At 40.0% G+C, this 144,179-nt stretch overlaps 5 protein-coding genes across 8 annotated transcripts; 3 read left to right on the forward strand and 2 right to left on the reverse strand.

The window, feature by feature from the left end:
- Window positions 1-1,953: 1,953 nt before the first annotated feature.
- radil2a (Ras association and DIL domains 2a) lies at window positions 1,954-32,040 on the reverse strand. 2 transcript variants are annotated; one of them, XR_003272178.1, is made up of 17 exons: window positions 31,539-32,040; window positions 30,272-30,616; window positions 29,732-29,967; window positions 27,166-27,494; window positions 23,661-24,353; window positions 22,722-22,759; window positions 21,550-21,719; window positions 21,363-21,475; window positions 17,130-17,349; window positions 16,743-16,915; window positions 13,459-13,603; window positions 10,409-10,590; window positions 9,952-10,309; window positions 7,018-7,151; window positions 5,741-5,880; window positions 4,988-5,157; window positions 1,954-4,470 (listed from the first exon to the last, which is right to left on the reverse strand). XR_003272178.1 is itself a non-coding variant. In XM_026164063.1 (16 exons), exons 1-16 carry the CDS (start codon window positions 31,664-31,666, stop codon window positions 5,055-5,057), a joined length of 3,507 nt encoding a protein of 1,168 aa, XP_026019848.1. In that variant the 5' UTR covers window positions 31,667-32,040; the 3' UTR covers window positions 1,954-5,054. The 2 variants fall into 2 exon arrangements, 1 of the variants encoding a protein (XP_026019848.1); XM_026164063.1 differs by having other exon boundaries at window positions 1,954-5,157.
- LOC113020261 (uncharacterized) lies at window positions 32,040-40,326 on the forward strand. Of its 2 annotated transcripts, none has more exons than XM_026164064.1 (3): window positions 32,040-32,096; window positions 38,830-38,944; window positions 39,163-40,326. In XM_026164064.1, exons 1-3 carry the CDS (start codon window positions 32,040-32,042, stop codon window positions 39,810-39,812), a joined length of 822 nt encoding a protein of 273 aa, XP_026019849.1. In that variant the 3' UTR covers window positions 39,813-40,326. The 2 variants fall into 2 exon arrangements, with proteins under 2 accessions (XP_026019849.1, XP_026019850.1); XM_026164065.1 differs by lacking the exon at window positions 32,040-32,096 and adding an exon at window positions 36,877-36,928.
- A 5,522-nt stretch (window positions 40,327-45,848) lies between these two features.
- Window positions 45,849-66,364, forward strand: grap2a (GRB2 related adaptor protein 2a). Its single transcript, XM_026164066.1, has 8 exons — window positions 45,849-46,178; window positions 54,271-54,405; window positions 54,484-54,575; window positions 55,574-55,693; window positions 60,412-60,607; window positions 63,720-63,809; window positions 64,072-64,188; window positions 65,730-66,364. Exons 2-8 carry the CDS (start codon window positions 54,328-54,330, stop codon window positions 65,907-65,909), a joined length of 873 nt encoding a protein of 290 aa, XP_026019851.1. The 5' UTR covers window positions 45,849-46,178; window positions 54,271-54,327; the 3' UTR covers window positions 65,910-66,364.
- Window positions 66,365-71,662: 5,298 nt separating this feature from the next.
- Window positions 71,663-89,931, forward strand: LOC113020263 (protein FAM83F-like). Its single transcript, XM_026164068.1, has 5 exons — window positions 71,663-72,282; window positions 81,345-81,512; window positions 83,208-83,329; window positions 87,778-88,565; window positions 89,202-89,931. Exons 1-5 carry the CDS (start codon window positions 71,809-71,811, stop codon window positions 89,249-89,251), a joined length of 1,602 nt encoding a protein of 533 aa, XP_026019853.1. The 5' UTR covers window positions 71,663-71,808; the 3' UTR covers window positions 89,252-89,931.
- Window positions 89,932-94,964: 5,033 nt separating this feature from the next.
- LOC113020264 (cytohesin-2-like) lies at window positions 94,965-110,759 on the reverse strand. Of its 2 annotated transcripts, XM_026164069.1 has the most exons (13): window positions 110,702-110,759; window positions 110,122-110,195; window positions 109,792-109,856; window positions 106,832-106,898; window positions 104,756-104,874; window positions 103,092-103,172; window positions 102,851-102,963; window positions 102,424-102,572; window positions 100,755-100,866; window positions 100,574-100,650; window positions 100,410-100,481; window positions 100,031-100,179; window positions 94,966-97,425 (listed from the first exon to the last, which is right to left on the reverse strand). In XM_026164069.1, exons 1-13 carry the CDS (start codon window positions 110,739-110,741, stop codon window positions 97,341-97,343), a joined length of 1,203 nt encoding a protein of 400 aa, XP_026019854.1. In that variant the 5' UTR covers window positions 110,742-110,759; the 3' UTR covers window positions 94,966-97,340. The 2 variants fall into 2 exon arrangements, with proteins under 2 accessions (XP_026019855.1, XP_026019854.1); XM_026164070.1 differs by lacking the exon at window positions 100,031-100,179 and having other exon boundaries at window positions 94,965-97,425.
- Between the last annotated feature and the right edge of the window lie 33,420 nt (window positions 110,760-144,179).

Here is a 144,179-nt window from a genome sequence, read left to right on the forward strand (position 1 = left end):
CCGCAGCGAAGGGCTAGGAGTAGGAGAGGAGCTGCTGTATGTTTTTGTTATCGAATCGATCTGATTGTGAAATAAAGCATATGCAGTGAGAAAGCAACTCCAGGAGTCATCCCTGCCTTAAAGCTGCAACATTCTTCTGTAGCAATAACAAAGTATAACATAAATTGTTCTGTGGCAATTACACAAGAATATCCAGTAATGTCCCTGCCTACAATTAAACACATTCACTTACCAAAAATCGGGGGCATCTGCTGTGGCAAATGGGTGCAAGCCTTTGACCACAAACTTAGACACTGCTCGGTGACATTAGTCTATCCTGGCCTGAAAGGAGACGCTACCGGTAGACTGCAGCGAGAACTGCCAGCGAGCGCCAGCCAGACTCTGTCTGTCTCTCTCATCATGGTCACCTACATGTACAGTAATGGCAGGTCTTGTAATAAGGCAGATTGCGCTAACATAATATGCACTGTTAGTTGATTATTTACCTGCCGCATTAACGGGAGAGGACGTGCAAACGTTAGCGCTGCTGCTGGGTTGAGAGTCACGAGTCCGGAGCGGAATTAAAAACGCGTGTCATCGCGTGTTTTGTGAGCAAATGCTTTTGCATATTCGTAGTGTTTCCTCCCTTAAATGAAATATCTACTTTGCAAGTTGCCCTGTTGTCATCGGTTCTCATAAAATATAATCAAACTTTTGAGCGTTTGAGCCGCTTAGGCGCCATGTTTCCTGCCAGGTAAATGACGCTCCGCAACGTGGTGACGTCATTCGGGGCGAATCCACGAAGACAACGATCCCAAACCAAAGCCCCGACCTCATCCCTATTGAAACTGTGTGGACTATGTTTAAAAATCAGGTCTGCAACAGCAAACCAACCAATTTATATCATCTCTGTCAGTTCTGCCACGTAGACACATATCCACCCAGAAGTGTGACAGGTTGTTAATGGCAACCAGAACGGGTATATATATTTGAACCTGCGTGGAGTAGAGAAAATCCCAAATTAATTCAAACTCATTAACCAAGTTCTTGTATTTGTTTTAGTCATTAAAGATGTATGCTGTGCAGCCATTTCTCCCTTTAAAGAACACCTTGAAGAAATCATTAAAAGCCCCAAATTACCACAACATTAATGCCCCTGATGACCTCAGTGACAGCTAGCTGGATAACCACCCCCATGTTGGCAGTTACTAATGTAAATATTAGCTTTACAGCTTTACTGGTGGATACAACAGTACTGTTTTATTAAACACAATTTAGTACCATGAATCAAGTAATTTGGTAAGTCGGCCAACCAGTTTTAAAAGATGTTTTCTGCTGCTCGTAAAATATAAAAATATGCAGGTATGTCTTCAGTATCCCTTTTTTGTTTGCTAGTGTTAACAAACATGGCGATAGATGCCTCATGACCTCACTCAGGTCTTCCCATTTTATTATTGAAAAGAACTGAACTCCGCACAAACTAAATTAAGAAATAAAAATTAAGACAAAGCATAAATGAAAGCTAATGAGCGCCTCGAGTGAGACCTCAGCAACATTTAAAGGAGGATTTATGTAAGAAAGCTGCAGGGAGCGCCTCACTCAGCTCCTCGCGGTCAGCTCATGCTTTAATTACACTCTCGGGGATGCAGTTTAAGCCGGCATGTGCAAATCTTCACACCAGGTCAGAGTGGCGCTTTTCCCTGCAGGGCCTCGTTGGCTGAACGCTGCCATGCTGGAATCAGTGGAAAGTGCCTGGCTGGTGGAAACCGCAGAGTCGCTATAAACAGTGGCCACCAAAGCGTGCCATGCAGCTACCACACCCCACAGCTTCCCTCCTCCTCCTCCTCCTACTGCTGCTGCTGCTGCTGCTCCACCCAGCCCAGCTTTTACATCCCAGCTTCACCCCCAAAGCCGCCTCCTCCTGTTTACTAACACAGGCCCGATTTAAGGAAACAGACCGTAAAATGAGGCAGGTTTTCCAAGTCAAAATAATATTTATTCCACAGGCTCAAAAATACTGCGCAGTATAAATATTACAAAACAGATGAAAAACACAGACAGACGTCAGGTGATTGAGCTCTGTGGCAGTTTTTTTTAATACATCAGAAGATGTTTTATGCTTTCATTTATTAAACCAGCTGAACACGTTAATGCTGAGCAGAACAAAGTCGGGTTTATGTTTCCTATAATAAACTGAGTTCTTCCAGAGGAGTTTGGAGAAGTTCTGGAATTTAAATGTCTCATTTTTATTTTTGGCCTTATTTATTTGAGCTCTGCGGTTTGGAGGGAAACTAAACTGTAATTAGAGCCACATTAATGAGGCAATTAACCCAATACCTCATAAAATGTGTACTGTCATGTTCCCAAAAGCTTTTCAACTTTTAAGTTGCTTTCTCACATGAAGTTTAGTGCTTTTACTTTTTTTCCATGTTTAACACAGCAGGAAGAAATCTGCTTCAAACTACCAGGAATACTCTGCATGGTTTAGGCCACAATCCAACATCTATGGTGCCAAAATCCCAATAAACTATCCCAGTAAGAAGCTGGGACAAACAGGGCGTTTGTGTAGGAAAATGTGTGAGGCTAATCTGCTGAATGGTCTCAATGAGTTAATGGTGTGTTGACCTAAAAAAATAAGACAACGTGAACCATGTTTGGTATTTAACATTAAAGTAGCTGCGTTTCTCTTTTCTTTGTGCTGGACTTAGTGTGGGTGCCTCAGACGCCTCCCCTTCTGCAGAGCTTTCTTCTGAAAAACTGATCCTATCGAAATGTGGGTCATGCATCAGTAAGTGGAATAGGTGTACGACGTCACCCTGACCTCTGTGTAGCCAGGCTACAGATGGCTCTGTATCATGTAAACAGCTTTTCATTTAAGTAAACAAAAGAAAATATTCTTTAGGTTTGGACTCATGAAGTTTTTTTTATTGTTTTATAGAAAGATCAATGAAGCAAATAACCTGTAGAATAATTGATAATAAAGAGGCTTCACTGTGGTTATGATTACCAATAACTTATTTTTCTGTTTCTCTGGATTGCAGCAAAATGTCCAAGCAGCGGTTCTCAAACGTTTTCTCTTGACATGCCTCACAAAGATTCACAACCTACATATTTTTATCAGTTAATACAAAATAAAAAAGTAGCTCTAAAAATTAATCAAGTTTTTTTAATTGGTTGTCCACAGCTTAACAAACAAGGGTTGTACCATCTTGTACAGCAAAAAGATAAAGAAAATAAGCTGTGGAGTAACTGATAAATATAACCTGCAGTGCTAGTTGTGATCCTCTGACTTCGTCTTAATTTAACTTCTTAACTTCCTGGTGAACCACTTTGGCTTAGTCTAAACCAGAAGAAGTTACCGATCTCTCCGTATATGCCCAACAGGTCAAAGATGCAACGTAACTATACCCTAAAAAAGATCCTCATGGTTAATCCCAACTCCAGCCACTTGGTTTTTGTGCCTAAACCTAACCTGCAATTTAACTTGAAGCTGACCCAGCAGTTTTTTTTCCTAACCCTGGCCACTTGTTTTATGTGTCTGACCCTAACTGCCTTTGGTTTGAGGATATCTGGTGCAGTTTCTCATTTTACCCTGATGTGGATCTCCTCCATGTCATCCGCTTCCTCTGGACCTACTTTCAAGGCTTCTTGTTTTCTTTAACGAAGCTCTAAACAGCTCAAATCACTTAAAGTCAGTGGACTGACACGGGAAGAGTCAACAAGATATTTGAATTTTACTAAACCTCACTCAGCACGGTATTTCAGAAAGCCTTTACCCCAGTAAAATTTTCCCATTCTTCTGGAGGATCCTGAGGCGTCATCAGGCCTGAAGAAATAGATCATCTCTTCAAGGAACTCTTAGTCTACTCCACAATCTTCTCCCAGTTGGGTTTACCTGGAAAACCTCCAAAGGATGGCCTCAAGGAGGCCTGATCGAATGTTTGCACCACCACAGCTACTTATGACATAAAGTAGTGGCTCTACTTTGAGCCCCTCACCACATGTTTCAGACTGAGCCAACCTAAGGAGGAAGTGCATTTCTTCTTCTGAGGGGTCACTACCCACAACTCGTAGACATAAATGAGGGTTGGAAAATGGCTGGTCAATCAAAAATGTCATCTTCAGAGTCGGTCTTCTCTTAACCATGATGCTTCCTACACATCATGCTGATCCACTTTCCTATAATCCGTAACATTAAAGCTTCCTCGCAATAACTCTCCCTGAATCGTATGTGTTTGACATAGTTTGAGAACCGCTGCTTTAAAGCACGAGTTAGTGTTTAACCTGGAAACATAATCTGCTCGGGGGAAAATCTGCCTGCAAGTTAAAGAAACCAAACACACCTTTACCTGCTTTTTTATGTGTGTGTTTGTGTGTGTGGAAAAATGAGTAACACGCTACAAGTGCTAATTAGATTTTACTTTTAAACGACTGATAATATTTTCTGGTGTTACAGCAGCAGACTGATGATGAATCTATAGAAGGAAGAACCTGAAACAGCAGAAAACTGAGGGTTAATGTTCAGTCGTTCCTGCGATGAAACAAACGCTGCAACACAAAGACAATTTTCCTTGTTTTGGAAACTTATGTGGATCTGAGACATGCCCACAGGCAGGTACTTCTCTCTAACAAAGTAAACAACTGGGTAACATATTTTGGTTTTGGAGTGTAACATATAAAGCTTCACAGTTTTTTTAAATAGATAGAATTTAAAAATGAATTTGGAAATAGTTCCAGTTGAAGCCAGACGTGAGGGATCACGGAGCGGCTTGGCGGTGCTCTTCGGGGGCTGGTTTACTCCCCCTTTCACCGTTTTTGAGTTTGTTTTTAGAAGCTGGTAAAGAAAAAAAGAGCTTTTAAAACTTGTCTTCCCCCTCTGCCTGCCAGCAAAGCGCCTACAGTCTGAGTTCAGTTTGATTGTCTCCATCCCACAATGAGTCACAAACAAAAAGGAGGAAGTTCGTGTTCCTTTGGTTGGGGGGGAATCCATCCTGTGAGAAATACTGACTTTGGGATGAAGCTCACGCCCTCCGGTATTCCCAAATTGCACTTTATCGTCCACTAACGCTCTTCCTTCAGCAAGTTGCCAAAGTGGAGGCTTTGATGCCTGCTTTGGAGTCCATGTTGGCAACCAGAAGTTTAAGTGTGTCTCCGGATGAGCGAATCAGTTCCCGCCCACTGAAACGAACACACAATAAGTTGGAAGTCAGTTGTTGAGCCTTTCGCTTTACCATGATACCATAATGACGTGTTTTAGATTTCTGCTACTTTCTATTTAAAATGTTTATATTTAGAGTCGAAAGATTAAAAATACAAACAGTGCTGCGATTTCCATGATACCTCACATTAATCTGTGAACTGTTTTCTTAGATGTCTTAAGTTTTCTTTATATGATTTTCTTTTTTGTGCTTTTTATACTTTACTTACATGGTATATGTTTTATTAAGCACAGTTTATCATGTGTTTTGCTGTTGTTAAAGCTTTGGTAACAACAACGGCCTACATGACCTGTGCTGTACCTCAATATGGCTCCACTTCCATGATATGTGCTACTACTTAGATCAACCTTTAAAAACTTTGCACTGCTAATCAATTGTACGTTGACGACATCCAAATAGACTTACATCAAACACCGACTCCTCCTGTCCTTAACTATTGCTAGCTAGCTTTCTTTGCTCGGTCTCTCATGTGTTTATGTTGGACTGAGTTTTTGCAAACATCACAATTGCAATTGATATGCCATCTGTACTTTTACACTCACATGCTATATTCCATCCCGACCAGGCTGACACCGTTCACGGCCAGGATTCGATCGCCCGTTCTGAGTTTCTGACATTTGGCGGCCGGGGACTCGGGAACGACTGACTTCACATAAATGCCGCTCATTCTCAGCGGTGTTTTCTACATGAAGACATAAAAACATGACAAAAAAATGTGATAACTTGGAGCATTGAAGGGATTACAACATTTTTATAATTAAGTTATAATTTAAATCTATATGCCCCTCATCCATCCATCCATCCATTCGCTTCCGCTTATCCTTTTCAGGGTCACGGGGGGCGCTGGAGCCTATCCCAGCTGTCATAGGGCGAGAGGCGGGGTACACCCTGGACAGGTTGCCAGTCTGTCGCAGGGCCAACACACAGGGACAGACAACCATTTGCACTCACATTCATTCAAACATTCACACCTAGTGACAATTTGGATTAATCAATTAACCTATCCCCACAAGCTGCATGTCTTTGGACGGTGGGAGGAAGCCGGAGCACCCGGAGGGAACCCACGCAAACACGGGGAGAACATGCAAACTCCACACAGAAAGACCCCGGCCTGATGGTGGAATTGAACTCAGGACCTTCTTGCTGTGCGGCAACAGTGCTAACCACCGTGCCACCGTGCTGCCTTATATGCCCCTCATATTTGCTAAATATTTTTTCATCCCTGGTGGGAGTAGAATTTTGCCATGATGCTGTAAACACATTAGAGAGGTGGTTAGAAAATTTGTTGATTGAAAGTTTGCTGTAAAAGAGGAGTGACACACTGCAGAAGCTCTGCAGTAAAGCAGAAAAAGATATTTAAGCTCCCAAGAGGAGGATTTGTATTTTTATTACACAGCTTAAAAGATGTCTGTCAGAATCAACAGATTAAAAAAATGACATAAAAAGAAAATGGAAGAAAATCAAGCAAATATTGCGGTGTAGGTGGAACTTGTTACATGTTGGTGTTTTCTGATCATTCTGCCAAACAATTGTTTAACTACGTATTTCGGGATAAGCATAAGGAAGCAAACACATCAGATTCAGTTCATTGTAAGAGTTTTATTGTGTTGTAGCACCTTATTTGTCACAGTGTCATTACAGTGTTAAGCACTGATCTGTAGAGTCTGGACTGCAGGAACATTTAGTGATTAAATGAGAGCTTTCAGCCTTCCAGCAGTTTGCAGTCTGAACTAATTAGCGTCCGATCTCATCAGTTAAACACACTTCCTCCTGCCTACTACCGGTACTTTATTTACAAACAGTGATTGTGAATACGTACCGTCCCATCTACGAGTGCCAGCCCGAGACCGTGAGGCCCTTTGTGGAGCTCCACCGCAAACACTTCCTCTCTGTCTTCTTCTTCCTCTGCTGCTGCTTCCTCGTTTCCCGTCTTCCTCCCAACACTTCCACTGGCTAAACAAACACAGACAAACACATCAGATCAAAGAGGCGTCCAGGAGTTGATTCCCACACTGTTCTCCAATAAGTCTGGTGGGTGGAGCTTCTGCATGTACATCACAGACTGAATCTATTTTCAGTCTTTTTCACGCTGCTATAAAAGATGGACGTAGCCACAGTGACGTCAGCCAATGATGCGTGGCCAGAGCGTTAGCTGTTAGGGAAGCTAACAAGCGTTTCACATGACATAATCTGAGGCCTCAAGTGAGCATTAGAGGAACTGCAGATTTTCACATCATTTTATTTTATTTTTGTCCTGAAGTTGCCGCTTGGGGTCGTCCTGTCAAAACACCATCGACAGCAGCCTTCCCCCTCCCCAAAAATAAACCCTGATCCCCCCCCCCTCCTCCCCCACTGTCTGCCCCCCACGCAGGACCTGCCCCGAACAATACCGCTGCCGATTAAGATTCCACGCACCAACCCAGCTGTAAATTCCCATGACGGATCCGCCGCTGCTTTCCTTCCCTGACATCACCTCCCCTCTGTCATCAAACCTTCACCAATCATCACGCGTACCTGAAACCTCAGAGCTAGATGCAGGCGAGCGCAGGACGAATATAAAAACTCTATTTACATAACTTACCGCATGATGCTCAAACGCTTCATTTTATTCATTTGCTTCATTTTAAAAAACAAAACACTGACAACATCATTATTATTATTATTATTATTATTATTATTATAATAAGGACAAAACAGAAGAAAACAAAGTTCTTTTTTTGTTTTTTTGCCAATATTCTTAAAGAAAACTTTTAAAAATAGCTTTCCTTGCAGAATGTGTCTCAGTTCTTATGAAGTTATATTCATGCCACATAAAGTTTTCATGTGATTTTGGAGGTTTTAGAAGCTAAACAACTGAAAAAAATAGCCGTTGGTTGTTATCACATGAACTTGGGTAACCTTAACTTTAACTGTCTTGGAAGGGACAAATTTATCACTTTATCACTCATCATGATTTATTTAATACTTGATGAAAATACTGAAGCGTTCAAATTCCCCTGCAATTAGACTGAACAACAATGGGCTTTTATCATAAAACTGTAAAGAGAAAAGAAAACTAAAGCTTTTCCTCTTTACTTTGGTCTTAGTTTAATTTACAGTTAAACGTTGCAGATTTTAAAATCATATAGGAATGTGCCAATTATTTTCCTTGGAAACAATTTTATCGTTAGTTCATAAAGGCTAAATAAAAATACCAACAACCCCCCCACACACACACATAAGTGCTTATCTGTAATGGAAGAAGGAGAAGCAGGAAATTATTCAAACAGTGGAAGAAATGAACATTTAACATTTAATGGATCCACCTTTATATAAAAGTATAAACGGTGCAGATTAAACTGAGGGATTTCCTGCCCTTAAGTAGAGAGAAGGTGCCAGATGGCTCAGGTCCAGTGTAATCCTCAAAGCTTCTCAGCAAATTACTTTTGTTAAAAGCGTTAAGAGGGAAAACACAAAGCAACAAGTGACCAATGAGAGTAAAGACGTCTGATTAAGATCAACCAAATCCTGCTTCTGTTGGAGCGCTGAGGCCCACCGGGGCATCTGTCAGCGAGCGCCTTAGCACAGGTGATGAAAAGCGTTCCTGAAGGTTCAGATGTGAGGGATCGTTGGAGCAGATCCTCCTTCCTGAATCCACTACAGCACTTTTAACCATTACAGCCTCTGTTTTATATGCATGTTGTGTCTTTGGTGTGTATTTGGTAAATGTCTTGAGGAAATTTTTCTACCTACTTTGGGACTAAAAACACATCTTAGAGCTGAAGGCAACAAGCAGCTCCAGTGGCTGTGGCTCAAGAGGTGGCGCGAGTCCCCAACTAACAGAAACCCAAATTTCCCCTGAAGGCTCCACCACAGTGTGAGTGTGCGTCATGCCGTGTTGTCCGTCTTTATATACAGTCTCTGGATGTCGTTATTTTTCACAGTTGGGTCGAAAAATGTTTGAAACTTGGGAATTGACTCATTATTTTCTCAGCGACTCCCTCTCACTCCTACAGATGACCTCATGACGGAGGCGTCCATAAACAATAGGGGTGGGAGAGGAAGCTCTCTTTCCTCTGCACAGTGAACCCACCCTGAGCAGCCTTCCACTTGAAATTCCTGACCTCCAGAGTCAGTAAAAGAAGAAGAGGAGGAGGAGGAGGAGGGCGAAGCCACCTTTATGTGGACAAATATGCAGCCGGCCCACAGGGTCAGGCTGCTAAATACTCCCCTAAAGACTTAAAGGGGGTTTGAGAAGGAGACAAAGGTGGGAGTCACCCTGTGTGTCATCTGAATTAAAACGTGCTGCGTGCCAATGAAGCCAAGAAAGAACTACAAAAATGTGGTCAGGTTGTTGGCATGTGCACCAACTAAGGGGGCTCAATCTTTGTTTTAGTGACTGCTGAACATGTTCTACGCTCACTGACAACCAAAAAACCCACTAAAGCATCTGAGAAGCCAGAAAAACATAAGCTGAGCTCTGAAAATGATTTGCAGTACTGATTAACGCTCATATATTTTCATCAATGGCTTCAGGCCCTCGTATCCCACATGGAAGTTGTTGTGTTCTTGAAACATCTTTACAGCAGAAACAAAATATAAATAACTTATATGACAGTAACTTCATACCAAACTTATGGAAGGTGAATGTTTGTTAAAGCCTGATGTTCAGGGTTCAAAGAGTAGATAAATAGATATTTAGAGCTTTGTTTGGGTTTGTATTTACTTGAGATTCAGACTGATACTTCTTTCCTGATTTGTAGCACACTCTTACCTTTCTTTAGTTGGCGGGTGCCCTCCTGCAGGTCAGCCTCCAGCTCAGCCAGCTCCATCCCCTGTGGGGTGTTGGGTGGCGTGAGCAGGCAGGATGGGTCCAGCGCCAGGCTCTTGTGGTAGCCCATGTCGGCCTGTCCTGGGAGGGTGTTCTGCAGCTCCAGGCTCTTCAGCTTCTGGGCCAGGACGGCCTCACAGCTGCTCAGGTCACCGGGAGGGACTCGGGCCTGAGCTGGTTCCGCAGATGTAAGAGAATCTGGGTCTACCGGGTCGGAGACCGCCTGTTCGGCGGGATCCTGGGCGACTCTGACCGAGGCCGAGGTCGCAGACTGGCTGTCTGTAGTCGTCTCATTGACAGGCTGAGTTTGGGCAAAGTAAAATTAATCAACAGAAGACGCGGAAACATCAAAGTGTCTCATTTAATGCTGTCTCGTTATGGCGCGCAGAGAGCTCGTTACCTGCTCCTCCGCTTCGGGTTCGGCTCGGGTTTCACTGCGAGGAAGCTGGCTGATGAAGTCCTGCAGACGTGCGAGCTGTTCAAACAGCGCCGGCTCCACGATGGGTTTGCCTAGCTCCAGGTGAAACGTGCTGCTGGGCAGGATGAGCGGCGGGTGGTTGTCGAAGCTCTCCAGGATGTCGGCTGCGCAAATGAAGAAGAGGAGAAGGGAAAGTCCAATCACCATCCATCAAAAACAACCTGAACTTCATTACAACTCTAATAAAATTTGATCCTGCATGTTTATGTGGAGCTGCTGGGTTTGGTTTAACGTTGATTAAAAGCAGTACATACACTACAGGCTGTTAAGAAAGGCTTTGCTCACGGGTCACCAGATTGATACCAATTCTTTGTAATCAAGGAGACCAGTAAATTATGTTTTTAATTGTGACGTGCAACCAATCAGTAGCTCTGCAGGCAGCATGTTGCACTAAACCAGAATGGTGACTGTAGAGAGGGCATCAGAGCTGAATCAGGGGCGATCCCCTAGTCACCATCGTTCGCTGCCTACACGGAAAATCTGAAGTCACCACAAATAAAAAGAAATGCAGCTTCATTAAAGCGCAAACTTCTAATACGTCAGCCAAACTGGTGAAAGGTGGTTCTCACAAACAGCTGTAGCTCAGAAGGAGACGTGCCGGCTGAAACATTTTTTTATGGTTACAGCGATAAAAGGGTTGTTTTATCTTCACTTAGTTAAATATTTTGTATCCTTCGCATGATGAATACCTCTCAACAAAATCACTTTGATGGAATCTGGTTAATCTGAAGTTGGAGGTGAAAAAGGTTAGAGTGAGGTGGTGGTGGTGGCTGCGAGTTAACTGTGATTGGTGGAAACAGGCTGACAGGCCAGGATTACTCTCCACCGTACGCCCACATTAATCCTGCCAATGTTCATTTTTTTTCTCAGTTTCAGCTCGTTAAGCGGAGTCTTGCTCCCCCGATGAAGAAGCTTCACTCCAGCAGCTCTGAGTTAGAGTGTAAATCTTTTAACTCTGAAGTTTGCTCGACTTTCTGGAATAGTTTTGTTATCAGTTCATTTGCAAAACTAACAAGATATAATTAACAATTCATTTTTTGAAATAATAATCTTTATATTGATTATTGATTATTATATTGATTTATATTGATTGGCATCTGAAATCCATGTTTTTTTTACATTTATATTTTAACTTTGATTTTTGTTGAGATTGACAGCTTTGGGCCTCCGTAAATGTTACACCTCTACACCTCGACCTCTAAATAAATATGCACAAAACCATGAAAGGAGACGCGCTCACAGCTGCACAGGATAAATACCTGACAATATAGTGAGTATAACAATAAACAGGCGTCGTCAGCTGATGTTTCAGGAATTTCAAGATTGCTTCTCAGCTGCTGAGGAGAGTCTCTTCTTCTCTTTTTGTTTTTTAATCACATTATTAAACCTGCTGCCTGCCCTGTTATTTATAATGACATATTCCTCAGTCAAACTTGTCTGACAACAAGTTTGAGCATGCAAAGCTGCACAACAGGTCGTTCTGATTCCTCCTGAGTGAGGAGTCTGATTACTGCAGTTTGCTGTAAACAAGGTCGTCTTGTAGGGAGGACAAAACTGAAAATGTTTCTAGTAACAAAACAACACTTGCAGTATGAAGAACTTCACAAAAACTGCATTAAAATGCACTTTGTCAGCTCTTTGTCACAGCCTTTTAATTATGAAATCCAAGCAAAAGTAACGGGAACTGTTGATGACAGGAGAATGTATTAGGCAGTTGCATTTATTATTCATTCCCAATAAAAGTTATTACAAAAAAGGCATCACAGTTAGCCAAAACCCAATGTGATGTTTTTACATTTGTAAATATGAAACATTCAAATATTTGCATACATATTAGGGGCATTAGAAAAATATATTTTTTTGTGCTAATTTGCTTAATCAGAAAATGTTGGTTTATTTTTCTGATTGGCAGCAGCTGTAGAACAGCAGCTCGTTCATACCTGCCACGAGTCAATTAACAACATTCTTCTCAAAGGTGCTAAACGCTCTCAATTACAGACGAGGTTTGGCTCTTTGAAGTTTGAGATGAGTCCAAACTCATCGTTTTTCAGCCTGCAGGGTTACTTTAGTGATGGGCCGTGCTTTAGCCCTAAAACAGAAGGTTTTCCTAAACCTGACTAAGATGTTTTTAAGGCCCGAAAAAACCAAAACATAAAGGTCTGACTAGGCCACTGCTAACCCTCCAACCTCATAATGTGACCTTTGCAGGCCTCTAAAATTGATCATTTAGAATCTGTGCATTAAGTTAATCCTTAGAACGATTTTAACTGGAAACTGCTCGTTAAATCGACTGTTATTAACTATACTGGGGCCCAAATGCTCCAAGTGTCTGTTCCAAAAAAAAACAAACAATCTCTGAGTAGCACTGAGATTTAAAAACACTTCAAATTCTTTCAGTTACAATAAATCGATCAGTGTGGCTGTCCTCTGAGGTGTTACAATAAAATAGAGAGAATTTATGGGGCTATGACTCATGTTAGTAGTAAGAAGAAAAACTTGACATGACTTTGAAAGCATTAATATAACTTTGGATGTAGCAGCAGCGAGGTTTGGAGGGTCGCTGAGGTCAGACGGGTTGACTTACAGTGCTGTGCTTCCTAAAGAAATATGGTTAGGCTCACATTAGCAGAGGGAAGATTTATGAGAATTGGAGGATAGAATGAAGGTTAACTTGTTCTCAGGAAAAGTGCATGTAGAGACTCAAACACCATAATATGGCAGGAAGAAGACACTGAGAAGGACCAAACTTGAGCTAAGAAAACATCTGCGATGATCCGTCCACAACAGCAATTCTTTCTGAAGCATTCAAATATTTGGTGTTTGGGACACTGTGAGCCCGTGGGCTGTAGTTACACAGAGAACTAAAAACGTGCTGCACACGAACAGAGCTGGTAAAAAGCCGGACAGGCTAAAAATGACCACAGACGGGACACAAGGCTGCTACGTCATCATTCAGTAAGTCTGTTCTTTACCCGTTCTGAAGGCGTCCTCTGCATCACCCAGTGACGGGCTCCATCCGGGGGGGCAGGCCTTCCCAGAGTTGTACTCCCTCAACATGTGGTGAAGCTGGGCGGGTTTCAGAGCAGAGAACTCGGTCCTGAGAGAAACCCAGGATGCCTGGAAGGACATAAAACGACAAAGAAAAGACAAAAACATCAATAAACACGAGGCAAAGCTCCTCTGAAGCTCTTCATGGGTTAAAATATGGGTTCATAAAAGAATTTCCCTGATGCTTTAGTTTTAAGTAGGAGTCATAAAAGCTCCTTATTGGACTGTATTTTTCCCATCATGCTTCCATATGAGCAACTCTCTCATTTACATGCAAAGTATTCTAAACTAACTAGATAACATGCAAACAGGAAGCTGTGGTAACACGGCCTCATAGGAAAAATGTGTCCACAGTAGCACTTAAAGTTTCAGTTTTTCTTGTGTTTACTCTCCAGTGAGAGGTGCGCGCTAAGTTTCACTAATCAACTCGTCCTGCGTGTTCTGTGCAGCGTGAGAACTGTAAACTCGCCTTTATCTCCACACTCTTAGCGGGAAAGTCCACATCGTGAAACATGGTGATCGCCTCACAGCTGCAGCCACTCAAGCACACTTAAGACAATATTTGATCTTTTGATGAGTGCAGCAGTATAAGGATACAGGTGAGTCACCTGGTTGTGTTATTGAACCTACGGAGTCCAAAAGGATCAAAATTAAATACTTAAAAAAAACATTATCCTTATAAACATTAGTTTAGTTTGTCTTTGTCTTCTTTGTACGATGAGCAGAATCCCAGAAGGAGATGTGCTTGTTCAGCTGCACAGGCCTTAACGACAGACAGACGCTGATAATGAGTGTTTTTCCGAAACATCGGGTGATGTCATCCTGCCAGCTGATCTGAGCTGAGCGTCTGCTGAAGGTAGCTCGAGGACACGGAAACAGGCGAGTCGCCTGGCTGCGTCATAGTGTGTTTGAAGTCCAAAATGATGCAAAATTAACAAAAACATAACCAAATCATACTCAATCATCTTAGTCCTTTTTTATTTTATTATATCCTTTTTGTTTTGTTAGTATGATGACATGTTATGACATCACTCTGCCTGCTGATGTTCCTGAAACACAGAGGATTCCTTCTGCTGGAAGTAGCTTGAGGATATGGAAACAGGTGATTCACTGCATACTATTCATGCATCTGTTACAGGACAAACTTTACAAACATGACACCTTTCATTCGGCCTGCTCCCACTTGAACTACTGAAGGTAAAGACAGTGCTCAGACTTGCTGGGGCCAACAGAAGCTGGAAGCTGCTCGGCCACAGAGACGCCACGCTGAGCCGAGGAGAAGAAGATGAACTTTAAGTTCCGCTTACAAACAACCCAAACTTTAAAAATGTCTCATTTTTAAAGATGTCTGAGATTTAATGTCCCCCTAAAATAAGGCCCTCCAGATGCCATGTTCTCTGGCACAACAAGCGACACCACTTCCCACATCTGGTAATTTACAGCTGTGCCAGCGAGCCACTTCAGCTCTTAGCAGCTCCAGATGGAAAAGCAGAAATCTTCAGAGGGTGTGCCGTTTAGCGGCAGCCACCAAGCGACCTCATGCCAGGGGGGAGGGGCGGCGAGAAGCAGCAACTCCGAGGCAGAAAAGACAAAACGCTGCGCCCGTCAGATGAGTCATGGGTGGTGCTGCGCGTCATGCAGTAAAAACAGGTGTCAGCCTCGCAGTGTGAAACCAGAGTTATGGTTCAATAGTCAGTAAATGTTTCCGTTTTTTAAACTGGGTATATGAAACACAGAGAGTGTACATCATGTTCTTTAATAATCAATAAGTGTGCTGTAGATGAAAGACTTCTTGAGGTTATGCACTGGTAAAAATAATGGTTGTTTTATATGACTGAGGTTATTTAAAGACAAACCATGTGACCTCAGACTGACACAAGAAGGCCTAAATATAAACTCCTTACCCGCCCACCCCTCAGTCAGGGCCAGCTTAAACTGCCCTCGTGTCCTTAAGTAACGTTAACTAACTGAATGACCTTCTAGGTGCTTTGTACCTGGGGAACTTTGCAGGTCCGTTTCCCTTCAGTGGCTCAGTGTTTAATAACATACTAAGTGAGAGCTCAGCTTCCTTCTTAGAGTAAACAGGATCTGAATAGGTAGCTATGTGAACAGCCTGCTTAAGGACGGACTAAAGTGGCGAGCTACCGCAGCACCACACAGGCTGAAGTGTAGACACAAATATGAGCAGGTTGTTCTCCGATTGTCTGTCAGCCTTTAAGATGATTTTTCTCCGCTCTGTGTTTGAACAGCTCCTTAAACGAGGCCTTAACCTGATAATTTCTGAAGTGTTAGTCCGAGCAAACAGGATATCCTCATCACAGCCAAGTGAAGTCAGCCACACCTTCACTGGCAGTGTGACATCAGGGTTTAAAACATTTTAGTGTGTTTACTCTGTTTCCTCATACTGCAGCTGTTCTCAAGGGGACAATAACCACAAAGCAAGAGCGTGCTTCCACAGACAGCACTGGCCTCGGCTCTGCGGCAGTGCTGTCAAACATGTGGCCCGGGGGCCAGAACAGGCCTGACAGTGCGTCTGATTCAGCCCGCTGTATGTTTTCTTTTTTCTTTTAATATGATGTCGGTTATTTTGTGGTAAAACAGAAATCCTTTCTTCTTCTTTCATTTTTTCTGTTGCTTCTTCCCTTTCAATGCTCATTTTCTTCATTTTTCGTTCCGTCTTTATTTTTCTAATTTATCTATTTTCTTTCTTTTTTACTCTTCTCTCTTTTGTTCTTTCATTTCTTTCTCTCCTTCATTTCATTTTCCTTTTGTTCCTTTCTTTGTGTCTTTCCTTTATTCTTGTATTTCCTCTGTTCCTTCGCTTGCTTTTCGTTGTTTTTCTCCTCCCTCTTTTATCCTTCTTTCCTTTGTGTGCCCCTTCCCTTTCCTCCTTCTCTTCTCATAACTGGTTTTTACTCGTCCAGTTTAAGATCAAACTGGTCTGTAAGGGGACCACAATCTAAAATGACTGACACGCTGCTCTGCGGTGTTACTGGTCACCATAATGTTTGACAGAAGGAGCCAAGAGTTTGGAAAATGTAATTGAGCTTTAGATTTCCCCAAAAATGGAAAGTTTTAAATGAGCCAGAAACATTTAACTCGTACACATTAGAGGAAATACTCGGGCTGGCGTAAACATGACTCTGCCGCTCGGCTACACCCGCCTGCGGTAAGACAAACAGGAAAGGAAAAGAGGATGTCCTCTGACCTGCAGCAGGGTTTCTTTGGGTGTGGCCAGCAGATTGACAGCAGCAGAGAGCTTCTGGAAAAACTCTGTGGCCAGATCACCCAGACCGATGCTCTGGATCCAGTCCATCAGCAGGTCCAGGTTGGCCCGGATCTGCACGCCTCGGGACCACTGATAGAACCCAGCGACAGATCCTGAACAACAACAGAGAGAGGACATGAATGATATTTAAGTTTATTTGCACGTCAGCTTTCATTAGAAGTTAAAGAAAGAGAAGCATAAACATTCTCATACATATAAAAGAGCAAAATAAGACAAAATATGAGAAAACAATAAGAAGACAGACTACAAAGAAACTCACAGTTAATATTATATTATGTGCATTAAATGAGAAATAACAGATCTTACCTCTCTCCATGAGGGTGTTGAAGAGCGATGCATTGATGAAGAAGAACAGGTAGGCGCAGAGCTGTAACGCGATGTCTGGATGCACCTGGAAGGCCGTCAGCAGCTTCAGCGCCTCCTTCAGGACCTCCAGGATGCTCTCAAGACCATCGGGCACTCGCAGCTGACCGCTCTCTGAGAAAGGGTTCCCATCCAGCAGGCCAGACAGGGCTGAATACATGCTCTGTGGAGGGGGTAGGAGACATCATGAACTACTGACATGAACTCCCTTTGTTATGCTGTGACTCAAGAAACAACTGAAAGCATGTAATGGCACATTAGGGCCCTCTGAAGGTAAAAACAGTAAAAATAGTGAATTTACAAAAAAGGGCAAATTTAAATACGCAGAAAAACTTGCGTATTTTTTTCTAAAAGGCTAATTTATAAGTAATTACACAAAGAGAGGTGCAACACAAATCACGTGTAAGGTGTGCAGGACATCATAATTCAAAGACAGGAAGGCATTCACAGAGTGAACAGGAAGCCCTGCAGAAAAGCCCGAGGCTCACGGCACAAAGGGCAGCTGTAGAGACATGAATAGCCCAATGCTGCAGTTACACCACAGTTTGACTTATTTCAGACACACATGCGAGTATCTTAAGGGCCCTTTTCTTTCCTGATAAACTAAAGTCTTTTTCACACCGTTTTTGGCTCTCCTAGAATAAAGTCTGTTTTTTCTGCTAATTTGCTCAAAGAATAAACTTAAAGCATAATTTCACGGTTATACTTGCATCTCATTTTGTTCTTGGTGCTTCTATATGTCTCACTGAACAAGAGCACCTGTTGAATTGTTGATCGGAGCCTCTTTTTTTTTAAACTTGTAAATCTGTGCTGTGCCCAGAAAAGCTAACTAAACACTCAAAAATGATTCATACAACATAATCTGTTTATAACAGTTTCATTCTCCCACAGATTTAATGACTGTATGGTAGTGCTATATTTGCAGCATTCATAACCCAAACATGACCCTCCCTGCTGTTTGTGTGGAAAACGTGGGCATTTTTCTGATCTCCTAGAAAGTGAACTCGATGCTGAAAATCTGAGGCTGCATGGCAGCAAGTTTGTATTTACTTTGAGCTCAAAAATCCACCTGCAGCTTGAAGGAAGCAGACTCTACACTGACAGATTTACAGTGTAGATAAATAAACCTGCAAGCTTTTCGTACTGAATACTACCTCGCCGTCAGCTCTTATCACTCCTCGTGCTGCTGCTTAGACAATTCTGCCATTGTTTCACACGCATGACATCAACCGCTGCCTCATCAAACACACCAACACACTCACACAACATGACTAAGATAATGAGCTCAGACACGCTGACAGAGGCCGTAACCCTGCATGCCTGAGGCAACAGGTCAGCTGATAGTTTACAGTGAAACACAGCAGACCTGCAGGTGTTGAGCTGGGCTGATGGTTTAAAATTACTTTCTGTGCACATAGACGCCTTTTTTCTGCTTCTTTAACACATTTTTTCCACAGTTTTATTTACAGTGTAGTCACAAATAGCTTTAGCAGGGAGAAAAAGAAGAACTGAAGAGTCATACTTCACAGGAAATTAACAAAAAGACCCTTTTTGACTCCTCCTCCCTTCCTTTTTGTCTTTTGGGTGTTTCTCATATGACAACTTGTCTTCCTCTGCAGGAAACAGACTCATAGCCGCTAATCCTCCCTTTCTCCAACAGAAAAACAGTCAAGTGAAACATGTATAAGTAATACATGTCAAGACAATTCAGAGTACATTATATTCTCAGTAAAGGTGGAGCTGAGTGAATACAGAGCCTCAAAAGTGATAAATTAATGTCTGACAAACAAAACACTTTATAAGACTAAAAACATACAATAAGAGAATTATATTTTCAGAAAGTCATTCGAAATATCTTTGAGTAAACAAAACAGGACAGGCTGTTCCTGCTTCCTTCCTCAGAAGTTGCAGGGTTGTGGCGGTGGTGCAGTTTCTACTCATAAAAATCCTCAACATCCCAGACTGGTTTCAGATTTGTAAAAATATGCTGTCTGGCATTTTATCTCTAAGAAGGCAATGATTAAAGTTAAAAACAACTGAAATTCCAACCCCTCCCCCCTTTTTAAAATCTCTAACATTAACATATGAGTTGTAGTGTCTTATGCTCAGATTTAAGGTGGATTATCTTTCTCTGTCAGTCTTCCACTGCTAAATTCTTCACATTTAATGTTTTCTAAAATAAAGCTCAAACACCCAATCCAATGAACCTTAATCCACCATCATTTTGGAGTGGACAAGAGCTTTAAATGTTTGTGCTTTAATGTTGACTGGATTTGGTGTAAACCAGACAGCCTTAGAGTGCCACTTCAGCCTGGGAAAGTCACATAAAATCAGCCTAGGAGTGTCTCATCAGGCTGTAAAACTACAAACCCGACTGCTGTCAAATCCAAATCCAGACACAAGATGATTCCCAACATTCACAAGTCTAAATCAAAGAGTGTGCCCAGAGGTTTTAAGGGTTTAGAATAAATTATCTTCCTAACATCTGTCAGTTTCTCACGTTTCCCTTTAAAGTATCTTGTGGTGTTCCTCAGGGCTCTATTTAAGGGCCATGTTTTTTTTATCCATCCATTTTATTCTTTTTAACCCTTTCAAGCATAGTGGTCACTACAGTGTACAGCTATTCAAAGGCTGTTTTCTTGTATTTGATGATATACTTGCACATAAACACAACGCAGAGTGAATATTATTTGTGCGTTTGTCAAATTCATAAGTCAAAACATATGTTGTCCACCTAAGTGTACATGTATAAAACGCTCTGAAAAGTACATATTAAAAAAAAAAAGAGTTCAAAACTCTGTTTTTCATGCCTGAAGATGAATAAAAATACTTAAGAAAAAAATCCTGATTGAGGTTGTCATAATTCATGCATGAAAGGGTTATGGTCACGGGGATGCTGGAGCCAGCTGTCACAGGGATGACACAGACACAGTCAGCCCATTACCCTCACATTGACACCTTCTGGCGATTTAGAGCCGCCAATTAACCGAAGATGCAAGTCTTTGGACTGTGAGAGAAAGAGAGTACCTGGAGTGAACTCATGGGAAGAACATGCAAACTCCACACAGGAAGGCTTCAAACCATGCTCTCTAGCTATGAGGTCACACTGCTAACCACCGTATCCCCGTGAAATAACAACATAGAATTCATGCCTGAGACTATAAAGACCTAAAAAAACTGTTTGTAATAGATGCATGTGGACATGTTGTTAAAGTCTGTTGGTTATCACATCTTAATCTGAAGTTGAATCTTACAGTTACAGCTGCATATTTTTAACTTGGGCGGATGCAGATTTACCACTTTTGGCTTTGCATCATTGGGCGTCTTTGCACAGCAATTGCCAGATATGTTCTGGTCAGTCCTGCTGATTATGAACATGAAAATGTGTTTTTCATTTTGTTTGCTGCATTTTTCTCGACGTTTAATTTTGCTTTTCAAAATATTCTGTCATGTAACTCGAAAGCTGGAGAACATTTTCACATTGTGGGTCTGCTTTTGTTAATCAACAAACCAAAGTGACCCAGAGAGAGAAGACTGTGTTTATGTTGCACTCAGTGGAAAACAGTGTATTTAAGACATTTAAAACATTTTAAAGACCAGCAGACACCATCTAATTATCTTTTTGACAAAAACAGCGACAAGCTGGTTTGCTTTTAATTGTTCAATTTTATGTCAGATATTCTCCATCCACCATCAGCTGTGTCCTGGCTAAAGAGCCACATTTACACTAATTATGTTTTCATTTAGTCTGCAAAATAATAATTCCGCTGTTCATTTTTGTTTGTGTTTAAATCCTCTATAAACCACACTAAAACACACCTGCTGTTCTTTAAAGCGTTTTGCAATGTAGCTTCAACATTAAAGAAAATGCTCACATTGCAGTTCTGGTTTATGTTATTTAACAAACCAGCGTAGCCTCGAGGGAGAGGACTGTGTGTGTGTTTATGTCGTGGTCAGTGGAAAAGACACTCGCTCAGTATCTCACAGGCCTTTCCTGCCTGAGAGTTTGTGTTTCCATTCTGTTATTGTGTTTTCTGTCTGGACAACGCTCAATGAAAACAGAATACGCTGTTTGCACTAGACTTCCTGGTTCATGTGTGACCAACACTGAGATTAGAGAGGCCAAAGGAGATGTGATGTAATTTTTATGTGAGCTCTTTATGTTATCAAGCCAACCTTTGTTAGGTAGTAGACGGTCTGCTGGAAGGTGAACATGATGACTTCCTCCAAGACTGTCATGGCTTCCTCGCAGGCTGTCCGAGTGGATGATATCTCAGAGTCAAGCAGACCTGTAGAGACATACAAATAAGTCTTAACAGCACACACACAAACACAGACAGCGGTGAGAAGGATGAATGCCCACCTTCATCCTCCTGGTCCAGCCTCCATGGCAGCAGCTGTGGGACTTCATGCTGGATGAAGTGCAGCAGTTCGATGGAGTTAGCCATCCACAGCACCAGCGGCTGCAGGCCCGGGATCAGCTCCTTCATACTGAGCAGCTGCAGCTGCTCCGACTGCTCGTCGCCAGAGCTCCTGATATAAAACAACCAGTGGGAGATTAGATCTGAAGCAAGCCTGAGAAGACACTGTGAGCTGTCTATAAACAGAAAAAGGTTGTTACAAAGACCCAAGTGTCCGTTCAACAAATGTGATATTTATTGTATTTTATTGAACTACTTTAACTTTTATGTTCTTGTGTTTAATGAAAATTTTAATTTACTGGTTTTCTGGATAAATAAACTCCATCTTATCCTATCCATTCACTCTTAACTTCCCCGTTAAGGTTTAACATTTAACTGATTAGTACTTTGATAACCAGTCACGTGTTGTTTTGGGAGGTTTGAGTTTACTAAACAATTAAATGTGGGATGTTTTAAAAATCAAGCAATTACTATTAATTCTGCAGATTAACTGATATTTAAACTTACTATACGTATGTTTTGCCTCCAACATGACAGCCATGCTAGTCAGTAGTCTTTGGTTATCTAGTATAAAAAGTGGTCTCCATGTCTGCTTGCTTCAAACCATTTACAGTTAACTTCCTTTTTAATTTCTGCAAATCAGCAAAATACTGTGCGTGGTTAAGCACAGTTAAACACAAGTTCCTGCTCCACTTCAAGAAGCTGCGTTTTGTCTTTTCCCAATAAAATGAGTCAAAGTTTCTGATTTGTGATGGACTAATTAGTTAACTGACTGAAAGCAAATGTAGGAGGTGTTTTTATGGGTTTGTTATGACTCGCTGTGTTTTCTACTGCTACACAGCTGTTCGCTCTACATGTCATGTAGGTCATATGATCCTTTGGATTCCTCCCTTTTATCGAAGCCCACACAATGACCTCTGACTCAGAATCTGTTGACCTTTGATAGCTTTTCTCTTGCTGAGACAGACAGTTTTTAATTCTCATGATTATTCGTGATCACAACACAAACTTAGCTTTTTGTGCACAACCTAAAATTAAAATAACTTAACCCTTTTCTAGAGGATCATGTTAGTTTCATTCAGAAAGTATAAGAGGACATATATCTTGTACTCACATTTCTGGCTGGATTGCTGCAAGTTCCTTTGTCTTCTCCTAAGGGGGACAAAACACAGATAAGACATTATTTCATGGCTGCTTTAAGTTTACTAATGGGATGTAATGGGATGGAAAGCTGCTGTCAGGATATCCGAACATAAAGCAGTGTCAGTTTTGCTACTGAAAAGCATGGATACAGGCATTTTTGGCCTTATTGCACATGCAATAGGAGTGGATGACCATTTAAATGAGTCATACAGATGTGATTTGATAATGTTTGTTGCACACAATTTACTGTAAATTGTACTAAATTTTATTCCCCAAAAAGTATGTTTTATTTTCCGCGTGATGCAGCTGTGACAGGAATGTTGATTTCTTTGGAAAGCCAGGGGAAGTTGTTATCAGAATGAGTGCGTAATTATTGTAGATGGAAGGCTCAAAGCTGTGAGCAGTGCCTGGGCATTTGGTTCTGTCCTGCAGCTCTTCATTCAGTCCTCAGTGTGAATGTTTAGAGTCAAATCTCACATATTTCAGGTCCTTAAAACTGAACCTAACAGAGCAGAGATCAACTGAACCTGATAAAGAGCGTTACTTACAAAGTATAAAGGCAACCAAATTACTTTTTCTAGTATTTAGTGACAATTTCTAAACAAAAATTGCTCCATAATGGAAACTGCAGAGCCCACAATAGCATCTGTGTGATTTTTCTCAGCGGTGCACACATACACAGAGCTCTGCGACATCAAAAATGGACTTTAAAACTTCTTCTAAATCTTCTTTCTAGTATCAGAGCTGTTAGATTTTTAACCTTAACCTTTTTAACCTTATTATCACTCTCACATTTGAAAACCCTAACCCCAAGCAAAAAAAGAAAAAAGAAAAAAACTGACTGGAAACCCAACTGCCAAATAATGCTTTGGTCATTAGATTTAACGTGCTGCCGAGTTTTTGTCCTTACCCATGTAATGAGCTGGATCTGATTGGACAGCTGAAGCAGCAGCTGTCTGAAATGCGTCAGCTCAAATGTGGAGGCTGAGTGCTGGATGCAGAGACTCAGCAGGAAAGCCGGTGTCAGCTTCGGTTCATTCCCACTGGGGTCCAACATGTCCAGGATCTGTTGTAGGACTCTTTCCTCCTGGTCGAGTTCATAGCTCAGCGAAGCCTCAGTGCCCTCCAGGTCTCTCCAACGAGGAGGTAAAGGCTTCCTCTGGAGCTTTTTCCTAGCCACCAAGGAGCCGCATGAAAAACAAGAGGTCTTTGAGTCAGAGTTTGGGCAGAGTCTGGTCATCCAAGGAGGCGTGTGGAGTGATCCTGGTTTGCTTGTAGGATCCTTAAACATGAACAAGTAGTGTTTCCCCAAGCCAACCAAATCTCCTGGATTCAGTTCAACCTCCTCTTTAAGGAGTAAACCATTTCGGGTCACGGGAGCTCCATGAAGGGGCTTCAGCATCGTCAGCGCCTTTCTGTGCTCTCCTCCTGTGGAAGTTTGGCTGTTAGAGTCCAGTCGTCTGACACAGCAGTGCTGTGGTAACACATCTGGAGCAAACAGGAGGATGTCCACCTTCAGCCTCTCCTCATCTTCTCCAGTGTGATGCTCCCTGCAGCAGCCAAAGATGGTGGTGGTCCCACTCATGAGATAGATGACAAAATCCTGCAAAAAAAAAAGAAAAAAAAAAGAAGAAGACATTTGTATCAAATGTTTCGCACAATAAATTCAGCTGCAAATCTGGCAGATCAACTGCTTCGGTTTCCATTGTAATATCCCCCGTTTACGCTGGTACGCGCCACCAACTCCTCCTGGAGTGATCTTTGGTAAGCTCTAACTGAAGACCTTGGCAATATTTAACTGTGAAGCCATATAAGTTAGGTTACAACTTCTATGACACAAGAAGTTGTAACTCAAATATACTTTATCCAATCTGGCATAAACTTTTCATTTAATCTGCCAGTACTGACTAAAATGTGATAAGCACAATCCAACATTCATGACTTTGTCACTGTGGGTTCCGATCAAGCCATAGGAGTAGTGGGTGTTCTCTAATGCCACCTATTGGGCACAGGAAGTGATTTGTAACTCGTTTGTGGAACTGCCAAAAAGAGTCCAACAGTTTTAGCTCTTCCTTAAATCACACCTGTACACAGAAAACTGATGGTGGATGGAAAGCAGTAAAAAGACTCTTATTCTCTGTTTATCTGCACAGGTTTTGGCTGTGATTACAGTAACGAGCGCAGCTCTTTGCGAGTGAAATGCTCTCGCTGTTGGACTCTGTACCACCAGCGAAGACTTCCTGCTGTGTCTTCCATGACAGCAACAACACAAGCTTTCATTTTGCAGCCTTAATTCTTCCTCTAATGCAATTCTATTCTTCAAGCAAACATTCATTCAAAGTAGCAGTCAGTGGGAAGCCTGGGATTGATTTCCTTGTGTAACACTTTGGAAATAAACCAGGAGTGTGCGTGCAAGCAGCAGTAGGATCATCTGGTAAAAGTACAACTTGAACTGGCAGAGCAAGGCAGGACAGGAATGGAAGGGCTTATGAGCGAGACGGTGAGGACCAGGAGCTCAGGGTCACCACGTTAAGACTCTTAGTCAGGCGATGATAGCCTATCATCTCTGCTGCCTAAAGCCAAGCAGCCTCAGCGTGAAGGCAGGGCTACAACAGCATTCATATGAGAGGGTGTTATTGCTTTGTTACTTTTAAGATATAAAGGCTATTTATAGACAAAATGATTAATAACTGGGATGCATTGCTGTAATGGGTAATGGTATCAACCAATATTCCACCAGTCAAACAATATTCCACCATCAACCAATATTCCACCAGTCAAACATATGCTGACTCCACCATCCTGACTGAAACACACTCAAGCTTGCTTAAAAACGCAGCTCATTCAATAACAATAAAAAGTTAATGGGCATCGCGCCACCGCAGAAGTTGCGGCTCAGCATCAAAACTCTCTCTCCAATGAAATAAATGCCAAGGAAAGCCAAATTCAGTTTTGTTTCTTTGGTCTCCAACAACACAGTTTCAAAAAACAACCCAAAAATCAGCTTTCAGTTCCTGTTGCACGACTGCTGGTCCGCCACAGACCCGCCTCGTTCCTTTGCTTTGGCTTTGGGTCGACCCATTGTTGCAGAGTAAGATTAGGTCGGCTGCAGCTCTCAGTGTGCTGCCGTGCTCCCAGCATCCTGCTCAGTCAGCAATCCCCAGCAGCGGGGATAAAAACACTGCGAGAAAGAGCTTCCTGTTCCTGGGAATGGGCTAAAGCCACAGCGTGCTCTCTGGTTTACTGTGCAAAAGAGATTTTTAAACAGGCGATGTTGACAAGGACAGATTTTGGAAGTAAGGACAGTTTGAAACAGAGGTCAGGTACACTGGTATGTTGATTACAGCACAGCAGTGTTTACATGCTACAGTTTATCCTTCTAATCAGGACTGCCTCTTTGTTCTGCCAAAGATCCTAAGCAGGTTTCCTTCTGACAGAAGGTTGAGCACTCTGTTCTTCATCCTTTCATTGACACATGATGACACAGGGCTCACCCTGAGCCCGAACAGGATCACCTGGTCCTAACACACCTGTGTAGCAGTGATTCCGCCCTGTCTGACTCTCTGACTGAGGGATTTTCTCCTTGCGTTACATAACAAGCTCAGTTCGCCACTATATGTTTCTCTTCCTCTTGTCTCTTTTAAGCTTGTTTGCTTACACGCTCACAGGACACACTCAAGGGCAATAACAGGTCTTCACAGAACCAGGTTTATTATACTTAACTAAAACTTTACAATAAAAATCAACCTCAAGTCTTTAAAATGTCAAAGAAGGAGTCCAGAAACTGCCTGCAAATCTGCTTGATTATAAGTTTTCAATCATCTGTAGGTCAGCTTTAAACTGTGGATACTATTATTGGCAATAACTTGGTTAAATGTGACCAGGCTGAAAACAGCACTGAAAGAGAACAACAGCACCCACCTGTAGCTGATATTACAGCAGCACATCGTTCTCTTCATTTCCAGATCCATATTTTTGTTGTTTGACTATACCAGAGCAGTTTTGCATGAGTGGCAGGTAAAATAAATAAACAAATAAAATCCTTATTTCTCTCACACGGGGTTTCGTGCAGGCCCCTCAGTTCAACCTCAATCCAAAACAAGCTGTTTTAGCTTCTCCAACTTTAGACTAACTTTCATGTGATTTGCTACCACTCACAAATAAGCAAGTGGGTGGGACTTCTTTCCCTGAGTTGACCAAATTAGGCTTATCCTCTATGTGACATCATACACAGCCCAGGGTAGGAAAAAAAGTAACTGAAACTGAGTGTTTAGAGCAGGCTGAAGTCTGAGCTTACAGGGATAACTGTTTCCTACAATGACCTCATTATCTGAAACTTTGGAGTTCAGAAAGGTCTCATCTGCTTAAGGTAATTATAGTTATATACAGATACCTTAAGTTGGTCTGCCACTCACCTGTCTGTGGCTGTAGCCCTGCAGCAGGAGGAAATAAGGGAAGTCAAAGGGTGGGTGGATGGAGTACTGGGTTGTGTTATCATCGCTGCTCTCCGTCTCTTCCTTTTCCATGCCAAGACGCAGCACTTCCTTGTCGGCCTCAGCCTCGGGATCCTCTCTGAGCGCACTCTGTTGGGCCTTGCTAGCCTCCTTGCCCATCGCGGACAAATCCATCTCGCTGAGGCTCCTCCAGATGCCGAGTCCATCTGTGTCCTCCCCACTGCTGTCCACAAACAGGGAGGTCACTCTGGAGCGGGTCTTCTGCAGCTTACGAGCCTGGGCATTGATCCCTGGGTGGACAAGAAGATGCTATGTCATCGAGTGTGTTGACACCTGAGTATGTTTCACGACTCATTTTGGACTTTTAAAAAGTCTTTATCTTCTTACTATAAAAAGCTTCCAAAGTTTGGTGCAGTAATTAATTCACTCTATGCTGATGATGCTAGACTCTATCCGCTTGTTAGTCTCTTAGAAAAAAATGATCTAAAATAAAATCCACAGAGCTCAAGGACGTCTTAGTTTATCAGATCTTCATTACCTAGAAACATCCGGCAGCTCTTCTTCTTGTGGTATACTTAATCTCAATTAATCAATCTCAGGTGCGCTGCAGTGATATTTCTAACTGACAGATTCAAGGCAGAATTGCACAGGGTTACGGTCAAAGATGACTTTTGTGATTATTACAAATTAGTAGTAGTTCACAGGTAATACTAGCCCGACTACAGCTTATGTTACTTAGGTTTTTGTATAATTTAGTTCATAACATCTACTTAATTATATAAACAACAATAAAGAACATCATATAGATCAAACTAAATATACTAAAATAGAGATACATAAAGTGTTTGATGCTCCAGTTGCCTCGTGTCACTTAATTAAAAAATAACTAATTCAAATTCAGAAATAAACCATTTAAAATTAAATCAGGACAAACACAGCAGAAGACTGGACTTCTCAAATTTGTGTGGCCTCTATTAATAATGTCAGCTTTAGACAAACTTTGAATCGGCGCCAGGAAAAACAGAAGAACTACCTCTCGTGTTTTTAAAGTTATCTTTACGATAAACAGAAATCCTCCCAAAATTACTCCGGTCATCCGAGCTGACTCCAGCATAACACTTTTCTGCTCTGGCTTCAGTTCAAATGCAACATAACTACAGGAAAAAGGGGGGAAATGTGCAGGGAAGGTGAGATGTGACCACCTCTATCAGATACCAGCAGCCGCTCTGTCGGCCTGACGTAACACAAACACTATTCAGCTCGTTGGGAGCCATTAAGCGAGGTGGAATGTCCACAGGGTCCGGCTTCACACCCGGTGCTCCACTGCCCTTATCAGCTGTGGAAATGGGTGTTTTCCACATTGTTCAGCACTGCTGTGACAGGCTGGGCTTGATGCCTAAAAACCCGGCGGAGGTAAAAGGCAGCTTTCCCCCGGTCAGAGAGGAGGAAGGGGAGGGTAGATCACAGAGCTATGAGAACCAATGCAGAGCTGCACAGATATAGAACTCTAAACGCCAATATTTGAATGTGACTTAGATAAGTCTTTTATGTATTAAACCATTTTTGTAGTCACCCAATACTCTCATGTGTCACCAACAGCTTCTCAACTGCTTTCTCTGTGAATCACCCTGCATGAATTTTTCCATGAAAACTGAAAGCAAAGCAACACTAACTAATGCTAGCTTAGAAATGGAGTCTATTAATCACCAACAAATTACCGGCTCATAGAACAACACAGAATCTAACAAAAACTCTGCATACAGGGAAAAAATATCTGTCTTTAATTTTTGTCTTTGTTAATTTGGTCTACCCTATAATGAAACCTGTGACTGCCTGTGTTTATACTAAACTTCTGAAATCTTAAAATCTGACAAATACCAACCAGTTTCCTGACAGCTAAAACAAACTAGGAAAAAAACCCTAAACATTCTTAAACTAATAAATGAGAAAACTCAATCTGAAAATGAAACTGGAACGCTAAAAACTAATAAACACTGTAGACTAAACACTGTACCTTTTTTAAAATGTACAATCAGCTCAAAAACTGTAATTTTAAAAAAATGAAGAAAACCTTCAGTAGAAATCAAATTATAATTAAGGTTATCTGTAATTTAAGCTTCGCGCTATCAGACCAATCCTGATTAAAAAGCCGTCAGAGTGTCGGTCCAGAGCTGAAAGGGACCACAACAAACGTGAGCCAAAGTCAACAGGACCGCTCAGCCCCCAGAGCGCAGGAAGTCAGTTCTGACAGAAAGAAAAACACAGCAGCTATAGGCCTGGTGGGAAGAGCTGCGTTGTGCCTTGATGCTTTGCGAGGACCTTATGGACCCTTGAATTAAAGCAAAGAGCAGGGCAGCTTTTGTTTCCTCCTGACCTCTGCTGCATGACTGTTTGAACCAGTGATAAGAGGCACAATGAAACCCAGCAATAAGAAACATCTAAGGCTCCCAAGGCTAAGGCTGAGTGATTGATAACCCCAGTGGGAGGATGTTAGGGTCACGGTGCAGGTGTTAGGCACCATGCATACCTGCTGTGATCGTGTCCCTGTCCTTTAAACTTTGCTCTTCCACGCTCGCCCGCAGCTGGATCTCAAAACGCCTGGAGAAGCCATCCTTCGGCTTCCACAGCGACTGCAGCATCAGGGGCCTCTCGCTGTCACCCACAACCCTAAAGCACTCTCTCTTCCACTGGTTATCAGCCCCCGTCTGGCCAATAACGTCGCACAGCACGTAGTTGTTGGGGTCTTCTTTTTCCAGACAGTACCTGAAGAGAAAAAAACAGAGAAATGAAGCATTAGCAATAAGTCTGGAAGTTGTTTTTCACACTGAAGCAGTCGTAAATGTTTCTGATTTCTAAGTTTCCCCTTTTTGTCCTCAACATCGGCTCAGAATCCAGACATACTTAATTTACAATTAGATCAAATAGACAAAAGCAGTAAATTCTCACATGTTAAAATCTAGTTTGACCTAAAAGTAGCACTACTTCACTTTTACTTTGTTTCTTTTAGGAATAAATCTTATTGCAAGGACTCAACAACATGTTTTAGGACCAAGAGAAAACCTCTTGCCTTTCCAAGGCCTGCTTCACCAGCTCCTTTGCACTGGACTGAGTGGTAGCCAGCACACTCTTGTAGTTGGTCCCCTGGCAGATGTCACTGCCAAAGATCTTCAGGATACCAGGAATGGACATTTGGCTGGATAGCTCAGCCGGGTCGTCCACAACCTGGAGGTCTCCAGACAAGCTCCCGCCACTACCACTCGCCACCTGGACATGCCGTCCACCGTCTCTCAGGTTGGGGCTTTGGTTGAACACAGTGGAAAACCTGTTGTTGTGGCGGCGGATTTTGCTCTTGGCTGGCTGCCGGACGCCAACGCTCTCAGCAGAGCGGACAGTGCTGTTCGAGTTGTTGGACCTGATTGGAGTGAGAGGACAGAACACTAAAAGATCCTGCACACGAACCATGATCTGTCTAAAGTTCTCCACTTCAGACCCAAATTTAGAACTGAAACAAACCAGGATTTTGTTTTTACAGTTATCTAAACTCATCAGCTAATTGTTTGGTCTCTGTGAACCTGTTTAAACCTTTACATAAGTCATTATGTTACCTTAATCAATAGACAACTATGTTATTCTCATTTATAGCATTTCTATTGGGAAAAAAAAGCAGAAATACAGTCATAAAATCTAACTGAAAAGAAAACATGGGCCAAAATACTGCTAACATATAAAAAGTCATTACTAAGGCTGTGTAATTGCTCCTTTAATTAATATAGTTGCAATTAAAGCTGTAACTTCGTTTTTTTTCTCATTATAGGTCTCCTACCTAAGACCAGATATAACTCATTTATCCTTTAGTACAACAGCTAAAAATAAAGTTAAACGCAACGTAAATGAAATTAAATGTTAACTTATTAACAATATTTCCCCCATAGTCTTAATTTCTAATATTATCATCATTACAAGCATTAATCATGCACATCTTTATATTCATCTCAACATCAAATGACTTAATTTCTTGGTGCACTGGTATAAAATGCAGATATAGCAATATAAATTATGTCTTAATGTGCAAAGTTATAACTGGAGCTGGCTAATGCGTATACTTAAAACGATTACATCTTCTAAAACTAATGCTGCTGCGATTATAAACCTTTATGTTTCTACTGGAGGTAGAAAACAGGGCAGTTCTTGTTTCCCACCGTTGCCAATAGCATTTATCATAGGTTGGAGTTACTCTCCAGTATTCTACACTGTAAGATTACTGCTGTAGTAAATTGGCGATATGTAAATAAAACTAATTAAAATAGATTCGATTAAAGCATGTAGAGACTTACTGGACAGATCCATTGCTGGGTTTCCTTCCCAGTTTGGCCAGGCGCCTTTTGGGAGAGCGGATGAGTAAACCCACGGGAAAGTTCAGGGTTTGTTTATTTACGTGGCTGCTTCTCTCCTCCGAAATCATTATTTTAACGTTTTTTCAGCTTCTACATAAACATAGTGAACATGGCTTTATTCACAACTAGTTTTCAGCGAGCGTAGTCTACTATTTCGACTCCCAGAAAATCAGGAAAAAGTGTGTAAGTACTCCAACAGTGTATCGGCATCCATGAGAGTTCACATTCCCACATATGCTGAAGGAGAACCAACTTCAAGCTGCTAAAATCGGACCGCTGGAGGGTAAAATCCAAACTGGAGTCGACGTTAAGGAGGAAATACAAAAAAACAGACGCTTACGTTGCTTTTTATCCGTTTCTGAGCTGTAAAACGAGTGAAATCAAAGCCAGGTCCATGATAAGAAAGCCGTTAACTCCGTCCGGAATTCTGAAGCGGACTGAATGAAACTACCTGCTGCTGCACGAGCCACTACAGCAACACGTCACCGCGGCGTCACGGTAAGGAGCGAGGGGGCGGAGCTAATCACAGCAACACGGGCATACACAACTGTCCTTCCTACTTTGTGAGGACCTGCGGGCACGTAAAGCGGAGTCTCACTTCTTTTAGTCTAATTAGTTAGCTAGTCTTTAGTCTCATCATACTACTTGCATAATACTATTAACCTGCCATTAACGTAAGCACTAAAACCACGACTAAACCTTTAATAAACACGCGCCTGAAAGTGAAAAACAGAAACGTTTTAATGTCCTCAATAGCTTGGTTTTAAATCAGGATCGGTCCCCACAAATGTATAGAGACAGGTATACACATGAACACACGTTACTTTATATCTATGAGAATCTCATATGCAAATAGGAGTGCCCTTTCATATATTTTTTAAAAATGTAATAGCAATATTTAAAAAAACAAAACATTATTTTTGGTTTCTTGTTTTACTGGGTCCAACAAACAGATTAGTGAAACAAGGTGATATAACTAAGTTATATAACTAAGTTCATTTAAAAAAGAAACCTTAAATTAACTTTGGAGACTTTTTGGCAACGTTAAGGAGTAAATAATTAAATAAGGAATATTATTGAAAAATAGATGTTTTAATTGAAATGAGGGAACAATAGTAATATAGCAAAGATTCTCTAAAGAGTACAGGATATAAGGTTATTTAAGCACTATGAATTCTAATTTGTGAGAAAGAATAGAGTTTCACCTGCCTTTTAAACCTGTAATTGTAAATGCTGTTATTTTTAAATGTAAATTATAGGTTTGTGTGTCCTAGAAATATTTAAAAATGATACCTATGAAATTGCTAAATCTGAAGCGTCACTCTTTCAATTGTGGCCAATTTATGTACAAAGAGCATCATCTAGTGGCAGGAAATTGCCTTGCAGCTACATCAGGACTTACTAAATAAAAAGGCTTCACTTCATCTCATTCCCATCTTTAACCTTTATTAAATACTGCTATGGTTCATTTAAACTGTTTGTAAAGACATTATTGTTGTTTTAAGTAGATTTAAGAGTATTTATATTAGTGCAGTGATTGCCACCAAAGGTTCTGTGTTCAATTTCTGCAAGAGTTCATCAATGAATCAATAAATTAAAGGTGCAGCAGCTGCTTTGGTGGCTGATAATCCATGTTTACATTCGTTTTTGTTTATGGGTGTATTTTCAAATACTTTAGATGATTAGTTACAGCAGAATACCTCCATGTAAATACACATACTTGAGAGAATGCGATTGTCCAGGCTCAGCCTTAAAGACAGGAGGAGGCACCTACTACTGATGTATGAGACTGAAAAATGTGGTATTGACCTGATACCAAGTAAATACACAGCAATGAACTCATAATAGCAGTTTATGTAGGGGAGAGCAGCATGTCATGATTTATGAAGAAAATGCATCAGCAGTGTGCTTAATCTGAGCTGGTCATTTGTTAGCAGACAAGTGACAATCACAGATACAGTCTGTATCTGAGTTAGTTAAACATAAGAAGGTAGATCCAAAGAGAACAAACCTCTCAAAAGCATTTCTTCTTATGTGTAGGACAAACCTGCATGGGGACTCAGAGGTAGGAGGCACCAAGTCAAAATGACTTTCAGAGAGTCCTTCATGTTACTGGATGCATATATATTCACATTATACAGCTACATAAGAGTTCCAGTACATTTTTCATTTGAATGGATCTTGTCACCCAAAGGCCAAAATTTTAATGCATTATCAATTTTCCTTATGAATTGAATTTAGTCCTGCAAATATTTACTCATTTTACATTTAACTGTGTAAAACAAGCACCTTTTCAGAAATGCTGAGATGATGGAGGGACATGCTGGAGGATATACATACAAATGGGTGTGAACCCACTGATGCCAACTATGCAACAATTAGTTTTTCTGTGCTTTATGGTGTAATTAGCCAGTACAGCAATATTTTACAATACACACCAGTCACCCCTCATCTGGGCTCTCCTCAGCTCTTTCCGGGAGAGTGGCACGGTTGCCCCTCTGTTGGTCTCTTGTGCTCTGAAGGAACCTTTTAAATAAAAGCGCGCTCAGGCACACAGGTGTACACACGGGTGCTCACAGACACAAACTACACCCTTTTTTTGCTCCTACCTCAAAGCACACTGTGCGCTGTCAATCCTACGTGCTGCACAATAATATTCAATTTCTAGTATTTACTGTTATATTCACATAAATGGTAAATTCTTCTGGTTCTTATATAGCGCTTTTCTACTCTTCTGAGCACTCAAAGCGCTTTACACAACTTGTGCAAGCACATTTTTCTAAGTGCTTTCTAAGTAACACACACATTCATACTCCGATGGATGCATCGGAGAGCAATTTGGGGTTAGTATCTTGCCCAAGGATATTTGGCATGCAGACTAGGGGAAGCCAGAAATTGAACCACCAACCTTCCGATCAGTAGATGACCTGCTCTACCACCTGAGCTACACCCCATAGATCATCTCTCTGTTTTGCTTGTTTTCTCTTTTTTCTTTCTCAACAGGTGATCCAGGTGATTGATATGTATATATATATTTTATCTGTTTGTTTTGTTGGTTTTTGTTTTTTGCCCTTTATCACCGTTCCTCTTCCCCGCTGTTTTTCTTTCCCTACCTCTCTTTCTTTCTCCCTTTTCTTTCCCCAAGTCATGTCTGTCCCGTGTAAGTGAAAATAAAATAAAATAAACAATAAAAGCAAAGGTGAATCAAATAGACCAATATGGCAAGGCCGGGATGGTCCATTTGATAAAGTAAATCCGTTGGGCATCTTTCTTTGCCTTTAGACAATAATTCTGATGGCAAATGAACCAAACAGGACAGGCAAAAAAAACCCCAACAAAAAACAAACAAAAAAACAATACACACCAGTACTGTATCATGCATATGCTGTATATGGTGCAGTAAGCGGTACAGTGGAATGGACATTTGTTCCATAACTACTTGTTCTCTGTGGTAATTCTCCACAGCGACAGGATGAGGTCATTTGGGCATTTGGCCAGGATCTCTCCAGGGCAGCACCTAGGTGATGCATTTTGGACATGCCCCACTGTGAGGAGGCCCCACAAGAGACCCATACATAATATACATGTCTGCTGCCAATAAAAACATGCATCAAGTCGTGTCATCCTCACTTCAACCTGTTATTCACATACTGCACCTCCATAAAGAATATATTTGCACTGTAGATAATAAAAGCTAGAAAAACACATTATTAGTAATCATTAATTATAGTTCATCTATTTTTTAACACCTTTTCATGACAGATGAGTTTTTCTTTTTTTTATTGTCACTGATGCTTCTGGTGAGAATATCTCATAAACAACACGAGGCAGGTTCAATATAACCAAAACCCCAGACTCGCAGTAAACATCATGCCAGTGTTATAAGATACAGCATCCACAGCAGTGTAAAGTTAAGAAAAGTTTCTTCATAGTTCAGCTATGCCAGCTTCTAGCTTTGCTTAACAGAGTGTAGAACAAACCTGATGACATGAACTCCCAGAAAACTTAAACATCAGCCAAACACATCCAAGCATTGAGGGGTGTGAGCAAAAAAACAAAAAACAAAACAAAGCTGACTGATCCCAAGAACAGCTGGTTATTACAATAAACCCAGGAGTTATTTCTCAGAATCTTTTACTATATTATTGGTTTATTTTGAGCAGCATGAAGGTTAACAAATTGAGAATGTTTTTCCTAAAGCAAAGTGATCATTACAGTCTTAATTGTTTGAGTTTGTACGGAGATTTCTCCCCAACGCCTGCTGATCACAATTATTGACAGTCTGATATAATAAGTTGCTTTATTTGGAAATGTGCAGGGCTCGTCTCTGTCATTGTCTGACAGAATTGCACCATCAAGATGTGGTAATTCCCAAATTGGCCAGCAGGTGTCACTGTGGAGATGGGGTTCAGATTGTTTCGAAGCCTCGATATTATTGCGGCACAAATGGTTTGAATTCTTCAGTGTTTTATGAAGCCTCGTTTGGCCCATCACTATTTACAAGGTCTTTGGAACAGAAAGGTAACAAATCCAGAGTGCCAATCCCACATGAACAGGAACAGAATCTCCTCCACTGTCTCACACACAGAAACGCCAGGCTTCAAGGCAACAACAGAAAGCAGACTTACTGATCAGAGATGGTCTTTCTGGTTTTGAAGTGAACTGCAGCACTTTTCTTTGGGAATGGCTGCACTACAATGACTTTACGCTCAGTTCAGTTTTGTTGGCATAATCAGAGAATGATAGGTATGCACCACTGACTCATGTGATGACTAAAACACCTGCATGGTATGCACCTTACCGATTGTTTCTGTCATGGAGACTTCAGGCTTTCCTTTCAGTTTATGTTAGGTTTTCTTTCTAATTCTATCTAGAAATCTTATGTTTTCAACATTGTGCCCCTGTACTGTTCCTCATTTCTGTTTTACTTCTAGTTGATTGTGGTCAGATTGTATTGTCATTGCAGAGTTTATAATTGGCCTTCCCTGCTTGGGCTCATTGTGACTCTTTAGTCAGTTCTGTTTACTTCTTGTTATTTTATAATCCAGATAATGTTAAGAGTTATTTAAAGTTATATCCTTGTCTTTTTATGTATTTAAGACCAGCCTCCTCTAGTGTTTCCTTGTATGTCATTGTCATATCTGTTTGGTGGTTTGTTTACTTTCTGTTTTATCTGAAAGTCCCTTGTGTGTGTTTACACAGGCCTGCCCTGCCTGTCAGTCATTGTTTCAGTATCTGTTTGTGTGCTCTCGTGTTCTCCTCGTGATCCTTTTTGAAAGTTTTCTTATTTTTTATGTGTGTTGTGGATTACTCCTCGACTTTAATAAAAGGTTAGTTTTTTGTTATTTCTGCATAACTATGAAAACTGCATTTGGGTCCTAACGTTCACTCCATGACAGTTTGCTTTGGAGGAAGTCGTTTCAATGCAATGTGATGACAGTATGTGAACTTTAGTTAACTATATTAAACTAAAATGTTGTTAGGTTGAATTCAATTCATGAAAATAAATTCTAAATATTCTTTTATTGTACAGCAATTCAAAACTAGTTACAAGTTCAGAGACAACACTTATTATCAAATTGAATTTCAGCTGCCTATTGTGTTTTATGACTGCATATTGATGCTTACCATGTTGACAAAATCTGCCCAAAGACAGTCAAGTCTGACAAGATTTCACAGTTTCTGTAACACATGCGGGAACATAGACACACACAAACACACATACAAAGTTGAAATCATAGCAGTAATATTGCTGATATCCAAATATCCAGATATTAAAAAAAAGGTTAAATCTGAGAGGTGAATGGTAAATGGTAAATGGTAAATGGCCTGTATTTATATAGCGCTTTACTAGTCCCTAAGGACCCCAAAGCGCTTTACATATCCAGTCATCCACCCATTCACGCACACATTCACACACTGGTGATGGCAGCTACATTGTAGCCACAGCCACCCTGGGGCGCACTGACAGAGGCGCACTGAAACAAAAACGGCAGAGATTTGGTGCTCATTGTTTGCTTTTCACTATTAATCTGTTGTTTCTGTAACATTAAATATGACATTTGAGCTGCTTTGAATACTTTGAGAGTAGCCTCTCCTTGTGAAGACAGAAGTGTGTGTTGTTTATATGTGTTTTTGTATTTTAAAGGTGAAACTAAGTACTAAGAACACCCTGTTTGACAGGTTGATTGTGGTATGTTAGCACTTTAGGTGTTACTAATCACTCTGAATCTCTTTCCTGGAGCCTTCAAAATATATGCAGGTGTTTTAAAACACCTTTAAAACGCTCCAATATTTATTGGATCAAAATTGTGATGCCTAAGTTATCCAGTGGCTTTGAAAAAACCTGAAGAAAAGTTACATCAGGAAACACAGCTTGTTTGGGAATAGCATGTTATGACTTGCTTTGGTGAATTTTGCAAAAATGTGTGAATATTTTTCCTGTTCATATCAATGTCAGAGTGCTCAAACACAGGTCACTTTGGAGCTCCACCACCTCTCCGGCATACTTATTATAGAAACGTCATTCGAAGGTTATGAATTATGGGAGTGGCTGTAGCTCAGGTCACCTTCTAATCAGAATGTTGAAAGTTCAATCCCCATCTGCTTCTGTCTGCATGCCAAATCTCCTTGGGCATGATACTAACCCCAAGTTTGTCTTCAGTTCATCCATCGGAGTATGAATGCATGTGAACGTTAGACAGAAAGCACTTACATAGAAAGGTAGAAGTGTGCAGAGTGCTTTGAGTGGTCAGAGTAGAACAAAACTACATAAGAACCAGTCCATTTACCATTTTAATTCAATTCAGTTCATCCATTCTGAAGCAGGGTTAACACAGAGAAACAAACCCCACTAATTTCATGTCTGTGGAATACTGGGAGAAAACCTATCCAAAAATGTGGAGAACATGCAAACTCCACACAGAAAGGCCCCGACTTACAGGACTTAAAGAATCTGTTGCTAACATCATGGTGTCAGATGCCACAGCACACCTTCAGGGGTCTATTCTATTCTATTCCTCAATGGGTTAGGGCTGTTTTGTTAGCAAAATAGGGACCAACACAATATTAGGTAGGTGACTTTCTCTGACTTTGAGATTGTGGAGAACTTGGAGGACTTCCTACAAGTTGAAGGAAAAACACATGCTGGGCTGGGATATCTTTGCTGTACTAATTACATATGTTTAAATCTGACTTAAGAATGATCTGGATCCAACTCCTTCTCTAACAGGAGATATCAATTCTTCTAGCTGCACTTACAGCCCTGATGGAAAAGGGGGAGCGTGAAGACGCCAAGATGTCCAAGAAGATGCCTACTTCCCCATTTGACAGTAGTTCAGATGATGGTAAATATGCTAAGATACAACACTGTGAAAACCTTCATATGCAAATGAAACTGCATGCTAAGTAACATGTTTATGGAGCATAAAATTGGCAAAATTTGCAATGGCAAAATATTTTCATCTTCAAAAGTAACTTTTCTGTGACGTAAGAAAATGAAATGACAGCAAACAAACTCATGAAAACATTTGTAAGTGTTGTTTTTTTTTTTGTTTCTTTTGAGCTTCCAATCAGGTTCCATCAAATAGCCAAGACTATTTCAACAACAGACCTCCACAGCCAACAAGTAACCCTTACAGGCTGTACCCCAACAGACCATCAGAGACAACAAGTAACCCTTACAGGCTGTACCACAACAGACCATCAGAGACAACAAGTAACCCTTACAGGCTGTACCACAACAGACCTCCACAGACAACAAGTTACGAGTACAGCCAGTTCAACAATCAGCAGGTCCAGAGCAGCAGTGCCTCCACAGATGATCCGAATCATGTCCGGTTCATAAACCACCTTCAGTTCAACAGCAGACCCCAACAAACAACAAGTAATGATTACAGACAGTATCACACAGTCCACACAGACTTGGCCGCCTCCACAGACCTAGTGCGCAATCTCCAACTGTCCAGAATGTGTGGCTGTGTGGCTTGCCACATCTTCTACTGTAACACTGTAGTGAGGCACAACGCTCTCAGAGGCCAGGAAGGCGGTGTCATAACACTAGAGGTGGGCATAGAGAATAGAGGCGATAGGCGGAGCAACAGCTTTAGATACTTCACCAACAGACGCGTTAATCATTATCTAATGGTGATCCTAATCATTAATTTTAATATTGTGCTTTTAGTAATGTCACTCTTATTTCATGGCAGGATATAAATTACTCTATGAACAAACTGCCACCAGCATTAGATAAAAATGTGCAAAACTGGAGATGCCAGTTAACAGAGAAAAACAGAAATGGAGGCAGCATCTAAAGACATCAAGCACCAAAAGGAAAACAAATGATTTAAGTCTGAAGCTTTTTTTCCTGTTTCACATTTCTACTATTATTGCAGTGGGACAGTATAAATACAATAGTGTGGAACAAATAACTCTAATAGGGACTAATTCAGAAAACTGGTGACTTCTTCATTTTACTTGCAAAAATTACTGATGTGCAATTTTGATTTGCCATCTTCTGTTTTCTTGAACTGGTCATTTGAAGGATTTCACATTTAAAGCAAATCTGCACTGGCTGTTTCTTTAATATACAGTCAGTGGGTTAATGCAGGCACTTTCTGTAATCACTCTGTGCAAGTCTTACCTTAAACTCCACCAGGGGGCAGCATTTCACCAGTGCTAAATATTTTTTCTTAACCTTTGATTTTTATTTTCAGCCGTACTTCCATGTCCTCAAGAGGCTTCGGCTTTTGACTGTAATTAAGAAGGTTAATGACAGGTCTGGTTGACTCACTGCACCATCTTGTGGCACAAATTGGTTAATACATGAAAGCGGAGCCCAGGCCTGTTTTCAACCATGTACACCGATATTTTGGGCACAAAGTTCTGGCAGTTCTTGAGAGCTTCAGTTCATTTTGGAAGTAATTTACAAAACCTTTAAATGAAAAAAGAAAAGCACACAGCTGCACTAATGTGCGTTCCCAACAAGTTTAAACGGTTTTAAAACATGTAAATGCTAAACATGTTCACACTGAGAGTTAATAACAGTCGGCCACTGCATGCACCTGTGGCATTTCTAAACAAACCCAAGTTTAATGTCTGTCTCTGTGTCTACACACACACACACACACACACACACACACAACTGTGTATTTATCTTGTGGTATTGAGTAACAGGGCAAGAGGCGGATGTGATCCACCTGCAGCTGCTGTGCACAGCGAGCGGTTTGGAGATTCAGGTCAGACTTGCGTTTTTACACCTTCCTGCGATCTGTGAGCTCTGACACGCCAAGAGCAGCTCGGCACACATGCATTCAGTCTGTTTTCTCATTTATTTTGCATGAGGCTGGCCAGACAGAGTCCCTCAGTGAGGAACTCCTGTCATGCTACAGGAAGAAGCTGTTTGATTTCTAACCACCTTTCCTCCGTCTCTGGCTGAATATTACAGAGATGTCTGCTTGTGTCGGTGATGACAGATGACTAATGCCAGTGTTGGCTTTACAGCGAGATTTTAATTGCGACTCTTCTGTGTAGCTCAGCATAGGATTAATCATCTTACTGCCTCAAAATCTCTTTATTTTTATACTTATTTATATTCTGTATGATTGTTTTTGCTTCTCTGTTAAAGCACTGGATAAACTCTGTTTTTCTTTTTTAAAAAGGTCGCACTATAGAAATAAAGTTATTATTATTAATGAGATGGCACTGAAATGTCAGTTAAAAGAATAGAAATAGAGTTATATGTTTCACATGGCAACAATGACAGAATAATAAAGTGCATTTTACTTTCATTCTGGGTCAGTTTTAAACCTGAAATGAGGAAAATGAAGGAAACCTGACCGAGGCTTTAACACTGCAGGTAAACCAGTGGTTCAAACCAGGTGGAAAACTGGAACAATCTGGAACGAGTCCTACAAATATTCACACAAAAGATCAAACTCTTTAGTAGATTGTTTTTACTTAGGGATTTCCTTGTTCGGCCAAGAAGAAGACCGCCATGTTTGTGGTCTACAACCGGATTACATTCAAGACATAGAGAAGAAGTCACTCGTGCTTTTGTCTATTCTTTTTGGACATGAATGGACCTTCCTTACTAAATGCACATGATGCACTTTGAGTAATATGATATAACTGTTTCTCTGTGTTATTTATCTATAACCCGAGTAATGCAATAATATTGTCTGAACTGTGTAAAGTACAATAAAATGGTCTGATTTGGTTTTACTTTGCAGATGATGCAAAACACACAGAAAGTAAGTGAACACAAAACAAACGTGTGCCGAATCAACTAAATGACACAATCTGAAAGAAAAAAAAGATCAAAAACTTATAATGCAAAATTAAACACAGACCAGGTTCAAGGCTTTTTAATTTCTGTGCATACCAAATTTTAGAAAAGCACAAAATCCAGATTTTTAAGCACAACATAAAAACATAAAGAGGATAAAAAATGACATGCATCATTTCTACTTTGCTGTGTTTGACACTTTTCTCCATGCAGTTAATTAAAACGTTAAAATAAATACACTATTTTCTGTTGTATCAACATTAACACACACACTCCATTGAGGTAATAGTCACTGATTGGTGGAGAAGCATCAGCGCTGCCATGAATTATAAAAACAATCTAATACATAACAAAAGAACAGAACAGGGATGTAAAATGCATAAGAATCCACTTTTCTCTTTGCTTTTTCTGAGTAATAAAAATGTATCTTCACCATTTACTGTTTAGAAAGCATCTAAATAAGAAGACAAGCAGTTATCAAGATAACAGGATTTGATCTTTATCTAATGCACATAATGTGACTGTTTTAAGACTACAGAGGAAAATGAAAGAGAAGCGAGTCTCGTGTCGCTTAGTGCTTTTTAAAGCATATTTCAGTTTCTTATGTAAATGTGTAGTTTCATTGATTGATCACATCCTGTGTTCATCTGCAGTCATTCAAAAATATGAATAACTATGTTGATAAAAATGTTTGAAAAAATGACTCTATTAAACTGTCTTATAAGTTTTTTTTACAGATCAAATGAGTGATGAGAATATTTAGAGGTGATGGCATGTGATGTGTGCACAACCAAACATCCTCTTATGCAAGTTTCATGCATGTAAAGCGAGAGTGCATGTAAGATTTCTCTCTCCAGAACAGACTGTACAGCCATGTGTGTGCTGCATGCTTGAGAACAAACTATACAGGAAAGCAAGTTTAATAAAACTTTATACAGCACCAATTCACAACCACAGTGACCTTAAAGCACTTTAAACTGGAAGGTACACACCTCACAATATTAGAGAGAAACCCCAGTCTCAGTGTTCAGATGGTCTCCTGTGAGATCAGGCAATGGCGGGGAGGAAAAACTTTTAACAGGAAGTGACCTCCTCAGGGAGAGGTAGCCACAATCCAGTCTGAGCCTGGAGCAGCATGATTATGGGTTGGTTCAGAGTGCCTGATCCAGAGCTTACTATTAGCTTTGTAGTAAAGGAAAGTAATGGTAAAGCTAATAGACTTTTACTGCAGAGGAGTGCATGTGTAGCTGCTGGAGTACATTTGACGACTAATTAAGAATTCTCGTTTAAATTCAATTCCTCATCCTTCTGAAAATGATATGTGCTCACAGGATTTCAGACTACATGCTACTGGTCCCAGCTGTGGACACATTAGCCTCAGTCTTCTTGTAGGAAAATGATCTGTAAGCATCAAGCAAGTTTTTAAATTGTGGACCGTTGATTCTGTAAATGAATAATAATAATAAATACTACTACTACTAGTACCGCTTATAATAAAAAAAATAATAATACTGCTAATTTAGCCCACATTTGAGAAATTATTTTGGTATGCGAGTTGTTGTAATAATAAAAGTAAATAATATAACAATTTTAAAAAAATAGTCATAATAACGCTGTTCTAATTTTTTTTTTATTAAAACCTGATTATGTGTTTTTTGTGGTATTAAATATTGTTGATTTAATTTATCTAATGTAGCATTTCAGTGTAGATGTAGGATCTTGTGATTTCTGGGTTCCTAAAGATCAGGGAGCCTGTTTTTTAATGAATACACATCAGTCCTTAAAGAGCTGCAGATTATCTGTGTTTTTAGATTTTTAGATTTTAGATAAACTACTACCATGTTGAAAATAAGCAGAACGCAATGTAAAATTTTCCCCATCTTCATTTCTTATGACCATTCTGGTATCTTCACAAATGTTGCAGCAGCATCCTGCTCACAGTCGCTCCTGCTTTGATGAACGCATCTGCGTTTCTTATTTCTTCATTTCTTCATGTGCTCTGGCAGGTTTTCAGTCTTTTGGGTCTCTGCAAGTTGATTTAAATAGGACTGTACATTAGTGCAGTTCTTTGAAGATTTATTTATTCAGCAGGTAGATTTGCAAAGTACATTTATCATCTGAATATTCTTGAGTGTGTTATACCTGCAGGACATTGAATAAGATATTAGCATATATCATTTGTATGACTGTTATGTGGTATTTTAAGTGCAAAACGTGATGCTGAACTGAAATTAAAACTGTATTTTTTTAATGTTTTATTCCAAAATATGTGAAAAATCACTTAATAACATAGTCAAGACATCACTAACATGGTAACCACAGGCACAGTTATCCACCCACTTGCTGTTATTTGTGACTGGCAGCCAATCGGAAGAAAGACAGCTTAAAGAGGGGAGGATCATTTTGAGTTGTGAATCATGCAGAGTTACTGTAGAAAACAAAGGTTGGAGGTCCATTTTGATTTCTAGTGTTTTCTGTGTCTGCTTATGTAGAAGAGCCGCGCAGCCAGTTTGTTCAAAAATTTAAATATTTTAGTGTAAGTGACAAATAATGCTGCCTGCTGAGTGGTTGACTGCACTAATAACTTAGTCCAATTTCTTTTCCAGTTATGCTCACTTCTACCTTTAAAAACTAACATGGCAACAGTCAAGACATTGACGCTGAGTCTTTAAAATGTAAAGTCCAGAAGCCAGTGGATGACAGGTCTTTGGTTTAAAGCCTAAATGTCAGCTCAGCATCTTTCTGGGGATCATGTGATGGCGCAGCATTTATAGAGAAGTTTCACTCTCATTGTAAACTCATAGATATTTAGTTTCTGTTCCCGACCATTCCCTTTATCCAATTTTCAAACTTTGAAAAAAAAAAAAAGTATGATGAAGAAATTATCAAACCAGTGAGTCATGTCCAGATTTCAGGTTAAGTAATTTAATTTAATTGGGTTGCTAAAAACTAGGGTTCACTTAAGATGCTTGCATATTAGAAGAGATTCATCACAAGATATTTGGCCACTTGGCGAAATAACCGCTGGTGAGACAAAGTGGGTTTGACCTGAGATAGATTTTTCTGTATTTGCAGTTGAGTGACTGAAGTGACTCTCAGTGAGAGTGAAGAGTACCTGTGATTGACGTATAACCTGGTAGTAAATACATTAAAGGGTTACCTTGGCAACTGGAGCCTTCTTTAAAATGCAAATGTGTGGTATGTTTCATAAGTTTGTGTAGTTTATGTAGGTGCTCAAAAAACATAAATGCATACAAACTTTTAAAATAAATAAATAATTGATCCAAATCTTAATGATGCCAAGATTTTCACTGGGAATTTGTGACAGAAGAATAACAGCAAGAGTGAAAGGGAAGGTTTAGAAGAGTTGAAGATGTTAATATTTTCAGTGGGAATGATCAGAAATTAGAACATCAGAGGGACAGCTCAGGTCGGACAGTTTGGAGGCAACTTTGGAGGTTTGGACATGTACACAGGAGGGTAGTGGATATCCTGGATTTTTAAGCTGGAGCTGTTAGACAGGAGGGAAAAGAGAAGACAACAGAGAAGATTCACTGATGTAATTCAATTCAATTTTATTGATACAGTGCCAAATCACAACAGCAGTCGCCTCAAGACTCTTTATATTGTAAATTAAACCCTACAATAATACATACAGAGAAAACCCCAATAATCATATGAGCCCCCTATTAGCAAGCACTTTGGCGAAAGTGGAAGGAAAAAGTCCGTTTTAACAGGAAGAAACCTCCGGCAGAACCAGGCTCAGGGAGGGCGGGGCCATCTGCTGCGACTGGCTGGGGTGAGAGAAGGAAAACGGGGACGTGGTGAAGGAGGCAGATGATCTGCTGTGATAACTACTAAATACTACTACTACTACTACTACTAATAATAATAATAATAGTAACAATAGCTCATTGGTTTAATGTTGGGCTCTAATAAATAATAAAAAACCACACAGAGAGAAGACACGGCGGAACCCGTGGCTTTTATTTTGATAAGGTGGACTGAAGTTGGAGGGAAGGCGTCGCTCTTGGTGCAGCTGCAGCAGCAGAGCGAAGACCGCAGACTGCAGACGAACGCTGAGCGTGTTTATCTTCCGTCCTCAGTCGACTTCATTCACTCTACTGACCCGTCGGGGAAACTTCATTCAGCACAGAAACAGGACTTTAATAAGATTTTTCCTGCATTTAATAAAAGTTTAAAATATGCTGCTGCGCTCAAACTGCGCAGGGAGAAGCGGGCAGGCTTAGAATAAACTCGTCTAAAGTTTGAGTCGACTCCAGAGGGGAGGAAAGGTAAGCCGAACCACGATAAATATCAGAAATATTCAAAGAAAAAGCTGTTTGTTAAAAAGACTCAGGTCAGCTCCTGCTCACTGCGCTTCCTCTTTTTCTCAGTTTCTCACTTCTCCATCTCTCATGTTAGTCGCTGAAAAGCAAAATGTGTCTCTTTTAATTTAATATAGATAGATAGATTCCCGCAAATAAAACCCAACAGCTCGTTCTTTCAGCCTTTTAAATTCAGTTGAATTCATTAATTAAGGCTGAACTCCACTTGAGGCTCTGACATCTTCTGGTTATTCGTCAGTGCCAGTAAACTCATGGCAGATCTTCACGCCTGAAGTAAGAATTTCTCGCATTTTCTGCCTGTTTCTCAGATCTATTTGAATCGGATTGTTTGTTCCCCATTTTGCATGCTTAGAGTACCCCCAGCTTTGGGGAAGTGGTTATAAAAGCTATTGTTGGTGAGAAAAAGAGAGGGCCTGCGTGTACTTAGTTCATAACTGACATTAATTCATCAGACTTGTGAACAGCTGCTTCTGTGGCTGCAGTTGGGTCAGACCTCATGTTAGAGGCCTGTTCCATCTCCTCTAATCGAGCTGTGGTGGTCACATCCTCCTCTGCAAACACTGCATGAAGCCTGTGTTGAAAGAATGAGCATCAGGAGCCACTTTCTATTTGACAAATAGACTAAAAGTGGAATAAATTCTGTTTCTTCAATTGTGGAATGTGAATCCAACAGAACATCCAGATGAAAAATGAAAGGAACAGTTGTTAATTCAGTTATATATGCTGCTATATATAATAATTTTATTTTATTATATTTTATTATATTTTCTTCTACTGTACCATGCTGCTGAGTGACTGCTGCTCGTCAAACACATTTCATTGCAATGTTGACCCTGTGCTAACTTGCATATGACAAATAAAACTGAAACTGAACTGCTTTTTACTATTGGGTCATAAAAGTGGCGTCAGGTGTATTAGGCAATTTTGCATCATGTTCTGCTTTTAAGAAAGCTATTAAAATTCTCATTTTTTAAGTATTAGTTGCTAATTCATCAAAGGAAAACACAGAGGCCCTTTGAAAAGTTAAAAACGGTTAAACAACAAACGTATGAAGCGTTGACAAATGAGAACATTTATAGAGAAGTTGTAATGTAATCACAGTGTTTACAGCTAATTAAACTTCCATAAACTTGATGATGTTTTTTTCCAAATCATTGATCCACCAATCCAACCTTATCCTGTTCCCATTCTGACAATCATACCTCAACTTTGGGTGTCTGCTGATGACAGTTACCATCTGATAGCAGGGTTACATTAATGAGCTGTAGTCCTCACTGGAAACGGGGCTAATATAAAACCGATTTTAGCTCAGTGTGAGTGCTTAGTGAATTTAAATGGTTTTAAATGGTCATGCTAGTTTGGCCTGTCCTTGCTCTCAGTGCCGCTGCGAGAGCACACGGAGTGGAGCAGACAGAGATAACTAAGGTGAAATCATGTCAATCTAGTTATTTTACTGGAAGTGCAATAAAAGTTTCCCAGCGAGCGAAAAATAGTGACTCAGGTCTTTTGTGGTTACGTTTGCGTGTTTGGCAAACATACAAAAAAGGCGGCGTCACGAGCGTGAAGCACCTTGTTACCTGTTAGCTTCCTCAGAGCTTTGTTATGACGTATGATCCAGTTTACCCAGTCAGTACTGGATTAGTATCAAAGCTGCATCCCCAATTTAGACAGGCCCGAGGTGCCACTTTGGAGTGGGAAATTTCACATTTACATTTTATTTATTTTCTAATTTATTTTGAATTTTACTCACGAGCTTCAGATAAACAGATACTGCGCCAAGTGGAAACTAAAATTCAAGCGGTTCAGCTAAAGAGTTTAATCTAAATACGTATATGAATTTTGATGTAAAACATTCATTTATTTAATATAAAAAGCAAAAGAAAGTGACACAAAACAGCTTTTTTGATGTTTTTTTTAGTTTTGGCTCCTAAAAATGATGAAAAAAAAAGACTAAAAGCGAGCTTAAATGAACAACTGCTTATACATCTGATGCATCCTGTTACAGGGATCATATTCCTGGGTTAGCTAATAATGCTTCTACACTAGATTTAGTGAACGATTTTAATATTGTTGTGTCTGGTTTTACTTGGAATTTTCCCATTCTGCAGTCCTCTTTGCTTTAACTACCAGTAACGATTGTGCGCTGTGTGCTCTTTCTCTACATGTCTACATATTGAACTCCTTAATATCCACTGGTGCAAATGTTGGGTTAACAAATTCATGTTTTACATTTTGACCCCTTTGAAACACTGATCATGATGTGCGACAGTTTTAAAAATGCGTAAATTGTACTTTAGTGGCATTTTCTGTAAGTAAAAAGGATTTCTGAGCAGCATGTAATTTCTCCCAAGTCGTTTTTATTTACGGGGCACACAACAAGCAATGCTGAGGAAAACCATTATAAATATGAATCAATCTCCCACGTACCTTAAAGGTCCGAAAGTCGTGTTGACCCAACATCTACGCCTGATAAGCTTAAAGCAGCAAATTTCTGCCCTAAAATTTTAGATTATAAAAATGATTTTGTTTGTTTTCCTCGTCACTGAAGATGATTGTGATGACAGTACCCATCAGGATACCTGACAGATCAAAAGCCAGTGATATATTTACCATCCCAGCAAAGTTAAAGCTTTACTTTTTGAAACTTTTAATTCAGAGAAAGATGTCAGTGACTTCTGCACTGCTGGTGAAATCTAAGAAGTTTCAGAGCACCGGTGTGAACTCTTGCATTTGCAAGGGTCGCTGCACAGAGGCAGTTTATGATGCAGGTGCATCAACATGAGAAAGACGCTTCTGAAAGTTGCAGTTGGTTGCTAGTACCACTGAACAAATGCGTGCAGCCTTCTGTTTGCTTTTAGTACTTGGTGGATATGCTGAAAAGGACACTAATTAAGTTCTAAACTAATTCAGGTCAGCAATCGAGTGTTATTTTTAAGCACAACATGCTGGGATTTATCCAGTTTAAGCCTCAGATATGGAAACATTTAATGCTTGTGGCAGCTGGAGGTACTGAGTTTGAGGCTCTGAAATGCTTATTTTTTCCCTCTTTAGCACTAAATAATGTGATTTTTTGGCAAAACATGGCATTTGAAACATTTTTAGGTAGGGCTGGGCGATATGACCCAAAATTCATATCTCGATATTTTTTAGCTGGATGGCGATATAAGATATATATCTCGATTTTTTTTTTTTAAAGCCATAAAGTAAGAACAAAAGGGGAGTTCTTAGTCAAAGCTGTGTCCCAGATGTCACACAGGCACTTTTATTAACATAGAACAGATGTACATAAAATTTACTCAAAAATAAATTATGAGCATTTATTAAATAATAATGCTTCATAAATAAAAGAAAACAATGTTGTTTTTGTGCATAACAAAAAGCTCACAAATGTGCAGTCAAAATGTAAACTAAAAGACGAGCACTATAACAAAGACAGATTTCACAGCTGCTCTGTTCCCAACTTGTACTGCGTGACTGACAGCCTGGAGTTTGTAATCCGCTTCGCAACCACGTCTCTTAACAGGTGCCATTTATGGTCCTTATACACAGTAAGGTAATATTACGTTGAAGCACAGTACGTATCACTCCGCGAGGCTCAGCCGTAATGCTCCGACAATCCATCAAGCGGTGCAGCTCCGTAGCTTACCAAAGTCGTACTAAAACATTTTTGACAGATTGCTGAGCGCCGTGTTCCACATAAAATCGGTTCGCGGCCATCAAGCACAACCAGAATTCATATATAAGGCGCGCTGTCAACTTTTGAGAAAATGAAAGGATTTTAGTCCGTGCAGCACCTCTGGGCTGCATGGCGTTAGCGTGGTTAGCTCGTTAGCGTGGTTAGCTAGCTAACACGTTGACGCCGTCCAGCCCCACGCACGGGGCGATGCGCAGTAACTCATTAACGGAGATTTGCCGTGTCCATCTTGTCGCTTCCTGCAGGTGAAGCGATGGGGGAGGAGGGGGAGTTGTGTTCAGTGAAGGAGAGGCGAGGCCGAGTAACGTTGCGTAAAGACAAAAGTGGACGAAAGAGAGGCAAACTTGCGGCTCCACAAGTATAATTATAACGTAACATAGACTATATCGATATAAAGGATATGGTCACATCTTATATCTCGTATAAAAATATATCGATATTTTTTAAAAACTCGATATATCGCCCAGCTCTATTTTTAGGCCACATAAATTCAGACTAATTGAGAAAATAATCCCCAGATGAATCAGTCTCGTAAACCATGACCAAACTGGATACAGCAGAGACGACAACTTTGATGGTCTAAATAAAAGAGTACAGAAATGCTTTTAAGGCATATTTGAAACTGTACTAGCAAACTCTAACCACAAAGCCCTGGCTGCATACTGGTCAGTGTTTCAGCTGTGCAGCACATAACAAGGGGGTTTCCTGAAGCTGCAGCCTGCTTTAAAAACAGCTTGAATTGCACCTGTTATTTATTTTTAATGGACAGTTAGTTTGATTAACTAAAATGAGCCTTCATTAACTTTAATCTTAACTCACCTGGTTTATTCTGTTTAAAAATCCTTTTAACCATTCGTATTAAAAAGATTTTTTTATTTTTTTGTCCAAAATCAGCACGTCAGGTTCATTAAAGCAGCCCACAGTGCCACACCGTCGGTGTTGTTCCGAATATTTCATTAAAACAAAAAATCTGTTTAAGTAGGCAGTATCAAGCTTGTATTTGCAGCAGGAACTACAGAGCAGCAGAGGTACAGTGTTTATATTTATGTGTCCACTTTTTGCTGTTTTTTTAGCCACTTTAAATATTTACCCAATACCAATAATAAAAGAGAAATCTTTCAACTTCAGTCTAAGGAGCTTGGAAAGAAAGCGAGTGGACTTGTTTAAGTTGAAGATGTTTCACCGCTCGTCTGATCTGTGGCTGTGATCAGCTGTCAATCCAAAGGTTTCAACTATTTGTCTGCGAGTTTTACCCATCGCAACTCTTTACTTATTACTGAAAGAAGAGTTTTTCAACTGGTAATTCACAATTTTTAGCAGTTTCAGCTGACAACCTTTGGTTACTGTTGTGTAATCTAAACCCGCACTGATACTGAATACACAATGAGATAGAATAGATTTTAGTTTACTGTTTGCACATTACTGCTTATTCATTACATAGTTTGAATGATTGTGTTGTAGCTACCATTGCAAGATTTAATCTGTTGTTTTTATCCAAATCTTTCAAGGATTGGTCCATAACCTTAAGCTCATCATTTCAGGTCTAAATCTGTGACTTTTTGTTGATGGATGTCAGCTGTTTACCCATATCCTTAAAGGACTTCAGCTTATGTTTCATAGCTTTTAGTTAACCATTTCAATCATTAAAATGGGATTTGCAGTTTTTACTGCTATCCTCGCAGTTATTTGTCTTTTTCAGTTGGCATTTAAGCAGCAAGGCTTGCAAAGATGACTTGTGAGTTGTGATGTAATAAGCTGAGGCTTTTAATCTAAAACAATTCAGATATTTTATAAAAAAGAAATCAATAACAGGGTCTTTAAAATGATGAAAACTAAACAAGGCATTAACTGAACTAACAGACCTGATACAACAACACATGAGAAGAAGTTTAGGGTACTTTTCTATCACTTGCAACTCTTCCTCTTATCTCCTCCCAAGGGTATGAGAGAGAGGAAGAAGTGCGAGAACAGACGAGCCGAAGCTGCCAACTGAGAAATCCTTTGACTTTCAGCTAGTGACACCTTTAATGTTGCTTGTGACATAAATTAATTCCACAAAACTTGTTTTCTTTTCGGATAAAGTAAACCTACAAATAAAATAATACACCGGTACCAGTTCTCTTTTTTTCTGCACTCTTGTTGATTTCAATCATCATTTGCCATTTTTTAAAATCTGGGTTATTCGTGCATTCGTTTTATCTGTTGCTATGATTAATTATGCTGTTTCTTTTCTCATACTGTCGTTATCTGATCCACATTATCAAGACTGTGTGACGCATGCGATTCATGTGAAAAATAATCAAAAATTAAGATGCGGCTTTGTGTGACATCACAGCACTTTGTAGCTCAACAAATGTTTTACTGTTACTTTTTCAGTTACGTCGTAACGGTTTGCATATTCTGTTACGTGCATACATCACTGAGAAATGTGTCACGTGACTCCTCAGCTACCACCCAAGTACAGGACCCCCGCCTCCCTTGTTTCACAATTTCCATGTCTAACCGTTATGTGTTGTGTAATAAAACTATTATAATATGACGCTGTGCGCTGTGCTCTGCGATACGACTAATTAAATATTCAATATTTTAACTGTTAATCTGTGATTTATATTTAGCTGTTAATTTGTCATTTTTAATGCAACACAATTCAACTGTTAATCCATGACTTTAACCAAATGTTTGTATAGTGTCCTTGGATTTTTGAAAGGTGCTATACGAATCTGTTATTATCCTTCTTATTACCATCCTGTGTTTTGAATTAACTGATGAATCTGTCTGATTAATTCAGCAGTTAATCCCTGATTTTTACTGGGATGCTTTAGCTGTTCCATGACGTTCTGTTGAGTAAATCAACTGCTAATCCGGGATTTTGATATGGCTAATTAAGATGTTAAGCCCTGTTTAGTTTTTGTCTAATTCATATATTAATCACAACTTTTAGGTAAATAATTCAGCTTTTAGTCCTGGATTGTTATCTGACTATTTTGGCTGTTAATCCTTGACTTCAAAATAACTAATTCAGCATTTAATCCAACAATTGTACTTTTTTAAAATTCCTTACTTTAGCTACACTTTTTCGTCACTTTTAGCTGACTACTTAACATGTTAATTCCTGTTTTTTATCAGCCAAATGTAGTTGGCAGTCTTTGGCTTTCATTGGATTACTTTAGCTGTTAATCCAAGGATTTACAATGATTAATCTAGTAAACTTTAAACTGTTTATTCACTGTTTTAGCTACACCTTTTTGTGTGTTGCTTCAGGTTACCTAGCTCCTATATATTGGCTTTTACATACTTCCCTGGCACCTGCAAAAGTACCGCTGGCCTGGGATAACTAGTCTAATTAACAGGAACTAAAGTTTTTTACATCTGAATTTGAGTCAGGTTTCAGACATCTGTTCATTATTAAAGATAAAAACCATTATAAGGGTTAAAGTTTATTTTAAGTCTGTGTGTGGTTTAACAGGTGACATTTGTTTGCTAGGTTAATATCAGCATCGGGTGTTATGCAGCTCTGTGTCTCTTGTCAGAACTGTGTAAGGTTGCAAAGTGCTCTACAGCTGCAACGATAGAGCCAGCTTTTTCACGAAAGCTTACCACATCCTTCACTTTGTAACCACAAACAAGTGAAGGTTTTATTCACGTTGGTGGGAAAATAAAATAACCAGCTGTGATGATAACTGCTGTCATGGGATTCAGATCCTTAACATTAGATCCACGTTTTAGAGCTCCTTCGTTGGAGAATTGCATTTTCTCGAATACTGCGTCGACCCCTGTCTTCTCATCCTTTCTGTATACGTTTAAATAAACTGCAGGGAATGGAGAAGTGGCGTCTGTGTCTCTCCATAATGTAAAAATGGACGACAAATGAAGTTTTCCAGTTCCTGTTTACTCCTTGCATGTCATTCCCTTGTCCTTCCTTTCCATGTCCTATAAATTACGAGCTGTGTATAAGTATACCAGAGCCCAAGATGGTGATTTCAAATGTCTCATAAGAAATATTGAGTTCATTAGCACAAAAGGCTAAAAATACCTCAGCACTACAAGACTGAATGGTTGGTTCCAGGCAGAGGGTGCACACTGAAACCTATTAGAAAATAAAATACGTATCATTAGAGTTTCTGTTGTAGTCCAAACATAAGTATATGGTGATGGAAGCATAATAACTAACATTTACATTTACAACAGCTTGAGCTCTTGTGGCTTCCGACAGACACAAACCACACTATCAGTTTAAATAAAATGCTGTTGTCTGGTTTGCATGTTCAAGTTTCACTGCTGTCAGCTGTATTTTTACAACCTGTAAATCATAACTTGTGTTGGTGTTTGTCTTCATCCCTGCAGAAAAAGCCCTTTGCCACTTCTCCTTCACGTTCTTCTAAACCTCCCTGAAACTTCTCAATGGAAGCCTCAGGAAAGTATGACTTTATCGCAACAGAGGACGAGGAGCTCAGCTTCAGAAAGGGTGATTTACTAAAGGTCAGTATATGATTAGATAATGAAGGCATGTTTTCCATTTCCTCCAGCTTGACACGTTTTGTTTTTGCTTTTGAACAGATTATAAACGTTGAAGGTGATTGGTGTAAGGCGGAGATGAATGGACGGGAAGGATTTGTACCACATAACTACATCGATTTCCAGATTCCGGGGTAAGAGAGGGACCTACAGCCTTGAACTACAAACAGATATCTTTTGAAAATCCAATGAATGTGTAAAAATCATTTCTTTGTGGGGGTCTTGAACTGAGGCGTGAGCTGCAAATTGACTCACGATGCCAATGCTTTTACCCTTTGAGTGGAAAATCTTCAGTGTGTGCGCACTGACACGAAACAACAGAGGCGGAGCGAGGGGCCTGGTGGACAAGAAGTGAAAATACGGTTAAAATCAGTGTCGAGAAACACAAATTAATTCAGTTAAGTTTCATAATTTTTGCGCAAACTGCTGTGAGAGCTTGTGGTAGGGTTAGACTTGGGTTCACATCAACTCTTGTACGAAATGTTTGGCTTAACCCAGGGAAATTTATTCTTACAGGATAGTTTAGGCCAAACGGCGTGTAAAAGACTGCTGTAGCTCAGGTGGTAGAGCAGGTCATCGGAAGGTTGGTGGTTCAATTCCTGGCTTCCCCTAGTCTGCATGCCAAATATCCTTGGGCAAGATACTAACCCCAAATTGCTCTCCGATGCATCCATCGGAGTATGAATGTGTGTGAATGTTAGCTATGAAGCACTTAGAAAAATGTGCTTGTGTGAATGGGTGATTGCACAAGTTGTGTAAAGCGCTTTGAGTGCTCAGATGAGTAGAAAAGCGCTATATAAGAACCAGTCCATTTACCATTTGAAAGGTTTTGTTGTTTGTGAAACAATGGCTGATTGGCTAAAACAGAGCATAACTCTAACTCGGGCAAACATAAAAAAGCAGCAGTATAAACAAACCAAAAGATTTAGGCAATTTTAGCTTTTTTATTGTTGTGAGTGAGACATTGAGCCTCAGTGGGATTACAGGTATGAATAAAGGGTAAATAAAAACGACTAAAGCAACATTGGTTCATTCTTGGTTTTAAACTTTTGTAACGATTCCTGGCCGCTTTGTGCACGAGTGTGAGTGACTTAATTTAGATAACCAGCAGCATTGTGGCCTCTGTGTGCAGGTGGTTTAAGGAGGACGCCAGTCGCAGTGCTGCAGAGGACATACTCAAGTCCAAAACTGTCGGGGAGTTTCTGATCCGAGGGTGCCAAACCTCCCTGGGGGATTTCTCCATTTCTGTCAAGTGAGTAAAGCAATGGGAAGTCTTAAAGTTTGGCTCACAGCTATATTTATGCTGAAGCTAAATGCGTACTTTAGCGTGCCTACGTGCTGATGTTCAGCATGTTTAACTATGCTTAGTCAACATCTGGTTTGACAGTTAAAGGGGAAGTAAATTATAGAATATTACCGAGTCACTTATTCTGTTTGTTCAGCTCTTTGACAGCATGCTAGGCATATTAGTACGTCAGCGTCTTCAACCAGCATCAAACTGGATATCCATTCTTTTAGTTCATAAAACAGTAAAGAAATATTTTTACATTTGTTTCGCATATAGACCAGACGGGGCTAGATCCAGATCCAGAACCAAATGGTGTTGTTTTTCAAGAACTCATCACATAACCTGATGTTTTAGCTTCTTTTTCTTTAAAAATGTAAACTGAACGTCTTTGAATTTGGATAAAATGAGACAATCGAAAACATCACTTTGGATTTCTGATTACCTTTCTGCTCTTCTTTGACATTTACTTGATTTTTAATGATTAATTCAAGAAAAAATTACTAGTTGCACCATGTAATGTGTTATAAAAATTGTGCTATAAAAACCAATCACAAAGTTTTTCATTTGGCTCAGCGGTGAAAGTCTGCTGGTGTCTCGTATTGACCGATTTTATGTGTCATGTAAACGAAGGGAAGATGCTAAAGTTTCGTTTATGTTATGTTTCTACCAAGCGGCTGGCTCCAAGTGAGAGTCAATCTCCCAATACTGTTAAATGATAACTTAACAGCACACCTTCTAAATATGGTCTAAGAAACTAACATTGTAAAAACCGTAACTCAAAATAATATGTCCAGAAACCTGTGGGTGATGATGCTGTCTATTTTATTAATAGTTTATGGTTTCAAGCTAAACTTCCAGCTCTGTGTGCTGTTTGAGTGTCACGTGAATGGACAGTGGTAGAGACCAGTTTCACTCTCATTCAAAAATGCTGAATCTTGGGTTTCAGTTGAAACCAAACTTCCTTTTTCCAACTTTGGTAACTAATAAACACCAAGATTTTGCAATGGATGGCACCAGCCACAACACCGAGGGTTTGTTTGACCACACTGTCATTAAAAACAGATGCGTATTCACTGTGTAAAGAAGATTTATATAGGGACTTGCAAATACTTCGGATCTTAAAGTGTTACAGCGACCTATCCCACAACCCCTACTGCTCCTGGTAACCATTTTGGTTTGAACCATAACCGGCTATACACTTTCAAAACTGTCTCTTTGGTCCAACTACAGTTCCCATGAAACAGGCCAATCGGATTAATATAAAAGTACGTTATATCTGCATTATTTCTCCCAGCCAGCAGAGGGAGACTCGTCTGTTTGCGAAAAGACGAGCTAATGAAAAAAATAACCATACTTGTCACTTGAACTGTAACTCCAGTGAACATGGTTCATGGTCTCAGTTGCTAGTTTCAGGTCTTATTTAATACTTAAGTCTTATTTCAATACAATATGAGGTTAATTTTGTAGCTTAACCTCATAAATCAGAATAACACACACAAATAAAACAGAGTATCATTTAGAGCTGTGCTTTATGTGCATCCAACATAGACATAGCACCACAAGTGTCAAAATGAAATAAATACATAAACAAACAGTTAATTAAAAGTGTAATTAATTAATTGTGGATTTATTTAGTCAAAATCCTATTCACTGTGGTTAATATGGTACTGCATGCTGTGCTGCATGCATTTATTTATCTTTAACTGCAGCACCAAAGTCAGTGGGTGGGACTAAAGCTGCTCTAGTCAAAGCCTTGCTTTGCTTTTGGTCAGTGTTTGTTTCATACTAAGTATAAAGAGTTTGAGTTTTCATACTTGCTCGTTCCTGCGTGACAAGTACAGTCAGGACTGGAGGACAGCTCAGAGTGAGACGGCAGGTTGATAACATCTGACACTTGGCGACACTTGTGCACAGCTTCACTGAGTCCTTTACCGCCTTTTTACGCCTCAGCCATAAAAGCCTGATGGCGTATTGTCGTCACCCTGCTGGGTGGGCGGGTAGCCAGCTAGGCGACATGGACACCAGAGTTTGTGAATGCGATAACTGGAGATTAAAGCGACTGATACCATCCGGTGTATCTACTGAAAACCTGAGTTCGAATCTCAGTGACCTCGACCTCAAGGTGAGAGGTCAGAGGGGAAGTTTTCTGAAAATGTAAACACAGTTGATATTTGGATTAAGAATTAATTTAATTAATTTAATTAATTCATTATGTATTTAAAACATTTTTTATTTACAGTTTTAATGAAATAATATTTTGGTGATGTATTTACTTATTTCATTTTGGCACTTTTGAGGCTGCACAGTTATTCATGTGAGGCTGCTGTATAGTTTTTCCAGCATAAAATGACACACAAAATCTATGTACTTCATTTATGTCAGGGGTGAGGAACTCCAGGCCTCGAGGGCCGGTGTCCTGCAGGTTTTAGACGCATCTTTGATTCAACACAGCTAATTTTAAATAGCTAAGCTACCTCCTCAACAGGTCTTGAAGTTCTCCAGAGGCCTGATAAGTAACTAATCATCTGATAAAGGTGTGTTGACCCAGGGTGAGATCTAAAACCTGCAGGACACTGGCACTTGATGCCTGCAGTTGGACACCCCTGGTCTGTGCACTCCGTAGACCAAAAAAAACAGTCAAGAAAATCATCAAATTGACATTTAGATTGTTTGAATTATTTTAATGTGCTTGTGCTTAAGAAAATAATTAGGTTGTTTTTAAACTGGAAGTGTGATAACATCTACTAAAAGATCAGTTAGAGTTCCCTAATATTTTGGCGTTGCAGTGTCACGCCCTCTGAGCTCTTTCCTCCTTCGCTGGAGGTTCTTATTTTTTTATCACCAAAGGCAGCTGCAGAATAAACAAGCGAGGCAGAGGTGAAGTCAGTTTATCCTCTCGTGTCCGCTGTCTGTCAGACCACCAGCGCAGATGATTCCTTTTAGCGCTCTGATTACAGGATCCGCCGGGACAGTTTGAAAGACTGTCGTGCCGTATGTTATTTATAACACCCGTGCAAAATATCTCCAGTCCTAAATGGTTTCAAGACTCGTGTATTTTAATTTTTCAGTAACCAGTAACAGGTGCTGTCTTTTAGTATGTCCATGGGTTTTTAATGTTGTGGTCAGAGGTTTACGTACACTCGTGCTCGGGCATCAATGTCTTGGTGATTTGGGGCTTTTAATGATTTCTTTGAACTGTTCGTTTTCCAGGTTGGAATAACTGTACCGGAAACATCTTTATTAACTGTAATAAATGTGATTTGGGTGCACAAGTTTAAGTTTATTGTTGATTTTCTCCAATCCACACAGACTCAAAAGTATACTTACAGGGACATTCAGCCACACTAATGTTTGGTTTAATCTCATTTAGCAAGTTGCACCTCGACCAGACTCTTTTCGTAGCTTCTGGCATAATTATTTCTGGATATTCGACCATTGTTCTTCGAAGAATTGAAAGAGTTTCTTCAAATTTGTTCCAAAACCAGTTTAAATGTGTGTCTGGGATCATTGTTCTCTTGGAGCACTCAATCTTGCCCACGTTTTAACTGTATAGTAGTTAAGTTCATTATTACATCCATGTTGTGCAATGTACCATTGGCATTAAATTAGCACCAGAGCATGATGCTAACACCACCGTGCCTCAGCTTTAGTCATCCAAACATAATTTGGAAAGAAACTGAAGTTTAGGGGACTTCAGCTGTAGATCTCTGTATGACCTCTGTATAGTTGGGTGGTAGTTTTACACTATAAATTGGCTGCTTCCTGGGTGTTGGCTGAATTTTTGTTGTCATTTGCTCGAAGCAACACATCACAAGCACTGTACATACAGTACCGTATGATTCATAGTGGTGAAAACTCTGGTCACACTTTAAATAAATAATATCCACACTTCAAGTGCTCTTAGGCCTGTTATGTGCCTTGAGTAGATTTACTTTTTTTACACTATATAAATTGACCCAGTTATGTGCTGAGGGAGTTTTTGTTTGATGTTGTAGTTTTGTGCATCGACCAGCAGAGGACAATCCAGATAAGGAGAGAGGAACCAGTGGGATGAAGGAAACAGGGAGTCGTCTGTTATGTAGATGTTCTTGCGCACTCCCTTTAGAAAAGAATGAGAAGCAGAAAAAAACCTCAAGAAATTAAACAAATTTCAACTCCTTCTTTCAGGGCACTGTTTTATAAGAGCTTCTGACCAGGATTAGTACATCAAGGTTTTCTCTCTATAATAAAGGGCCACGAAAGACTCTGTTTACTCAATTTTATTTCAGTTAACATCATTTACACAATCACACATTTGTTTCAATTTGGAAGTCTGATATGATCAAGGAGAGACCTTTCAGCCTTTGTCTCTAATCCAGTTTTAAGACCTGATTTACTTCAGTTTGGTCTTTGCTGCATATAAATCTGGACAGAAGTAGATGTGATGGATGCGATTCGTCAAATTAGTGTAAAAGTATAGCCAGACTGAAGCTGTATGAGGGGCGAAAAACTGATGTTTTAATGGATTGGCTTTATATAGCGCTTTTCAAGGCACTCAAAGCGCTTTACAAAGCGGTTAGTTCTGACCCTGAAATGTTATCCACATAGTGTTGTGTAATTAAAAATGACCTTTTGTTATTTAGTAGTTATTTAGTCTGTGGGCCATGGATAGTAAAGATGTAATCTTTATCTCTTCTCCTCAGACATGAGAATGACGTCCAGCACTTCAGAGTGATGAGGGACAACAAAGGCCAGTACTTCCTGTGGCAGGAGAAGTTCACCTCCCTCAACAAGCTGGTGGAGTTCTACAAAACCAACACCATCTCTAAAAGCAGGGTGATTTACCTCAACGATGGCAGCCTCAACGACAGCAAAGGGTTCCCCTCCCCATCCCAGCCGGTAACGCCTCGAGCATATCTACAGAAATCAAAACCTGATTATAAATTTTACATTTTGCAGCAAACATACAGTAATGTGTCACACAGAGATAATGGGATAAATGATGTGACAGTTTCTGTGGTATTGCAGAAGGTCAAACCACATTTCAGGTGTCAGGCAAAAAGATGACGTGTTAAATTTCAGTGTAATGAGAATTTTTTTTCTAGTCATACTGAGAACATTTTTAACAAAGACTATTTGAAGCCAGCTCTGCAAAATCAGGGAAAATTAGTCTTTAATAGACTGAAAACATGACTGATAACTGATAAAACCGATAACCCATGATGATGATCTAAATGCCAAACACTCCAACGATGACATTTTCCAAAAGAACATTTTTACATGTTGATTGCAGAGAAGCTTTTGAACTCTTCTATTAAACCTCTTGACCTTTAGAAGAACTCCTGGTGAAGTCCTGGTGCAAGATGGGCAACGATAACCTAGCATGCTTTTGTTTTTCGATGGTAGGATAAGTTGGAAAAGCCTAAAAACGAAACTGTGCAGACAGAGCTCTACACACATGGGTCCCCAACTGGCTTCAAATCATAGACTGTGTATAAAACATGATGACACATGAAGGTTACAGAGCTGACATTTAGAAATCTCAGCGTTAGTGTGCTGGATGCGGTCATGCTCGTTTTTTGGAGCCAGAGGTTTCTATATTTGGACATATGAGTTTGTTATGCTAGCAAATTGGACTCAGAGGTACCTGCTAATTGTGTTAAGGCTAATAAAATATGAGCTAATTGTGCTAAGGCAAATAAAATATGAGAATTTCTCTTGTCCTAACTGAGCCTCACATTATTTCCTGTAGAAATGTTCCAAAAGGCAACGACACCATACTGTAGCTCGGCAGCTATAGCTAATTTTAAACACTAACTACCTTTGAATGCACAGTTGGTATCATGGAGAAACTATCCACAAAGACCAAAACTGTTTTATTGACCACTCTGTAAAATGTTTATTTCTTCTAAAGCTGGACTTGTTGACATGGGACTCTGTGGGGACCCACATTTGGGGGCAGCCTTAACTGGCCATTAGAGGAATTGCAGTTTTGATGCACAGACTTCATAGTTGCGCTCTAGAATTTGCTGCTTTGGTTCAAGCCTCTTTCTTAACCACTTAAGCCACTGTGTTAGGTGTGAAACTGAGACTGAATCAGAGATATAAATGTGCTCAGTTTCACAATGCCTCCCTCCCTATTATTAATAGAGGCCTGTTAATGTTGAAGAGATGCTGTAAAAGTGAGGCACCTGAATGTGAACGAACATGCGAGGAGGATTATCTGAAGCCACTGAAAAAAGCAGAATGATCACTTTATCACTAAAGTTAAGCTGTAGGAAAGCTGTAATGTTTTAAGCCTGTTCAGGCAGAGAGCGAGCAGGAAATACATGAAAATAATAGAGTATGTTTTTAGTTTATGATTAACTGATAAAAAGCAGAACTGTGACCAGTTGCCCCCCTTGACTGATCATGTAAAAGAGTGTGAAGAGGAAATGAAAGCTAAGAAGGTGGTTTAATGTGAGCACATCAAAGTGATGGAGGGAAACTGTAAAAATCCTGAGAAACTAAAAGCGCCACGCAAACGTCTACGTGTCTTATTCGAGTCTTTGAATTCTGCGTCTTTCTGTTGGTAGAGGTTTTTTTTTTTAAAATACGAAAATATGTGGACATACACATTTCCGAGTCCTGGGTTGGACGCCGTCAAACATTTCGCTGCATGTTGACATGATAGCATCACACAGCTGCTGCACATTTGTCAGCTGTGCATCCATGATGCAAATCTTTAGTTCCATCACATCCCAAAGGTGCTCGATTAGACTTTGAGATGATTTGAGCTTTAGCGCGTTACCCTGCAGGAAGCAGCCATCAGAAGACGGGTAGGCTGTGGTCACAAAGGGATGGACAGGGTCAGCAAAATACTCAAGAGGACTGTGGTGTTTAAACGATGCTCAGTTGGTACCAAGGGGCCCAAAAGTGTGCCATAAAAATCATCATCACCACCAGTCTGAACCCTTGATACGAGGCAGGATGGATCCATGCTTTCAGGTTTGACCCTACCATCAGGATATTGCAGCAGAAATCAGAACTCATTCGACCGGGCACAGTTTTTCTTTAAGTGTCAAATGTTGGTGAGCCCATGTAAATCGTAGCCTTAGTTTCGTGTTTTTGGCTGACAGCAGCGGCGTGCAGTGATGTGGTCTTCTGCAGCTAAATCCCAACTGTTTCAAGGTTTGCAGTGTTTTGCATTCAGAGATGCTTTTCTGCATAAATTTGTTATGAGTGGTGATTTTAATTGCTGTTGTCTTTCTGTCAGCTTGAATCAGTCTGGTCATTCCTCTCTGACCTCTGACATCAACAAACTATATTCTGATGCTCTGTTTGAACCTCAGCAGGTTGTCTACATGCACTTGTTGCCATGTGATTGGCTCATTAGATATTTGTGTTATAAAGCAGTTAAGGAAGTTTATCTAATAAAGAATGATACATTTTGGACAAAAATTACGCATTACACATACAACAACAGTTGCCCTGATGCAAGTGTTGTTGTGATTTGGTGCCAAATAAATAAAAGTGAATTGAGTTGAACTGAAAGGGAAACCAAAAAATGTTAGCTGGATGTTAGTTTAACCTTTGGTAATAAGTTCTTCATTGATCACCCACTCACGTCTACACTGAAAGCTCAGTAATGTTGGGTCCTACGATGAAGGAAACCGATGAGATCAATAAATTTTGGGATACTTTTGAGAATGTAATGCACTTGTTTGTGTTTTACTTTGAAAACAATCACATTTGAAAGCAGCTCATGGTAAAACTGGGCGTTCTGGTTGTAAGAACTTGTTAATTTGTATTTATGATGTTCCATGAAGGTATAAAGATGCACTTTTCTGCTTCAGTCTATTTTAGGAGCTTAAACGCAGACCCATATTACATTACCTGCGGTTGTTCTTGTTTTGAAGTCTCTTTCACTGTAAAAATCAATCATGCATAAGATGAAAAAAGTTAGATTTCTGAACATAAATAGAAATAAAAACTGCATCTTATCTTCTTCCTGTCGGCTTCCTTCCTGCAGGTGAAGAGGGGGAGTTTGCCTGAGCAACGTACAACACCAGCTTTCAATACGGCTCCACGCCGATCTTCAGACCAGAGTACCAGCTCGATGGTATGAGCTACAGCTTTTCTTCCTCTCAGCTCTGAAGTCTCTGATAGCAAATAATGTGCAAAGGTTTTAGCCACAAAGATAACAATAGGTTCAGAACTTTAAACCAAGTGCAGGAAACAGAAAAGCAAAATCTAATTTGCCTTTAAAGAGTCGAGACCAAGCTATTTTAGGCGGGGGTGGTCGTAACGTTTCGGCTCATTGTTCTGTGTTGTACAATAAGCAAAAGCAGGAATGTAACGTGTGTGTTGCTCTCTGCTTTAAGGGCAGAAGACCCGAGCTGGAGGCGCGAGCGCATACGATCGGCCACACAGGAAGAAACAGTCCTTCTACTTCGGCTCAGCCTCTGAGACGCACCTCTGAAACCTTGCCTCTGCCTCAGGTCAGCCCCGCCACGCTTTGATGCTTACTGGCTGTGGTAAACACAGGAAACTGTAGACCAGCTAACATCATGTTGATACACTGCGTTCAGCCGGGTGACATCAGCGTTTATTCTAAACTTCCAATAAGACAACATGAAACGAACTAGATCACAGCTTTAAGATTTTAATAAAAATAATGACTGCTAGGAACACATATCTCAGTACTCGGAATAAATGGTGACAAATATAAACAGTTGTGTGAAAAACTGAGCTTGCAGAGCCATCTTTATTAGCAGCGACTTGAATTGTTGTTTTCGGTATAACTTTATCGGTCTCTCACATCGCTGCGGAGAAAATTAAGCCCACTCGTCTTTACAGAGTTGCTTCAGTTCATTGAGGTTTGCGGGCATTGATTTATGCACAGCTTCTCCTGTAAGGTTGCACCACATTTCAGTCAGGGGGAGGTCTGGACTTTGACTTTGACTGGGCCGTTGCAGCACCTCGGTTCTTCTCTTTCAGCTATTCACACAGCCGTATCATTGCGTGACTCAGTTTGAGCCAAGCTTTAGCTATCAGGCAGCATCACATTTGACTTGAGGATACTTCAGAGGAGATGTTTGTGCCGATAACGTGTTTGGTTTTGTGCATCATGGTCAAACATCTCCACTTTAGCCTTATCTGTACAATGGATGTCTTGTTGTTTGTTCAAATATAACTTTGCAAACTTAAGCCATGGTGCCATGAAAAGTCTTTCTTCTGGCATCCCTTCCAAACAATCCACACTTGTTCAGTCTTTTTCTAATTGTGCTGTTGTGAACTTTGACCTTTAATATGCTAATTGATACATGTAAAGTCTAAGATGTAGCCTCTTGGGCTCTTAGCTGTTTCTCTGAGCACTGCTGACCTCAGGGGGAAGTCCGTGCACGCACCTGCATATTTCAGACCAGCAGCCAAAATCTCTGCTTTCTTTGAAGTGTTGTGCTTCGCCAATGATCAGTAAATCAGGAGCGTTTGATTAGCCGCTCCTGGCAGCCACTTACCCCCTTAAATCCTGTGCAGTCGTTGTGAATGTACTCTGCTTTGTCCTGAGAAAATGTTCTTTTTCAGAACTGCCTTTACACAGAAGTGAAAAACACGTTTAAGCTCTATTAAAAACTGCAGTCAAATCAATTTACACCCACTCAAAGTGTCGCAGTCTGAAGCCACACTTTGCTTATTTTTGAATAACAAACTTTGAGTATCGGTATCAGGATATATCATAGTTTCAATAAACTGCACTGTCTGAGATGTAGAGGAACAGAAACAGAAGTATTTGGCAGTCTGGATGTTTGATCTGTTTTCTGGTAATTCAGTGGAAAATGTTTTTAAAAAGTGCATTTTGGGTAAACTTTAAAGGCTCATGTCACTGTATGGGATGTGTGGCTGCTAAAGACAAGTTACAGAATATGACTTTTTAGCTAATGTTAAAATGCAGAAGTCACAAAAAGCAGTCCAGTAAAGGACTCTCACAGCTACAGCTGTGTCTGTCAGGTATTGATCACTGTTTGGTTTCCATCTGCAGAGACCATCCACGCTGCAGGTGAGGGCACTCTACAAATTCACCGCAGAGGAAGACGACGAGCTCGAATTTTCCGCCGGCGACATCATCGACGTGCTGGATAACTCCGATGCGTCGTGGTGGAAAGGCAGGCTGAGAGGATCGACTGGGCTGTTTCCCGCAAACTACACAGAGCAGCTGTAAGGAAACGCCACAGGCGATGATTTTAAAACGCCTGCGTGCGTTCAGACTCGATCTGCGGCTGCGTCAGCTCTTGATGGGTTTCTGAACGTGAACCAGCAGGCTTCTGTATGTGCTGCGTGTCAGCCTCCTACCAGAGGACTGAGGCAGTGCAGCTTTATTTACAAAGGAGCAGAGACACCTGCAGGAACTTCCTACAGCTCCCACATGTTCACCTGGCACACAGGAAATGCTGCAAATGATGCTTGAGGATGTTGTTTGTATCATGACGTGTCAGTAAGCATGTTGTCTGAATGCTTGCTGGCCAGGCTGCTGATGAATGGACTGTCTGCTCACTTTTGACACATTTTTATCAAAAAATGTTATTGACTTTTTAAATAAACTTTTTTTTATCACCACCTTCATGTTTAAATGATGCTCACTCATAACGAGGGCTTTCTGTGGGGTTTTTATCTTATCACATTTTACCTGTGATATTCCTGATATTCATTTGGGTATTTCTATCGTTTTAAAGGTGAGTTTTTATTTATTTTATGTAAAATTTAATGTTTTATTCTTGGAGTTGGTCTCTGCATGATTCACAAATCAAAATAATCTTTATTTTTTATCTCTTACTGGGCTTTGGTGCAGCTACCAGCCCTGAAATTAGCCATTTTAACTCCTCCCCCTTTAAAGATACATTTTTGTATTTTTTGTATTGTATTAAACTCTCACCACTAGTGGGCAGTGTTTTACTAGAAAGTTTTTAATGAATCACATTTAACCAACATTAATAACGTCACATATCGTTTTAGAGTCGTAGTAAAAATTATAAAAATGATTTGCACATCCATTTAAACTAGGCCGTGTAAGACCCAAGTGTAACGTCAATACAAAATAAATAAAATGCCGTTGTTAAGAATAATATAAAAAAAAACTAAAAATGTGAAAGTTAACAGAACAAAACTGAGGTTCAGAATATTAAAGATGCAGTAAAACCTATAATTACATTTATAAGGCCCTGCTGTATAACCGAGTCTTTAACGATAAAAAGAAGAAAAGACTTTTAATGATGTGGTTAAAAAGCCATGAAGCACTAATCGAGCGAACAATATTCCTTGTGAATCACATATCTACAAAAAGCTAACATAGCAAACATAAACTGTTGCTGCATTTTTTTATCGTTAATTTCCCAGACTCTGTGCTGGCGGCGACAAAAGTCGCTTCCCGAGTCCTTCAGCTGTGGTTTAAATAGCTGTTCTACAACGTCTTCCTCTCCGTCAGTATTTCCTCTTCCTCTTATGGCTGACTGGATGCTACAATCACCCACTGTACCTCTTGTGGTTCAAATTTGCAAATGCACTGTTTACAGTTTGAGCACACATTCACACCAGCGCTTTTTTCACACATTTACACAGTTCGACATGCAGACAGCCCTACAATATTTAACTTTAGTCGATTTGTCTTCAGCACAGTACAAACACGATATGGAAATCATGACCGAGGTTGTTTCTTTAAATTTTTTTGGCTGTTTTAATTAATTTCGAAAGCTTTAAATGTGTTTTAAACACAGGAAGTTACATTCAGTTGCTTTTAAGGCTTCACTTTAAGCTAACTTTCTTCTGATTGGTTGTCTCTCGCAAACAAGTGGGTTTGCAAGCAGGTGGGTGGGGCTTTGGTGCTCACAGCCAGAGATGAAAAAGTTCATATTCACAAGGTTAATGTGAACATGAACCAATGGAAGACAAAACCTGACAGAAAATAATTGAAATCATGGCAGATGTACTTGAATTATTGTCCACCTGCTTAACGTTAACCAAAACTCCAGAAGTACACTCATATGGAAAAGATATATATAAATCTTATAAAGTTTTTATCTGTCTTGTATGAAACTTGTATGAAAAGCATACAAGAGTGAAAACACATATAAGATCCCTTGAAAAATTATATAATGAAACTTGAATGTTTTGTATACTTACTAAAAAAAATATATGAAAGTAATGAGAAAGTGGCCACTTTCATGAGTAAATCATATGTTTTTACTATTTCTTTTCCATATGGGCAGTTAAGGAGAGTTGCCCTTCAAAATAAAATCCCTATTAAAGACAAAGAAATTGCACTCGTTTTACTTTTTTGATGCAAGGAACAAAGAACTCATTTAAAACTTCCCCACTGACTTTGAGACTTCTGGAATTAAAAAAAAAGACACTTATATACTTTATTTTTTCTTACAAAAATTCATGTGTGTATAACAAGCAGGTAGTTGTGGTGGTTGAAGGTGATCCTGTCAGTAGCTTGTTGTACAGCTATGGCACCTGGAAGTGGAGATGAAAACAGCCCAACTCAATACAAATAAACCCAATATCACATTTCTGACAACATAACTTAATAAAAAAAAATGAAAATTTGCTCATAGACCATAACATAGAAAAAAGTAAAATACTCAATAAATCCAAACATCTGTGTCTTTGATGTAAGAGAAAGTTCACTGTCTGATATCCATTTGTTATCCAGAGTCACTCAAAGCTTTTTCTCTAAAGAAAGCTCACTGAAGAGTAGCAGGACAGCATCTATTTATAGCTGCAGAAAACAACCCCCATGTCTTGTGGAATGACATCAGTGACAGTTTTATCTGAACCATCAGATGAAGGGATTTTTGAGCAGGGTACCAACGACACTTTTTAGTTTGCAGAGAGCACCGCTAATGTAACATGCATCCATTTCTGTATCAGAAACTTTCACACAGGCTCTGCGTCTCGTTAAGATCCGGTGCTCTCTTACTTTAGGCCAGGGATGAGAAGCGATGTTTGGTTTCTAGGTGACTAAGATAACATGTGTGGAAACAGGAAGCTTTTGCAGTAATATCTCCAGACAGTTTTTTTTTCTTTAGGTGCTTTTGTGTACCAGCATGGTGGCATCGTGGTTAGCACTGTTGCCTTACAACAAGAAGGTCCTGAGTTTGACTCCACCGTCTGTGAAGTTTCCATGTTTGTCGTGTTTGCGTCAGTTCTCGTCGGGTGCTCCTGCTTCCTCCCACAGTCCAAAGACACGCAGTTAGTGAGGTTAGGTTAAGTGGTAACTCTGAATTTCCCATAAGTGTGAATGGTTGTGTGTCTCTTTATGTTAGACTGGTGACCTGTTCAGGGTGTACCATGTCTGTCACCCTGTGGCAGCTGTGATAGACTCCAGCTCCTCTGCAAACCTGATAATGATAAGTGGACGTGAATAGATGTTTTTGTTTTTTCCCCCTCATCACTACTAATCAGGGCCTGGTGATGTGTTCTGATATAGAACATTTAAGATTTAATTCCTTACTTTTTGTGCAAAATCCCAAAACACACCATTTGGGAACCTTTGCTTCGGAGTTATTATAGTTTTGTATTTTCTAATTACTTTTTATTTTTATTCTATTTTGACTTTTTGCTTTCAGTTCAGTTTAGTTTCTGTTGGTTTCCAGATTGGATTTTTTTTTGTTTATGTTCAGTTTAGATTGTTTGAACATGTTTAGGTTTATTTATTTATTTATTTTAAATTTTCACTCTTAGTTTTAGTCTTTTTGATTGTTATTGAATGGAGGGAATATGTCATTAGCAATATTTAGGAAAACCAGTACAGAAAGTACAATAACAAGACAGTAATAAAATGTTAAATGTAATAGAAATTTTTACCAAACTGAAAAATATATAAACTTTTTATTCTTGGTTTTGCTGTCCTGTCCGGCACTGCCGCAATCAGAATTCTTGTCTGAAGGCCAAGAAAGGTCGACTTCATTGTCATAGTTTATTAGATTTTTATCAGAACGCACAGGACCGAACAGAATAAGGAAAGAGAAGTTGGGGAGAGAACAGAAGGAGAGGGAGAGAAAAATAGAGAAGAGGGATAAAGAAAGAAATAAAAGACTGAAAATCTGCTTCAACACCTGCTTAAAAAAACAAAAAACAAAACGAAAACAACACAGCAAGGAAACCATAGCAACAACCAACACAACCACGAGTAACAGTAAATAATAAATATTAAATGTTACTGAGCAGCACATGGTATTAATGATGCATGATATGTTTCGAGGCAGCAGCTGACCAAGATAGTGAGTGTCTGTGAGTACTTGTTTGCAAACCTGTGTGTGTGAGTGCGCTTGTATTCATAAGGTTTCTCCATGTAAGTGTTTGATAGTGGGTGTAGGGAGCCACAGCCCTGCCCCCCAGGACATGAAGCAGGCATGGAGGAGACCCGGGTCCCTGACATCTACAGGCCCCCTCAGAGCACGAAATCCCAAGGAGGACCACCGCAGGGGCGATCACGCCACCCACCTGGAAAAGGAGGAGAGCTCCGGACGATGGTCACCCAGAAGCCACGGTGGGCAGCAGTGACGACGAGCCTGCAGGCTCCACAAGCAGCCGGCTAAGCCAGAGCAGACTGAGCCCTGGACCCAGAGACCCGAGAGCCCCCACACCCTGCAAGGGGCTCGATAGAGCCAGGGGGGCCAGGCCCCGCCAAGCAGCAGAGCCAGAGTGAGCCAGTGCACACCCGAGCACACAGCCCTGGACAACGAGAACTTTTTTCAAAAGTCTAGTTTTTATTTTTATTTTAGTTACATAAGATGCTTTTCTGCATTTAGTTTTAATTTGAAGTATTTTTTAGTTGGGATGCAAAACATAAGACTCCAAACAGACCTGCTGGAAACCTTTGTACATAGATTTTGAACTTTTAGCTGCATTGTCATAAATTTTGCAGCTTTTCCTACTGATAAAGACTCCTCCCACATTACCATTTATACTACACCAAAGTAGTCAAGTAATAGATAAAACAATGAAATTGTCACAGATTAGTAGGCAGAGGACTCACTCGCAGGACTCTGAAGTTTAGAGAGAGGGTGAGGGTTTATTTGAAATGTGACACCAAGTGAGAATATATACATATATACAGTGGAACAGATAACACGGGGCTCCAGGGAGTAGGGCGGGGTCCGAAGGGAAGGTCCAAGATGGGGGTACACACACGCTCTTCTTCCACTCGATCCGTAACTCAAAAATGTCCACACTAAGAAGCTCACGCTCACTCACACACATCCACAGAAATCCAGACGGCAGGGAAGACGGGCAGGGAGTCTAGAAGGCCTGTACACAGAGGAAAAAACAAAGTCAGGAGGAAACTCTAGGGGATCAAAGGAACATTTTCATAGGTTACACTACACTGACACTTGGTAATGTGACAATCCAGCGAGGAAGCAGCCTCTCTTGCCATCTTAAGTAGTCTGCCAGGATCAGTGTGAATGAGCCACAGGTGTGTGTTCAGGGTGGGTTCAGAGGCGGGGAACCAAGGTCCAGTTCCGCCCTGGTGGGAGAGGTTAAGACAAACAATACACACACCACGACCTCTCCAGATCTTGAGAACCATGACAGAAATGACATAAAAGTTCCTGTTTTCCACTATCAACTAAAATCTCTGTTTTTATTATGCTGTGTCTACAGTTAAAAATATTTCTGTGAATTAAAAAAAACTTGTTTTAATGTTTTATAAATACAGAACCATCTGGGCAATGAGCCACTGTTGAAACTGCATTTCTAGTTCTCATATTAGGTCAAGTAAGGGATTAAATGAGTAGTTAAACTTCTTTACAATAATGCTTAAGAGCAAAGTAGTGTGTATATGGCCGATAACATAAAATAAGTTTGACATCTCTGGTTAACTACAATAACGTTCCTCTACTCTGAAGGATCCACCACTGACAAACTTCGTTGTTGCCTTTTGAAAGTTGTACTCTGAAAGTTTACAGGCCGGATGTTCTTTAATAACGTACCTGTTGGCTCCGCCCCCTTGCTACCTGTCAGCACAGGTATTGCGGTTCTTGGGAAGCAGCAACAGCAGCAGCGGAATCAGCAGCGGTGGCGCACTGAGGGGGAAGTTATTTTTAAATCTTTGGGCCATGGCGGAGTCTCAGCTGGTGTGCATGGATGATGAGCACGTTAACGAGAAGGTCCCGGAGTCCAAGCCAGAGTTTTACTACAGTGAGGAGCAGCGTGCGGCCCTGGAGCAGCTGCTGAGGAATGGGGACGGAGCCTTCAAGATGCGCCTCCAGGAGGACAACACCAAAGACTTCCTATGCGCCCGGGAGGTCAAAGTTATCCGCAAAACTTTCCACGAGTACGACACAGACAGCGACTCCGAGTCCGGGGAGCACGACAAGTCCAAGGGCTCCTCCAGCGCGGACTCCGGGGTCCACTCCACCTACTGGCCCCAGATGTCCGACACAGAGGTCCCGACTCTGGACATCGGTTGGCCCGGCAGCAGCGGCGTCTACAAGGGGGTGACCCGGGTGTCCGTGTACACCCACCCCCCCAAAGAGCAGGGACCGCACATCAAGGCGGTGGTGAGGAGGCTCATCCAGGAGTCACACAAGGTAACAGAAAAGAAGAGAAACCCTGCATATCCACCCTGTTTACAGCATCTAAACCAAACTCAAATTTACGCACAAGTGTTTTAAAGTTTTTCTTTAATTATTCACATTTTTCTATAATAACCCACCAAATTTGGGACACCCTGACTTATAGGAACTTCAGTCCTTTTATTTGTTAACCTGAAGCGATAAAAACAGTCAGGGCTGCAGGTGAGTGTTCGCTTAGTCTGTGATGTAGTGCTTATGAAGCCAGAAAACAGTGAGAAGTATTCAGTTTTGTCCTGATTTAACTTCAAATCCACAGAGATTCAAATTCTACAGGCATGAAATAGTGAAACTTTAAATAAGAAGAAACCTCTGAGCTTTCCTGCCGAGCACTTTGCTTCTTACATGACTTGCCTCTAAAAGTGCTGATACAAAAATGTGACTGCATGCATCAAACAATAAAACAGGTGGAATAAAACACCTGCAGATTCAGATTTAGGAAAGTTTACGAGTCAGCTCCTGCACCTAAACCAAACAAAGGAAACTCCTTTCTTATATATGGAGCAATTAAAGGAGAAGTCCCTGACCTACTTCTAACAAAGAAGGAGAATAACGCTGTAATACTAACAGCGATTGGCTGCAGACGCTCACCTGACCACGAAAGTGACAAAGAACCCCCCCCCCCCCCCCCCCCCAGACTGAGCCGGTTACAGTCAGTCCTCATGTTTCCTGTCTTGCCGAATTCATCATCATAAATGTCAGTTTGAGTTAAAGCTTCAGCTTTTTAGGATTTATTTTGAGTGCAAAGGACAGGTAGAGTGACAGGGACGGCCTGTTAAAAACAAAATAATATCAATAATATCAAAAGTTTTGATAATTGATCTTTTTAGGGTAAAAAATACTTTTAAACAATTTAAAATGTCCATATAAAAAAGGGGTTCGCTGCCTGAATTGTTCCAAGAATAATTTTTGGACTGAGTTTGTTTTCACCCCGCTGAGTCGTGTAGCACTTCCTTCCTCCATATTCATCCTGTCACGTAGTAATTGGATGATTAATTTGATAATGAGAGTAAGTTTTCTCACTTTTAATATATAAGAGTTATGGAAAAACAAAACAAAACAGGAGAATATTCACTATTAACAATAATAATCTTTAGTTTCAGGCCTGCTTGAATAAAGATTATTCAAAGATTTCTTCAATAATTCAATCTGTACCTTAGTCGTCCATACTGTCATGTATGCATATAACTCACATTGTGGCATATATATGTACACTTTGTACATGTACATACATTTTGCAGGTTTACATCTTGATAACTGCACCGTCTTAACAGTTTAATGAGTCGCCACAGAGCAGAAGCTGCAGGCGGGTTTCAAGTTTTTCACATTTGTCGTAACTCAAAGAGCTTTTTGTCATTTTTCAGCTGTAAGTCAAAGTGAAAATAAAAGATACACATCTGACTTTTTACCTGGAATTTCCATCGTCACGGCGCAGCGCTCTACTCCGGTGCTCCGAGTTTCAGCTTGCAGCGTAAAAGGGAATGATTGATTTATTCAGGGTTTCTTTGGGAACGTCATAGTGGGAAAAGCTGCTGCTGTTTTCTTTTCAAACAGAAACTCAGTTGGGTTTATTTCTTCATATATTCCCTCTGATATTCTCTGATACTTCTCGTGGGATATCTGTACTTTTACATAAAGTAGTTGTACTTTTGAGGTGTCTTGTGGCCTTCAAGTATAGGACTTAAATTGGTTTATTTCAGACAGAGGATGAGCTGAAGGGATGTACTGAGGTCTAGCATAAGATAAAAACGGATCATTTTGACCTGTGCTACTTAATTAGTGACCAGTAATAAAAACATCGAACTGGAAATGTTGTGTAGTATGTCACTTTTAAATACTTTTTAATAAACCGAGTGGCTAATAAGAAGAAAAGGTTCTGGAGGCCCGAGTAAGTCCACTGCTATGTTTGAGGTTATTTTAATGAGTGGTTCTCAGATTTTGGCTAAAGGTTGTTCTGTTGTCAATGTTGCCCTGAAAGAGACGTCGTTGTGTTTCTATCTCGTTGGGTCCCTGCAGACAGGGTGGTTATGACTAAAACATGATCACCTGATCACCCATCGCTGTCTTTATGAAGAGAACTACTGACATTAATGCACTCCCGAGGTGCTCCAAGGTTTTTCCTGGCTTTATCTGGTGTTTAGGTTCCTATTCCACATGTCGATGAGATTCTTTTGAGTTTTCTCTCGTGAGTTATCAGAAAACAGATCAAACAATCGGGGTACCAGGGGTTGATTTATTAAAGTTTTCTGTTAAAAATGTAATTCATCCCATGATACTAATGCTAAAAGCTGATTATGGGAAACATAAAAAATTCAAATTCAAATTCAAATTTTATTTGTCACACACACACAACCATACACAGTATGACATGGGGGTGAAATGCTTGTAGCTGTACAATGCCCGACCATTAAATGACAGAAGAAAAGTTTTACAATATTTACAATTTACTACAAAAATTTACAAATTAACTTAGGAATTTACAGTAAAGAATGTGCAAATAGCAGAAGAGATTATAAAGATAAGGATTATAAATTATAGGAATTATAGAATTATAGGAAATGTGTGGTGGTGCGTGTGGTGACGTGTGTGAGAGTCCAGTCTTATAGTGACGTGTTTGGGAGAGTCCAGTCCTACACCTGGTTCAGGCCCCGAATAGCCTGGGGGAAGAAGCTCCTCTTCATTCTCTCTGTTTTGGTCTTAAGGGAGCGGAAGCGCTTCCCAGACCTCAACAGTGAGAAGAGTCCATTGTTGGGATGGGAGAGGTCCATCATAATCTTCCTAGCTTTGGACTTGCACTGCTTGGTGTAGATGGACAGCAGGTCAGGGAGCTCTGATTGAATGATGCGTTCTGCCGAGCGCACCACCCTTTGCAGATCTCGTCTGTCCTGCTTGGTGCTGTTCCCAAACCAGGTGCAGATGTTTGACGTCAGGACGCTCTCGATGGTGCAGGAGTAAAAGTTCTTGAGCACCTTCAGTGGCAGATGGAAGTCTCTAAGTCTTCTGAGGAAGAAGAGACGCTGACGGGCTTTCTTAACCAGGGTGTTGATGTGACAGGACCATGACAGGTCCTGAGTGATGTGGACACCCAGGTATCGGAAACTGTCCACTCTCTCCACTGGCGTGCCACTGATGATGAGGGGTTTGTAATTCCTCGCCTGCTTTGTAGTGAAGTCCACGATCAGCTCCTTAGTCTTGCTGATGTTTAGGAGGAGGTTATTCTCCTGGCACCAGGTCTCCAGGTTCCTAATCTCCTCCAGGTAGGCCGTCTCGATGTTGTCGGAGATCAGGCCCACAACAGCAGTGTCGTCAGCAAACTTGACAATGGAGGTGGATAAATAAGATAAAGATAAATAAATAATAATTAAAGATAAAATAAATATTTTTGGAACATTGTGATGCAGTTGGTGTTTCTAAAATTGATTTAGTTGGAAGTTTTAACAGAGATTAAATGTTTTTTTCAGCCTTGAAAATCTCATTGATTGAAGTTATGAAGGTTCAAAAATGCTCAAATGGAAAAACTAATGAGAACTGTAAAAGTGGCAAAATTCCGCCTACTTCTGTGAGCTGTCAGAGGCTGTAACACTGACAAATTCCATATTCTGAAGGCCGCACTTTTTTAATGGTTTCATTAAGTTACTGAAGTTAAGGAATCGGACGGAAACTTTTCTCAGATCTGTTTGATTTTAACCAGCACACTCACTGCGCCAGTGTATCCTCACGTCCTTTTTCTCAAAATGTAATGACCAGCAAACTGCACATGGCGTGTTTGAGGGGCATCTGCAAGTTGTAGCGCTGCAGTAGCGTTGTTGTAACGCTTGTTCAGAGAATTTTCTAGTAAGGTAGAAGGAGGTGAGGGTTAACGAAGCCAGCGTGGGTAAATAAAATGATAAAAGCTAAATGAATGGGAGAGTCCTGTGCAAGTTTTAACAAGCTGAGTCATTAAAACGCAGAAGGGAAAGGCTGAGTGGCTGAGTGGCAGCCTCCCCCAAGATCCTGCAGACCAGGTTAAGGTTGGCATTTAACAAGCTGCTCTTTTTAAAAAAAAAAAAAAAACTTTTCTCCTCGCCCACTTGGAGTTTTGCACGACTCCGTCTGATTGGCTCAAATCCCAGGTGCGAAAATCATAGCTAATGAGGAGAATCGCTCACTTGCGATTGGTTTTGACAGGCAGCACCAGAGGCTGTATTTGCTGGGTGGAAAGACGAATAAAGATGTGCAGAACTCATCATATTTGAATAGTTAATAATCCACTTTATTATCCATCTACAGCAGTCTGCTCAGCACCGTGTCAGCTTAATGAATCAGGCACAGATTGCTCCCCTTCAGGTAAAATAACTCATCCCCTCCTAAAAGCCTGACAGATACTTGAAAGAGTCCTTGTGCAGTTTAAGTGGTGCACGCACGCACACGTTAATCCTGGATGCATAACATTACTCTACAGGAGATCATTATCACAATCCAAGAGAAGAGCTGAGATGTACATATGAAAGAGCTGAGGTGACAGTTACCGGTCGAACTGCATTCAAGAGAAAAAGCAGAAAATGTCGCCTGAAAGGGAAAGAAAACAACGAGTTCTTCGATTCAGGTGATGTCATGCGTATTTTCATGCACATGAAGAAGGTGCTCTTCACCAGAATCCCATCAGGAGAAGTCATTTACACAAGGTGTTGTCCATTCACGTCACAGGGCTCAAGTGTTTGATCCAATTTGCCACAGTGGAAGGTTTTCCATTATATCACACGTGATGATAGATACCAGAGAAAACAAGCTGAAGCCCAGCCATGAACAAAGACTGGCAGCAGCACTCGCCAACAAACACACAGAGCTCTCCAGGTGTTTCCAGGTCGTTAAAAGTAACAATAAAAATATTACATTGATCTTTGCTCATGTCTAAAGTGTCACTTCAGCTACTAAATAAACTGTGTGTAAATTCTTTTTTTTAGATGTCTGTACATGATAAAACATGAACATGGCTTTCGGGGCTGAAAAACTGATGCTAAATCGGATCAGAGTGACTGTGAGGTGTGTTTTTTAACTGTGGGCATTTGAAAAGATCTCGCTTAAATATAAATATGTCAGCTGTGGACATCACTTTATCCCAGTTCTCAATTCAATTCAATTTCTTTATTGTCCCACAAGTGGAAATTAGTTTAGCAGCAGGATAAAAATAAACAGAACAATAATATAAAATAATAATGACAATAATAGTAATAGAAAGTCCAAGGACGTTTATTTGCCGGGACGCCTACTAGGAGTAACTGTTGGAGCTATGAACTGTTTCTGTTGTATTTCAGGCTTCTTACAGAACAAAATAACTGTTTGCATCAGAAGTTAGTGAGGCTGGTCTCTGCTTATGCAGCTACACCTGAAAAAAAAAAACTCTGGAAACTGTTCTAATGGTTGTTAAACCACTTCTCTATGGGGGGAACTGTTGTGTTTTTCCTTATTTCCTGTAATATACACAGGTACTATGCTCCAGGTGGACCCTGAGTGCCAAGGCCTCTAAACACTGTTTCAGTTGTTCTTACTGATGATGGTTGTGTGTTACAGAGAAGTCCCACCCACCTGCTGTTCAAACCTTATGTTTATGAGCACCAGCCAATCAAGACAAAGTTTGCTTAATGGAGGAGGGGCTAAACCGGAAACAGTTTATGTCAGGCAGAGGGGCAACTCGGGGTCTGCACCAAAGGCTGGTATAAGACAAATAAGAGTTATTTTGAACTGTGAGTCATGTAAATACTTCTCTGCTGCTGACAGGTGCCTTTAATTAATTTTTAAAGCCCTCATTGAAAGCACAATGCTATTGGCAAATCTCTGTACCCACCTAAAAGGAGTGGTTGATTTAAAAACTCAAATTTCACAACAGCGCCATCGTAAACCTGCTGTTTGTGGACAAACAGCCCAAACCTCTTTTAGGTGAACTTGTAAACCACTACAACTGAAGTGGATCTAATCTGCTCACTTCCAGCTCCATATTTTTACTCTTGGAGTCTAAAAGAGTAGCTTTACATAAGTCACGTTTCAAAATAATCCTTCTTTCTCTTGTGCTTGGCCTCGTTTCACCCTCTGTTGAAAATGAACTTCTACATACACTTGTTTTATTACTTTAAAATAAGTGTATGTTATCAGGTTTATCAGCCAGAGCTCGTGGAAGGTCAATGTAATAAAACAGTCTTGGCAGGTGGAATAACCGTTAGCCATACCAAATGGGCGTGTATGAAAATAACGCTTCAATTTCCAGAAAACCTTGAAATAGTTCAGATTAAGCATTTTCTGGATAGATGTTTTTTCCAACATAAAATGCATCGTAAGCAGTTTGGATGAGAATTTGATGACGGGAGCTTCACTGAGTCATGCCTGGTTTACTGTGTTATTCAAACTCGTGTCTTCCTGGAGAACTAGTTTCAGTTTGCTGGATGAGTCCCAAACAAACTGTAATAAGGAAATGGGGAAAAAAAGAGTCACATGGTCTTTTGAAACTGCTCTTAAGGGTACAAAAACCAGGAGAGGCTATAAAACATCTCAGTACAAACAGCAGTCTTATTGGTCTAATAAATCCAGTACATAATTAAACTGTATGCTGTAAAGTGTTATAAATGCATCTGTTAGAGATGTAGCTGCTGATTTCTTGCTCAGATTAGCGGTGCTGTGAGTCGTAGCCGTTGCTGGCATTTGTCCAAACTGTCTTTGCTAAAACTTTTAATCGCCTAGAAAAACAAGTTATGCAGAAGTGTGAACTGCTGCCGTGGTGGAAGGTTGCGTGTTTAAACTTCATATCACAAGACTAATGACAGGTTAGCGCCCTGGTGCCTTTGTTCGGACTGGCAGTGGGAGTGGTGGAAACATTCAGATGTTGTTTTAATGTTTAAATGGTGCATCCCGCAGCCGGATTTAAAAGTAAATACACAGGAATCGTGACTTTTCCCCATCAGGCTGGTCTGAGGTGTTTTACAGGAAAAAAACAGAAGTGGTTTCAGCTTTTATTTCCTTACTGAATTACCTGTGCACTTGCCATTCACTTTATTAGATTCAAGAAGGTGCTGGAAACATGGGTTTTGGTCCATGGTGAGAGCACGAGAAGCATCATAGAGTTAGTGCAGATTTGTCTGCTGCACGCCCATGATATGAATCTCCTGTTCCACCACGTGCCGAAGCTGCTCTACTCTGGTGACTGTGGAGGGCAGTGAATTCACTGTCATGTTCAAGAAACCAGTCTGAGATGATTTGGTGCTTTGTGTCATATGAAGATGGGTACACTGTGGTCATAAAGGGATGGACACGGTCAGCAATAAAACTGAGTGCTGAACAGTTACTAAGACAGTCAAGAAAATATCTCCCACACCATGACATCACCGTCAGCACCCTAAATGCTGGTACAAGGCAGGATGGATAAGTGCTTTCATGTCATTAAAGCCAAATTGTGACCCTACCCTCTGAATGCCACAGCATAAATGTAGTTTGTTGCCCAAGACACTTTAAATTTGTGTGATGAAGTGATCAATGAGGACATAAAGTTTAGACTTGGTGTATCCGTGGATGCTTCCTCTGTAACTTCAGGGTTCAGAACTCAGACTTATATCTAAATCATAGGTATGCTGCAACCACACACTTGTGCTGTAACCTGACGTGCATCTTTCTAAAGAGGAAAATACTCGTTGCATTGTTGCAGTGAGTGCAGTCATTTCCTTCAACTCATTTCTGGTTACTCCTTCTTGTGCTGCTATTTTTCAAACTGACTGGAAGGGAACTGAGCAGCTCGGATAGAGAAACTCAACCACCAACGGGTATTTTAGCATCGCAAGCATAATGTGCACAAGTATAAATGCTGGCAATGGTTTCGGCCTGTTGCACAGCCTACAGCCTAGATTCTGTGTAGATTTAAAGCCAAATATAAATTAGCTCGGTCATGCTGTGACCGCAATGATACTATTAAATCCAGAGGCTTAGCTGAGCTTATCTTCAGTCATAGTGAAAAATAAATGTGTCATATCACACATTCTAATATATCTGCTGATTGACTGATACATAAATGAAGAAACAATGAAAATGACTGATTTGTTTTGTCTGTTAAAGTTGGTAACAAGGTGTCTTCTATAAGGATCCCTCCTTTCTAATCATTCATTATTGCTGACTTCGCCTTTATGTGTGTGTCTGGTATGAAATTCTTTTGTCTGTTTAACAAACAAAAATGAAACTTACATTTCTGTTCCCATGACTAAAGGCACAAAAAGATGGGTTTTGGTTTTTTTACTTAGTCCCAACGTCTTTCGGGTTTTATTTCATATATTTTCTGTTATTATGTACACGACTGCGGTGACATAACCGTGACGTCTGCTCTTTATTGATCTGTCAGTTAGAGTGGGTGTAAGTGTGTATAGATAGACTGCATTTTTACATGACTCATTTCATGAGTTTACATTTTTTAAATATCTTTAAAGTTCACACCAAGGCTACCAAATTAATTTCAGATGTGTGGGATGAAAAAGCAAAAGTAAAAGAGAAATAGTTTTGCTGATGGGGCTGGACCTGGAGTTGAACTGCCAACCTGACTGCTCACAACCATCCTCATAGCCTCTGTAGCTCCATGCAAAATGTACTTAAGTTTAACAGTAAGCAAATGAACTGGTATAAATGGAAGTCAGGACCACCTTATGAACTGTTAAACAACTTTAAACTAGCTTTGAAATAAAAATTTCAACCAGCTTGCGGTGAGCACACATGGTGCGAACATTAGGGGATGCCCTCAGTCACATGCTATCTGCTTTAAATGGCACTAAAACTTTGAGAGCCTCAATCCAATGAGTCTCAATATTTTGTGAATTATTTATTATATTTGAATAATATTCACATACTTGTGTATTGTGTATGCTTGCTGTTAAAGTCTTCTTCTTTTGTTCAGCAATTGTTGTTTCCAAATTAAAAAAAAAATATGACTGCTCAAATAACTGAAAAAGAGCACAAGTGTTAATGGATATGCACGAGTAACGTGAGATGGCTCCTCTCTCGTCTGTTTCTCGCAGGTAGTGGCCATCGTCATGGACCTCCTCACGGACCTGCAGATTCTCCAGGACCTGCTGGATGCTTCGTCACGGCGTGGCGTGGCAGTTTACGTTGTGCTGGAGGCCAGGGGAGTGCCCCACTTTCTGGATATGTGCTCTCGGCTGCAGATTAACGCGATGCATCTGCGGGTGAGCAAACAGAGCGCTGCAGAGAGAGGAGGTTCTCTAACACAGTAAACAAAGAGGAAATGAACATGGGAAAACAGCTCAGTAGGTCACTGCTGAGTCCTGGAACAATGCCGATGACGGCTGGAATTATCCCAGATTAAAACTTATTCTGAATCATAGGCCAGGCTTTCTGGGAAATCGCTGACAAGTTAATTACCTCAAAGGTTTGATCTAGTTAAAACATGAACCAGGAAAACTTGGCAATACACTTACCGAACCAACTACAAAAACCTTACATTTTCCCACTTAACCCTAAGGGTAGTTTTATGTTTGATTTCTCATAACTGCCTTTGCAGCAGAGCATTGGAAGTTACAGGAATTTCGTTTGTGAAACCTGCCAATTTACTGCTCAGAAAAGTATCCAGCATTGAATGGATGGAGTAGTTTTTAATGGGACTTTTAAAGAATTGATACAGCTTAACATAAAACATAAACAGTAGACGGTTAGCTAAAATTTTGAGTAAATGGTTGAAATAGTTTTTAAAAAGGGATAAAATTAACAAATTAAATAGTTAAGTCAGCAAAATAGTCAATGATTAAGGATGAAAAAAACGCATTTTATATAAGTAACTGAAATAGATTGCAAAGATTTGCACGAACTGTTACACTAGTTAGCTAAAAGTAGCGGATGTAGCGGTTAGCTAAAATTTTAAGTAAATGATTGAAATAGGTTAAAAATAGGATTAAAGTAACTGATTAAATTGTTCAGTCATAAAAAAAGTCAAAGATTGAGGCTGAAAAAGTATTATCTAAGTAACTAAAACAGATCATTAAAGGTTTCGCAAGAACAGTTTAACTAGTTAGCTAAAAGTAGCAGACGTAGTGGTTAGGAAACTGATAAACAGCAGGAAATCAATAAAATGTGAGGAAATGGACTTGTTGGAGCACTTGTGTGAAAGTATGTGTGAAAATAAAAAGAAGTATTTTCCTTCCAGTGTAAAACAGGGAGGGTCAAATTAATAATTTTTGAGGAATTACTGGAAAATCGACTGCTGAGCAGACGCTAGCACGAGCTAACATGTAATTGCTGCTTCTTGTGGTGCAGAACCTGAGAAGTGACATTAGGTGCTGATTTAGATTAAGCGCAAATAGTGAGTCATCTGTCATCCTATCTTCACCGTGTCATAATACCCAGTCTTATCTGTTGTATGCAGAGTTTTTTCAGCTCCAGTCTGGTTTAACCGGAGTGGTGGAATGGCTGGCCATTGTGGTATCAGTTTATAAGGCTGTGAAAGACCCTTTCAGAGTGCCGGGCTCTGTTACTGTTACTAGTGACAAGGGAACATTCATAGATCCTGAGAACAGATCCAAGGACAGTAACTTGACGCTCTCACCCCACGCCAGGGTTGACACCACAGGAGAGCCTCCTCCCAGTTTGTCTACTCAGCATTTACGTCCTTTTCGTTTCCTGCTTCCCTCTAAGTAAACAGAGGTGGCTGAAGTGTTTGGGTTTTAGCCTTTACTTATTATGAAAGCTGACTTTATGTTTCTGGGTGTGCCTGCAGAAATTTGACTTGGCATCTCTGTAAATCAGCCAGTCATCCTTGAAAAAGCCACGGATGCCCGATAGCTGGGGTCCGTTTACTCAGGCTTACCTGTGTGACATTTTTGACACAGGTAAGCCAGTGTGTAATCCAACAGGTGTTTCTTTTACAGAATCTACGTGTGCGGATGCTAAAAGGTGCAGGGCTGGCCCTGTCCTTTGGAAAACTGCCAGGCTCCCTGTGCTCCAAATACATGCTGGTGGATGGAGAGAAGGTCATGTTTGGGTCTTACAGGTAAATATCAAACCAGTGTTTCTTTTTGTGGTCAGGTGCATTCAAAGGAAGCAGAAAAGGTTGATAAAGCAACCTGTTTCAATTTATTATTTTATGTAAGATTTTATAGCACCCAGAAGAAGAAAAATGTAAATAAAAACAGAATACAATAAGTTGCAAGTCCCATAAACACATTTTATTCATAACACAACACAGAAAACTGAGACATTTCATGAAAAATATGCACTTATTTTGAATTCAGTGGCAGCAAAATGTCTCAAAAAGTAATGGAGCAACAAAAGGCTGGACAAGTGGTACTTAGAAAATAGCTGGAGGAATGTTTTGCAAGTATTTGTGTTAAGTGGGAGCAGGTCAATAACATGATTGGGTCTAAAAACATCTTAGAGAAGATGTTTGAGGTAAAAATGGGCAGAGGTTCACTAATTTTCATTAAACTGCATCTGCAAATTGTGTAAAATTGAGAAAACCTATGTCTCGTCATCTAGAGTACACAATCTTCCAAAGATTCAGAGAATATGGAGAAATCTCTGTGTGCAAGTGACAAGGCTGAAAATCAGCACTGCATTAAAAGCTTTCAGAAATCACTGTCTGTGAACACAATTAACTGTGCCATCCACAAATGGAGGTTAAAGCTCCATCATGCAAAGACGTCCTGTCTTCTCTGTCTTTATCTTCATATCTCATGCCTTTGTGCCTATTGAACTGGCAGCTTGCACATCTGGAAAATCTACCGGCACACCTACATTTGCTACTGAAAGGTGCATATAGTCTACAGATCAACATATGCTCCGATCCAGACAATGCTTTTTCAGCTAAACTGCAGAGTTTCTATTAGAATAGCACAGAATAGATGCAGTATGTGAACTGACCAGCCAGCAGTCCGGGAGCACCATGAAACTAAAAATACGACAAAGAAGACAGAGGACTGTTGAACAGCTCAAGTCCTATATCAGACCAGAATGGGAGAACATTTCTCTTCTACAAGTCCAGCAGCTGCTCTCCTCAGTTGTTTACAGAGTGTTGTTAAAAGCAGAGAGGACGCTACACAGTGGGAAACACGGCCCTGTCCCAACTCTTTTGAGACACGTTGCTGCCATCAAATTCAATATGAGCCAAGATTTTTCTTTAAATGGTTTAAATATTTGATACTTTCTGTGTTTTATTTTGAATAAAATATAGGATTATGAGATTGCATTCTGTTGTTATTTACTATTTACACAGCGTCCCAACTTTTTAGGAACTGTGGTTATACAAAAATTAAATTATACTATATACAGCAAGGTGTTTGTTTTCTGATGTCTCTATATGCTGTAAGGAATGGGATGAATTTAAATATTCACACTAACAGATAAATCATGTAATTAAGGTATGCTCTCGTTGGGAAATGGAAAATCCTTCAAAATAAAAGTCCAGCTTAGCGTGCCGAGTCCAGTTGTATCTTGTTTTTGGTCAAAACTTTGAACCGCTTGACCTCCTATATTCGACTCCATGTTACGGTGACATGTTCAGAGTCACAATTGAGACTCATTTGGACAGTTTCACTTTTACACATAATACAGTGTCCCTCTGACACAGTTTCACTCCAAAGCAGATTAACTGATCCTGATATGGTTATTAAATAACCATTATTTGTGCTTCATTTGATTGACTATTTGTATCTTTTGTGTAAACCCAACATAATGAGAGCAGCTTGTTTGTGACTGTTAGGTGTGAGACATTTTCTCTAAAAGCAGCCGGCACAAAAGGAACTCCATTAAACCTCCAAATAACTCCTTACACACTCTGAAGCTTATTAATCTTGTAAAATGACTAAAGTGCTTTTTAAACACACTCTCTTCTTATCTGCTGTTGGTTCAGTGTGGGAAAAGATAAATGTATTGTTGTAGGTCCGCTTTTTGGTAAATGTCGTTGGTGACCGAGCCGGACGTTTATGACCTGGGAGATTATTATAAGGGAATCGTACCGCTTTCTCCTGAGTGCTTTAAAATGATTAAGTAGTTTCAGAGAAACCATTAAAACAATAAAAAAACTTACACTAGGTGAAAGTATGACATTTAAATGAAATCCTACACCAGGCAGTGATGCGGGTGAATTAATTATCCAGCTTTTAAAGATTTCTACAGTTGATTAAGTTTATTTTTTTTGTTTTATTTTTTGGTTGCAATATCCACAAATTAAAGGCATTTAGCCTCTGTCTGTACTCAATGTACCTCTCTTATCTTCCTCACTCATTTTTAATTGTAGTAATACATTGCTTTGTTTTATTCTGTTCCTTTCTATTCTGCAACCTTTTTCCAGTATTGCAAATGGTACCGCTGCCAGATCCACACAAAAAAGGGCTTTCTCTCCTTATCCTTCACATTAAAAGCCCTTGGCATATACAGTGCATGACTGCTGTAGTAAGCTGAAGCATTTTACAGCACATTCTGGGATCAAAATAAAACCTTATTTATTAGTTTAATAGTTCAATTAAGTTTTTTTCATACAGTGTCAAATCACAACAACATTAAACCAAGTAAATGAACGATTAAAGATTTGAAACAAACAAACAAATAGATAAATTTTATCGCTGCTGAGGATAAAAAGAATTCTGCAGAGGTGAACATATGTAACCCAGAAGGGGGGAGATCATATAACAATCAGTGCACGTCTAAATACAGTTAACGGCATAAAAAACATCGAGCCTACGTTTCCGTATAGCAGTCATATCAGTATGAACAGTGAATATAAATGTCAGGTATCAATATAAACAGTAATTTTAATGCAAATCTACAAAGAAAAAGATTCCTTTTAACCTGCAGCAATGACAGGAAGTACACGCATTTTTGCACGTGTTGAATAAATCAAGTTTCTGGTGCAGATTGGGCTATGACAAAAGCTAACATTTATCTTTTTAAAAATCTAAATCCAGGACATTAAATAGAATGTTAGTGATGGCCGCACTGGGAAATGGAGATCACATTAAGAGCCAGACACATGCAGTGCACTGATATGCTTTAAATGAACTGAAACATAAAAATCTATTGTTGTTGCACATCCCAGAAAGACTTCTTAGATACAGTTTAGTCTACATAAAGGCAAAATAATGTCATTTGTTCAGTTTTAGATGTTGTGTTGCCATAACTACATACATGCTGATAAAACAGCTGCAACCATTAGTGCAAAGTTCAGAATTGCAAAAGAGCTCGATTTCACCTCTGAGCTCCGAGTTTGACAGGATCCACACAGCTGTATTCTCGTTGTTAAATCGCTGTTCTGAAAGCTGCAAACAAACAAAATGAGTCTGAATGCACGTCATCTGACCACATCAGTGATGAGGCGAATCTTCCTTCACTGACTAAAGTCAAAACTGGAGGGACCGATTTGTGGCAGGTGAAATGAGCACAGTCATGTCCTGACTCATGCGTGATGCCTCATTATGAATGCAAGTTTAAATAGAAAAGTTACAGGCTGCAGCTATGTGGTCAACACCGAGGGCTCAAAAGTGATTCTACAGAGGCAGCCGTATTGAGTCGGCATTTTTATACATCTTTAATTTTCACCAAATTTAATGCATGCATCTCAAACAATGTAGCGCCACCAAAGGGTCAAAGTTGGCGCTGTGTTCATGGAGGAACCATGTGCAAGGTTTGCCTCAACAAGTTCCCATCGATCGTCTTATAACCTGACTTTGTGCTGCCACTATCCACCAATTTTGCAGTCTCACAAAATATGGCACCAACGGTAAGATCTAAAGTGTATCTAGTGTTTGTTGGATAACTGCATCCATAGCTTGAGGCATCAGTTTACAGCTCCATGAGATGCCTTGTTGTGGAGATGTGGCCCTGTTGCTATAAAAAAAAAGTAACTTAATTTGCATGAAATTTGTTCTGTGGTCTCATTTGGTGATGCTGATGTTAGCCTTAAAAAACTAATCAGTGAAAAGAAGCGTGAAAACTTACGGCCGACACATGGAAACACCCCTGACATAACCGCCATATTGGATTTCATCAAATGGTCACAAATTTCTTCCAGTCTTAACCAAAATTTACACAGTTTACATTTTTACATCTGAAAGACCCGAAAATGGTGATGTAGCTGTTACAAAGGAAGCAAGGACATGGGATAGGTCATACTGAAGCACTGTGAGGCAACTGTTGTTGTGATTTGGAGCTATTTAAATAAAATTGAATTGAAGTGAATCTCAGCAGCTTGTGATGAATGGTTACTGAGCCTGCTGACTAGACTTGGAAGCACTTCTTGTTGCCCTAAAAAGCCCAGTTTGACCTCTGAGTTTGTTGGATTTAGCCAAAACCTGCTAAATAGGGGAGTGTGTGTATATGTATATATTCTTTAAATGGCCTTAAATAATAAAATTCAAGCAGTTGTGTCTCCCGGTGTTTTATCTCATATTTTTTGTCCACTTTAAATCACCGCTTTGGTTTACGCTCCTGTTTTTTTTTCTGCAGCTTCACTTGGAGTTCGTCCCGGCTGGACAGGAACATGATCACGGTGATGTCGGGACACACTGTGGACTTCTTTGATAACGACTTCCGAGAGCTGTACGCAGTGTCTGAGCAGGTGGACCTGTACAGAGAGTTCAACATCACTAAGCCGCCTCTTCCTACACCAGTCATGAAGCCAAAGATGCAGCACATCCGGCCTCTGCCCGTCACTACATCTCGCTTTCAGGTATCGGTTGGGGACTCCAGGCAGATTGACCTGAAAGTTCCTGCGCATAAGTACCACAATCCCAAGTACTCGCTGGTTTTCGGGAACAGTTTGGGTCTGACGGGTTCGCTACAGGACTTGTCGACTCAGAGGGACTCGCTAGTAGGTGGGTTGAACCAAAGGAACGGTCTGCAGAACGGCTTTCTCAATGCAAACAAGGAAAAGTTGGACCGAGCCTCCCCACAGAGTCCGGGTTCACCTACAGAGGAGGATGGAAAAGGAGGTCAGAAGAACCAGGCAGACGGACCCAAAAAGCGCAGCTCCTTCAGGCATTTCTTGAAAGGCAGAGGAGCCAATCACAGTACAGACACTATCGAGGAAGGCGTGGTCACTCCTCAGAGCCCCTCCCCCACTATCACAGCAGACTGTAAAGTCTCAGTGGCCAACAGGGTTGCGGGAAATGAATCCGACGACTCGTTTCAGTTCATTGAGAAACCAGGACCACTGAAAACCAAAATCAAGAAGCCGTCGAAGTTCATTCAGAGGAGCGTGTCTATGCAGACCATCAGCACGGCAGACGAAGACGGTGCGTCATCACAGATCTTTTATTTTATAATTCAGTGGTCCGAGTGAGCAACAAGGCAAATATTTCCTGAATGCTTTGTCTATAAAATGTTTAAAAAGTAGAGTTACAAACTAACATGTAAACTTTTTGAAAGTCCAGGATTTTCTGTCTGATACACTCACATTAAAGCCTCTATCATCAAATCAACTCATTTCTGGTCCACGTTAAATGGCAAGTAGCTGAAACGATGCTCTTTAGTTTCAAATTAAATTTCCGGTGGTGTTAAATATTTAGATTTTGAATCTAGATCTAGATGTACATGACACTAGAACATCGTAAAAGTTTTTACCCTTTTAATTTCAAACCTTTTTTGTTTGTTTGAAACATTTTGGAAAATATCTTTTGCCGAGTGTTTGCAAAGCACTTTATCTTACTAGGAGATTCAAAATTGCAGTGTCAGAAGAAGAGAACATTTGAACCTTTCTGAATCCTTAGCATTTTTAAAGACATTCCAGGGACCTGCAGGAGCCCTGTGATGTCTGTCGATAATATTAATGTTTTTCGTTTCGTCATGGTCAAGAATCAGTTATTGTGTGACCGCAGTTTGTGATTGTGAATTAAATTGAAGGATTTTTTTCCCCTTTTATTTACCAACAGGGTTCAAAAGTCGCCGCCGGCATCAGAAGAGGAACTGCATCCAATCATGAGAAAAAACACGAGGATATTCGGACACTTTAGGGTCTGGTTGTTAAACCTGCTGCAGCGGGTGAGTCTCTGTATCGCCTCACTGCAACCAGCTGACGTTTCTTCACGAAAAATGAGTGCAGTTTGTCCCTCTGGACACGTATGCTGCTTCAGGCTGAGCTGAAGGTCAACACTAGAGACACGCTGCAGCTGAACTCCCTCGAGACGTTTTCGGCCAAAGTGCTCATGGGAGATTTTATTGCCACTATTAAATGTATTTTCTACACTTTTTTGGTATTAAGTTATTTTACAACTAAAGTGTTTTCATGTTTTACACTCGTGAACCTAAAGACTGAGAGAGCAGCCGATGACTGATCCAGGTGACATAGATGGATTACATAACACCTCTTAGGTATTCTGGTCTCCATGGGGACAGGAAAAGTGATCAGACGTGGTGTTGTACCCGAGTGTAACCTTACTGAGGACCCTTGGCAACAGTGTTTATGGGAGTGTGTTGTACAGACTGTGAATAATGTATGAGGAACTGTGCGTCTGCACTTTGGGATTTTGTTTTGATACGCAGGTGAAACAGGTCGGAGAATAAAATGTGAATCCTTGAGAACCACTTGAGACACAAATGATCTGAACTGTTGCAGAAATGGAATAAAAACAAAAGGGGAAAAAAAGTGTTTGTGTGATTTGGTGTCAGTTAAAGAGCAGCATGCAGACAGATAGCCTGTTATTTTCAGAAATGTAAACCAGGGGAGATCGCTTTTTGAGCCCTGGGATTTGATGAAGATCAACAGCGAATATTCAAAGCTTTGCCTGACTGCACAGCAGGAGGTGGGGGTCAGGTCTTATGCTGCTTACAAAGTTAGAAGGAACACGATGTCTCCTGGTGAACTATAGCTGAGTGCTGCTTCGTGGTGAGGGGTACAGATGGGGAGGGGTGCCTCTTTCTGACCTTAAGCAAGTTCCTATAGATTTTCAGTTTGGTGCTTATTTAAAAAAAAAAAAAAGTCAATAACTCTCAGCCAATAACTGAGGCTTAGACTATGAAGCAGGTTCAACATAAAAAGTCAGGCCTTCTTTGCATTTAATTGCCCAACTTAACATAAAACTCAAGTCAGATTTAAGAGAAATCACACTGGTTAGCAGCTTGAACTCTTTCTGTATCAGGCTCTGACAGTAAAGGAGCATTTAAAATGCATCATTTGACTCTTCCTCCATACAATCTGGGTCGATTGCGCACCGCCTACTTCGGTCAGAGATATTATCAGGTAGAGTAAGCTAGAAAAGTAATCCACTCTGATGTTAAAAACAAGTCAAGAGTTGGTGATGCTGCAGAAAATTGTAACTTTTTGTCTCCATGAGTGGACGTACATATTTGTTTCACCACTTAATGCTGCAGGTGATTTAAACTGTCTAGAAAACTGGATACATTTAAGTATCAGTCCATTCATGTCTGACAGTCGTAGAGGCCAATGACAGAGACCTACAAATTAGTTTGTGGTCAGATCACAGAGAAATTAATCAGATTTTATCTACTCTGCATACAGACTGATTAATTTTCTAATGTCTGATCTATTAGCCATAATTCCAGCAGTGGAAAATGGAATTTGGGTACACTAGGACCAACTGAATGAATGTCTATTCTTCTAAATATGTGGTGCTTTTTGCACTGGTGTAACTTTGCTGCACACTGCTTTGTTTCTCTCCAGTAGTTAATTACTCCAGTTAGAGATTGTAGTGGAGAAAATCAGTGAAAATGTTGAGCTACAGAAGAGTTTAAACCAAAGCCCTGAACATAATTTGCTCAGGACCAGGTTCTGAGTTTAGCATTAGTTACCATGATGATGTAAGGGTAAGACTGCAGTCGCCTTCATCACAGTGAAAACCCGTTGTATCTCGCTAACCCCCAAAAGTTGATTCTGTTCATCTGGACGTAGCATTTTCAGTGGGAGAAACATTTCGTCACTCATGCAAGTGCCTTCTTCAGTCTCAGCTGACTGCAGGTTTCCCCAACCTTAGAAACAGTGCATTTAAATAATGACTGAAACCAGCCCACTGAAGGAACAAAGCTTCCTTTGAACAAAGGCTGTGAGGTCAGTTTCTTCATCATAATTATGCAAAGTCTCATGACCATTGATCAACAATATATGTCACTAACCTATTTGGGGAGGGTTAGGTGAATTTAAAGGTGCTTATTATAAATTTCTGTGTTTAAATAAAGCGATTAACTAGCTCTAACAAAATCAAAAATCAAACGTGTCTGTATTGTATATAAGAGATATCAACTGAAGCCAAATTAGGGCTGGGTTGTACTTTTCTGTAATACCTTTCTGTACCACAGGATGGTGCTGCGAGTCATGTGACCTGTTTTAGCTAGACACATTCTTATTTATGGCTTTTTGAGGACTGCTTGCTGCTTGCCCCCCAGTACTGCAAGGGGTATACTAAAACTTTTAAGTTTTATGATGTTTTAATTACAACATGCTAACATCAGCCAGCTTTTACAACAACATGACTTTGAGGCATTACATATTAAAATGGTGTATTTTATTAATTTTCCCTGTATGATTAGAGCAGAATTGGCTTCTGCAAGCTGTAAAAACTTGAGATTTTAAGATATTTATGTAGTGTGTAATTTTTAAAACTTTATGGCATCACTATACTATAAGATAAGATAAGATAAGATAAGATAAGATAAGATAACCTTTATTAGTCCCACACGTGGGAAATTTGTTTTGTCACAGCAGGAAGTGGACAGTGCAAAAGTTATGAGGCAAAAATTAGAATACATATATAATAGGGCATCATATTGAAAAAACAAAAAGTGTGTTGTACAGCTCCTGCCATGCCCTTTCATTTGATATATTAGTCGATGCGGTTTATTGAAAAAAGAAAAATTCATCGTCAACTTTGACCTTGGGCGCCAACAGTCAAGCTCAAGGTCAAATGCTTAGCCATTTTGCACACCCCACGGCCTAGCATATTGGTGTGAAGTTTGAACACGATTAAAAATAAATTGTGGGCAACATAAAAGAGCTCTTATTGTTACCTACAATCACACAAAATTTAAAAATGATATCTTGAAAGCTGCTAACAAACAGAACTGATCATACAGTTGTCGATTGAATATTGCGTCTGCACTTTGGGATTTTCCCCCCTTCGGGGAAATAATAATTCTACTTCCTACTTAGGTTACAACCTCAGTAACCACTTTCCTGATGACCTCATGTGCTCCGCTTCTAGTTTAAAGGCTTATTGGATGACAGATGAAGGTTACTTTAGAAGTTTTGGTTCCTTTTAAGGTCAACAAGAAAAGAAAATCATGCTGCAAGTTCTTATAAATGTACACTGTCCTCAGTTTCACCTCTCATTTGTGACATCCTGTTTTGAAAATGCCAAGATGTTGCTTGTGATAATGCTCAGCTCAAAACTTTCACAGAAAAACTTCACTAACCGATAGATGCTGCGGTGGCTGTGTTGGTGTTTTTTTTACTGTCCAAACAGTCAGAATTCAGGCAGTATTTAAGTCACTCACCTGACTGGAGTCACTCCCCATAACAGTGAAGAGGCGCTGACATCCTGATATTTAGGATGAAGTCGTTTATGTAAAAACAAAACAACCGCTCCTGGCTTCAACTCCTTTATAGTCACTACAAAGCAAAACCTCCCAAACCCAGTATCACAGCAAAACATGTAACAGCCATACCAGTCCACCAAGGTTTTGCCGTGATATTGGGTTGAACATCTTTATCGGTTGTGTAAGTTGTATAAAGCACTTTTAGTGCTTCGAGTCCATTTATCATACACATCAATTGAAGCTGTACATCAGGGTGTTGAATGCAGCCCAAGGGGACATGACTGCTCAGTTGATAAGTTCAAGTCATACTGAAAAAAACATTAAGTTACTTTTGCAAATTGTGGTTGCTCTAAGAGTCAGAAAGTGCAATTATCTTGGGTATTTCCTCGGCGAACTATTTTTTAATCACAAGTTGTTAGCAGTTGCGTGTGCAGTTTCACACCCTCGTTCATCACACCTGTTTTAAAACACAGATGGTAACTGTGAAAACATTCAGTTCGAAGCTTCAAAATGGCACAAATCAACCACAACTCAGTGGGAGACATTCTTTTATACTAGTCTGTACTGGTAGCCAAGTAGATTACAATGGTTTTAATGGTCCAGACCCCTTGAGATGGCGAACAGAGGAGAATTTGACACCTCTGCTCTAAACACTGAGCTCAGTGTTGACTTGCTCGTGCACGTCTCATAGGGGACTGATATTGCCCATATTTAAATACTGTAAGTGTAATTAGCCACACGTGAAATATGGATGTTAGCAGTAAAGTTTCTCAATTTAATAATTAATTCTGCAGCCTCCAAACCGGCTGAAACAAGCAAACAAACAAAAAAGATCAAGTTCACGTTAGTTTATTTGTACCTGTGGATAGACTGGATCGTCCACACAGGAGCCCTCCATCCTCACATGCATGGCATAAGCAGGTAAGCCTAATACAACGTAGTGATAATAATAGTAACACATGAAAGCTGTTTACTCATGCGAGTGATGGTTCCAGGAACCTGCTTTCATGCCGTGCTCTTCTGCACTTTGTGACTGTAAACCTGCATCCTGAAGAAAGAAAGAGAGTGAAACTCACTGTGTGTAGGGTGTAACAGTGAAAACATCTGCCTGCTGTGCAAGGATGCTGGGTTCAGCTGTGGCTCACCAATCAGCCTGTGAGACCGTTTTGTAATTTGATTGAGTGAGTTTCTGTTTTTTACAGATAAGAATCCAAACCAAGACTCTAAAGTAGAAGGCATGGCACTTTGAAAGTGGAAATAAGTAAGTTTGCTTCAAAGTAACTGTTTCCAAATAGTGCACACATCTCACCGTCTGACCGAATCGGGACACATCTGTCCGCCCCCTTCAAACAGCGGAGCAGTGAGCGTGCTTTTAGCTGGAGTGATCATTTTGCAATAACCACGAGTCAACATGTGACTGTTTACTATGCTGACTAATATGGGTTTGGTATGTGTCATTTTATGAGTGGCAGATAAGGTGGTATAAACATAAACCATATCAGGCTACTGTGAGAGAAATATTCATGAAATTGACAAAGAAAACTACAGAGTTATTTTGACTTCATTCTTTGAGTTTGAGCTGTGTAGGTTCACATACTTTTGAGGGGAGATAGGTTTAAATTTTTCAGCTATTATTTTCTGTGAGAAGTCAATTAAACACAAAGGTTAGATGATGCAAAGTTGCATAAAGAAACACGTTTCTTTGGCACAAAGAAATGAGCCAATACGCTGTAGGTTTGAATAAAGCTGTGAGAAGATATATATATATTTTTTTTTTCTCTCTTGCATGTTTGCTCCCAGGAAACCACAACTCTATCGCAACATCAGACATGCTGCATCTTCACAGGAAAAGCCTCCACACATCACATATCATGTTAATCTGATAATAACAGGAGTGAAAATAACAAGATAACATATGATGATATGATGTCGTACCTCGCACAGTAATCATCACAGTAATAATCTGGTTAACATATTCAGCGAGTCACTGTTGGGGTTAATAATTCAGCATGAGCTTCCTGATCAAAAGAAAGGGTGTGGAGTGGTAAAGTAGCGCCATCTACTGGAACAAGAACTGCACAATTTTAATATACGATATACTTTAATACATGAAAAGTAGTTTGATTACCACACAAGTATAAAGTCATTAAATTATACAAAAAATGATCTAAAACATGCTGTACAAAGATCTATAACTTAAAATTCATTTGAATATACAATAACAAAAAAAATCATATTTTCATTTACAAAACAGCTGGAACAGGTTTACAAAAGTGCTAAATGCATTTTTACACAAGCTAAAGTGTGACTATAGCACATCAGGGTCAAGAAACAAGTACGAGTGCTTTTTAACTGTTTGATACACATTTACAATAACCTGTACATTTTATTTGCTACATTGGTCTGTAAAATCATCTACTTTAAATATTCTAATATGAACAAATAAATATATGTAACTTCAAATAGTCTGCAGCCACGGGGAGACTAAGAGTTTACAAGTACACATACAGAAACATCTGTGCCATTGTATTTGTGTTGTTGCTTCATTTCTGTGGTTAATTTTTGTAAAAATTTCTTTAGGTTCACAAAAAAAGTTCTGTTTCCTTTTCAGTTCGCATTATTCTGTTAAAATGACAGCATTCTTTCATTTTTTATTTGGTTGCATTTATTCTCTCGTTTTAGATGCTCACAGACGAATCCTGCTGCTGTCTGATGCTGCAGATTTGTAATTAATGCAAAAGAAAGACTTCTATAAATAGCTGCAAGCCACAAACCTAATTCAGATCCCGATAACTGTGTCAAACCTTGACCTTGAGTCTCATTTGTTTGGACAATGCTGTTTTCATTGGAAACCTTTCTAGATTTAATCTGATTCAGTAAAAAGGACTAGATGTTACAGTCCCTGATAAGGGAGGTTTAGGGATTAGGGATCTAATCTAGTTTATCATTTTAAAATTTGGGACACATCGTCAGTAGTGGACCTTGGATTCATCGGGTTTAATCCAAGTTAAACTGGGAACTAAGGAATCAAGAAAGGCTCTCTACAGTGTTTATAGACCTGTTCTGATCCTGAATACGTTTTCCGATTTTTTCCAGTGTACAATAAAAAGGATATTTTACTTTTATAATCATTTTTGGCTGCACACAAATGTCTAAAGTCTAAATTAAATTCTGACAGTTTTCAAAAGTTGTGGCGTTCTTCTGTTATCTCAGTCCTTTGATGTTAGGTGGTCATAAAACTCAGTCAGACCAGTGTTAAGCCGATCTTTCTGTTTCTTATATTCCAATAAAAGTTTTTTTTTCCTCCTGCAAGTATTGAAGTTCAATCATGCAAACATTATTGAAAACCAGTACTTGTGCTCTCTCTGTTATCTCAGCCAGTGGCTGCATGCACAAGGACACCATGATGGGAGATACTTTCAAAAGAAATCGAGTTTTCAATCTCAAATTCAATCTCTGAATTCACTTCATCAGTAGATTCAGCTGTGGTCCTAAACCAAACTCATGAAGTTTCTGTGCTGAGATTTGACAACTACCTGTTTTTCTCTAGGTATCCAATTTAGGAATCTAGCTGTAGTCTTAAAAACAGTGACCCTACAAGACCTCTAGTCTCTGCAAATGCTGGTTTATGACACATTGACATCAGATGTGAAAAGGTGCCAGACGTTGGTCTTTTGTAAGTATTTTTTAAAAAGGAACTGAAGATGAAGTAAAGGCACATGTAATTCCAACCTTATTCATGCATGCATTGAATCTGTAACATAAATGCTACCAGGTCTGACCGAGCAAATGCCATCTCAGCTTTCACAACAAAGTGACCACAGTGAACATTTATTCAATAAGCTGACAAGTTCAGATGCTTTCATATTAACAGAAAAGTGTGCATGTCTAAAAGGCGTGCATCAATTTATATTTTGATACTTTGTTGGCATTTTGTGTCTCAGTGAAGTCAATATGTTTCACTTCAAAAACATTTTGTTTCTTTTTGAAGTTGTTTTCTGTCTCTTTGCAGTTGTTTTGTGTCTCTTTCTAGTCATTTTATGTCTTGCTCAAGTCTATCTGTGTTTTTTTGTGTGAAGCTGTTTAATCTTTGTGGTCATTTTCTGTGTCTAAAGTCGTTTTATGTCCCTGAAGTCTCCTTTTGTGTCTTTGTTATGTCTCTTTGAGTTCGTTTTCTGTCTCTTTGTAGTTGTTTTATGGCTCTCTGGAGTCGTTTGAGTCTTTTTGTGGTCATTGTATGTCTTCTGGGTTAGACTTTCATGATTGTTATAGTTTTGCAGCAGATGTTTGTCCGTCAGACTTGTCGCCCCTGAAGTCGGAGCAGCAGTGCATTCATTTTGCAGAAGTAATGTGAAAACCACGGTTCACTTTTCTCCTTTTTACACTACAATTATCACATCCCAATTTGCGCAGTTCTTTGAAATACAGAGCAATGACGTTTTGGTTGTATCTTTCGTGAGCAGTCATTAAAATGAAACATGATTCATCAGTCAAACTCATCCATGATCCCTGATGGTGCTGTGTCAGTCCTTTGAGGAAGTGTTGCTGATGATCTTTCTTTTGCGTAGTGTCACCAAGTCATAGAAAGGGTCCTTGGTGATGCTCGCCCTGAGAAACAACATTTAACAGATTTAGTTTGAAAACCAAGACCTTCGAGTAACAGTAGAAGTAGCAGTTTTAAGCATTTTTTTCAGTTTTGAGAACCTTGGTGAGTGGAAATCACTAAAGAATGACTGTAAAATGACTTTATTGAACTCTTTGTAGGCCTTTCTTAATGCATGATCTTAAGAACACTGAGATGGACATTTTCAGATATTCAATCTTGATGATGACTGTAATCACTCTAACTTAGCATTAACCCTTAATCACTTGAATCTAAATATTTACAGCTTTCCCACCAGCCTCTATTCTACTTCTAATGTCCAATAAAAATGTTAGCGTGATACATTTTGATAATGATCCCATGTTGTGGCCGTGTAACTAACCAAATGGTAGCTCATGTAATGAATACCCTCGTCGTCCCTCACTGACTACCCACTAACAAGCACAGGGACTGATGTTTTGTCAAGGCCAGAGAAATTTACACTGGGAGTCCTTTAGCATCAGTGCTGTCAAGTGATTTCTGGGTACAAGTGTCTCCTGCATTGAATGCTTTTGTGTTTTTAATGTCTTGCAGTTTCCAGCCAACAACAGGGATGTCAAACATAAGTCCAGGGGGCCAAAATCAGCCCAGCAAAGACTAAAATCTGGCCTGCTGGACGGTTTTGCAAAATATGAAAAAGGGCACATGTTTTTTTAAAAAAAACAAACAAAAAAAACAGAATTTTTTCATTAATCGACAAAAAACTTTATATTTTATAAAAACAGAACAGTCTGAGCAGTGAGCTACCAGAAATTTTTATGTAATTTTACATTTTTATCATGTAGAAAAACTGAGCTGTGCTGTTGAAATTGAACATTTATTGATCTTGTATTAAGATATCTCAGAGATTAAATGTGTACTTAAATGTCTTTACACTGACAGTGTTTCACTTCACTTAAGATCAAAGTGGGCTGTATGTGGTTGACATCCTTGTTATACATTATTATTAGCACTACTGTGTGAAGCATGTCACCCACCCACTTTTAAAATAATGACCTGACATTATGCTTGACAGGTTGAGATGCTAAGTGGGTGTATAAAAGCCTGCTTTGGAGTGGCTTTCTTCATTTCTGTGCCTGCTTCTAAGTTCAGGTCCTTCCACTTCTCTAGCCTGTGGAGTGCCACAGGGTTCTATTCTGGGGCCCTTACTATTTCTGTTATAGTCACTCCCTCTAAGTTACAGATTACGCGTAGGTGCTTAGACTATTAAAAGTCAGATGGATGACAATTTTCTCTAACTAAATGAGGACAAAAGTTGTCTTGCTTGTGCTCTGGCAGATTTGTGTCTAAGATAAAGAAAACTCTAGGTCCCCTTCCCACTTTTGCTGAATCTTTAGTAGGATGTCTTTTGATTCAGACATCACTTTGGATGCTCATGTTACATATCTAAGTACTCTAAGTATTCACACCATTGCTAATTCAGTTGCATGGGCTCCCCATTAACTTCATAGTCCACTTTAAGACTCTGGTTTAGACTTTTAGAGCTCTGAATAGGTGAGCACAAGCATCACAACATCAGTGAACTTTTACATACATATGTCCCTAGCAGGCCCCATTAGGTCTGGTGTCTATATAGCACCAAAGGCTGAAAATTAAAGAAAATGGAGCTTTTGCATCAGTTACCTCCAGACTCTTGAAGTCTCTCCCACTGAGCCTGAAAAAGCACCTTAAACTCATCTTTTTGACCTTTCATTTAGGCAACCTTTTGTCTTTGTCTTTTTGCATTTTCTTATGGAGCACTTTGTCATATTTCTATAGAAATGTATAATAGAAATGTATTTTTACTAACTAAACTCATGGTGTAGGCTATAGTGCACACCATGTGAAACCAAGCCTGATTTCAGTATGGCCATTAAGCTTGGGATCAGCACTTTTTCAAAGTGAGTAATTCAAACCACGCAGCATCACTCATGACTAACATCCCTCAACATAAATCTTAAATTGAGACAATGACATCAGACTTGAAAGGCCTCTTGGGATCATATATGGCATCATATGAATATAACAGGGGATCTGGAGGTGGCAGAGAACTAAAGTCACCAGAAAACTGAAAGAGGATGTAAAACACAGACTCTTTCCTTCCTATGCAGATTTTGTCACTGTTTCAAACCCATTTGCATTAAGCATCTAATTTTGCCATAGCTGGTGGTTCAAGGTGTCTATGAAAAGCACACTCTGTGCATATCTGTCAGAAACAATAACAATTTGTTACTTTGTAGCTTTGACAAAACAGCCTGTGAGGTAGAAAGTTTAGTTATATTTATTCTAACACGCAAGAGTCTTTAAAACTCCCAGCGCAATTTAAATTAATTAGCTAACACTTTATTATTTTATTAAACCATTGGTTATCTACAGATAACACGATTTCTTTGCTCTGTATGGTTACCAGGCAATGAGTGCATTATAAAACTGCAGGTTTAGATTTGAGATGACATGTAGGTCATATAAGTTTGATCACTGTTGCTTGTTTGAACTCTTCCTGATCATGTGCTTCACATTAAGCCTCGATAAACATGAGTCACTGACACACGTGGCCGCCCACGTGTCCTCTGCAACATCAGTTGCTCTCACCTGATTGCATCTATCCAGTCGTCCCGTTCCTCTGCGCTGGCTGCACTGAGCTTATACGACTGGTGTTTACCCTGGACCACTCTGCCTTTGTTCTCCGTCTTGCAGGCCTTGATCTTTTGTCCTTTATGATTATATAACTCCAGGCAGAACTGTTTAAACACACATGCAGACCCACATGTAGCACCGTTACTGTGTGCATATGCCTTTTGTTTATTTCAATAATCTTCTGATAGCCTCCTGACTCACTGTTTTGAGCACTTGCGCTAGAAATTCATTTAGCAACTGCTGTATGATTCATTGAGGGCTGGGGTGGCAAATAATATGTGTGTGGAAACTCAGCAGTCATACAATGTGATGCAGAAAGTGAATGATGCTCTACCGGTTTGCTTGAGTCTTGTAGTGCCCTGACACACAGGTTCTCCAGAGGAATAATCCCAATTGGATCTTTATCCTGCAGGATGAGAGTGAAGATGTTTGACATGGCCATGTTTTATTGTCATCATGTCTGACTTATGTAGCGGCAGAAAAAAAAAATAAACGTACTGTTGTGTATTCAAAGTAGTACAAGCAGCTGTCTGTCAAAATGAACCACCTTCTCTTCCAGGTTTTAACTCGACCACCTGCAATGAAGCAAACAAGACATTAGAAACACGAGCAAAGAGAAGCTCTGACGTCCTGTCTTGGAGTCCGGGTTTATGGTGTGGTGTTAGTTTCTTCATCTCACCTATTTTAAGGAGCCAACCCTCGCGGTCTGGATTAAAAAACGTCAGTGTGAGGTCATTCCCATCATCCTCTGGGATTTTGAACGGCTCACTACGGATGCTTGTGTACAGTTTCTGAAAATAATTTGAAAGTGCACAGAAACATCGAATAAGCATTTTTAAAATTCTGATTTGCGTAATTTAGTGCAGTGTACACAAGAAATCATGTTGAAACACAGATGTGACATTTTTACTAAAGGTTAACAGATTAGCATCAAAGGAACCTAACGTATATCAGCATATCAATAGGGAAAAAAACACAAGACAATGAAACAACGAAAAAAATCCCTGAATCTATAGATAACCATCAAGAAATAACCCCAAATGTGGGTCTTTTCCTGATTCCTAAACATCCAGATAAACTCATATAAAATCACCAGGTTATTTTAGCCTGATCAATACCAACATTTTTAGATATTTTTACATGACAGTGATTTTTTTAAATAACATTACTTCATGTTGGGATACATGGTTAGGTCTATTAAATAAGTAAAAAGAACAGTATCTTAGTATTTAAAGAAAACTCAAGTACTCTGGAAGGACTAGCTTTCTTCAACCTATAATGTACTGCGTTTTTCAACCATTCACTCACTGCTTTTATTATCTATTTAATAAAATTATATACTAATTATTTGTAATTAACTATTCAAGTAACTAATTTCAACCAGTAATCTGCAACGTTTAGCTAACAGCTTTGCTCTGTTAGCTAATGACTTCAACTGTTAGCTAACATTTAACTACTAGCCATATTTTGTCGCTAATTTTATTTAGTCATGTTATTAGCCAAGCATTTTACCTGCTTAAATATTACAGTATGCTTGAACAAATCCAGTGTTAGCTTAACTTTAGCTGTTTTTCCAAAACTAACATTAAATTAGCACATTAGTTAAACTGATGGTGATACTTAATCATGTTATTAACTAAATAACACTGCTAATAACTGTTCCAAGTTTTTATCTGCTATTCTGTCATAAATGTAGTTTATTTATACTTTTAGCATTTCAACTGGTCATAATTTAAAGTATGTTAATTGAGTGTGGTTTCTTCTTAGTATACACAAAATTAGCAAACAAATTGCTGCTGTTAATTTTAAATGATTTCTGAAGTATATTATTAATTTTAGCTAGCTATTTCAAGTGCTATCTTTTCTTTTAACAAACAGTTAGTCTGTCTCTTTAACCAATATATCAACCATTAATTTGCGTCATTACTTTACTTTCAAATTATCTACTGCCTAGCCACTTTTAGGCAACTATTACATTTTCTGTTCAAACTTGCTTCCAGTCAGTGCTGAAAATAACATAAACTTTACCCCGAGGTAACACTGTAACACGAAGGGTGATTTAAGGTATAACTGCATTTCACTGCGCAAGAATGATGTACTACTGGGGAAACCCATCAGAGATTATTGGTGTCACTAAAGAAGTAAGGGTAAGCTGCGTAAGGAGATGAAAGAAATGCCCTGCAGTCAGTTGACCACCCTGACCAAGGAGCATTGCAGTACTTCTGCAATACATTTAAAGGATATTAGAGTAAACTATAATGCTGTCACCAATCAGCGCCTTGGTTTTTCTATCACCTAACTGTACAAGCAGGGCCTGACAAAGCCATGAAATAATGAAGCCAGCTGACCGTGAGCAGCTCAGTGGGCAGGTCCTCGCCGTTGTTGATGCCTCTGTTCATGGAAACAAATCGCTGCAGAGTGGGTTTGTCTTTCACGTTGGGGTTGTGGAGACTTGTGTTGAGCATGATGATGGCGAAAGAGAGGATGTAGCAGGTGTCTGTAACAGAAAACCACAGTTTAGCTTTCTTCATCACCTTCTTGAGTGTACGCAGCTGACAGCTGCTTAGGCCAAAAAAAGTTTTATTGGATAATCTGTTAACTTTAATCAGGGAGGCCTGAGATGTTTCTCTGGCTTTGGGTTTATTTTTCAGAAAGAAAAGCAGATTTTTCTTAGCAGGTGATGAGTCTTGTATAGAATTTTGTAATTACAGAAGCAAAAATGTGTGTTTTAATTGGAGTGTGTGGGAAAATGAATCAGCCTCTTTGTGCTTGTACCTGTGGATTGGAAGACCCCGGGGTTACAGCCACAGTAGCGAGCTGCAAACGCCTCCATCATCCTGTCAATCTTTTGAGCTTCTCCTGGGAGACGAAAGCTCCACAGAAACTGCCTGCAAAGGTGGAAGAAAAAGAAAAACAACACACACGGGCTGGTAAGAAGGAGGAGGGTTTCATAATAAGGACGAAAGCAAGACTAAAGGTAAAACTGCTGCAACACTCCAAGCTTCCTTTCACAAACCTCAGTGCTTGCACCAGATTCAGGTCTGAGAACTCATGCAGACCAACAAACGCTTTCAGTATCTTCAGGTGCATTTCCTCCCTGTGTGACAACCAAAACAATGAAAGATAATTGAATAATGAAAACCACAACCCTCAAAATGAGGCTCAAATATAGAATACACATTTACCGTCAGAGCACACTGGTTTCACAACATACATGAAAGTCACGAAGTCATGTGAATAAGAACATTTTCAAACTAAGTACACCTTTTCCAGGCATTTCTAATGAATTACACTTGATAAGCTGATAATAAACTATAAAAGCAGTATGCTAGTCTGGAGCATTCAGGTTTGTGTTCCTACAATGCTACAATCCTCCTATCAGGGAACATCTTGTAAGGTCAGGTACAATGATCAAAGAAATACAAAAAGGCAGGTTAAAGGTTAAAGTTCATGACAAGTATGGCTTGTTTGGAAGGGGTGCCTGGAAAAAGCATCTTCTCTGTAAAAAGGACGTGGCAGCGTCATTTAGATTTGCAAAGTTGGATTGGAATAAACCACAAGACATGACCGAATATTGCACATTATTAGCATATTAGCACAAACACCTAATAGCAACTGTCGGCACAGTAGAGGAGGGGTGATGATTTGGGGACCTTGCGGTCTTTAAATGTATCCTCTGTAAACCAAATTATTCTATTATTAGTCCCTCGTCTAAGCTTCGTCCCAAACTGGGTCAACAGGACAATGATACCAAACACAGCAGCAAATCAGGACAGAATGGCTGAAAAACAAAAGAATCAAGGTGTCGCAATGGCCCAGCAAAAGCCCACAGCTCAACCTGGCTGAAATGCTGTGGTGAGACTTTAAAGGAGCTTTGCGTAAACGAATGCTGCGAATTTCAATGAATTGAAACAACTGTGTAAAGAAGAGTGGGCTGCGTTTCTCTCACGCTGATGTGAGAGAACGATAAATTCATACAGAAAGTGATCTGATAAACAATTGGTTTTACAAAATACTGAATCATGCTGTGCACTTTTTCAGTTTTTCAGACGTTGCTTCTGCATTTTGGTTCAGTATTTGTTAAATAAACAATGACACTGTGCAATGTGTCTCATGCTGTTGTTCATCTGAGGTTGTATTTATTTCATTTTAAGATATGCAAAGGACCATCTCTTGTTATGTAAAATCTTAAAGAGGAGTTTTTGACAAATGGTTCCAACCTTTGGAAAAAGGTTGTCTGTCTACAGAGTGCACTACAATACAAAAATGTCAAATTTTGGGCAAACAAATGTTTTCACACATCACTGGAAAATATTTAATGGAACATTGAAACCATCAAATGGTGCTTTCAAAACAGCTCCCCCCCCCCTGATGATACCCTCCAACCCCCTAACACTACAGCCCACAAAAAAACCCAAACAAAAAAACACTCCATTGTGAGAGGTGGATATATGGTTTTATGTTTAGTGTGCAAACTGAAACCAATCATGTATGTGGGTGGAAAACTGGTGAAAAGTGAATCTTGGTGGCTTTTTAACATACCTACATAAATTGGTCTAAAGTAACCTGCTGCAGTTTCTCATTAAATTGCTTAGTAAGTTCAGCACACACGTTAATGTTTTTTTAGTTAAATCTCACAACTTTAAAGAAGGAGCAGGGAAACTTATACTAATACTCCACCTTTCTCCCAAGAAGTTTCCTATGGCGGTCTTATTGAGCCCCTCCTCTTTGTAAAGAAACTCTGCCACAGACTCTGCCCGCCATTCGAGAAGGCCATTTTCAACCAGGTACTGGACACCCTGAAGCAAGGGGGGAAATGGAAAGTCAGACATGTAAGAAATGAATTTGAAAACTAGGAGGACAAATTTTTAATCAGTGAATTAAATGTCTGTGGTGTGTTTTCATCGAGAAGGCAAATTAAGCGACAGGAAGCTTCGTGTTAAGTTTTGGCCACAGCTTTTAGTTCTTCTTGTCAGTGCTGCTAATTCTAACCTAGTCGTATCACACTTTAAAAAAGTTTTCTTCTTCTCCTTTTAAGTCACGGTCGCCACCAAGCACCAGCACACAAGATGTGAAGGGTTGAATGAATACCGCATGTTGTTATTGCTGCATCTCAAAAAGGTACTTAGAGACAGTTCTTCAAAATATGACTCTTAATTCTGAGTGCATACTCCTGCTAACCAAATCAATTCCGCTTAGCACCCTTAACCCCAAGAAGACTATAAGCGTGTTATCCACCCACTTGTCTGCAGACCTGAGCCCGCTCTGCACTCAGGCCTGCAGACACTCAGCTTTGAGCTGAAGACCCAGAAAGGAAGGAAGCAAAAAAAAAGAAAAAGAAAAAGATGGAGGTCGCAGTGGTGAAGTGGCGTCTCTGCCCCACTTCAGGGAACAGGATGTGGTTTTTCTCGCTTTTGCTCGTGTTGTGCGTCTGTGCCTGTGCACTGGTTGCACTTCTGAGCATCACATACACATCTCTCAACTCGACATCCGCTGTGTGTGGAGATATCTGTCACCGTGTTGCTGTTGACCTTCTGATACAGAGATGTTGAAGTGAGTGAAAGTAGAATTAAAACTTTTACTGTGACTAACAAAGTTTCCTTTAATCTCTTGAAATAAACAACACTGTGCATGTCAGAAGTAAATATAAAAGTATGCACTAAGAAATAGCACCATTTATGTATAATCTACAGGTATACAGCTCATGAGCAGTGACCCTACAGGTGTTGGCTCCTCCCCTTATCCTACTGGATAATGCTTGTGCCACCCACAATGGTTGGGTTACTGGATGAGGCACTGATATGCTGCTAAAGATTAAAGTTTAAAAATGCTGAAAAATAGAAACTATTATGTTAACAAACCTAGTCAAGGCTTAGGCACAAAGACAAACCTGTACATGAAGCCCAAGATGTGCCTTTAGTTCCTCTAATGGCCACTTGAAGGTGGCTTCAAATCAGTCCCCACAGACTCTCGTGTTAAAATACTGACCTTTTCAAGAAAAATGATTGTTTGTCCGTGTGGATAGCTTCCCCTTCATATACCCTTGGTACTTGTCTTTATTTTAAGACATAAATTAGGCGTTTTAATGTAAAGTTATTGGAGTCAAAGGTTAAAATAACTACTTGGTTACAGTTGCAGGACCTTCATTATAATTCTTACATGACATCATGATAAAAGTGACATCAATATCTGAGGCTACTTTAACAGAAACAGCACTGACACCCTTTTACTACAATTTAGTTTGTAAAAGAAACACTGAGGATGACTTAAAACAGAAATATAGCATATACCGATGTTTGGTTGACCCATCCATCTGTCTGGACCTCCACCCTAAACAGACTTTCTTGCTCTGATGTTTTTTGCAGTCATGTGACCACTGACCATGTGATGTTAAGGGTTAGTTGGTGAAAACCTCCTTGCAACTGGTTTGGTCTGACTAGTGGATTGCTAATTAAATGTTCACAGATGTTTATTTTCAGCTCGTGTCGCACTCGTGTCACACTTTTTCAAGTTTTATTTCTGCTCAGTGAGTAGTTAGTGCGTGCTTCAGACTGGTATCTCCCATATAAACTACAGGCGACTACATAAATCCATCTATAGCAACACCTAGCTTCTTTGTTTGCTCCTGTCACTGTCACTGGAAGATATGGAGTTTTTAAAAAAGTCTTACAAAGGATTGTCTTACTTTGTAGATTAAATTAAAAATCTTTCCTTAATGTATGAAAATGTGTACACACAAATATGATATCAACTCACTTTTTTGGAGTCCATGTTAAATTTCTTTTTCCCACGTAGGAATTTCCTGTTCCTCGCAACATTTTTACTGCAACAGAAGACAAAAAATGTTGTAATGTTATAAATCATAAAGTTTTGTATCTCATTTTGTTGTTTATTTTGAACTGAGAGCTGTGTTTGTCTGTTTTTTCGTGTTGAATATGAGGAGCAGATTGCTGGATTAATGTTTGGTTTCCTTTACTTCAGCAGTTTTTGATTTACTAAACATAAATAATACATATATTGGTATAAAAGACAATGAAAAGTTAACTTTGTAACTGATCAATGTTCAAGTTAAAATAAATCATTTTTTCTGTGAATTCATTTATCACACTCCAAACTACTTTCCGATAACGAGCGCTTTGTGATAAGTGGTCGGTGTTTTTGTGGCGTGCGTGCAGCAGTACTCAGAAACTGAGGTTGCGATGCCAGTAATGCAGCTATGTGTAAATGTAGTGTCACACTAGACTATTATCGCCTCATAAGTGCAACAGCAAAAAGCAGAAACTCCAAATAAGGACTCCCCATAGTGTCAAAAGACATTTTTCTCTCCAAATTTCTGTGACTGTAAGCGTGCTCATTAACTTTGTTTTATTACAGCTGGTGCTTCAGTTCGTGCCGGATCACAGTGTCTCCTCCAAAACACATTGTCTCTAATTACCAGCCTCCAAAGATGACTAAAAACTTTTGAAACATTTAGCAAAATAATGGGTAAAAGGTTAAAATAAAGGGTAGCACAGATGTGAAGTACCTGAATTAAACTGTGTGGATTTGTTTTAAAAGGAAAGCAGTAAAAATTGCTCTTTGTGGAACTATTTATGGAGAAAGTGATTGCAAGTGTCAAGTGAAAAGGCTTGACAAGCAAATTAAACAGAGGGCCCCTGCCCCTCCTGACTGCTCAAGGCCACCACCAGCATATAGGTTATAAAATACCTCTCCGTCTGTGATATTAAAGGCATATACACGTTCATTTTGGTCCAGTATTATTAGTGAGTCCCAGTGTGTGGACCACAGCCCCCTGTAGGGTGGTTTAGGTACTGCATACGAGTCGGGAAAGGTTGTTTTAATCACTGTAAAAAAATTCTAATTAAATATTTCCAACAAAAAGCAAAAATAAAAATGAAACCATTTTATATCGTGTAAACGATGGACGTAGCTACACCAGCCAACAGTTTGCGAAATCTCTTTATGAAGTCGCAATTTGAGCTTTTGGGTTTCTTGAACTACTAGCTAGCTAAAACAAGAGCTGAATCTGATGATAAAACTGTGCTTTTTTTTGGCTAATAACTCATCAATCACAAATAAATACAAGATGACCTGAAATGATCAACTAATGAGCTCATCAGGAAAATATTCCCTTCTAAACGTCAGTAAGACAAAGGAGCTGATAGTGGACTTCAGCACTAAGCAGGAGAGGAACTACCAGACCCCCGTCATCAACGAGTGCCCAGTGGAGAGAGTGGACAGCTTCAAATACCTCGGAGTTCACATCACGCAGGACCTGTCATGGTCCTGTCACATCAACTCCGTGGTGAAAAAGGCCAGACAGCGTCTCTACCACCTCAGACGCTTGAGAGACTTCCAACTGCCCTCCAAGGTGCTCAGGAACTTTTACTCGTGCACCATAGAGAGCATCCTGGCGGGAAACATCTTAACCTGGTTCGGGAACAGCACCATGCAGGACAGACGAGCTCTACAGAGGGTTGTGCGGTCAGCTGAGCGCACCATCCGCTCCGAGCTCCCTGACCTGCACTCAATCTACAGCAGGCGGTGCTGGACCAAGGCCAGGAAGATCGTGAAGGACCTCAGCCATCCCAACAACAGACTGTTCTCTCTGTTGAGGTCAGGAAAGCGATTCCGCTCCCTGAAGACCAACACAGAGAGACTGAGGAGGAGCTTCTTCCCGCAGGCGATACGGTCTCTCAATCACACCACCACACAGTACTGACCCACACATATGGTTCTTACACACACACTGGACTTTCTGGACTTTGGTTTTGCACAACACTGGTCACTATATTCTTCATTTCCGGTTAATACTTGTACAGCTGCTGTTATTGTGTATATATTTATTTATATTTAGATTTCTTCATACATTCTTATATAGTTCTATATTGTGTATTGTGTATTTTGTTGTACAGTTATTTTATTTTCAACTTTAATTTATATATTTATCTTTATCTTATTCTTCCCAGTTAAATTTACCCTTCATTCTAATTTGTGTTGTACAGTTATTTCATTTTTAACCTTAATTTATATTTTATTCCTTCCTAGTTAAATTTATCCTTTTTAATTTTTCATATTTATTTCCTTTCTTATTCGTAGCCTTTTCCTTTTTTGTTTTCTTTAGGTCACGAGCAGTTGTCCAAGCATTTCACTACATATCGTACTGTGTATGACTGTGTACGTGACAAATAAAATTTGAATTTGAAAAGGAGCTGAGAGCAGTTTTCCAATGGAAAATCCTTGTGTGAGATTGAAAAACTAATGGTTGTCAGCTGGTTGCCAGCTAGTTGTATTGTGGTTATATTCTTAGTTAAAAGCAAAGGGTTTCCCTGATGTGACAAAAGTATCACTTAGAGATGCAACTAAATGTTTGGGCCACAGAATATTTACAGATTACATAGTGGGCTTTGGGATTCTAAATATGGGAATGGTTGGTCTGAAAAGTGGCATCCTGGTCTAATTGGTGGTAAACCTAACACTAACAACCTAAAACAGTTAATCCGATTTGTTTATCAGGCTTGTGCAGTGCATCATCACACTGAAATGCCCCTGCTTCTGACTTGGTCAAATGCAAATCTGAGTAAAGGTGGCTGTGCGACTGAGCATTACGTGTGGTGTAGGAGACTAAGCTGAATCAAAGTGTCGCTTAAACAAGAGGAAGAAGCCATGCTGACTCAGAGAATAGCTGCTATAAGAATGCTTGTCCTCATACTCACTTCTGCTCCTTCAGTTCAGGGCTGTGGAATTTAGGCATGACGTGATTGATCTCCAATCTGAGTTTCTGCAAGAAAGAAGGCAGTGACGTTAGAGAAAGACCAAGGTTTGGTGTTACATCACAGATACTCGCAGACTCAATGATTCATGGTCAGTTTGTCGGCTATTATAAAGCAGCCTTCAAATCCTTCATATCTCAATTAAATGTTATGTACGAATGGCCTTTTGTGCGCTGTGAAAAACTCTGCCGAGGCTGCTAGGAGTGGGTGCATACAGCAGAATAACGAGGCATTTTAATGAAAGACCTTAGAGGAAAATATTCACCGCAGTACCTGAATGTCATCCAGCAGCTCAAACTCATGCGCCTCACCCTGCCTCCTCGCTTCTGGTGGGAGTTTGATTGGAGCTGTTGGGTGACAGAAAGCATCAGTTACACTTCAGGATGGGGATAAATACACTTGATAATGCATTAATTAGCCATGCAACTCTGTGGACTGTCTTGACAACCCCCCCCCCCCCGCGCTCATTTTCACACACATTCATATATCACACCTTCACCCTTCACAGGTTAAAGAAGTGGTCAATCAACACGCTTAAAATAGCTGCTTTTCTTCCTCTTTTGAACAAGAAGGGTTACTTTGAGTGCAGTGCAGCCACTAAAGCAGAATTTAAGTCCAAGTAATTTTTTTTATAACATTGTAAAAAAGTTCAGTTTCCTTCCTAGGCAAAGACATTATTGTGCATCGAAAGTAATATGAAAATAGCATGATATTCAAAGCAGCAGTTGTAAGCAGTTTGAGTTCTAAACTAAACCACACAAATAGTCAACACAAACATCATCAAAACCACTTTTAGTTTTAAAGAAGCGGCAGCTTATGACAACGATTGAAAGTAAAAGATTAATAGGCATACCTTTTCCCCAGAGGAAGCTGTCTTTTCTGCGTATGGCCATTTTGTTGATGGTGCAGAGCGACTGACGGCTGCACAGGAAACAAACTCAGTCAGAGTGAAAAGAGGGCCGGCGCTGCCATTCGGAGACACAGCAGCGACACTGGAGGCGCTCCAGAGCTCAGCCAACAGCACCGCTTACAACTCGTCTGATGATGTGAAACATGGTAAAATGCCCATTGAGCAACAGACAGCTCATTCATGACCTTATCGCTATTACACGTTATTACACAAACACTGCAGCTGTGACCACTAAAGGTAATGTCATAACATCAACAGGATGAAATCAGGCATTTTTAATTTAAAACAACGGCGATTTTTCTGAGGTGGTGGAGAAGACATTCAAATGCACTGCTTTCACAGAAGCACTCCAGTTTATGAATATTGGATCAGCAGCTAATGCTTAAGCTATTAAAATATTTGTTTATTCAAAAATGACTGAGGAATGCTGATAAAAACGCATAAATGACTTAAATCTGAGGAACTCAAATTGCTGACAGGAACGATGTAGGCTGAAGCTTTCGCTTAAAACACCCACACTTCATACAGAGGATATTGTAAATATGTATTCTGCACTGCAACACTTTTACAACTAAAGTTCACAAAAAAGAAAGAAAAAATGAAAAATGAAACGGCCTTCACAGAAGCGCACTGTGTTAGAAATAAAAAAATGAAAGCCAGCTGCAACATGGACGTTACTAATGTGTCCTAATCATGAGGGTTTTTTTCTGTTTTCATTTGGATGTGCGCGAGTGTCCTGGAAAAGTTTTAAAGCCTTCACATGAGTTATGAAGTGCACCAATAGCACAACACGCCACTAGCAACGCCAGACAGTGTAAATGTGAATGAAAATATGTTGCCTGGTTCATAATAGTGCAACAAAGGTTCTGTGTATTATACTGTTATATGTATATGCAAAGTGGTTATATATACACACACACATATATAACATATAACGTACTGTAGCCTCACAGTAAGATGGTTTTGGGTTTGAGTCATGCAGACATGCACTTACTGAGGTTACATGTGGGCTAATTGGAGAGTCTCAGTTGGCTGTAAGTTTGAATATGAGTGTAAATGGTTGCCTGTTTCTTTGTGTTAGCCCTGTGACAGACTGGTGAGGGTGTACGCTGCCTCTCGTGCTAAGACAGGCTCCAGCCTCCACCCTTAATTGGATAAGCAGAAGAAGATGAATGCACATATACATAAAAGTATAAGAATAACTATTGCACGTTAGATTTCTCTGTTGTAAAGCTTTGTTTTGACTACATGGAGCAGTCCAGTCATTTGTAGCGCTGGTGGTTTGGGGGCATGTTTAGTGATTCGCTGCAGATCCTGTGGAAAGAGAAGACCCAATGATCATCACTGTCGTCACCACGCGCTGCAGGGACTTCCAGTTAACCGTCCTGACATCACAGATATGCACAGGGTAGGTCATTTCTTCTCTATCAGCACAAAAAGAGCAGATGCTGCTGTGACAAGGACAGGATATGTGTTATCTGTACGACAGCCTCCACTGTGGTGTTGTTGACAACATGTAGTGTGCAGCTATGCTGGCTTCGGATTTCAACAATGATCTCTTTGGTTTAGTTGACATTCTGTTCCAAGTTGTTATCAATGCACCACTCCACCAGTGCAAGGACTTGCTCAGTTTTTCCAAACCCTTTATGTTCAAGAAAAATATAAAGTAAGTAAGAGGATTACCCATCCGTTAAGTGGAGAGAACGCACGCAGACATGAGAAGAACATGAAAAAGGGCCAAAGCCAGGACTCAAAACAGGAACCTTCTTAGGCAGCAGTGCTAACCACTGCCCACCGTATCTGGAAATTGTAGCAGTTAAAGATGCAAAATCTAAGACTGATATTTAAAAAAAAAAAACCGTTAATGACAATCAGAAATTTTCAGCACAATGTGAAGTGAAATGGTGTGATGTTACATCAAAGAGGTCTGTGTCAGGAAAGTTGTTCAGGGAGAGAAAACACACAGGGAGGTACTGCAAAGTGAGCATAATGGGTATCCACGTATGTGAAACACGCTGTCTAACCTTGTTAGAGCTCCATGGTAACCTGTACTGAACCCATAACCCGACGTTGTTTGACTATGAGCCTTTCTGGTAATGCCCCAAAAACCTTTAAAAAAGGTTAATTTATTTTAATTTCATGCCTAATAAGGTGCTACACGTGCAAAATATTTGCGTCACAGGAACCTAAAAGGGAAAATGTTTTTACAGGAGAGGGAGAGAAAATGTACTTTCCTCTGCCGCCACATCACAGCAGTGAGATGAAGCATCAGCTACGTTTTCATCTGCATGAAGGCAACACTTGAAAAGAGCAGACTTCTTTCATTTTTAAATATGAGGCCCCACCTAGTGGGATGTCACGTTTCTAAACACCAGAGATTGTTGCTATATTTCAGTGTGTCAGTACTTTTGGACTCCTTCAGCCTCGACAGCAACAAGTTTTCTATTTTTAAAGAAAGACTGACATTAGTCCTAAAAAGTTTATAAATGTTCAGTTCTTCAAAAAAGAAATTCTGATTCAGCAGAAAAAGGAGGAAGCAGAAAGAGACAGGCACTTTAAGCAGCTGATATGTTGCTTCTTTTATTTCCTTCAACCATACGGTGTATGGAGTGTATGGCTGTGGTAATAAAGGACAATTTTACACAGTCTTCAAGCTGTTGGACAACAGTGGAGCTCTGTGGACACTTCGGATAAATAAAAAACAGTGATAAAGATATTACGAGGCAGAAGATATGCTACACAGTAAATTTAATTAATCTATTTCATTATGAAAAGTAATACTTTTGGAGGATATACAGTAAATAAGTTGAATTTTTCATTCAACCGCTGACGGGAAGGTCTAAAAAGTTAATGTTTCAGTAATTTTGTTTCAGGACGTCAACTGTTTCTCTGAGGATTCTTTTTTATTAGAGGAGTGAGATTAAGACTTGAGAAGAGGAAGGACAGATCTACAAGAATCTGCAAACTGAGTAAACTGAGAAAGGGGGAAGTTACCAAAATAACTGAGAAGAAACAAGGGAACTAAACCAAAGAAACAAGGAAACAAAGACAGACAAGGAGAAATTGGGTGACCCTGGGAAATAATTATAAAAAGATGTTATCAATAAAACTCCACACTAACACTAATAAAGATGACCTTCATGCTTTAGACTGCTTTAAACACTGCGCTTCTCCTCCTGGATCGGACATACTGTTGTGGGGTGTCAAACGTATTATAGTTCCTGGGCCACCTGCAGTCTGATTTAACCAAGAAGCTCTAGGCTGTAAAACTGCTGAATAATAAATGATAACATTTTCCCCCTTTTTAAGTGTAAATAAGTACTTTCTGAGAACTTTTGCATGCAATGATTCATGAGCAGAAGATAGCTGAGGTCAAATAAATGTAATTTTAACAATATGTGTCACTTTTTCCACTTTTCCACTCTACTGTCATTACGAAAGAGATGCTTCTGTCATAACCAGAAACCAAGCACCTCAGTGCAGCTCCCTGACTTGTAGGAAAAATACAGTGAAAAGGCTTAAAAACGATGTCGACATAGTCATACACTACAGAAGTATACAGTATGTCATCAGACCTCCAGCTCCTTCGCTCCATGACCTCAATAAACACGTTCTTACCAGTTTATGTCTTATTTAACACATTTCCTAAATTAAGGTCCTCATTAGAGTCAATAAAGACTCAGTGCCAAAAGATTCTTAGTCACCAAACACCAAGATGATGATGGTAAAACACAGTCCATTTCTAAAAGGTCTTATTGAAGGGAGAGGATGAACTGAGGGGCAGCACTAAGGTCCAGCATAATAATAATAATAATAACAATGGATACTTTATTGATCCCCATGGGGAAATTACTTGTTTTTCTCTGCATTTGACCCATTCACTCAGTGAAGCAGTGGGCAGCCCACTAAGCAGGCGCCCGGGGAGCAGTGTGTAGGGACGGTACCTTGCTCAGGGGTACCTCAGGGTAGCCGTTAAGTGGATTCGAACCGCCGACCTTCCGATCATGGGGCGACCACTTTACCTACTGAGCTATCCCTGCCCCTTCTTATTCACATAAGATTCATGTGAATTAATTTAAGCTGTGACTCATGAGAAGCAACTTTATTCCAGGAGTCCAGATGCAATTGAGGCCCATAGGTCAACTTTAATGTGGAACAAATGGCAAAATCTGCAAATAGACAAAAACAAGTCATCGAGTGTGCGGAGGTGGATTTTTCTGTGCAATAAATCAGATATATCTTAGACCTCGTGAGTCAGGATCATTGTCTTTTTATAACCTTTTGCTCTGTGATTCACTTACTGGGACTCTTCATAGTTCCTCTTTGTTTTCCTCCACAATAAACTCTTGATTGAAAAGACAAACTATCCAGTTTTTAGAGCCACATTTGCTGTCAACAGAATATTCCCTCACAAAGCACTTTATCAGGACCAGTAGTCAGCCAGTCATTTGGCAGGGCACAACATAAAACCTTCCTTCAGTTAACATGATTCTGGCAGGACTGCTGGCAGCAGATAGGCTGGTTTGCGAGAGTTCGGTCAGAAAGATGGATGAGCAGCAGTTGTTTGGATGGACACTCTTTGCTGATGCCAGAGTTCAGAGGTGTTCAGCCCCCTTCCTTCAGAGAAAAACAGAAAAAACAAATGTGAGCCTGCAGTGGGCACAGGCTCACCTTCTAGTGTTAAAGTTTGGTATTAGCAGCATGAATGCACAGCCTGTAATGGGACTGACCCAAAGCTGCAGTTCCTCTAATAGCCACTTGAGGCTGCTGCCAAATGTTAAACCCCACAGACATTAAATTTCGAGGCATACTGAGAAAAAGGAGTCAATTTTATAAATGTTGGTCATTCTAAGTTTCAAAAATGAGGATCATTTAGATTATTCTCATTGGCTTTCACAGTCAGATCAACCCCTCTCTCCTCACATCAAGTTTCAACACAAAGATGATGATGGCAAAAATCCTCGGGGCTTCAAACACCAATGGATGATGTCATGATGGCGACATTCATATTATCTTTTTCATCTGCCTCTTAAGTCTGACATCATTAGCCGTCATTGAGAGTTTAAAACTGTCTAAATTCCTTCATTTGTAATAAAATGATCAGTGTGGCTGCTCTACCAGGTGTATCAATAAAGTTTAACATCCAGGAGTCCATGAACAGAAGTTAGCATTTAGTTAGCTTCCAGTTCCCATCTAAATATGATATACTATGAGGGATTTCTGAAAGCCTAAAATATACAGCTCTGCTATCACTTTGGATAAAATGAAGAAGGAAAATTAAGCAGCAAGGACGTTTGTAGGGTTACTGAAGTTGGGCCAGCTGGCATATAATGGTACGCTGCGTGTTGGCTAGCTAAAGAGCTATGGTTAGGATATTAAAAACACTTTTGCAGAGTGAAGCTGGAGGATTCATTTATTTTTTTTCCAATCAATTAAATATGAGAGCCCCAGATGGGTAGCGACGAATGCAATCACACGAAAGGAAAAACATGGTGAAAACAGACCAAACTTCATCAGGACAGCATCTGAGATAATCCATCCAAAATACGAGGTTAGTCATTTATATATTGCTGCATGATTTGGATTACTCATTATAAAAACCTCCTGATCTTCAGCTTCATGTACTCATTCAAGTCTTTGTTAGCCTCAGAGTGATGCTTTTCTGACCTGTTCAAATATTTGGTGTCTGGCAAACTGTGTTTTAAAAACAAAGCTTTAAAATGTGCTGCAGATGAATGGCAGTAATAAAAACTGAGAGAGGCCAACAGTGATCACTGACTGTTTTTAAGGGCTTGTTCAGATTGAATAGAACAAAATACAAAATATTAAAACACGTTAAAATGACAACAGCCTTAATAAACATAGTGTAATTTGGACCCGGAAGCAGGGTTTATATGTCATCCCTTAACAACCGAATGGTGGCTTTTATATGGAATTTTTTTATATGAAACAAAAGACTAAAAAAGTAACAAAACAAAAAAAGCCCAAACAGAAGACAGCCAAAATTTGTGAAAAGGTGCTGCAATGCAGAAGAGAATTCAGAGTACAGGAGACAATCTGTCAAGAACTTGGAAGTACATACACTAGATTTCAGCGTATATGCTGAGTAAAAAATTTGCTTAAACGGAAACAAAGGGAGGAAGTGCAACTACCGGCGATGAAAAGGAAATGATTACTTTTTTATGCCTGCAGGTTGGCATACAACCTGTGCTGTGTAAAGTCTGCTGCTGGTGGTGTAATGGTGTGGAAAGTTTCCATAGCACACTGAATGTTGTTTTCAGTGTTGTTATTGACGATTTGAGTCCATTTACGGCCACAGTTTGCCATCTTTCAGTGGCTATTTCCAGTATCAAAATACACAGAATTGTCTCTTTCCTGGTCACCAGCTCTGAAACCAATTACAAAAGTCCCTTTGGGATGTGCTGGATTCACATCATAACAGTGCAGCTAACAAACCTGCAGAAATAATGTGAATCTCAAATAAACATTTCCCACATCTTGTCCAGACCAAGAAATTAGGTTGTTTTGACAGCCAAGAGAGGTTCAGTGCATTAGTATTAGTACAGCGTTCCTAATGAAGTCCTCACTGAGTGTATTACTGCTGTTAAAGAAGCACTTCAGTTGTTAAGCATACTGACTATTCATTTATGAATGTGTCATAAAATATAAAACAAACCCTGATTTCATTATTTAATGCCTCTCTATGGTTCAATTGAAGCTGCGCATGCAAACATTGTTAATCATAAAGGAGATAGTATACACAAACAGGGAAGGTTTGGTTGAGAATATTACTTTAAGTTAGCGTGTCACTGTGCTGCTGCAGGAAATACTGACAGAATGTGACTCTGTGTTACCAAAAAACTAATTCGGCACAGACATGAATAGGCCAGATAAGTCTCTCAGATGGGTTGTTCTGAGCTGACCCTTGTCAAATTAGATCTGTTGCCACCAATGCCAATCAACTGGAGTATTTATTACGAGATAAGGTAATCTGCCTGCTGCAGACTTTTCTGACTGCATCGCTTTGACTCGCTGTAACGGCTTTCATCATTGTAGTCTGTCCATTATGAAGAATCCATTGTTCCCACTGCTCCATTCATAGGAGAATAGTTTGTTGCAAGGCAAACCACAAAATGGATTTAACGGGGTGCTGGATATTTGTGCGGTGGTCCAAGATGTTCTTCGGCCTTGGATTTTTGTTTCTTACTGAAAAGTCACTCTGAGAGCTGTGAATAAAAAAGGACCGCAAAAAGATACAAAACAATCACAAGTGGCATAAAACATAGACACAAAATAACAGATGAGACCAAATAGGATGCAATAGGGACACAAAACAATCACAAAAGAGATGTAAAATAATCAAAAAGAGACTTAAAAGCAAAAAAAAGAGAAAGTAGCCACAGAGCCTCTAAACAACCCAAAGATATACATAATAACTACAAACAGAAAAAAGATACAAATTAACCACAAAGGGACACCAAACAACCAAAAATATCACAAAACAATCTTAAAGAGAAACAAATTAACCACAAGGAGACACCAAACGGAAAATAAGAGATCCAAAACCCCCACAGAGACGTGAAAGAACTACAGACACAAAATAATCCAATTTAATTTTATTTCGATAGTGCCACATCAAAGCAATCGCTGGTGGTGTGCAATACTCTAAGATTTGGTATTGATCCGATACCGAGTAAATACAAAATACGGATACTTTTTAGTAATTAACATAGATGCATCACCATTTCTAAATGTGAATGGGTTTTCATGACCTTTAAGTGTTTGGGGGGATTTTTCCTTTAAGTTATTAATGAGTTAAAACCCAGGACAGGAATACTATAATGAGTAAGTCTGTAGCACATCTAGTTGTAGTTTAAATATAATAATCATACTGTATCTGTTTCATGGTTAACACAAAGGGGTAATTACATTCAATCAAATCTGAGCCATATTATAATTGGAATGTTTGCTTTAATTCAATTATATCAAGGTCTCAATGTAATTTATACTTTTTTAGTTGATTAAAATAAGAATTAGCCTGCTGGACTTTAAAAATTACAGCAATGCTGAAGATAACTAAAATATTACTGTTACCACCATCATATTTCTGGATACTCTCTGCCATGCTGCGCTGCTGGGCAGCCTGGCTAGCTGAACATGCTTGCTTCTTTGTCTAGCGCTGCTGAGACACGTGACATGACCAAACTGTGGCTGCTCTGCGCTGTGACACTTGAAAGCAGCGGCACTTACACAGGCAGCCAGGTTGCCCCTTTGCAGCAGTGCATGCAGAAACTAAAGTATCAATCTCATTACACATGGATTGGATCGACCCGCCGGCGCCCACCACCAGCAATCGCCTCAGGCACTTTATATTGTAAGGTGATGACCTAGTTCTACAACAATAGACCTAAAATAGCTAATTAGAATTACAAAGGAGATACAAAGAAACCCAATTAGAGAGACTTAAAATAACCAAAAAGAGGTACCAAACACTCACAAAAAGACACACTTAAAACATCTGTAAAGAGGCACTAAATAAAACCCTACACATAAACTGAGCACAAAGAAGCCACAGCATGCATTTAAGGGAAATTAATCACAAAGTTTAGATAAACTAAGTTTATGGAAGAGTTTAAAATCTAAAATTACCCAGCTCTTCACTAGTCTGATGATTCAGTCTAATGTCACATTACCCCCCTCTGTGTCCTCCTGCCACTTTTGGCATAAATGCAAAACCATATACAGTACAGATTGGTTCAGAAACATTTGTGCAGAAACAGTTTTCTTCTTTTTATATTTGCAATCAAGATGTAACCGAAGGGTTTATTTGGTTTTAATACAAGATATGCAACAATCTCTTTCAACTGACTATCTCATCTGGCTACCTTTGTAGTGGAAGATTTAATATCATTTATTATCCAGTGTTTACACAGACAGATAACTGCATGGGAAAAGTGGGCACATGCCCAGGGCATTAAGGTTTTATTATTGTATAGCATACAATGTTTATTTAAAAGGTATTAGTTAGTAGCATGATTACTGTTAGTCTGGTGGGAGAAAGGCAAACTAAGAGAAAAGTCAGAGCATAAACTGTCAGCAGATGTGTCAGAGTGCCTGGATGCTAATGCTGCTAGAATGAGTTCACAGGATGACTGCAACATTAGGATGAGTGATGTTTGTGGTGCAGCAGTGCTCACACTACCAAACCAACTGTCTAAAGTTAAGAATTTTCTCTGGCCCCTGTTGAAGGCTACTGAGGAAAATAGCTTTTTTCTTATGATTTAGGATGTTAAAAATCAACTGAATTGAATCTGAAGCGGGACTTTAACAACTGTATTTTTCTCTCAAGAACCTCACAGAAAGTTAGTCCTTAGCAGGGGCAGTTCCAGATGTTTTACATGGGTTGCCTAGAAAGGGAGCCAAGAACAAGATATCTATATTATAAATATTTTATTATATTAAATAGTTTAAAATCGGAGCAACATCTAATGTAGAAAAACTGTAAAAAACACGCACATAATTTCATGGACATGAAGCTTTGAGTGTTAATACAGATTTGTTACATGAAAAGTTGACCTACACACAGCAGAAGACCACGCCAGGTGGAACACCTGTGATCTAAGAACTGGAAACTGAGGCTGCAGTTCACACAGGCTCTCCAAATTGGACAATAAAATATTGGAAAAACGTCCCCTGGTATCATGAGTCTTGATATCTGGATGGATCAGATATTTTGGCCACTTAGTAACAAATTTAGATCGTTTAAAAGTCACAGCATACCTAAATATTGTTGCTGACCATGTAAATCCCGTTAACCTTCTTCTGATGGCTGCTCTTGGGAGGATAAGGTGTCCCAAAGCTCAGACTGTTTTAAAATGGCTTCTTCAACATGACAGGGAGTTCACTGTACTCAAGTGGTCTCCACAGTCACCAGATCACGATTCAACAGGGCACGGAACAATTGACGGAAAAAGTGTGGAGTTTATACCAGTTTTTAAATTGTGTTGATCGGCCACGTAAAACCAGAGTTATGATAAAAATATCTGCAATGTTTGGTTTTCTTCCTGAATACTGTCGTTGTTTATATTTACTGCAGGAAGAAACAGTAAAAACTGCGTTTTATAAGAAAAACACTGGAAAGCCTGTGAGCAAAAACACAATCAAAAAACCCCAGCCTTTCCTATTCGTCGAAAAATGTACCATGTCGACCAATCAAAAAATGATATGGCAACATGGCATTTATTGTTTAGGAAGGTGGAAGTTTTAGGAGTGACGGCGGTGTTTTGAGATGTGAGAGATTTGCGACGTTTAGCGCAAATCTTGTGTAGTTAGTGTGTAGTGTAGTCAGTAGTTTTGTTGTGTGTGTCAGAACAATGAGGCAACTACTGAATGTTACAGGTGTTACAGGAGTGATACATCTCCTGTTGTCAGGCCTGCAGGTATCAGGCTGTTGTTCTCCTTTATCTCATAGTGGACAGAAATAATTTTTTGGAGTGGCACAAATAATTTGTGTGGCATCAGATTCGATGCAGAACAGCTGATTGTTCTGTAAATAGTTTGAAATGTTTGTTTAAAAAATGCCTTGGCTGCATTTTTAGGTAAACAGCTGCAAAAAACTTCGTTGTTCGCATAACTCAGTTACTTTTTTGAAGAAGTAACTATATAATTAACTGCCCAACATTGGTCATTATTTACTGTATTTTGCAGACAGAGTTACAGGACTCTCTCCCAGACCACAGACTCATACTCATAATACAAATCAGAGCTTTATTTAAAAGAAGAAAGTTTTGTTTTCAAAATTGGAGTTCAAGTTACTTTTTACTTCCAATAGTGTTAACATGCTACACAGGTCATGAACAAGATTTGTTTTTTTAATTTTCATTGTAAGTGGGCTAAAGCAGTTAATTAAAAGTAGTCAAACATAAATGCTGTAATTTGATTATTTTAATAAACCATGTAACTTGGATGGATTCGATGCTGGCGTGACCACAGTGCACACGTCTGCTGTTGCTCACAGTGGTCCAAGAGACCGCTCAGGGAATCTGTGCGTTCACTCAGACACATGAAAAATTAGAGGGAACATTGGAACTGAGGTATATGTAACCTATGATACCTAAACAGATTAGATCAGAACTGTAACTCAGTAAACCTTATGAGTAAAAGTACTCAGTTACATGCTTTCCATTGTTGGACACTATAAGATTAACTCTATCCTCATGGCTTCAGTTGGGGATGAGGGGGGTCATGTGCCCAGTGCTCAGGAAGAACAGTGCTCACTGCACTTTCATTCAGATTAAAGCGTGTGTTTGACTCCTAAAGATGTTTATGTTGTGTTGCACATGGCAGGTACAGAAAGCAACAGAAGAGCAGTAATCTAACAAGATGTCAAAAAAAGCGAATGCAACAAACACAAACTCAAAGTAATGTGGCTGAAGTTGTAAGCTGCCTCGTGCTATGAATGTACGTTTTTCTAATGGAGTCATTTGGCAGAGACGTAGACAGACACTTACATCGATCAGTATGCGGCTCCAGTCTCTATGAGCCTTGATTCAGTCAAAGCAAAAATAATTGCCTCCAAAGTGGGCTCCAGCAGCTGCGGTGGCGACGGTCTGAAACAGCAGCAGCGAGTCATGAGGACGAAGCGGTTTGAACCTGCTGCATAAAGCGCAGGTGCGACAGAAGAGAGGCAAAATTGTCCTTGATATTGGTAATTATTGAGGTGCCATCCATCCCATTTTGTTCCATTTAGAATCTCCTCGCCTGCATAAACAAGTGTACTCAGTGTTTTGATTTGGTCATTAAGTCCCAACAACAGGCCCTCATGCCAAAGCAGACACGCTTCCACATGTGAAACTTTGATTTCCAACACTCCTCTTTAGCCTCTCGCTTAAGGTCATTGTGTTTGACTAAGTTGCCACGGTAACCACATATCTATAATGCAAATGCTGCCTTGTCAGATCCGTGAGCTTTAGGTAAGGAAAGCAGATCTATTTACAGCAGCGGTGTGTAGGCATAATGCACTATAACAGTGTTGGAAAGTCACATAAAATGTAGCAGCTAAGTATCTCTGCTGGATACTCACATTATGTTATATAACAAACATTTGATACAGTAAACAGTGTACTTATGACATCATCGTTAAATGAAACAATCGAACTGCAAAAAGTCAACAGAAAAAACAAACAGTTATTTGAAATGGACTGGCGTGCAAAACGTGTTCCGATTCATTTTTAATCCGAGCAGCAAACCCAGAGCTGAAAAATAACATCAGTGAAAATCTGCAGTTCCTCTAATGACCATGAAATAGTGTTAAAAAGCTCAACTTTACAGCAGAAATAATCATGTTTACAGCATGCAACAATATACAGCTCTATACAGGGTGAATTCCTGTATTACTAATCCATTTGGATACCAGTAAAGTAATTTAACAGCTTTACCAGCTAAACTGAATCACTGAACTACACCTTGTCTGTCCAAAACTATAACACATGTATATACAAGATGTTTAATAGGTGGTATGGCTATCTCCCATCTACACATGACATATCAGAAATGCAGAAAGACCTACACTTCTCTGCCAGTGCGTAGGTGGGCTTTGTTCTGCTCAAACAGAACCAACAAATATCAGCAAACACACAAAACTGTTTTTTGTGACTTTTGTGACCATGCAAACACTGCACTACACAGTTTAGTGCAGGCTACACTAATGTTATTGTAGGATCTTTACCTTACAATATAAAATGCCCTGAGGCTGTTTATGTTTTGAATTATGTTTGAGCAGAACAAAGCCCACCTGCACACTGCCGGGGTGCCGCAAGACTGACACAAGTACCACACGGCACTTTCATGGACATCCTGGGTTGCAGCAACAACTTGGACATGCATGCCATGCCAGCATCCAGCAGGCGGTGTAGTCCAGCCTCAGTCACCTTGAGTCAGTTGCACTACAGTGGCACTAATGACGTTGATATTGTGTGGACCCTTTTTGTGTCACATGACCAATGGCTGGAGAATGGAGTGCACCAAACTGATTCTGAGGTGCAAAAGTTCATTTATGCTCAGTAAACAAATTACCAACTTGAGTGACATCCCGTTCTTAATCCACAGGATTTAATGTGATCTTGGTCCACCCTTTGGACCTATAACAGCTTCAATTCTTCTGGGAAGGCTTCCCGCAAGGTTAAGGAGTGACTTTATGGGACGTTTTGAACATTCGACACTGATGTTAGACGAGAAGTCCTAGTTCATAGTCTCCACTCTAAATGATCCCAAAGGTATCCATGGGGTTGAGGTCAGTTCTTCCACTGCAAACTTGCTCATCTATTATGGACCTCGCTTTGTGGAAGGTGCCCAGCTATGTTGGAACAGGAAGGGGCCATCGCCAAACTGTTCCCACAAAGTTGGGAGTATGAAGTTGTCCAAAACGTTCCTTTGGACAATTCCTGAAATCCTGAACTCCTTAAAAACAACCCCACACCACCAAACTTTACACTTAACACACTGCACTCAGAGAAGTACTGTTCTCCTGCAAACTGCAAAAACCAGACTCACCCATCATATTGTCAGACAGAGAATCAGAATCAGAATCAGAATGGGGTTTATTGCCAATGTTGAGCAGGTTTACAACATTAGGAAATTGCTGCGGTGCTTCAGTGCAAACATGCTGTCATAAATAGCACTTAAATAGACATGGAAAAAAAAAAAAGTAGGGATAAGAATTAAAAGTGCTACGTGGAAAGATATATACATGAGTGGAGGTGGTGATCAGTGCCAAACATGGAATGATGCAGTGACACAGCGTAGGGTCATGTGTTAGTGGCGGGTACAGTCATATGGTTATTGTTCATGTGTCCAACAGCAGAGGGGAAGAAACTGTTCTTATGGTGAGAGGTTCTGGTGCGAATGGACCGGAGCCTCCTGCCTGAGGGGAGCAGGTCAAACAGACTGTGTCCAGGGTGAGAAGGGTCAGCTGAGATCCGAGCTGCACGCCCCAGTGTCCTGGAGGTGTACAGGTCCTGCAAAGATGGGAGTCTGCAGCCAATCACCTTCTCAGCAGAGCGCACAACACGCTGCAGTCTCTGTTTGTCCCTGATAGTGGCTCCAGCGTACCACACGGTGATGGAGGAGGTGAGGATGGACTCGATGATTGCAGTGTAGAACTGCATCATCGTCCGTGTTGGCAGGTTGAATTTCTTTAGCCGCCTCAGGAAGTACATCCTCTGCTGGGCTTTCTTGATGACGGAGGTGATGGTGGGCTCCCACTTCAGGTCCTGGGTGATGGTGGTACCCAGGAAGCGGAATGAGTCCACAGAGGTGATGGGGGTGTCAGTCAGGATGATGGGGGGGAGTGGGGCTGTGTGCTTCCTGAAGTCCACAATAATCTCCACTGTCTTCTGGGCATTCAGCACCAGGTTGTTGTGGCTGCACCAGGACACCAGACGTTCAACCTCCCTCCTGTAGGCAGACTCGTCCCCGTCCGAGATGAGTCCAATAACGGTGGTGTCATCTGCAAACTTGATTAGCTTGACAGACTGGTGGGTGGAGGTGCAGCAGTTGGTGTACAGGGAGAAGAGCAGAGGAGAAAGAACACAGCCCTGAGGGGAGCCGGTGCTGATGGTCCGGGAGTCCGAGACATTCTTTCCCAGCCTCACATGCTGCTTCCTGTCCGTCAGGAAGTCAGTGATCCACCGGCAGATGGGATCAGGCACATTCATCTGGGAAAGCTTGTCTCGGAGATGGTCTGGAAGGATGGTGTTGAAGGCAGAGCTGAAGTCCACAAACAGGATCCTGGCGTAGGTTCCTGGGGAGTCCAGATGCTGCAGGATGAAGTGTAGGGCCATGTTGATGGCGTTGTCTACAGACCTGTTGGCTCTATATGCAAACTGCAGGGGGTCCAGGAGGGGGGCCGTGAGGGTCCTGAGATGGGAGAGAACTAGGCGCTCAAAAGACTTCATGACCACAGATGTCAGAGCCACGGGTCTGTAGTCATTTAGTCCAGTGATCCTAGGTTTCTTGGGGACAGGGATTATGGTGGAGGACTTGAAGCAGGCAGGCACATGACATACCTGCAGTGAGGAGTTGAAAATGCCAGAAAACACTGGTTCATCCTGATTCATCACTCCAGAGAACACGTCTGCACTGCTCTGGAGTCCAGTGATGGTGTGCTTTATTCGCTGCATCCAACACTTTGCATATTGCATTGTTAGGGTTAGGGTTGCATTAAAAATGTGATGAAATTCCTTAAACCTGCTTTCTAATGGCCAGCAGGGGGCGACCCCTTCGGTAGCAAAAAGTTCAGCTGTAAAGATGTTTGAGAAAATTAGCCCATTTCTCACTTAGAGATGTAGTCTCTTTAATATTATCACTACAATTGATTTATGACTTCAACTTTTATGATTTGTGTTAGCTCCTTGGAAAACAGAGTGATTAGTACTACAGCAAATAAATCAAATCAAATCAAATCACTTTTATTGTCACATCACATGTGCAGGTACATTGGTACAGTACATGTGAGTGAAATTCTTGTGTGCGAGCTTCACAAGCAACAGAGTTGTGCAAATATTAGGATATTTATAGTGTATTTGTTCTCACAGAAGCTTCATAATCATGAAGTTTGGCTTCATAATTTTGCACTTAATAGATTTCAGGCAATACGCAACTCAGAGAGATACAAGTGAATAATAATTAATTTAATTACATTAATTAAATCCCAGAAAACGTGCAGACATACTGAAAAGGAAAGAAAAGAACAGTAAGAATTCAGCACGTGGCAGCAAAATCACCCGATGTAAAAAGTAAATTTCTGTTTATGTTCTTAAATAATCCTTTTTTACCGGTACCACTTTACTGTACTCAGACTTTAAAAAAAGATGTTTTAAATAGAGCCATCACACAGACAGAGAAACCTGTTCATTACTTTATTACCAATTAACTGTGCAGAAGGTCACGTTACCTTTCAAATTGCATTTTAAAATACTCAAAATGACACCACAGCTAATCAAGAGGGCATGCCTGTGGGTATCTCTTGTTTCATTTTAAGGGCTTTGCAGCAGTAGCACAAGGTCTTCTGGACGACTGAATACTGAATATTGAGGAGTTTTGATATTAGAGACAGTTCATATGTCTACACACTGGATACACACAGAGGTTAAACTTGATTTGGCAGGTGGGTTAACCCTAAGATGAGGCGTAGCAGTGCATCATGAAGAAAATAATTACATAGATATAAGTCACATAATTTGCTTTGTGAGCTCCAGCAGATTTTCCTTTGTGAACAGCTGACCTGTGCTCCTACTGCAATATTCACTAAGTTAACTCAGTTAACTCAAAAAGATATAAGCAGGTGTTATGTGAGCAGATTTCTAACCTGCAGACATTATGAAGCTAGTATAAAAAGCAGACTTCAGTGAGTGAATCTAATCAGCTTCATCACCTAAAATATAAATTGATATCTGCCGCCCGTGATATAACCTAGTAACAGCACCCTAGATGTAACCAGTCCAATATAGTGCATCAATATAAGTGTTATCACAGTAAATTGGTTAAATTAAAAGCAGTTTGATTGATTAGCACCAATTCAAAACATAAACAGCCTCAGGGCATTTTATATTGTAAGGTAAAGATCCTACAATAACATTAGTGTAGCCTGCACTAAACTGTGTAGTGCAGTGTTTGCATGGTCACAAAAGTCACAAAAAACAGTTTTGTGTGTTTGCTGATATTTGTTGGTTTGATTAAAAAGTTGCATTTGAAATTGGCTGCTGCTTAAAAATGTTTAATCTTTGTACCTCTATGCTTATATACTATATACAGCTCTACGTTTGTGCCATGAAGGCATCACTGCGATGAGAAGGAAAAAGGCTGTGCTGAGAGTTTAAGAGGGCTGTGGGATATCATTTTTATCAAGCAAGTATATAAATGTTACCAGAAGCAATGCCCTGCTGCAGCACAGGAAAAATTACTCTCATTTAATAATTATGTGCATTAACCAGCCTATCAGATTTAATTACTCAGTAATAGAAGGTGCTGTTCTGGCCCACAGATGCAAACATTAAATTTTTTACATTTATTTTTGACTGGATTTTATTGTTCAGAAAAATCGCCTAGTTTGCTATTTCTGTTTGTTTGTTAGAGTTACTGGATCTGAATCCATTATAGTTTTGAGGGATTACTGAACAATGCAAGCTTGGGCACAACAAAGCTTTTAGCCTTGCTGGCTAGTCTAAAGTAAGAAAACCCTTAGAAAATAGCCAAAGCTAAGCGCGGTTAAATGGATGATGTTAGGGTTGCAAACATAATTTGAGATTAGTTTGCCGAGTGTGGCTGACGTTAGGAGGCTAGCATCCACATCCGCTTAATTCACACCTTGTTCATTTCTAACGTCTTGCCACAAAGAGAGAAAGGTGCTGCTCTGGCTAGTGGTGGGTGGCGTCATAACATCTTAGAACCAAAAGGGAAAACTGTTTTATCAAACAAGAATAAGGTGTTATGGTGTTCCTGCCTCTTTACATTCAGCTGCAAGCCACTCCAGTGCAAGTGCGAGTTTCTTGTGTTTTTTTTCATTTAGTATTATGTCAGTCTATTTTTGTTATTGTGTGTTATAGTGACTTGGTTATTCAGTTTAGCTTTTGTTTATTAGATTCCCTGTTGTGTCTTTGCCGTCTGTGTCTCTGTGTTTATTTAATTGTGTGAGTTCTCGTGCCGTGTTTCTCCTCGTGTTTTATTCCATCATGTTCACCTATGTTCCCCAGCTCGTCATGTTCTCTCTCCCCGTCCAGTCTGCGTCTCTGTGTACTTCCTGTTTTACTTTGATAGTCTCCCATCAGTGTACGCCAGGTTGTGTTTGCTCTTCCCCTGTCTTGTTATGACTCGTGTCAGCTGTGTTTGCCGTGTGCTCCCACGTCTCCCTCAGTTCCGTGTTGCATTTTTCTTAGTATTCAGGTGTGAATGCAAACTTGAAAACCAGCATAAAGAGAGTTCAGAGTGATCACCACAGTGATTGTAGAAACATGAACAGATAGAAACAGAGGCTGCAGCCTGACTGCTCATCAATTTGTTTTCTGTTTAAGGTCAGGGTCTGGTCTGCTGGGCTCGGCATTCATCAGTCTGGGTCCTTAGCTAGCTCAGCATTAGCATGGATTAGCATGCTTGCAAAGAGCTCAAGTTGTCTTGGCAGCTTAAGTCAGTTGTTCCTGTTCTGGATGCACTTTACCATCACGTTCTAGTCTGTTATGCAATAATTATAAAAGTAATGTCCAAATCCAACTGTAGACTGCTAATAATTTTCTCCTCTGACAAACTGAAATCAGCTGATTGTAGCGCAAGTGCAAATGTTACCAGTAAGCGAGGTCAATAGTGAAGCAGACTAACAATTCCAAGGAACTAGACTACTGGGAACCAGCTCTCTACAAGAACCAGTTCTTAATTCCCATCTCTAGACATGACAACGGAGTGTGGAGGGAATGATAGCACTATCATATAATGATATGTACTTACTGTGGTGCATCTCCAGCTGCCTTAAAGTAGTATCAGAGGTTAGGGACCGTGACCTGCTTGCCATTTAAAAAGCATTCTTATGGCTCCCCTCGCTGACATTTAAGTCAAAATATTATTTCTTCTTCACAGAGCAGTTTCTCTTCTTTTGATCAAAAATGTGGTCATTTAGTGTTCAAGGTCAGCTGAGAAACAATCCATCACCTTTGTGACAAATCCATCCATCATCAAAAGCAGCGTGATGACTCACTGCCTTTTATTCACAGGCTTCTTAAAAGATGATGAGCCACATGTAAATGCTTTTTTAACTTACATTCACTGACTGAAGGCTTCGCTGTACGTGGACAGAAATAATCTTTTGTCCTCTCTTGTTTTCATCGACTCCTCCTCATAATAGCTATTCATCTGCTCCTCTGTTAGAGGCTAAAAAACACTCATTTCCAGAGGGAAAGCTGAATGCCCCCAAACAACTCCTCAATTATGTCTGTGCTGAATCATTTACTTTAATTTGTGCAGCGTTTTCTATTTCTTTCACAGATAGCAAACCAGGTCAAGATGATTGTGGATGTTTCAAAACCAAACTGTCGCTCTTGTGGGCTTGTTGATTTTTTTGTCCTTGAAAGAAGGTCCTAGAGTATCGGTGCTGTTGTTGCTGCATCTTAAATGTGAATTTTTTTTCTCAGTTAAACAACAACTGATTGTTGACTGATTTTTTATGCATTCAGGTTTATTATTCCCTTTGTCTCCATTAAGGTATGAATCACCACTTGACCACGACCATAAATATATTTCTTTGATCTCTGAACAGTCACAACGGTTTAACATCTGTGACCTTTACCGTTAGCAGATTGAGTAAAAAACATCACAAGAAACACACACAGGGGAGTTTACCTGAACTTGAAAGGGTTCCCCGTTCATTTTAAACATAAAGGTCAATACACAGACTTTAAAAACAGTTATATATAAAGTTTTAACCACTTTTCTGATTAGCTCAAATTGTTCCCCATCCACTAATTTGATGTTTATTTTATTTAGAAGACACTTTTAGCTCAGCATGTATTTCCAGTCATGTGAATTTGTCTGATTTGGAGTGTACATCCCTGCAAGTTCATGGTTTTTAGAGACAGAGGCAGAAAAGCAAAGATGCAAAAACATCCATGCATAAATAAGCACCAGAAGCATTTGAATACAAAAAAAGATATACACATATAAAAAGTCACAGAAAAACACAAACAAATTAACAAAATTACAGAAACACAAAAATTTAGTTTAAAGAGTTAAACAGCTTTAGCTGAGTGATGCTATTTTGACCAGAGCCAAAATCTGCAGTTCCTCTAACGGCCACGTTAGCCTGACTCCAAAAGGGAGTCTCTCAAAGACTCAACAGGCACAAATTTACAACAATACATACTACATAATTAATCTTATTTATATTCTGGGACAAACAGTTTTGGCCTCTATAGATAGTTTCACCTCTCATAACAACTCTGACCTTTCCAAATCTCTGTGTGAGCTGCTGGAGCCTTCTGGAGCATTTTAATGGATTATTGGAGTAATACTATGTCTGGTGGTGAATTACAAACCATAACAGAGGGTGTGCTTGAATTTTAGAGAGTGGAAACGAGAGAGATGGGACCCAAATGCAGACACGGTGTAGCAGGATGATGTTAAACTGAAAGCAAGCCTTTTTTTTGGGTGGCTGTACAAAAAACTCTTCAAAGTAACCAACGAAGGGATGAACTGAAAACACTAACAAAACCTAAACTTGGTGGAACACAGTTAAGAGTAATCAGACAAGAGGAGACAATGGGGAAGCTAAACTAAAAACACTGAACACAGGATGTGACACTTTCCAAAGTAAAACAGGAAATACACGAATGTGGAGACAAGGATGACAAGAAGGAACACAAAGGAGGCACAGGAACGCCTAAACACTAGAAATAATGAACAAATAAGCAGAAACCGGACCAGTTTAAAACATACCTTTACTTTGCAAAGGTGATCTGCATCAGGTAATATATTGCTGCTGCAGATTTTTAAGGTTGAGGTCAGTATAAATATCTTCTATTCTCTTTAAACTCCAGCATAATATTCTAAAAATGTATATGTTTTTACTGTAAATGTCCTGAGTGCCATATATTTCTAAAACAACTCATACAGGAAAGCAGGCCTACCGCTGGCTTTTACAAAATTAAAATATTTTGATAGCAAACAAATCAAAATTGAATTTGAAAAACTACAAATTCTGTACGGAAACTAGTTTTTTTTTTTTTAATCACACTGAGGTTTTATTTTTTTTCTCCATCTATATAAGTGAAAAATCATTGATTAATGAAGCTTTAAAATACAGCATATAAATCTGCTCAATGTAAAGTTAATGTGGAAAATTACCTTTCGTGTAAAAGATTAGAAACAACCATGATTATGGGTAAGGCTGTGGCAGGTCAGTCATGGTCCGGGGGAGTGCATTCCAGCGTGCAGTCCACACCTGTTGGCAATTAAGCTACTTAAGACCAGCGCCCACAACTACTCTTCGCCAGATCTTCAGCTAACCTCTGTTATTGTATGTCATCACAGTTCTTGTGATATCATTCTAGTGATATTCTCTGTTCACCAAGTGTTTCTTTGCTTGCAGTCATCCATCCGATTTCTATGCTCTAACTCTGACAGTACTCACTTTCATTTGGTTTAACGGAAGAGCTCATGCTCACTTCTCCTACCTGCCTGCCTCCCTGCCACAGTTACTGAATACCACGGATCATCACTGGCTGGAACCATCACCGCCGCACTCACCCCACTTACCCCTCTCATGCCATTCCTCCACCTGCAATAAGTAAGACAGTACTTGTCCATGTTTTCTCTCTCCTGACCTGCACTGGAACATCTTCTGAACTCTGTCTCCTCTCGTTACAGTGACTCAAAGACTCCTGGTTTCGTTCCCCGGCCTGACTCCCCTTTTCCCCCCGCCACAGATTTCATGTGTATATAGTTTCCTAGTACTCCACGTTTATTGTACAGTTCACGTTTGCTACTCTACTTCTTAGAATCTCACGTATGTTTCATAGCTCACGTAGCATCATAGCTGACAGTTCATAGTCACGTCATAGTTGTAATTTTCTGTTTTTAAATAAAGTCTTGTAATCACGTTTACCAGTGCCTCCGTTTGTATCTGCAATTGAGTCCGTTTACCTGGTTTGGCCTTCAGCCGTGACACTGTCATAGCAAGAAAAACACTTTGTAAATGGTGTGCTGGTATGTATGAGCAAGGAATGAGGAAGAAGAGCTAGTGCTTACATGTTGAGGTGAGGAGTGGGCAAGGACCTGGTCATGAACTGGCCCACAGTTTTCTCCCCACCAGTGGCAGTGTTGTTAATTTTAAAATGGCACTGGATGAGATCATGAACTGAATCATAGCTTGTGCTGGTAGAAAGTGCAGTTTTGATGAACATCTATGCGATGCACATAAACACAAATATATGTATAAATAAAGAAACCAGAGGTCAACATTGGAGCATGTGAGAGGGTAACTTAGCTTAAGCCCTGTTGGTACAAACAGCCTCTGTACATTACCTCTGTGCTCTCACATGGTGGTGTTTCTGTAATAAAGTGGCGAACACTCCCAGAGTCTTAATGGGAAACCATCACTGAATGGAAGATTGGAGGGCAGCCACAGAGTTCATCAGGTTCAAACAATAAACACACACTAGTATTAGTATTTGTATGTATGTGTATAGTACAAATTATTCATGTATACAATTTTATTGATTTCTGTATTTTAAGCATCTATCTATCTATCTATCTATCTATCTATCTATCTATCTATCTATCTATCTATCTATCTATCTATCTATCTATCTCAAAGGCTATTGAACATTCTGAGATAAATGCATTTCTCTCCTCTGTAATGTGAGGGTATTATTGCTTCAAGCATAAAGGACCCTTTAGTGTGCTGAGCCACTATCAAAGTGCTGCAGTCTCTGAGAGGCTATACAACCTTTATACTGCGTGAACATACATGGAGTGCGATGTGAGCTCCTCTTAGGGGAATTCTTGTCCTCCGAACACTTTAGAGGCATTGTCTTTGCAGAGATTGCAGGTTTTTGGTGCCATGCACATTTATTCAAGCAGTAAAAACAGAAACTTTGAAGTTAAGATAAATAAAACCAGATACTGATTCTAGGATGAGATTTATTAGTGTTTCTATTACAAATGCTCACAAAGGTTTTGTTTGTTGGATTTATTTTTAGCTTTCTGTCAGTTTTTCCTCCACATGATTACACCCTTCCTTCTATGGTAGTGCTGCTGCATGACAAGCAGAATAACAACAATCCCTACAGAAATGATATACAGACCATGCAGATAATCAAACTGCAGAAACTGATGGGAATAATCAAAAAATACATCTTATCATACACAGTATGAGACAAGTGGACAATAAAGATGCTTCAAGGGAAGGATTTGAGAATATATTGTGCACACTGTTGTGTGTACTGCCATGTATTTCACAGAAACATGTTGACAGCAGGTAGGAATCTTTATCCAATGAAACACTATCATGAAACAACAAAACTAAAAACAAAAGGGAACAACTTTTGAGTACCTAAAGCCAGCCTCAAGTGGCCATTAGAGAAATTCCACTTTGGCATTTATGCATTTTCTTAATTTTTCAGTTGTTTTTGCTTAATTTTGGAGTGCTGAATGCATTAATAAAAGTGCTACAGGTAGGCTGCAGGGTATACAAAATAGAGAAAATGAGGAAACAATGAAACTCCAAAATAATGGAACAAGAGACATAGGCAGGAACTCAAACAGAGGACACAGGAAGGTGAACAGAAGATCTGACAAAAACAAAAAGCAAAGGAGAGACACAGGTGTCTTTATGGCACGGCAGAACAAAGGCAAAAACAGAAAGTCAGTAACATTCACCTAGAGATCGGTTCGCAATCACCTTGTGACCACTGGTTGCTAAGTGGGCGCCAGGTGGTGGTGAGTGTTTGCTGACCATCATTAAGTGAAGATAGTTGCAAAGAAGATGACAACCTTTTTGTGATGACTTTGATCTATTGCAGATTGCATTGAAGATACAGACTCATCTTTAATAAGCACTCAGCAAATACTGGCCAAATGATAGTGAAACTTGGAGAAATAGATTGCTGAAAATATGGAGGACCTGAGACCAGTCGGTGAAACCTGTTAACCACCAGCCTTTTGCAACATGCTGGTTGCAGCAGTAAGTCACAACTTTTACCTTAAAGTCTCAATTTCTGGTTTATGGTGCACTCTTCACAGTTAACAGTTGATGAGAGTTTGCAGACAAGTTTGAGTCTTCCTCACAAACAAAGGGCAACCATAATATTCTGATAGAAACTGATTTTGTGACCAACTTCCTCTAGCGACTAGTGGTTCGCAGGAGTTCACTGACTGGTGTCTAGACCTGGGCTTCAGCATTTGATTTAACAGTGACTGTCAAGAACCTCCAGCACCCACTCATAACTGGTTGGAGATTACTTATGTCTCTGTGACTGGGCCTTAAGAGAAAATCCAACTCTGAAACAAAGAACAAATAATCAAAAGAAAAAGAAAGAAATAACACGGAGAAACATGAAGACAGACAGGGAACTACAAAGAGCAGGGAGAAAAAGAGGAATCAGAATCAGGAATTATTTAACTTTACATGTACGTAAGAGCTCGTTTTTGGCTAAAACTGGATGTAATTATTGCACAGCACTGGCTGTAAAATAGGGGTCTGCAGCTTTTAGTGTGCAGCTCATTTAGCGTGGTCTCTAAAGCAAATATGACTTTTAAAAGATATGTTACGAGAGCGTTTCAATTATGTACATGTGTTAACTCATTTTCACAGAGTCTGTGAGGACATGCTCATATTAAAAATGTGGGTATAGAAGTCTCAGAGCTCTAAATGATCAGATAAAAAAGACTCATGAATAGATGTGGAAGTATACTCCAAGATTCAATTAAGAGATGCAGAGTTCCTGCACTTTACTTAATCTTACTCTCCTCTGTTGACATTTTGAAACCTGGTGAGACTTGAGACGAGCAGAGAGCCTGTCCAAAGAAAAATGAACTTGAAGACAGGGATTAAAGGAAACTAAGAAGTGGGTCTGTGAAGGTTACAGCCTGAAAAGAGAGCCACTTATCTAATCGGAGTAGCAGCTGGTTCCTGTCAACATGGATAAAAGGAGCACGGAAACAGCTTTACTTTTTCATTAAGAGTGATAAGCGTCCAGCGTAAGCAGCCGTCACACCTGAATACACAAACACACAAGAAGCGGCTCTGATTTTATTCCCATGTGTGGAGACGAGGTGATTTGTAATATGGCTGACAGAGTGATAGAAATAGATTATCTTGGTTTAAAAAGATAATTCTACAGATGGGCCACATAGGGTGGTGTACTGATTTGTTAGGAAACATTTCCCAAAAGTTACAGATTTAACAAAAATAGCCCTGAAATCTGATAAAGCCTCCAGCCGGCTTAAGAAGCTCTAGTGAGGCAGAGATGCATGTTGTGGTTGTGCTTTGAATCACAGACATGGATAGCTTTCACACCTTCAGCTATTTAGGATTCAAAATGGAGCAGCTGCTTGTGGCATGATGGCAAAACCTGCACTGCAAACTGACAGATGTTGATTTGTACAGCACACGCCGATCCTTAATTCTTTTTATTTTCCTAGGAAAATGAGATATGGGTTCAGCAATTACATCTGCAAACATACATGGAAATGAGGTATTTAAGGTAAAAACAGAGTTTGTACAATTCTGCCTCTTAGGAAAGCTTTCTTGTAATTTCTTTAAGTAATGATCAGGAATAGTTCTCAGGGCCTCTTGAAGGACCTTCAAAGCTCTTCTTTAAATGTCAGCTGCCTTTTGCTTTGTTCTCTGTCAAGCTGATCCCACACTGGTTCAATCATGTTAAATCTCTGGGGAAGCCAATTTATGACCATTAGAGTTCCATTTCAGGTACGCTTTTGCCAAAATGACTGTTGTTCCCAAACAGACACATTCCAGATTGTACTGATTGTACTGTACTGTAAGATCCCACTGGATGAAATGCAGCAGAGTTTAGCCCTGCCACATATTTAACTTGTCCAGTTTTCTGCAATTTTACTAATAGCTCTTTGGTGCAAAAATACTATCTCATGCCTATCAAACTGTGTTAAATTTACCATTTTTTCATCGGTTCAACCAAAGAAATTAGAAGAAATGTTATTTTTTCTGACAGGCTTCAAGTAAAAATGTTCCTAAAGATGTGATTTAATATGGATTTTTTGGTAAGTTGTCTGTTATGTGTAGACACAAGACTGGTTTGTCTCTTGAGTTAGATGCATTTTTTTTAAAATGCTAGAATGACTCATAGGTCAGTGTTATGTGGCTGAAAAAAAAAATTCCTATGAAAATTGTCAGATAAGGACCGGGCTGAAAATCAGTGAAAAAGAAAAGAGAAAAGAAAAAGCTCTGAAAGACCTTCAGAAACTCTGTAGAGTGATTGCTCAAGACCACTTAAAAATGATGAGAAAGTCTGGCTCCGTGAAAGAAAATGATAAAGAAATGAGGGGTGGCTCAAGACTTTTGCACACTACCTTATGGTGGTGTACCCAAATCCTCTCTTAAAGACAATGAAACATTTATCATAATATGGCCGCAGCCTTTCACCGTTTACCACAAACATTAATGCTGGTATGATTACAGAGGCACCACTGAGAGTTAAGAATGGTTTGGACTGAGCCGTTAATGAAACTGTAATGTTGTGAAGCTGTGCATATGAGTAGCACAACTAAAGCTTGCAAGAGATAAAGCTACTTAAGCCTTATTATAGAGAAAAGAAACTGCTGAGGCAATTTTTATTAGGGTTTACTGGCAGGAGTAAAGACTAGATTTCATGGAGTCATTGATTCCAAAGGATTTTCATCCAAATATTGAAAACAAACGTCATTTTTAAAATTGTGTTAGTTTGTCCAGTTTCATTTATGTCTCTGAAATTGGTTAGCTATACAGTGGGGCAAAAAAGTATTTAGTCAGCCACCGATTGTGCAAGTTCCCCCACTTAAAATGATGACAGAGGTCAGTAATTTGCACCAGAGGTACACTTCAACTGTGAGAGACAGAATGTGAAAAAAAAATCCATGAATCCACATGGTAGGATTTGTAAAGAATTTATTCGTAAATTAGGGTGGAAAATAAGTATTTGGTCACCTCAAACAAGGAAAATCTCTGGCTCTCACAGACCTGTAACGTCTTCTGTAAGAAGCTTTTCTGTCCCCCACTCGTTACCTGTATGAATGGCACCTGTTTGAACTCATCATCTGTATAAAAGACACCTGTCCACAGCCTCAAACAGTCAGACTCCAAAGTCCGTCATGGCCAAGACCAAAGAGCTTTCGAAGGACACCAGGAAAAGTATTGTAGACCTGCACCAGACAGGGAAGAGTGACTCTACAATAGGCAAGCAGCTTGGTGTGAAAAAATCAACTGTGGGAGCAATCATCAGAAAATGGAAGACATACAAGACCACTGGTAAACTCCCTCGATCTGGGGCTCCACGCAAGATCTCATCCCGTGGGGTCAAAATGATCATGAGAACGGTGAGCAAAGATCCCAGAACCACACGGGGGGACCTGGTGAATGACCTGCAGACAGCTGGGACCAAAGTAACAAAGGTCACCATCAGTAACACACTACAACGGCAGGGAATCAAATCCCGCAGTGCCAGACGTGTTCCGCTGCTGAAGCCAGTGCATGTCCAGGCCCGTCTGAAGTTTGCCAGAGAGCACATGGATGATACAGCAGAGGATTGGGAGAATGTCATGTGGTCAGATGAAACCAAAGTAGAACTTTTTGGTATAAACTCAACTCGTCGTGTTTGGAGGAAGAAGAATACTGAGTTGCATCCCAAGAACACCATACCTACTGTGAAGCATGGGGGTGGAAACATCATGCTATGGGGCTGTTTTTCTGCCAAGGGGACAGGACGACTGATCCGTGTTAATGACAGAATGAATGGGGCCATGTATCGTGAGATTTTGAGCCAAAACCTCCTTCCATCAGTGAGAACTTTGAAGATGAAACGAGGCTGGGTCTTCCAACATGACAATGATCCAAAACACACCGCCCGGGCAACAAAGGAGTGGCTCCGTAAGAAGCATTTGAAAGTCCTGGAGTGGCCTAGCCAGTCTCCAGACCTCAACCCCATAGAAAATCTGTGGCGGGAGTTGAAAGTCCATGTTGCTCGGCGACAGCCCCAAAACATCACTGCTCTCGAGAAGATTTGCATGGAGGAATGGGCCAAAATACCAGCTACTGTGTGTGCAAACCTGGTAAAGACCTATAGTAAACGTTTGACCTCTGTTATTGCCAACAAAGGTTATGTTACAAAGTACTGAGTTGTATTTTTGTTATTGACCAAATACTTATTTTCCACCCTGATTTACGAATAAATTCTTTACAAATCCTACCATGTGGATTCATGGATTTTTTTTTCACATTCTGTCTCTCACAGTTGAAGTGTACCTCTGGTGCAAATTACTGACCTCTGTCATCATTTTAGGTGGGGGAACTTGCACAATCAGTGGCTGACTAAATACTTTTTTGCCCCACTGTATATAAAAAAAATCTTTAATTGCTAAAAAAAGAGTTAATGCACATGTGGATGGTTTAATTTGAAAGCTACTGTGGAGGTTCATCGAAGCAAACTACAAAAAAAACAGTCACTGTCCAAACACTTACGGACCTAATTGTGTGTTTGCAGCAGATGTCACACTCCTATAATATGAGCGAAGATTTTAATTATTTGTTTTTTCAGTTATACATATCTAGAGTGTGGAACCATCTGTTTTCATAATGATTCTTAAAGCTTTCCAAGTAATGAAGATGTTTTATAATCACAGTCTGTCTAGTGAAACACTTTAGATTGAACGGTTTGGAGGAATTAAACATCTGTGGGAGGTGTAGTTGGTTCCTCATCTACAGCTTGCTTGAGGGTTAAACAATATGAACAGCAGATTATGATGCAAACTAGCAGTTGCCAGCCTGATAAAACATTTTGTACTTTGGTGAGATTGGGTCTCAGTCACTCTGGCCTAGAGACCTCCTGGCAACCTGTGGTTGAAAAGGGGAAAATAAGGTTTTCTCAACAGGTTGGTGAACGGTTGCTGGGGTCTACTGGCAGTTGCAAGATAAAATTGGTTGGGTATACAGTGCAGCACCGACAACCTTCTTGTGACTGCTTTGGTCAGATTACTGCAGCCACTTGTCTGCAACCCACTGCCAACTACTCACTGAGCAGTGATGCAAATCGAAAAAGGACATGCTCACCTTCAAAACAAAAGTTGTGCCTTTTGTGTTGGTTTCGGTGCTGAAGCCCAATGTTTACTTTGGAGGTCAAAACTCTCAGTTTTAGGTTTTTGTTACACTTTTTCAAGTTTCACTACTACTCGATGAACATTAAGCAAGTGTTTGCAGACAGGTTTCTTTCATACTAACTGTGGATGACTGTGGCAATCTCCTAACAACCAAAGCAACAACAAGGAGGCATCCTCTTTGGGGGTGTTGAAATTCATAGGCTGTATCCTCCTGAGGCCGCATTTGTAGGCCGATTACGTCACAGCGATGCGACGAAGGCTGTCCAAATGCATCAGACAAATGTGTCATCCTTTTCCCCAGATTTGAAGGACGGGTCGGGTGTATCCTTCATGGCCCACCATATCCCAGAATTCATAGTGTGGCCCAGCCAATTCCAGTTTCCAACAATGGCGGAAGCTAGTTAGTTTTAATATTACTCTTATTACTTTTTCTGGGTCACAAAATAAACGTTTAACATATTTTCAGGCGAGAATGTAGCTGTGTACACTTCAAATATCTGCTCGGTTTATCAAGACATCACATATTTGCAAAAGTGCTCCGATGTTTTCGGAGATGTCTGTTACCCACCAGCTCAACAGATAGCCGGGGTGAGAACAGTGAACTGACATCATTTTCAAACCCCCCCGCGGTCTTTCGCTACTCTAGGTTAAACATGATATATAAGTCTTTTGTGACCAGTTTCACCTAGCAACAGCCAGCAACCACTTGCCAACCAGTTGGGGAATAAACATTTTTCCCTAAGAGCCAATGGTTGCCAAGGGTTCTCCAGCCAGTCTCTAGGCATGTGTGTAACGGGAGTCTTAGATGCTATCATCAAAACAGGAGAAACGTGCAGAGTCAAAAATGACCACGGCCGCTGAGGTCATCTACCAGGTCCAGTCTGCACATAACTGAGTAGACTTGTAAAAAGCTTCACCACATTAAAATTGTTTGCAGTGAATATTTATGCTAAAATGTTCACCCTTACTAGGTTTAATAGATTTGAACAACGTAATTATGCAGCAAAGTCTTTATCAGGCTTAGACTTAACATATTAAACTTCATTTAGTAACAAATGCAGTCCAGCCCTGAAGCTTATTTTTCATTCATTTGTTCCTTTTCTTCCCAAACATTATCCAAAATAGAAATGGAAATGTGTGATGTTTGAATAAGAAAATTGAACACAATGAAAAGACAGTGCTTATGATAAAGTGCACTGATTTCTGAGGGAAACTAGGCTGCAGTTGGTTTGTGAATATATCTTTTTTTTAATTGTTATAAACCCATTAAATGGATAAATGGGAAATGACGAGTAAAATGAATGTCCTTCTGTTTAAAAAACATGATCTATTCATCCCTGTGTCCATTATTCTTCTTTTGGACGAAAAGAGTAAAAATTTTAACAAAATTTAATTTAAATTTGCTTTTCTTTTTCTTCCCTTTTCTCTTTGCCTGAAAGCTGAAAGAATATGTTAGTCAGTGAATGGCAGTTACATCACTGGAGTGTTTATTCAGAGACAACAATTTGGATGTCAAATCAGCCCTTCTCTTCTGTGGTCACAGAAGGTGGAGGTCAGGGATGAAGCTGCCAGGGGTTTAGTGTGTTGTTCCAGTTCACCTCAGCTGAAGAACACTTCGCTGTACTTTCCGCTCAGTTGCTGAAGTACATCGTTTGATTTAAGTCTCTTTTTTCCTATTTGTCTTGTTTTCAATCGAGGCTTTATGATTGACAGCCTGAGGTTCTTTGTACAAGTGCAATCTTTCCATTATTCAGCACACACAGGATTGATTCTCCCTCTTACAGAGGTTTCTGTAATGCTTATTGATGAAACTGCACTGGTTTTCTGTATTTATTTAAATATCTTTTTGTGTGTAGTTGCTTAACAAGTGCTAAGTGCTATTTGGTGGTTGCAATGCAACCCAACTTTTCAGGGTGTGTCTTTTGAACCAGGATGGAGGCAGTTCTTTTGATGCCCAGGTATGACTGTATGGGCGACTCCAGTTCAACTCCAGTTCAACTCCAGTTCGACTCCAGTTCAACCAATCAGACTTTCATTGTCTTACTTTCATAAAAAGAAATCTGCAATAGTCCTGGATATGGATGCTGCCACCGTGACATCACCCTGACCATGACCATGACCGAATTTCCCAGAGGAACCCACCCGAGGGATTAATAAAGTTTTATCTTATCTTATCTTAAGTTTGCTGTCTCCCTAGTACGAAACTTCATGTTTTAGCTTTTTGGCCACTGCCATGTATTTATGGAGCCTATTAATTAATGAAAGAACAAGACAGACTTTTAATTCATTTGAAAGCCTGATGCTTAGCCTCATCCACCCCAGCTGTGAAACTCAGAAACCAGTCTTACTTGTTATCATCTATCGTCCACCTGGGCCTTACACAGAGTTTCTGTCTGATTTCTCAGACTTTATATCTAATTTAGTGCTCAGCTCAGATAAAATAATTATTGTGGGTGATTTTAACATCCATGTAGATGCTAAAAATGACAGCCTCAACACGGCATTTAATCTGTTATTAGACTCAATTGGCTTCTCTCAAAATGTAAAAGAACCCACCCACCACTTTAATCACACTCTAGATCTTGTTTTAACATATGGCATAGAAACTGAACATTTAACAGTGTTTCCTGAAAACCCTCTCCTGTCTGATCATTTCCTGATAACATTTACATTTACAATAATTGATTACACAGCGGTGAAGAGTAGACTTTATCAAAGTAGATGTCTTTCTGAAAGTGCTGTAACTAAGTTTAAGAATATAATCCACCCACTGTTATCATCTTCAATGCCCTGTACCAACACAGAGCAGAGCAGCTATCTGAACGCTACTCCAACAGAGGTCGATCATCTTGTTAATAATTTCACCTCCTCACTACGTACGACTCTGGATACTGTAGCTCCTGTGAAAACTAAGGTCTCTAATCAGAAGTACCTGACTCCGTGGTATAATTCTCAAACACGTACCCTAAAGCAGATGACTCGTAATCTGGAGAGGAAATGGCGTGTCACAAATTTAGAGGATCATCATTTAGCCTGGAGAAATAGTTTGCTGCTTTATAAGAAAGCCCTCCGCAAAGCCAGAACATCTTACTATTCGTCACTGATTGAAGAAAATAAGACCAACCCCAGGTTTCTCTTCAGCACTGTAGCCAGGCTGACAAAAAGTCAGAGCTCTTGTGAGCCAACCATCCCTTTAACGTTAACTAGTAATGACTTCATGAACTTCTTCACAAATAAAATTTTTATCATTAGAGAAAAAATTACCAGTAATCATCCCACGAATGTAATATTATCTACAGCTACTCTTAGTACCATTGATGTTAAGTTAGACTCTTTTTCTCTAATTGATCTTTCTGAGTTAACTTCAATAATTACTTCATCCAAACCATCAACGTGTCTTTTAGACCCCATTCCTACAAAACTGCTCAAAGAAGTCCTGCCATTAATTAATTCTTCGATCTTAAATATGATCAACCTATCTCTAATGATCGGCTATGTACCACAGGCCTTCAAGCTGGCTGTAGTTAAACCTTTACTTAAAAAGTATCTCTAGACCCAGCAGTATTAGCTAATTATAGGCCAATCTCCAACCTTCCTTTCATATCAAAAATCATTGAAAGAGTAGTTGTCAAACAGCTAACAGATCATCTGCAGAGGAATGGTTTATTTGAAGAGCTTCAGTCAGGTTTCAGAGCTCATCACAGCACAGAAACAGCTTTAGTGAAGGTTACAAATGATCTTCTTATGGCCTGTGACAGTGGACTCATCTCTGTGCTTGTCCTGCTAGACCTTAGTGCAGCGTTCGATACTGTCGACCATAATATCCTATTAGAGCGATTAGAACATGCTGTAGGTATTACAGGTACTGTGCTGCAGTGGTTTGTATCATATCTATCTAATAGACTCCAGTTTGTGCATGTAAATGGAGAGTCCTCTTCACACACTGAGGTCAATTATGGAGTTCCACAGGGTTCAGTGCTAGGACCAATTCTGTTTACATTATACATGCTTCCCTTAGGCAGCATCATTAGAAGACATATCATACAGTGGGGCAAAAAAGTATTTAGTCAGCCACCGATTGTGCAAGTTCCCCCACCTAAAATGATGACAGAGGTCAGTAATTTGCACCAGAGGTACACTTCAACTGTGAGAGACAGAATGTGAAAAAAAAAAAATCCATGAATCCACATGGTAGGATTTGTAAAGAATTTATTCGTAAATCAGGGTGGAAAATAAGTATTTGGTCAATAACAAAAATACAACTCAATACTTTGTAACATAACCTTTGTTGGCAATAACAGAGGTCAAACGTTTACGATAGGTCTTTACCAGGTTTGCACACACAGTAGCTGGTATTTTGGCCCATTCCTCCATGCAGATCTTCTCGAGAGCAGTGATGTTTTGGGGCTGTCGCCGAGCAACACGGACTTTCAACTCCCGCCACAGATTTTCTATGGGGTTGAGGTCTGGAGACTGGCTAGGCCACTCCAGGACTTTCAAATGCTTCTTACGGAGCCACTCCTTTTGGATCATTGTCATGTTGGAAGGCCCAGCC

This window comes from Astatotilapia calliptera, chromosome 4 (assembly GCF_900246225.1).
Source record: "Astatotilapia calliptera chromosome 4, fAstCal1.2, whole genome shotgun sequence".
Lineage (NCBI taxonomy): Eukaryota > Metazoa > Chordata > Actinopteri > Cichliformes > Cichlidae > Astatotilapia > Astatotilapia calliptera.

Bases quoted from the DNA above. Each gene is read 5' to 3' on its own strand.
- radil2a (XM_026164063.1), bottom strand. From the start codon at position 31,666: ATGATTTCGGAGGAGAGAAGCAGCCACGTAAATAAACAAACCCTGAAC. The intron at 29,968-30,271 runs GCAAGAGGTTTT...TTTTCTCTTCAG, and splicing joins GTGAAGCAGGCCTTGGAAAG to GTACTGTCTGGAAAAAGAAG. The intron at 7,152-9,951 runs GTAAGAGTGTGC...GTGTTTGTTTAG, and splicing joins CACCCGCCAACTAAAGAAAG to CCAGTGGAAGTGTTGGGAGG.
- LOC113020261 (XM_026164064.1), top strand. From the start codon at position 32,040: ATGAAACTACCTGCTGCTGCACGAGCCACTACAGCAACACGTCACCGC. The intron at 32,097-38,829 runs GTAAGGAGCGAG...CTTCTCTAACAG, and splicing joins CACGTCACCGCGGCGTCACG to GAGATATCAATTCTTCTAGC. The intron at 38,945-39,162 runs GTAAATATGCTA...GTTTCTTTTGAG, and splicing joins TGACAGTAGTTCAGATGATG to CTTCCAATCAGGTTCCATCA.
- grap2a (XM_026164066.1), top strand. From the start codon at position 54,328: ATGGAAGCCTCAGGAAAGTATGACTTTATCGCAACAGAGGACGAGGAG. The intron at 54,406-54,483 runs GTCAGTATATGA...GCTTTTGAACAG, and splicing joins GAAAGGGTGATTTACTAAAG to ATTATAAACGTTGAAGGTGA. The intron at 54,576-55,573 runs GTAAGAGAGGGA...CTCTGTGTGCAG, and splicing joins ATCGATTTCCAGATTCCGGG to GTGGTTTAAGGAGGACGCCA.
- LOC113020263 (XM_026164068.1), top strand. From the start codon at position 71,809: ATGGCGGAGTCTCAGCTGGTGTGCATGGATGATGAGCACGTTAACGAG. The intron at 72,283-81,344 runs GTAACAGAAAAG...TGTTTCTCGCAG, and splicing joins TCATCCAGGAGTCACACAAG to GTAGTGGCCATCGTCATGGA. The intron at 81,513-83,207 runs GTGAGCAAACAG...TTTCTTTTACAG, and splicing joins TTAACGCGATGCATCTGCGG to AATCTACGTGTGCGGATGCT.
- LOC113020264 (XM_026164069.1), bottom strand. From the start codon at position 110,741: ATGGCCATACGCAGAAAAGACAGCTTCCTCTGGGGAAAAG. The intron at 102,964-103,091 runs GTTTGTGAAAGG...CCACCTTTGCAG, and splicing joins AATCTGGTGCAAGCACTGAG to GCAGTTTCTGTGGAGCTTTC. The intron at 100,482-100,573 runs GTACGTTTATTT...CTCATCCTGCAG, and splicing joins ACTACTTTGAATACACAACA to GATAAAGATCCAATTGGGAT.